Genomic DNA, 144179 nt, shown 5'->3' with positions numbered 1-144179 from the left:
TGATGTGACTCTTACATTAAGCAAGTTTGGCCACCCTGGTGATATACCATCGATTCCACTCTCCAAAGCTGCCATTTCATCCAGGACAGGGTTGCTGACTCAGGGTAGGGAAATACCTAGCGATTTGGGGAGTGGGCCCTAGAAAGGGATCACAGAAGCATAGATTGCCATATTCACCCTCCAAAAGCAGCCAATGTGAGTGTAGTGCCGATTTTTGAAATGTGTTAGAAACACTTTTGTGTCCTTATGAAGAATTAATTATTTGCAGTCACGGAACGCTGTGGAAATATCAGTGTTCATTTTGATTTGAACTGGAGTCTTTTTGAATTAACTTTATTGGAGCACCCCATGCATGGAGACTAAGCGAAGCAGGAAGTTTCAAGTTGACCCCCTGCACATCGGGACTCCTATTGTTGTCAATTTCAATTTTCATTGTCATTATAGCCAGCATTATTCTTTCGTTATATGGTCACTATAACCGTGTGGTTGTATTTTTTCTCCTTTTCTGCACCAGGAGGTTGGCAGCCCTAACCAGGGGAACTGATCTCTGTAACCTGGAGTTCCATTGTAATTCTAGAACAGGGGTGGCCAAACTGTGGTTCGGGAGTGGCCAGACTTTGGGGGTGGCCAAACTGGCTCATGAAGTCTTCATCACCCAGCTTGGAGAAGGCATTTCTCTCTTTAAATCACTTCTTCAAGCCAAACCAGCCAGCAGCTTGGAGAATGCATTTAAAGTTAAATTTGCTTTCTTTCCACCTCCTCTCACTCCCCTGTCTATTTTCCTCCCTCCTTCTTTCCCTCCCTCCCTGCTCTCAAGCGTCTGATGTTTAGTCTATGTGGCTCTTACGTTAAGCAAGTTTGGCCATCCCTGTTCTAGAACACCAGGCCCCGCCTGGAGGCTGGAAACCCTGCGTTGAGGGGCTTGTGATACGATCCTGGCCATGCTATTTGGCATGACAGGAGAGCCAATGTAGTGTAACTGTCAGGCTTTCCGTTCTGCAGATGCTGGTGCAGGAGAGATTGAACTAACTGGCTACCATTCATATCCACAGAGGGAGGTTGCTCTCTCTGTTTCCCACTCTCTTTTGTCCAAGCACCTTATAAGCCTGTTTTGTACCCAGCGCCTTTCAAACTAATCCAATTCTGCTTGCAGCACATCCTATCTTCTGTGTGAAGGGGTGATGTCCGTCTCTCCCTCTGTGCCCAATCTGTATTCTGAACATTTGCCTTGAAGGGTTCCTGGGAATACAAAAAGCGCTTTGGTTGACCCTAATAAAAGGACCAACCTGGCTTTGGTGGTCTGACACATCTACTTGTAGCCTTAGGTTGGGGCTTGGGGAGACCAGAATGAAATCCCTGCTCCGCCGTGCATCTCAATGGGCAGGTCTCTCTCTCTCTCTCTCTCTCTCACTAACCTACCAGTCATCAAGTTAAAAGAGAGGAAAAGAGAACCATATATATCCTTGAAGAAAGAATAAGATAAATAGAGGGTTGCCAAGTCTGACTCAAGAAATATCTGGGGACTTTGGGGGTGGAGCCAGGAGACTTTGGAGGTGGAGCCTGGAGCAAGGGTATGACAAGCATGATTGAACTCCAAAAGGAGTTCTGGCAATCACATTGAAAGGGACCATGCTCCTTTTAAATGTCTTCCTTCCATAGGAAATAATGGAGGATAGGGGCACCTTCTTTGGGGGCACATAGAATTGGACCCCCTGGTCCAATCTTTTTGGAACTTGGGGGGTGTTTTTAAGAGAGGTACCAGATGGTATGCTGAAATTGTAGTGCCTCTACCTCAAAAAACAGCCCCTCTGGAGCCCCAGATACCCACAGATCAATTATCCATTATACCCTGTGGGAATCAATCTCCATTGGAAATTGCCCAGCAGCAATTTCCCTCCACTTTCTGATGACCCTGAAGTGGGGGGAGAGCCTCCAAACCAGGGGATCCCCTACCCCCAGCTGGGGATTGGCTAGATAAATACCTAGTAAATTGATACTCCCTGGTAAAACACGTTACTAGATAGGGTTGCCAATGCTGGGTTGGGAAATTCCTGGAGATCTGGGGGTGGACCGTGAGGAAGTTGGGGTTTGGGGACAGGAGGGACCTCAATGGGATATGAGTCCACCCTGCAAAGTGGGCCTTTTCTCCAGGAGGAATGAGCTCTGTCATCTGGAGATCAATCCAAGTGGGCAGCTGTGTTGGTCTGAAGCAGCTGAACAAAGCAGGAGCCAAGTTGCACTTTTAAGACCAACCAAGTTTTATTTAGAACGTAAGCTTTCGTGTGCTCTCTTAAGCACACTTCATCAGGCGAGGGGATCAGGTATTGTGGGCTGAAATACAAGCTGTTTGGCTGTACTTTTAATCAACAAACAGCTTGTATTTCAGCCCACAATACCTGATCCCCTTGTCTAATGAAATGTGCTTAAGGGAGCACATGAAAGCTTACATTCTAAATAAAACTTGGTTGGTCTTAAAGGTGCAACTTGACTCCTGCTTTGTTCATCTGCAGATCTGTTGTTATTCTGGGAGACCTCCTTATTTGCAAAAGCCCATGCTGGGTGGGCCCCTAGGGCTACTGGGAATGATAGAAAATGATGGAAAATAGGTGGCAAACCCTGGTGCATTATTGAAGGAATATGCATTGTGAAAACCGAGGATTTTATTCAGAGTAGGTTGTGTGAGAATAAAAGGGGTGGTAGGGTCCAGCCTTGAGTTTTTGCCCAGGTCCCTAGAATCCCCAAACCACTCCTGATTAGGCTTCATTTTATTCTGGTGAAGGGAGTAGCAACATGTGGATGAAGGACTCCCTTCCGGATGCCACAATCCATTCCAGAACTTGAAAGAAGCACACTGCCTGTTTTTCTTCCCCCCAAAGCAGGACCTAACAGTCTCACTCATCCATCCCTCTGTAAAATATGCTGGACTCTCTACTTGATGGCCAACAATGCAGTATTCTCTTTTCTCTGGGCTTCTCCCCTCCCCCTCCCAGACTTCACTAGGAAAGTATTTATTACGTGTCAGCGTGATAAATGAAAAGTCATATTTTACTGTGAATTATTCCAGCCCCATGGTGCAGCCCGGATCTATAGCCTCAGAGAGTTATTAACTGCATACCACAGAGAGCTATAAAAACCTCATCTTTTTTCCACTGGTCCTGGCTTTGTCAGGGAGGAGGCAAATCGGCATGTGGGATATACAGACGAGGATTTTGTGTGTGGGGAGGGGATCTTCTTCTGATTGTGTTGGCAATAGAGAATTCTAGAGCATTCTCTGACATGGAAGTTTCCATGGTGAGGCGAACGGAGGGATGTCTTTGTCAGGGACTTGTTCTACGTGTGGAGATGTAGCTTCTGAAACTCTCAAGCTACACCTGCCCACCAAAGTGTATGAACGCATGCATTGCGTATGGACCTGCATTTGTGTCATGCTCACCATAGTTTAGTCTCAGGCTGAATTGGTGCCAGCGCGACCTCCATTGGACATCACTGAGAGCTGATTTTTGATTAGAGAGAACCAGGGCTTTTTGTGTAGCAGAAACTCCTTTTGCATATTAGGCCACACACCCCTGACGTAGCCAATCCTCCTGGAGTTTACAGTACACCCTATACGAAGAGCCCTGTAAGCTCCAGGAGGGTTGGCTACATCAGAGGTGTGTGGCCTAATATGCAAAGGAGTTCCTGCTCCCAAAAAAGCCCTGGAGAGAACTAGGGACACCCAAACACCTGCACGGTCCTGCTCGCCGGTTGTGACCGGACAGCCAATTTTGCATCAAGTTAGATGTTCACAAGCAGCTCAAACCGGTTTGGTTGGTTACTTTCCACATATCCAAACAACCAAGTACAGGGCAATCAGCAATATTCCAGCCACGCATGTCTTCACACAGCTGAATGAGAATCTGGGTTTCCCCCATTGCCATCCACAAATCTGCTACTGCTGCATGCCGTTCAGCAGCCCATCATTTAAATGAAGGCTGAGTGAGTCCATCAGTCAAACCATGCTTACAAATAAATACTAGTTTAAGATGGGTAGCTGAGTAGGTCTGCAATAGATGTGAGTCCAGTAGTGCCTTAGAGAATAACAAGATTTTCAGGGCTTTTTTTGTAACCGACTCTTTTGTATATCAGGCCACACCTCCTTGATGTAGCCAATCCTTCTGGAGTTTACAGGAGGCCCTGTACTAAGAGCCCTGTAGGATCTTGGAGGACTGGCTACATCTGGGGTGTGTGGCTTAATATGCAAAGGAGTTCCTGCTACAAAAAAAGTCCAGAGAGAAAGCTGCCTTTGATGGATATTGTGATTTTAAGCAAGGTTTTAACATTTGTCTGCAATAGTTCTCATGGTCTTTTCTTACATGCCCAGGGAAATGCTGTTTGCCACGTTGGGGTCAGGAAACAATTTTCTCCCGGCCAGTTTGGCCAGGGATCCTGGAGGTTTTTTTTTTATTTAGGCCATCTTCTGGGCATGGAGCATGGATCACAGGGATGTGTGTGTGTGTGTGTGTGGGGGGGGTATTTGTGATTTTCCTGCATTGTGAAGGGGGTTGGACTAGATGACCCTGGAGGTTCCTTCCAACTCTATGATTCTATGATGGTTGTTCAGATTCCCTTTCTTACAGGCTCTTTAACTCACTTCGGCCTCAAAAGGCAAACTGCATATAAGGCTGCCTACAGTTCCTTCACTCTGGGCAATAGGCTGCTGAGCGATGCGGCCTGGCTGCCAGGAAATACTTCCAGACGATATGCTTCCTGACTTCCAAATCTTTCTGCACCTCCCTCCAAGCTTCCTTGGCCTGTTTTATCTGGATACACCCCTTCAGCTGTATAACTTGCACCTTAGTTCTGGTTTCCTGTTTGGGCAGCTAATTTAATGCTTCATTTTCTTTTAAAAATACATTAGTGGCTGTGTAAGCCCTTTGCTATGCTCCTTCATCTCTTAAATGGGATTTCCCCCCACCCCCCAAAAAATGACAAAGAAAATTGGCTTCCTAATCCTCATGCTGCAAGCAACAATGAGCCTGGTAGCTATTGATAGATTTTTGACTACCTCTTGATGCTTTAGAGGGATGCTGTCTCGGGTAGTAACTCCAGAGCATAAATGACGGTATAATTGGAAGTTCATAACCTATAATTTTAAATTGCAAGGCTCTTGTGCATTTCTGAGTAAAGTGAACCTCAAAATTGATTCCAGGGATATCTCTTGCATAGATACACTTATGCAGAGGAAGGGAATGGGTATACTTTACTGGGTCGAAGGAGACCCAGCATAAACCGCAAGGCCATTACGGACACCTTTTAGCAGGTCCATCAACGGCTATTAACTAGGATGGCTCAAATAGCTATTCTTTTTGCATTGTTCGTATAACTCTGTATAATCTGCCTTGTCCCACTGAGAAAGGTGGACCATAAGTGCTGTAAATAAATAAGTGGAACCCATATTCAGTGTCAGTGTACCTCTAAATGTCAGTTGTTGGGAGGACAGCATAGGATTGCCAGCAGAAGACTGGTGGAGGGGACAGAGACATAGTGACTAGTCTGATATCCTAGGAAATCTAGAAGTGGCACCAGTCCTCTCTAGGAATTGCAGAAAACTCTATGATTTTACCACAGCATTCCAGCCAATTCCTAGAGAGGCATGACATCCCTTTTTGGTTTCCTCGGAAGTGATATTATGTTCTTAGTTGACAAGAACTTTTTAATTTTATTTTTCTTCCACTGCTGCTCAGAGTGGTGGTGGGAAATTCCAGCTCGGGTGGGTGGTCTGGGAACCTAAGGACAGCAACAGAGGAAGGTTTCCCTTATTGGCTTGGAGGCCTCAGGTTCAGCACTACCTGCAACAGGATGCGGGGCTAGATGGACATTTGGGCCCGATTCAACAGGGGTCTCCCTATGTGATTATGAAAGGCTCTTGTGTGAGTTAATGAGGTCAGACTCAGCATCATCAGAGAAGGCAAAACTGTGGAGAGACAAACAGGAAGGAAAGACAAACAGCCAACTCTAGATTGAAAATCTCTGGAGATTTGAGGGTAGAACCTGGGACAGTGGGGTTTAGGGAGCAGAGGAACTTTGGTAGGGTATAATGCCATGTAATGCATCTTCTAAAGCAGCCTTTTTTTCTCCAGAATAAGTGGAATAAATGTTTTATTTTTTTTTTAAATTAATGAATAAGCTATCTAGGTAGTCTGATCAGTTGTAATTCTGAGGGATCTCCAGCTCCCACCTGGAGACTGGCAACCCTAAGAAGGAAGCAGAGAGGCTCCCAGCCTGAGGGAGTCAAAGGGACCAAGATCCCTGATCCTACCATGCCATCCCAATCACCCTCAGAGCCGAGGCAGAACAAACCGAGGCATAGAACCAGGATGGGTCATATGGAGCATTTGGATGCAATTCTGGTCTCAAGAAGGCAAAGTCTGGAAACAACAGAGTAGCACCCGATCACAAAAGACACCTTGGTATAATGTCCAAGGGGTCTTATTCAATGTACACCACGTCCTTTTTTATAGCAGGAACTCTGCATATTAGGCCACACACCCCTGATGTAGCCAATCCTGGAGCTTACAGCAGGCCTGTACTAAAAGCCCTGTAAGCTCTTGGAGAACTGGCTACATCAGGGGTGTGTGGCCTAGTATGCAAAGGAGTTCCTGCTACAAAAAAGCCCTGATGTACACAACATTTAAGGAAAGAGACACCATCATGGCCAAGTGTGAGTGAGTCCCGGGGCCATCTGGACGTGTGTGTGTGGAGTACATAAAACACATTTGCTCCTTGCCAGCCAATGCTGTTTGCAGTTGAGCACATATTCAGTAGGGCTGTGGCTAGCAGCGGTGGTTCAGGCTAGGGCTGCCAATTTGGAGTTGGGAGCTTCCTGGAAATTTGGAGGCGGAGACTGGAGAGGGCAGGGTATGGGGAGGCGAGACACCTCAGTGTGCTGTAATGCCACATAGAGTCTACCCTCCAATGCAACCATTTTCCCAGGGGGTATTAATACAATGTGGTCTAGAGGTCAGTTGTAATTCCAGGGAATCTCCAGGTCCCACCTGGAGATTGCAACCCTTAGCTCAGAGTATTGCATCCCTGCTTTTTTCAGCCTCATAACTTCTGTTCTGATCTTGCTTCTCCTTTGTGCAAACTTAAACCTGCAGTTCTTTATTTTCCTGGCGTTTTTCCTGGCTCTGAATTTTCCTTGTAAAAGAGATGCATTTTTCCTCCCAGCGCTCTTTTGGGCGTTGATAAATCAACATCGTTTTATGTACAAATGATGTACGTTGTACAGATAAATTACCCATAAAATCCATACCATGCGCGTACCCAATACAGAAGGATCTACAAAATTCAACCAGGAAGAGAAGCAGAAACTGTGAACCCATTCACAAAGACAGAAATAAATACAGAAATGGGAACATTTGCTCCTCTCTTGTGGCCGATCTTGGCTCTCTGATGACTTTGCTTGTGTATAATGCACATGTTTTTAAACATGTCATGCATCACATCATTAAGGTGGTACATTTTCAAAAAATCGTAACGCACAGGCTGACTTTAGTTCCTGAGGGAAAAGCCCAGAATGCTCCTGTCAGTCTTAAAAGATGATTTCCTTTACACTCTACCTACTTTGTTCCTCCTTGCTTTGTGAATCTTAAATATTTTCTTTCTAAGGATACATTAGTACTTATGGCGAGACAGGAACTGTACAGGTTAATTTGCATTATTGAGCTGTAGACATCTGGCGCAATGACCTGTGCCTCTCTAGCCTCTTTGAAACAGGGAACTTGAAAGAAAACCCTCAAATCTCCCCCAGCCCACATCTGTATTCCGGCCACACTCTTCTGCTTCTGAGACTGTAGCTGGTAGCCACAGGCAAATGAGCTTCAAGACATGAAAGAGGTCTGGCATTGGGACCATCTCTTTGGGTCTGTGGCAGCTCTTCAAATGCCTCCTTGTTAACTGCACTTCCAAAGACATGGTTGTCTCTATGTACACTTGGTGCTTGGAGCCCAAGGGTTATAATAACCGTGGAGTGTTTTTTAGAGGCTGCCTTTCATGCCTGACTACACAATCTTCATGTCATTAACTTGCCTGTCCAGAGCTACTTTTGGGGAGCCCTTGACAAGATGGCCTCCAGGAACTCCATCCAGTAAATACAGAACACTATCTAGACTAGCATCATTCCTGGTCCAGTACTCAATCAACTTATGTCACACTGCCTTTGCCAGGGCTGCACACTTTCCCCTGTCCCAAGTAGGACCTGTTGCTCCAGAACTAGTAAGGTAGTCTATTTGTTGGCCCTTGAAGATCAGCCTAGGGTTCCTTATTGCAAGAGATTTCCCATGCTCTTTTTGCCCCTGACCTTCTCCGTTGCTTGCTTGGGAAGGGCTGAGGTTCAGTGACAGAGCATTGGCTTGGAATGAAGAAGATCCCAAGTTCAGTCCTCAGCATCCCTATTTAAAAGGATGTGGTAGGAAAGGACCTTTACTGGTGACCTTGGAGCTCACCTGCCAGTCGGTAGACAATTCTGACTTCAGTAGACCTGTGGCTTGACCCAGTATAGGGTAGCTTCAGTGTCCATGTGGTGCATGGAAAGAGCCAGAATTTCTTTTTTTTTTTGCATTCTACTATTCTTTTTCCAAGTTAAGGGATCCCAGCAAAGATGTCCTACTCAGGGTTTCCCATACCTCCAGCCAACAGTGGTCTCTGGGAAAAGAAGGATAAGTTCTAGACAGCTGTGGAACTAGTTTGGTGTGGTGGTGAGAGAGCTGTATTAAGACCTGGGAGATTTGGACTTCAATTCCTGTTCCACCATAACATTTTCTGGGTGATATGGGACCAGTTAGGCACTCTCTCAGTCTAGCCTGTCTTCCAGGGTTAACACAATATTAAATTTGTGAAGGGATAGAATCATAGAGTTGGAAGGTCATCTAGTCCAACCTCTGCACAATGCAAGGAATTCACAAATACCTCACCCCACAACCCTCAGTGACACCTGCTCAAAGCCCAGAAGATTGAGGGAGGGGGGAACCCAACCCTCCAGGATCCCTGGCAAACTGGCCTGGAGAAAAATTGCTGCCCGAACCCAAAGTGGCAATCGACATTTCCCTGGGCATGTAAGAAAGGACCATGAGAACTAAGCACTGATGCAACCCTTCCTGCCCTCCTTCTCATGATCTGCCCAAGTTCACAGAATCAGTGTTGCTGTCAGATGGCCCTCTAGCCTCTGTTTAAAAGCCTCCAAAGAAGGAGAGCCCACCACCTCCTGAGGAAGCCTGTTCCACTGAGGAACCAATCCACTTAGTGTCTTGTGTACTCCCTTGCTCTGAACTACTTTGGAAGATAGATGGGATACATATCTAATCAATAAAAATCTATTCTAATAAAGGAAACAAGGCTCAGTGGCAGAGCATCTGCTAGGCATGCAAAAGGTCCCAGGTTCAAACCCAACCATCTCCAGTTAAAGGATCTGGTAACCGATGTGAAAGCCCTCTACCAGAGACCATGGAGAGCAGCTGCTAGTCTGAGTAAACACTGACTTGAATGGACCAAAGGTCTGATTCAATATAACTCAGCTGCATATGTACACAGGTAAAATCAAGTAACTACTTGATGATTCAGATGAGATGTTGAGTGCAACTTTTTGGAAATTCAGTAGCCTGGCGATGGCTAGTGCTAACCTGGGTCATCTGCTGATTCTGATCTTTCTCCTTCTTGGAGTCTTTCAACCAAATCCATTCCTTACCCAAATATTTTCCCAAGCCTCTCTCTGCCTGTATCTCATCGCCTGCCTTGTCTCTCTTCCATCCTCAATACCAATTTGTGAAGGGCCGATCTCTCTTTTCCCCATCGTCTCTGTCTTCCTTGACAATTGCTAATGGGAATATTGTGCATCTTTCAAACCATAGCAATATTATCCACCCTGTCAGTATTTGGAAATGGGAGCTATTTCTCTGGCCGCATGCATGTTCCTTTCTTTCTTGGTTTTTTAAAACTGAGTTTCCAAAACATCAGCACAAAGGAACAATCACTCTTTAGATCTTGCAACCACAAAAGGAGTAAGATTTACCAAGAGCATCCGTATTGATTTACAGGGCTCACCTCCAGCAACATTGACAGTACTGGTGTTTTGACAAAACAAAGCAACATCCCAACATCCTGAGCCATAAATCTTGGGCCCACCTTGGACCAAACACCCCCCTTCCCCCGAGTACTGGGTAAAGCAAAAGGTAGACTTCTTTATTTATCACGTTTGAACAGAGCTATTTAACTTGACAGGCTTGGCTCTGCAAGGTCGTGATATACCGGTTGCCATAAAGGGCTCCAGGAGAAACGTGGGCATTTGTCCTTTGAATAGAAAGTCAATTTTTTTTGCATGGTTGGGAACTCTGAGCTTCTTCATGCCCACAAAGATTAGGATGGGGCAATCCATCTGCTCTGGTGTTTGACCGATGGGCTGTGAGCACCTGAGGAATCTCAGGCACTTGTTCGCACCATGAAGGAAGACCAGGAGAACTGCTAGAATGAAAATAGACCCTTCCTAAGTAATGCCATCCTACTGAGCTGATTGTGAGGATGCCATGGCTTAGTGGTAGAACATCTGGATTCCATGCAGATGTATTGTATGCATCTTCCTTTTAAAAGGTCAGGTATGTGGAAGATGTCTATCTGAAACTGATGGACAGTGCCTGTTAGAGTAGACAATAGTGACCTTGATAGACTGGTACCCAGTCTAAGGCAGTGTCAATGTGCACAAATAATTTTGGAGAGGGGCCATGGCTCAGTGGCAGAGCATCTCCTTGGCATGCAAAAGGCACCAGGTTCAATCCCCAGCATCTACAGTTACAAACATCAGGTAGCAGGTGATATGAACAACCCATCCTGAGATTCCAGAGATCCATTGCCAAACAAGTGAATACCGATCTTAATAGACCAGTGGACTGACTTAGTATAAAGCGGCTTTATGTATTCAGAGTGAGGAAGGAGAAGCTATGGATCAGTGGAAAGGCATCTGCTTTGCATGAAGAAAATCTCAGGTTCAATCCCTGGCATCCCCAGTTAAAAGGATCAGGGAGTAAAAGATCTGAGAGCCCCTGCTAATCAGAGTAAACAGTACCAGCCTTGACAGAGGAGAATGGCCTTAGGATAAGGCAACTTCCTGTCCAGATTTCACAGAGGTGGTGTGTGTGTGTTAGCCTCTGGCCAGAAACTGCCATCTCAATGTGGTGCTGTGAATGGACTTGGAGACCTGATGTTGGGATCTGCCAGGATGTAAGCAGGACACTGTTAGATCCATGTGCTTCCCTTATCACTTGCCAGCTTGCTCACTTTTCTGCTTGAGTCCCTCAGACCCACCATCCTTGACATTCCCAGAAGCTAAGTCGGGGAAATGTTTCTTGGTGTGCCGGTAAAGTAGACATATTTGATTGCTGTTTGTTTATTTAAGGAACAGATATGCCATCTCTTCAGAGACCTGCTTTGTCCCGCTGCATTTAACAACCAGGATGGGAGAGCGGTGAGAGGGTCATTTCCAAAGACATAGCTTCAGCCAATAGAAGGTGGTGACCAATGGAGATGCTCCTCTCAACAAGGGACTTAGGAAGGAAGGGAACTCATATATTTGCAGGGTTTCTGAGTGCCCTCAGCTCACAGTAGGGCTCAGGGGGTCCTCCTGTAGATAAACCAGCATCTTCTACCCATATGGTGATGGATGCTTTCAAGCTTGAGAGACTGCTCCTCTCTAGCCTGTCATGCCAGAAGTCTCTGCATCCATTCATACAATCACTGCTGTAGGGAGCACTCACTGCCTCCACTTCTTAGCTATCTCTGTTCCCTCTAGACTCGTGTGGTTTCTGGAAAAAGAAGAAGACCATAGATTTATACCCCACCCTTCTCTCTGAATCAGAGTCTCAGAGCTGCTTACAATCTCCTTTATCTTCTTCCCCCACAACAAACACCCTGTGAGGTGAGTGGGGCTGAGAGGGCTCTCACAGTAGCTGCCCTTTCAAGGACAACTCCTGCGAGAGCTATGGCTGACCCAAGGCCATTCCAGCAGCTGCAAGTGGAGGAGTGGGGAATCAAACCCGGTTCTTCCAGACAAGAGTTTGGACACAACCACTACACCAAACTGGCTCTCTGGAGGAGTGATGGGATTCTTGCGCACTGACACCATAACATCTCTGACCCAACATATGCCACAGAATATAGTGTGGGATACTGATACAGAGGCCACACTGGAGAGCTCTGGTTTGGAATCCCCATTCAGCGGTGAAGCTCACTGGTGCAGGGGCATCTTACAAGGCAGGAGGAGGTGAAGCTGGACCAGGATGGCTTCCTTGCAGCCAGATAGCTGTTGTTCAGCTCCCTGAGGTCACTTGCAGCCACACAGCTGCTGGACAGCTCCCTGATATAATTTGCAGCCAACCAGGCAGCAGCAATGCTGGGGTCCCATTATGAGCTGCAGTCTCCTGCTTGCCTGGTGGTCAGGAAAGTTGTCAAAGGAGGGACTGGCTTCTTTGATTTGAAGCAACCTCTTAAATAGGTCTCTGTGTGTTTGTGTAAAGTCCTTTTAAAGCTGATGTATTCCCAGAAAGGAACAGGGTTGTTTTTTAGCTCTGGGTATAGCTACCAATCCTGGCCTCTGATGCTTTCCTGTGCCTTTAAGAATTAAATTGAGCAATGGAAGTCTTATGCCATGCTGGGTGTGTGTGTGTTTATTTTGTGAGAACTTTGCTTATTATTAACTTCCCTAAATTTAACTTCCAAGATGTTTACTGGCATCCTTCCTTGGAGGTTTTTAAACAGAGGCTAGGTGGCCATCTGACAGCAATGCAGATCCTGTGAATTTAGGGGGGAGGTATTTGTGAATTTCCTGCATTGTGCAGGGGGTCGAACTAGATGACCCTGGAGGTCCCTTCCAACTCTATGATTCTATGAGTCTATTCTATTCTATGAGCAGCTGGACAGCTCCCTGATATCATTTGCAGCCAAATTGAGGTCAATTGTAGCTGCACAGCTACTGGACAGTTCCTGCAGTCTATTGCAGCCACCCGGCTGCTGGACAGCTCTCCAGAATCAATTGTGGTAAGGCAAGGAGATCTAAGCTCTCAGCTGCCAAAGAGCATGGTTTGCTAGCCTGCCCACACCTGTATTCCTTGATCTTCAGCATTCTACCACCACCTACTGCATGTGTGAACCAAGCCTTGGCTTGCGCACCGCCCCTGCTGCCCCGTGGCACAGAGTGCTAAAGCTGCAGTACCATAGTCCTAAGCTCTGCTCACAACCTGAGTTCAATCCCGGCGGAAGCTGGGTTCAGGGAGGCAGCTCCAGGTTGACTCAACGTTCCATCCTTCTGAGGTCGGTAAAATGAGTACCCAGCTTGCTGGGGGGAAAGTGTAGACGACTGGGGAAGGCAATGGCAAACCACCCCGTAAAAAGTCTGCCGTGAAAACGTTGTGAAAGCAACGTCACCCCAGAGTCGGAAATGTCTGGTGTTTGGACAAGGGACTACCTTTACCCTTTTTAAAAAGGAGATTTAAGCTCTCAGCTGCCAATGAGCATGGCCTGCTAGCCTGCCCCATACCTGCCTTCCATGAGATTCCCAGCATTCCTTGTTCTTCAGCATTCTACCACCTCCTCCTGCATGTGTGAACCGAGTCTTGGCTTGAGCACCACCCCCACTGTCATTGTTCCGTAACCAGCTCCATCATCCTTGCAGCCCAAGCTCTTGAAGTGTGAACTTCCCCCACTCAGGTGAGAGCAATATCGATTCATGTTGTGCTTGAAGTGCTTGCTAGTGAGCTGGCAAGTCATATCTGGAGGCCACGCTGAGCTGCAGTCTTAGCAGGCTCTTTTTAATAATGTATTTACTGAAGCCGCCAAGCTCTCCATTCATACTGGATTATGGTCATGATGAGAGCATTGTGCTGGCAATGAAATTAGGGTGTGTGTGTGTTTTTCCCTCCTCCCCAAATTTGTCATTCCTGGATGCTGAAAGGTGCACCTCATAAGATGCAATCGTGTTCAGGAGAGTTCCACATCTTTGTTTCTGTCGACACAAGTACACCCTCCCCAACAAGATGATGCCACCAACCTAGACAGGCTCTTTAAAAAGATTCTAGACTGTGCTGTAAAAAAATCCAGGCTTTTTTTTTTTTTTTTTTGCTTTTTGCTTCTCTTCTGCAGCCCTTTGCAAGAGATGAGGTGTGCGTGCATGTGTTTAGGGGAAAGTAATTACCCCCTCCCTGAAATGGAGAACTCTGATTCAGGGAGGATGTGAATAAGTTATGCAAATGAAACTCATTTGCATGCCACTCATTTGCATAAGCGCTCCTCAAGTTTGCAGAGCTGTAGAGGAGACTGTTGAATTTGGAGTTGTGTCTTCCATTTTGACAAGAGGCTGGTTGCTTCAGATCACTGCCATTATTGGCTGCTTCAGATCACTGCCATTATTGGCATGCGGTCTCACAAATGCTCGGACAACGATTTCTGCCGATTATTTCCTTTGGCTGTTTGGCTACCCTTCTGTAACCTGGGAATCCTTTAACTTGATCAGTGCTTTAACTAGATTAACTTGGTTTTGGTTTATGTTAGGGATATGCAAAGATGCCCTTTCCCCATATTGTTTTGATTTTGTATTCTAATGTTCTGTGTCTTTCTCTTCCAACCAACTGTGTGACTAATGTTCCTTTCTGTTCATATCTTTGGTGCCCTTTTGATGCTATATATATATATATATATATATATATATATATATATATATATATATATATATATATATATATATATATATATACACACACACACACACACACAATTGGTGCAACAGTTGGCTTCAATTTTAATGGTATCGTTTCTACTAAATTTGACAGTAGGGTTAGGGGAAATATGTCAGTTTTCTCCCTGTGGGCAAGAATCCATGTCCAAAAGAGAATGTTTTGAATCCAAACAGTACAGCTTTGGTAATGTGTCCAGTCTTAAGAACCAAAGATGAGCTCTGCTGAATCCGACCAATTGTCCATCCTGTGCAGCATCCTGTCTCACACAGTGGCCAACCAATTCCTCTGGATGGCCAACATAGAGGGCATAGAGGCTGAGGCCTCCCGTGATGTTGCCTCCTGACTCTGGGATTCAGAGGATTAGTTCCTCTGAATGTGCACTGGCTCCTTCAGACACAGTGGCTAAGTAGCCAGTCTTATTTAATGATTTCACTGATGCCTTACTTTTCTCCCCAGTGGAAACCCAAAGTGCTTACAACATTGTTTCCTTCTCCAGTTTATCTGCACAACAACCCTGAGAGACAGGTTAGGCTGTGTGTGTGTGACTGGCCCAAGGGCACCCACAAGATTCTATGGCAGAAGCCCTGACTTGGATAGCCCAGGCTAGCCTGATTCCATCAGATCCTGGAAGTTAAGCATGATCAGCCTTGCCTAGTATTTGGAAGGGTGATCTCCAAGGAAGACCAGGGGCATGACACAGAGGTAGGCAATGGCAAACCACCTCTGAAACATCTCTTGCCTTAAAAACAAGCCTAGCTTGCCACCTAGTGGTGCATAACAGTAAAACAGCTCAAATTTGTGGCTGCCAGACAGTCTTAGGATCTCCTGGCTGTACTACACATACTGTGATATAATTATTATTACTGTATGGCAAAGTGGAGAATTCAAACCTTGGTCTCTCACACCCTACTTTGACACTCTAACTACTACAACATGCAGATTCTCAGTATGAATAGGAAGCTTGCACTTTTGGAAGGGGTCAGGGAATAAAGAGTGTTAGTGAATGAGAGTGGATGGGGGTATGGGTGGGAGATAAAAAGGAACATGTGGTGTCTGCAGCTGCATAAACTTTGGGGAGTCTGAAGTGGCGCTATTTTATGTAGCTCAACCAAGATAACGTCATCATCTGGGTGACCTTTGTATTATATCTGTGATCTCTGTCAGCGTTATTGGGAGGGAGGGCAGCATAGTATAGCCAGATCTCATCAGGTCTCAAAAGCTAAGCAGGGAGACCTCCAAGGAAAACTCTGCAGAGGAAGGCCATGGCCCACCACCTCTGCTTCTTACTTGCCTTGAAAGCCCCTTGCTGGGGTTGCCATAAGTCAGTTGCAACCTGACAGCACTTTAGACACTCACACATCATTGTAATGTTTTAGCCCCAAATAGTAGTTTCAAGTACCCTTCCAGTGTAGTGGTTAGAGTGTTAGACTAGGATTTGGGAGTCCCAAGTCTAAATGCTCTCGATTCCATTTACTTTGGCACTCATGTATATTCTTATCAGTGTTGTACTTTTTGCGTGAGTTTCACAGATTTGTCTTGCGTTTGCATGTTGTGCTACTTAAAAAGGCTGTTTGTACTCCATTTGTATGTACAATGCAGGGCATATCTTTGCATGATGTAGTACAATGTATAATGCTGATGTACAGGCACACAAATAAGGAAACAGAAAGGGGCACAAAAAAACAGGAACCTCAAGTTCAGTTTGCGCCAAGGACCAGGTGGAACTGAAACAGTGATTTTTTTCAGGTTGAAATGGTAGGGGATGAGAGACTTGAAACTCTCTCTTGCACTGTTCTGGGCAACTTGTTGCTCAACATATATGAACACTTGAAGTCCTTTCCGATTGTCAGCCGTTCAGTGGAGTTTCAAGAAGAGAAGGGTCTCTGATGCCTGAAGTCCTTGAAGCTGGAGCTGCCAGCGTTTGAACCAGGGTCTTTTGACATACACACCAAGTGCTCTGCCACTGAGCCACAAGCCTCTATGGCTGAAAGAGTATCACTGCTATCACTGCAGGTTTTTTTTTTGCTTAGGGACATCTAAAGTTGTCTTTTCCTTAGTTCATTTTGGCCAAGGTGGTCTCCTCTGATTGGTAGAGGCTCTCCAGGGTCTCAGGGAAAGGAAGATGCCCCCCACCATTTGGGTTCCTTGAAATGGAGATGCTAGGGGCGGAACATGCAATCACATGCATCAAAAGCAGGCATGTCATTGCTGAACCTATGGGCTGCCAACCTCCGGGTGGTGGCTGGAGATCCCCTGGGATTACACTGATCTCCAAGCAATAGACATCAGTTCACATGAGAAATGGCTGCTTTGGAATGTAAATTTTATGGCAGGGGTGGCCAAACTTGCTTAACATAAGAGCCACATAAATAAACATCAGATGTTTGATGTCAAGCATCGGTATTTCGAATAACCAAGCACTTGCTTAATACAAAGACTCGTTTTATTTGATAATCCGGTGCTCTCCCAAGATCCGATACCTTGGAAGTGATACAAAGTTTCACACGGTACAGATTCTTAAAGGCTACTTCAAAAGCAATAGGAGAGATAGCTTCAAACCATAACATACAGATGTGAATTGCAACAGATGTTCAAAGGGTACTACATACTACTATTATGTGGTTACAACTTCTCCCTGTTCCCAGGCATTCCTGTCTTTCTGATAAGATGTATGAATGGGAACAGTTTGGGGGAGGCGCCTTTCTTCTATCATCAAAGTTACTTGCATATTCTAAATCTTCTACCCAGGGGTGAGAAAGAAGGGAGAGAAAGGAGGAAAGGGGGGGGGGGGTAACCAAGCTTTGAAAAGCAACTATGAGAGAGAAGAATTTTAAGGCGAAGAGGAAGTGGCTTCCAATACCTCTATTGATTTAATACACAGAAATATCATGCTTTTTGGCAACTTTGTGACACAGAGTGTTGGACTGGATGGGCCATTGGCCTGATCCAACATGGCTTCTCTTAGGTTCTTATGTGACCCAGAGTGTTGGACTGGATGGGCCATTGGCCTGATCCAACATGGCTTGGCATGGGCTGCTACTGCCAGCTGCAAGACGTGAGTGTCAGCAGTTTGGAGAGCTGCAAGGAAGGAAGGAAGGAAGGAAGGAAGGAAGGAAGGAAGGAAGGAAGGAAGGAAGGAAGGAAGGAAGGCAAACAGATGGGGAAGGGAGGGAAGAGGAGGTGGAAAGAAAGTAACTTTAACTTTAAATGAATTCTCCAAGTTGCAAGCTGGCTTGGCTTGGATAAGTGATTTAAAGAGAGAAATGCTTTCTCCAAGCTGGCTGATGGGACTGTGGGGGCTTTGAGAGCCACACAATATGTGTGAAAGAGATGCATGTAGCTCCTGAGCCATAGTTTGGCCACTGCTGCTCTTTGGCTTATACACCCTCCCTTCCCAAACCCGGCCCTCCTCAGGCTCCACCTCCAACATGCCCATTTATTTCCCAATCTGGAGCTGGCCTTTACCCTTTGAGGCCATCTCTGCACCACCATGCTGCTGTAGTTTTGGAGCCAGCCCATGTGCCCACACTCAGCCTGATTGATCTTCTTGCACCACCTAGATTCATCCTCCCCCCTCCCTACAAAGCAATAGCATTTTAATTAATATGTACAGAATGTTCTTCGGAAATTGATGTTCTCTCTCTCGTGCTCAGCATGTCCTTTTTCATTTTTTTGCATTCCACTCAAGTTAAGATCCATTATGTATTAAACAATAAGTTAATTCTTCATGCCCAACAAGGCAAAGTAAAAGTGCACAGTAAATTGCAATAAAAGCTACACGGGCCTGTTCCCCCAGAACCTCCATAAGCGGTTGAGGTATTTTATTTTCTATTGATTATTGGCTCGGCATGGGCTGCTACTGCCATGAACCACAATTTAATGTGTAGGAGCTCCAGGGAAATCTAGGAATGGTCATGGAGGACTGCTGAAAGATTTCAAGGTGTTTTTCCCCCCTGGTACTTTATAAACGATTTGGATGAAGGAATAGAGGGAATGCTTATTAAATTTGCCAATGATACTAAATTGGGAGGGGTTGCAAATGCAGTAGAAGACAGAAACAGGATAAAGGATGACCTTGACAGACTGGAAAACTGGGCTAAAACCAATACAATGAATTTTAACAGGGATAAATGTAAAGTTCTGCATTTCGGTAGGAAAAATCCAATGCATGGTTATAGGATGGGAGAAACTTGTCTTAGCGGTAGTATCTGCAAAAAGGATCTAGGGGTCTTAGTGGATCATACGCTAAACATGAGTCAACAGTGTGATGCGGTGGCTAAAAAGGCAAATGTAATTTTTGGCTGTATCAATAGAAGTATAGTGTCTAGATCATGTGATGTGATGGTATTGCTTTACTCTGCTCTGGTAAGACCTCACCTGGAGTATTGTGTTCAATTTTGGTCACCACATTTTAAGAAGGATATAGACAAGCTGGAACGGGTCCAGAGGAGGGCGACGAAGATGGTGAGAGGTCTGGAGACCAAGTCCTCTGAGGAAAGGTTGAAGGAACTGGGGATGTTTAGCTTGGAGAGGAGCTGGCTGAGAAGTGATATGATCACCATCTTCAAGTACTTGAAGGGCTGTCATATAGAGGATGGTGTGGAATTGTTTTCTGTGGCCCCAGAAGGTAGGACCAGAACCAATGGGTTGAAATTAAATCAAAAGAGTTTCCGGCTCAACATTAGGAAGAACTTCCTGACGGTTCGAGCGATTTCTCAGTGGAACAGGCTTCCTTGGGAGGTGGTGTGCTCTCATTCCTTGGAGGTTTTTAAGCAGAGGCTAGATGGCCATCTGACAGCGATGAAGATCCTGTGAATTTGGGGTAGGTATTTGTGAGTTTCCTGCAGTGTGCAGGGGGTTGGACTAGATGACCCTGGAGGTCCCTTCCAACTCTGTGATCCTATGATTTTACTTTGTAGAGTGGTAAAGCTGCAGTACTCATGACCTGAGTTTGATCCCAGTGGAAGCTGGGTTCAGGTAGCCGGCGCAAGGTTGACTCAGCCTTCCATTCTTCCGAAGTTGGTATAATGAGAACCCAGCTTGCTGGGGGGAAAGTGTAGATGACTGGGGAAGGCAATGGCAAACCACACCGTTAAAAAGTCTGCTGTGAAAATGTCGTGATGCGACATCACCCCAGACTCGGAAATGACTGGTGCTTGCACAGGCGACTACCTTTACCTTTTTTACTTTGCATTTACAACTGGCGCTTCACTTCCAATTGATTTATATCAGGGATCCCAAACATGGTATCTGGTAGTACCTGCCAACACCTTCCTGGCACCAAGTATTTTTTAAAAGTGGGAGGAGCCAGGTAGGGCTTTTGCATGACAACGCTTCTGATAGGCCCTTGGTGATTTGATTGGCTGTGAGATTGTTTTATAGCATTGCTTTGGCAGCAGCTGCCACCACCACAGCATAAGGAGCTTTACTTTGGGACTGAAGGTACACTGTGGCAGCCATTGTGTGTCTGGCTATTGCTCCTATAGCAGCCATTTTGGGGCTGCGGCCACCATGCTGAGTCAGAATTTCACCCTCACAGGGTGTTTATGTTAGCTTGTTTTAACGTTCTCCCATCTATGGTTCTCCCATTTATGCTATATGGGAGATTTAAGAAAATTACATATTTAGGTAGGCTGTGCCCATGTGGGATGAATGAGATTGAAGATAAAACATCATGTTCTACTGCATTGTAATGAACTATGACAGCCTTCATGCTGTATTTTCAAAGTCCTTTTTGCAACCCTTGGAGGGTCAATCTGAGGATCATAAGATCTTTTCACTATTAGCTTCAAACAAGACTGAAACCATTGAATCCGGATCAAAATTATTTTACCGTGCTTCCAAGAGGAGACATTCTTTTTGACCATAGATTCCATTGTTATCCATATGGTGTTGTCTTGTTATGCCAATAAAGGTTTTGTGATTGTGATCCCCCCCACCCCCCCAAAAAAACAAACCCAAGTGTTTTGTTGTTTGGAACTGTACAGCTGGCACAAGAACTTATTCCCCCGTCTTCCTCCCCTCCCAATAATCTCTTAGCGCATGTCATAGAATTTCACATGTAAGTGCCGTTTGTGCTGCTGTCCTTTTATTCTAATCTTCCTTTTTTTCATTTTGGGCTTTTTTTCATAAATGAATATCACATTATTATCTCCCTCCTCCACAATTCTCTTTTATCCTGTTGTTCCTTTTCTTGAGGCTTTCCTTTCATCCTTTGCTTTCAATTCCTCTTAGGCTCTTACCCACTTTCTTTTGTATCTATCCCGCAGGGTTGGTTTATCGCCCCCTTCTTTCTTAGTTGAGGGATTATCTTTATTAAACTTCTTTTGTATGGGCCTAACTGATATGCAGCCTCCCAAATATCTTCCATTTTAGGGGGGGAAAAATGACCTTTCTTCCCAGGGAAGGATCAACCATTGGAGACATTTTTGGTGCACGCTTCCTGAGAGCTACCAAAGTGCACCCAATTACTATGTTATTTTTGTAATGGCTGGGGATGTTAGATGAGCTAGGGATAGCAGAGAAATTAGAGTGAAAATTAAGCAGCCTGCCATATTGCCTGATTTATCTATTCAGAACATTTCTCAACCTTGCTCATTTCTCAACAGGTTGAGCAGAACTTGCTCAAGGTGGCTCGCAAAGTAAAATATTAAAACATCATCAAAGTTGCCAGCCGTTAACAAGCCCATAGAAGCCCCAGCAGGAGCACAAAAACTGCATAAACTGCCGAGCAGCTTAAGATGAGTCTCATAAAACTGATCTACTGGTGGATCAGAAAAATGATGTTAAAATATTAAATGACTGGATAGAATAACCACTGGGACCTGGTGCTTCAAAGAGAATAGGAGAGGGCACCAGGCAAGCCTCAAGAGGGAGTGCAGGCCAAAAGGTGAGGTGTCACCACTGAAAAAGCCCTGTCTTTGGTCACCACCCACCTCACCTCTGCATGAGGGAGAATAGAGAGCAGGGATTCAGATCTTTGCTGGTGGGATGGTCAGTATGGGAAGTGGTGGCCATGGGCTCTGCTTGATAGTATGCCAAAGATGATGATGAGACATTGACAGCAGGCCTGGGTACCAATGAACACAAGGCAGTCATAGAAGAGGCACTTTACCAAGCTGGACCTGTACTTTGGTCTAGGGAGAGAGAGATTAATGGGATAGAAAGGTCACATCCAGAATTGAATATGAAAGCCAGGGCTTAGCTTTCCTGAGCTGCCAGCTGGAGTATCCTGATGATCTTCTCCAGAGACCATAGTCAGTTAACCTTACTTTCTGGAGAGCCCATCAAATGGTCTTTGGGCACTTATGTGAGCTCTTTAAGCTCTTCTGAGCAATTCTGTCTTCCATTGAGGTAGAGCCTGGCTGGATTTATTGTAGCATATAAGTCTTAAAGAGTCTTGTGATACCTTAAATCTAATCTTGCAATCTAATATTGCAACAGAAACTTTCATGGACCAGAGCCCAGTTCATCACATGCATGAGGAAGGCAGAGAGACACATACACTGCAAACAAAGGAGGAAGGGAGTTACTGCAAGGAGAAGGTGAAAAGTCCACTTTCTCAGGATGTAGGTGTGTGATGTTACTTAACCAGGCACAGATGAAAATGAGGTCCTGTTGCAAGATCAAATGCTCCGCTAATAGTAGGTTCATCTGCAGATGAAAAAGCCAAGTAGAATATATTTTAACAGTGTATGTAACAAGAAGGGACAATTACTTTTCATATAATGCTGCCCATTCCTATTCCCTATTCAACTCTAGTCTGATAATAGCAAATCTGTATACAGATTCTAGTTCAGCTGCTTCTTTCTGAAATGACCCATTGGAACCCTGAAGTACAAGCAGTTTTTAAGTTGGTTAAGAAATGTCCATGGAGACTGACATGCCTTCCCACACTGGTGTATGTGGCGCATTTCCATTGTTAATGTCAGATTTGTGTCCATGGCCTGTTCAGCCTGATCAACCAAATGGCAGAGCTTACGAATTTGAGCTGGTTTTGAGCTTCCTTGGAGCATTTGGCTGGAAGAGGAGCTGTCCATGGTTCTGTAGTTAACTGCTATACGTTTTGTCCACTGTTAGATAGATAGATAGATAGATGATAGATAGATAGATAGATAGATAGATAGATAGATAGATAGATAGATAGATAGATAGATAGATAGATAGATAGATAGATAGATAGATAGATAATTTTATTTATATCCCGCCCTCCCCGCCGGAGCAGGCTCAGGGCGGCTAACAACATCATTCAAATTTCCATTATACAAAAGACAAAGTTACATTTAACATTAAACATTAACATTAAAATTCTGATAAGTTTAAAATTAATTAATTAAATTGATAAAAGTGCTAATGCTATTTGTTCTTTATGATGGCGGTAATCATTAGCAATTTCTTTCTACGTCAGCGAAAGCCAGTCGGAAGAGGAAGGTCTTGCAGGCCCTGTGGAATTGTTCAAGGTCCCGCAGGGCCCGCATTTCCTCTGGAAGTTGGTTCCATAGGTTCGGGGCTACAGAGGAGAAGGCCCGATTACGGGTGCATTGCAGCTTCACCTCTCTTGGTCCGGGGGTGGTCAGAAGTTTTTTCCAGCTGACCTCAGTGCTCTCTGGGATTCATATGGGGAGAGACGGTCCCTAAGGTAGACAGGTCCTCGACCATATAGGGCTTTAAAGGTAATGACCAGCACTTTGTAACAAACCCGGTATATAACTGGCAGCCAGTGCAGCTCGCGCAGTCCAGTCTGTATGTGCTCCCATTTAGGGAGCCCCAGCAACAGTCTGGCCGCTGTGTTCTGCACCAGCTGCAGCTTCCGGGTTCGGTACAGAGGCAGCCCCATGTAGAGGGCATTACAGTAATCCAGTCTCGAGGTGACCGTTGCGTGAAGTACCGTTGCCAGATCTTGGCACTCTAGGAAGGGAGCCAACTGCCTTGCCCGCCTCAGATGGAAAAAGGCTGACTTGGCAGTGGCTGCAATCTGGGCCTCCATTGATAATGAAGGTTCCAGTAAAACTCCCAGACTCCTAACCCGGTGCGCCGCTTTCAGCGGCGCCCCGTCAAAGACCGGGAGAGGTATTTCCCCTTCCCGGGTGCCCCGACCCAGACAAAGGACTTCTGTCTTCGCTGGATTCAGTTTCAGCCCGCTCCCCTTCAACCACATTGCCATATCCTGCAAGGCCCGGTCTAAATTTTCAGGGATGCAGTCAAGCTGGCCGTCCATCAGCAGGTAGAGTTGGGTGTCATCTGCATATTGATGGCACCCAAGTCCATATCTCCTGGCAATCTGGGCAAGAGGGCGCATATAGATATTGAATAACATTGGTGAGAGAACTGCCCCACAATCCAGTGTGCGCCTCCGGGACCGCTCGCCACCAATTGCCACCCTTTGTCCCCGATCCTCGAGGAAGGAGGAGAGCCATTGTAAGGTTAGAGACATCTCTACAAACCCAACCCCTGGATCTAGCTTGGGAACATATCGAATAAAAAACTGCTATGGTTCTCTCTCGTTTTCCACAGGCCTTGCACAGTTACATCAATGCAAGGGTTGCAGGTTGACGGGCAGGCAGCCAAGACAGAGCAATGTCAGGAAGAAAAACTAGAGAGAGAAGCAAGGAAGTAGAAGGTCCTGGACTCACTCAGCAGGGAGTAAGTCCAGGCTGGTAGACAAGCTGGCTTTTACAGTGTTTTGAACCAGCAGAGATGAGCTCTGACTCAATAGAGAACAGATAAATCTGCCCTTTCTGTCCCTGGAGTAGGAACCATGATCCTGCTAAGATCTAGTGTGCAGTACTATTTTTCTGAATAGGATTGGCTACCTCCACGTGCAAGGCAGGTGTTCTTTCACCTTCTTCTCAGGTTTGTCTGCTTGTTTGCTTCTGGGGAGATTCATCTCCTGCATAGGATCCCTGACTGGAACCTGCTGTCATGTGGTGGGCATAGAGATCCTAAAATGCTTGGATCATCACCTGTGGTGGAGACAGTGGGAGAATCCTGTGTCATTGCTGGGACAGGGCAGGTCCGGACAGGTTTGTCTGAATTTCTCTCTGTGCGTATGTTTTTAAGCAATGTGCTAGGAAACAGAAGCATAGCAAAAACAAACAACCCTATATGACTGTTTCAGGCTGGATCAATCACCTGATGCAACCCCCAAATTAGCCTCTGCCCATGAGCCTTCTGGAATGAGCCTCCAGTCCCTCCCCCCTTTACCGCCTCTTTGGTATAGTGGGTAAAAGCAGCAGACTCTAATCTGGGATAACTGGGTTTGATTCTCCACTCCTCCTTCACATGCAGCCCGCTGAGTGACCTTGGGTCAGCTGCAGTTCTCTCAGAGCTCTCTCAGCCCCACCGACTACCTCACAGGGCTGTTGTGGGGAGAGGAAGGGAAGGAGATTGTAAACCACTCTGAGATGCCAAGTGAAGGGTGGGGTATAAATCCAATCGCCTCTTCTCCCTCCTCCTCCTCTTCTCCTCCTTTTTCTGGTTACCTCAGAAAGTCCCAGTGCCAGTGGCAGAGTAAGAGGAAAAGAGCTTCACTTGCTTGCCTGCTGGTAAGCCGCAAGAGTTCTGGGCCAAGCGAACTGTTCAGAACCAAGTCTAGTCCTACAAGGACAAGAAACAGAAAAGCTCACAGATTACTGTTAACCTTTCCTTTTCAAGCCAAGTTGCCTGCCCTGATTTTTTTTCAGTGTGAAAAACAAGCCATTGAATTAAGGAAGCCGGGTGGCTGTTGTTGCTGCACTATGCAGTACCGCCCCCAGTGTTCCCCCTAAGCTGAGTTAGTGTGAGCTAGCTCACAATTTTCTAGTCTCCAGCTCACACATTTTTGTCTCAGCTCAGGAAAAATGACCCTTGAGCAAACTAATTGATGCCGTAGCTCACCACTTTCATGCCAGTAGCTCACAAAGTAGAATTTTTGCTCACAAGACTCCATAGCTTAGAGGGAACATTGACCGCCCCCATACATAGTATTTCCTCATCTTTGCCTTTCTGAGCGGTAGGAAATTCCAGGAGCAGCTGTTTTCCTGAGAGGAGAGAATATTGGTATCTTACTATTTTGTGATACCTGTCTATTTACAAATATTAGCCAAAGCTGTTTGTTTATGAGACTACACACAAAGGGGGGAGACAGGGGCGCAATCAAGCCCTCAGGCATATGGTGTGAATATTCAAAGCTGCATGCTCTCTCCTCAGAGTATGCAGACCTCGCCTGAAGCTCCTCAGCCAACTGCAAAAACAAACCACAGATGGCGACATCCTCGGTTCCCTGCCTCTTCTGGAAGTTTGCTGTGCTCTATACTTCATGCCTCCTTAGTTTTAGGAGGGAGTCAAAAATGTGGAGCACCAGGTACTATTTTAACATGCTTTTCAGCTCCTTTGATTCATTTCCCTGGCTATGCCATACCATACCAAACCTTTAATGGCATAATAGATTCAGATATGCTCTTCTGCTGCTTGAAGGCAAAAGGAAGCAAAGAAGAAGAAGAGTTGGATTTATACCCCACCCTTCACTTGGAGTCTCAGGGAAGCTTACAATTTCCTTTCCCTTCTCCTCCCCACAACAGACGCCCTGTGAGATAGGTGGGGCTGAGAGAGCTCTCCAAAAACTGCTCTTGAGAGAACAGCTCTGAGAGAACTGTGGCTGACCCAAGATCACTCAGCTGGCTGCATGTAGAGGATGGGGAATCAAACCTGGTTCTCCAAATTAGAGTCTGCCACACTTAACCACTACACCACGCTGGTTCTCAGGGGAACAGCCATAGAATTGCATCAAGATTGTTTTCGTGAAGAATATCACTGATGCACACATGTGCTCCTGTGCATGGTTAAAACCATCATGCAAAATAAATACATGTGCACCTACTTTTAAAATCATGTCTTACTGAAGCATGTGTGTGTACTGATAGAGAGGAAGGGGGCAACACACAAATGAAGTGAAGGAGTGGTGAATAGTGCATGCACAGTGCCCTTGAGCAACATTTGGATATAAGAGTGGTGCAACAGAGGAATCACAAGGCACTGGATATTTTGCTTTGACTACACCAGTTCCTTTCATGTGTCATTGTGCGTCAAGTATTCTAACACCGAAAACCATTGTTCCACAAATTTGGAGTTATAATGAGCAGCCTTTGACAATGAAACTTGATCTGCTGTCTTCTCCATTATAAAATAATCCCACAGTTTACAGTGCCACTGCAGGATGGTTGGCAGATGAATAGTTTTCCAATTGGATGTTATTACAGGTTTTGCAGCCATCAGTAAAACAGAAGCTTGCAAGAAATACTCATGAGCAGCAACTGAGAAAGGGTGAGACATTCACTTCCAGCAGAACTTAGACTAGAGGAACTCTGCATGGGATAATCAGGCTTTTTTTGTAACAGGTACTCCTTTGCATATTAGGCCACACCTTCCTGATGTAGCCAATCTTCCAAGAGTTTACAGGGCTCTTAGTACATGCAAAGGAGTTCCTGCTACGAAAATGCCCTGGGATTACTGTCATACATTACGGAATTACACAGTGAGTCAGAGTCTCCAATGTGGTGCCTGTGAGTGCTGTGATGCCCCAACACCTTTCTTGGTGCCACTGCCTACCAAGTGTTTCCAGGAAGTGGGCGGTGCCAGGTGGGGCTTTTGTCCAACAAGTTTTCTGACTGGCCACTGGCCATTCGATTGACTGTAGATATTTTTAAAATGTTAGCTCTGGAATAGCTGCCACCACAGCTCAAGAACATTCACTGTGTGCCCCGACCTGATAGCCCAGTCAAGCCAGATCTTGTCAGCTCTTGGAGCTAAGCAGGGATGATTCTGGCAATTACTTGGATGTGGGATCTCCTTGGAATACCAGCAGTTGGGATGGCAGGGGCAGGATTTATTCAGCCACCTCTCTGAATCTCCTCCAGGCCCCCAGTAGGGGTCAGTCACCAGAGACTGATATGACTTCCAGGTGCACTCACACATTCACACACACACACACACACACAAAGAGTGGTCATTTTGTAGAAAAATAGGTGGTGGAGCTCATTCAGGGATTGTTATGCAGCTGCACATACTATTCAATGGACAAGGAGGTGGAACTCTCAGAAGGAGGAGGTGGAACTCTCAGAAGGAGGAGGAACTCTCAGAAGGAGGAGGTGGAACTCTCAGGTGGAACTCTCAGAAGGAGGAGGTGGAACTCTCAGAAAGGTTGAGGAGCTGTGCTCCTGTGAGCTCCCACTGAATTTGAGGTCTGAACACACACAAAAATACAGAAAGAGAGAATGTTTACTGTGTAAGTGGAAGTAAGCTGCAGTGGCTGTTGTGTGGCTGGCTCCACCTCCATCTGTTTTGTGGCAGCCATTTTGTGGCTTTGCTCATCGTGCTGTATTGGAATTTCAAAGGTGCCCAGAGGTTCAAAAAGGTTGGGGATCCCAGCTGTAAAGAATGGATCTAGGGATGCATCAGCGAAAAGCACGGGTGGGTTTGTATCATTCCCATTTCCCCCTTCCCCCCACAATCCTCTCTGATCCTCCAAAGGTCGATTTCTGGGCTTGCAGGATGCCTGTGAACACACATGAAGTTGCCTTCCACTGAATCAGACCCCCTTGGCCCATTGAAGTCAGTACTGTCTGCCCAGAATGGCAGCAGCTCTCCAGGTCTCAGGCAGAGGTCCTTCCCATCACATGGGGCTTTTTCACACAGCCTAAGTATTCCGGTATGGCAGCTGGTCAGTTACTGAATAGTAACGGGTTTCTGTTGGCATTTCAGACAGACCCGATTCAGTAACTGGCTGCTACCGGAATACTCTCACCTTTTCACACACTCCCGCGGCTGTCCCGGTAGTGAGGCGTGCCTGAGTCGTTACAAACGAAGAGCAGCTTCTTCCACTTTTCAACCCCTTCTTCTGGGTTGAATTCGCTATGGGGTGCTGTGTGAAATGTCCAGTATCTAACCCGGGAGCAGTTTTCGCGCCGTTTTTCGCCCGCCGGCGCGCGCGATCTCCGGCTTTTTTTTTTTTTTGGGAACGTCAGTTTAGATCGATATAGCGATATATCGCTATATCGACCTGTCAGAACAGCACCACCATAGGCATCTCAACGGAGCCTAGCCATCCCTATGGTGGTGCTGTTCTGACAGGTCGATATAGCGATATATCGCTATATCGATCTAAACTGACGTTCCAAAAAAAAAAAAAAAGCCGGAGATCGCGCGCGCCGGCGGGCGAAAAATGGCGCGAAAACGGTTGGTGCTGGTGAAAGCGAGATAAGAGCGGGACAGTGTGAAATGGCTCGCTTCAATCACGGAACCCTACCGGGAAAAAAAACATGTGTCTGAAAACTCCCGTCCCTGTCTCGGATTACTGCAAGCGGCAAAATACCGACTCCCTTCCGGTTTCCACTGGTAAGTGTGAAAAGGGCCCTACTACCTGTTCCCTTTTATAACTGGAAATGCTGAGGGCTGAACCTGGGACCCGCTGCATGCAAAGCAGATGCTCAACCAGTGAGCCACAGCCCCTTCTTGACAAACATGACAAACGGTCACGTTTGGGGCTGCAGTGCAGAGAAGGAAAGAGACCAACCACCCTTCCTGCTTCTTCTGTTAGCAGAACTGCATTGACGGTAGAGGGAGGGGAGGGCAAAACCATTGCCTTCATCCTTTTCAGCTCATAAGAACATAAGAGAAGCCATGTTGGATCAGGCCAATGGCCTATCCAGTCCAACACTCTGTGTCACACAGTGGCCAAAAAACCACAAGTGCCATCAGGAGGTCCACTAATGGGGCCAGGACACTAGAAGCCCTCCCACTGTACCCCTCCCCCCAAGCATCAAGAATACAGAGCATCACTGCCCCAGACAGAGAGTTACATCTATATCCTGTGGCTAATAGCAGTTGATGAACCTCTGCTCCATATGTTTATCTAATCCCCTCTTGAAGCTGTCTATGCTTGCAGCCACCACCATGTCCTGTGGCAGTGAATTCCATGTGTTAATCACCCTTTGGGTGAAGAAATACTTCCTTTTATCAGTTCTAACCCGACTGCTCAGCAATTTCATTGAGTGTCCACAAGTTCTTGTATTGTGAGAAAGGGAGAAAAGCTCAGTCCCCCAGCCCTTATGGCTCTTAAACCCTGTGGATCTCACAACCCTGGGCATCAGCTCCCTGGAGGTTGGAAATGTCTGCTTGGGAGAGGGAAATGCAAGGGGAAAAACTGATAACCCTTGTGTCTACAGGTTGCGGTATCCAGCCTTAAGTAGAATGCCAAAATCCAGAGAAAAAAAAATCAAGAAGGGGAATGTTAGAAGAATCCCTAGCAGAAACAGAGACTTCTTTCACCTTGGCTGGCTGTGCTCCAAATCTGCAATGCTTCTTGCATGCTTAAGCACATGCAGGTGTGCACACTGAAGAAGAACACTAGTTCCAGTCACCAGCTGTTGAGATAGCAACTGGCAACCAGCTAGCATCTTCTAAGCATTTACTGCTCTACACAGGAAATGCCCCTAGCTATTAGCTAGGGCAGTGGGGCTCACCTTGCAACCCATGGAAAGCCACCTGTGCAATTACCCTCAACCATTTACTTCCATCCCTGACGTGAGACCTGCATCTCTGGGAACTCAGCAGCTCACCTGTTACAGATGAAGCTGCCTTATACTGAATCAGACCATCAGTCCACCAATCTTAGTATCAATCTTCAGACCAGCAGCAGCTCTCCAGGGTCTCAGAGGGAGGTATTTCACATAATCTAGTGCCTAGTCCTTTTAACTGGAGATGCTGCAGATTGAACCTGGGACCGTCTGCATGCCAAGGAGATGCCCTCCCACAGCCCCTTCCCCTGTTCTTCCGTCAATGGCTGTTTTGAGGTAGGAACCACAGCAAGCCATACCAGGCAAGGGGTTTGCCTGCTTTCCTGTGGCATGGGGCTAGTGCCACATAGGAAAGCTATGCTCAGAAGAGCCACAGACAGTGGCGGATTGGCCAGGGTGTCAGCTTGCTCAATGGCAAGTGGGTCCTGTAGGCCCCTGGTGAAGTGGGCCCCTTAAACATTGGACAATATGTTTAAAATGTTAATGACCTTTTAGTAGCTTGAAAATATAATAGAAGTTCCAGTATTATTACTGTAATGCAACTAAAATTTATGTTGTGTTTTGGGTTGCCAGCCTCCAGGTGGGGCCTGGGGATCTCCTTCTTTTACAACTGATCAGTACTGATTTATACTGCCAGTAATATGTACAATATACGTACACTGTTATTACTAAAAATATATATTTCACAAAAGTTTTAATTGTGCCTTTTCCCCCACTTCTGGGCTGTGATCACACACATTAAATAATGCACTTTCCAACTGGACTTTCAGTGCACTTTCCAACTGGACTTTACTGTGTGAACTGGCAAAATCCATTTTGGAAAGTGCACTGAAATTGTTGGCCTTTTTGTAGGGCCTGTAAAACGGAGCTGTTCCGCCAGGTCATTGGATGAGGCAGTGGGCATCTATCCACCTATTAGATTGGTTGGCCTCCCCCTACGCCCTTATGGTCCGCTGCACCACTATATTGTGGTGCTATACTATCTTGCTTCATATCATCATGCTGAACTAACCTATTGCACTTTACTGATTGCTGAAGTTGATTTTATTATGATTACATAAGAACATAAGAGAAGCTATGTTGGATCAGGCCAATGGCCCATCCAGTCCAACACTCTGTATCACACAGTGGCCAAAAAAATTATATATATGCACGTTATATATATGTACACACTGTGGCTAATAGCCACTGGTGGATCTCTGCTCCATATTTTTATCTAACCCCCTCTTGAAGCTGGCTATGCCTATAGCCGCCACCACCTCCTGTGGCAGTGAATTCCACATGTTAATTACGCTTTGGGTGAAGAAGTACTTCCTTTTATTGTGATCTTAATTTAAACTGTTGTACTCTGCTCTGAGCCCCCCCAAAAGGGGGAAGGGGTGGAATAGAAATAAAATAATAATAATAATAGAAGTAGATTGAAAGTGCATTATTTCATGTGTGTAATCACAGCTCTGTATTTTTTTTGAAAATGTTATTTATTTCTTACAAAAATGAAACGATAGCCTTATAGTTATGGGTGGGCCCCCTGTGTCTCCTGGCAACCAATATTTTTCGACTCAGTCCACCACTGGCCACAGGTCACAAAGCCACATGAGGCTGCTGCTCCACTCAATATCACTGAGCTGGGGTGAAGACGAATGCCTTTTGCTGATGGATCCTACACTTCTAGTGCAATCCTTTGCTGAGCTACAGCTATTATGACAGGTTCTCTCTCTCTTTTTTTGATCCAGTTCCCTTCCCCCCTGCCCCCACTCCCCAACATCAGCTATACATCTAGAATTTGGACAGATTTGATCGGGACTTGTTTTGTAGGGGGGAAAAAACCCAGCAGGAACTTATTTGCATATTAAGCCACATCCCTGGGTGTCACCATTGTTCTGCACAGCAGGAACTCATTTGCATATTAGGCTACGCCCCCTGATGTCAAGCCCGCTGGAACTGCATTCCTGTGCATTCATGCTCAAAAAATGCTTTGTGATGTTTCCATGCAGGTAGCCGTAATAGTTTTCTTTTCTCCAAGCCCTGGCTCAGAAGAACAGGGAGGGCGACCCGACCACCTCTTCTGAAGATGTTATCATTGTCATTTTAATGAGCTAATTTCTTCCCCCGCACTGCCATAATTCAAATTTAATGAAACATGCCTTATAAAATTAAAACAAAAAAAAATTGCAATAATAAAATGAAACACACCATTAAGCCGGTGAACAGCAAATAAATGGCCGTACAAAATGGAAGGAGTCGGTCCCTGTCATTGGAGCGGCGTTAAGTTCTATCGCTGCGGCAGGGCTGAAGGAAATGGGAATTTGAGATCCCAGACTGAAATTAGCTGCCTGAAATCAGCCTCCCTTCAGCTTTCCTTCCCACATAAAGGTTGTTCCTTTTGATTACTATATAAGGTAGGTCTCTTTATCCTGTCTAATTCAGTATATGAAGCCGTCTGTCAAAAAATGGCTGCCACTGAGATTAGAGGAGCAACACTTCTTCTTCTCCTTCTCCTCCTCTTCCTCCTCCACCACCACCTCCTCCTCCTCCTCCTTCTTCCAGTATCCATGCTCATAACTGAATTCTGCAGAAAACTGCATATGCTCCAGTTCTGGGATTAATTTTTCAAGTTCTGCTCATTCCACCCAGTGCCAAGAGAGTTTCCTGATCCCTCCAGGAGTGGAACTGGGTCGAACCACTCTGACAGGAGATGCTTTCTAGGCAGCTGTGGTCTGCCAGTCATTTATTCAGGAAATCTACCCTGGGGGCACTGATGGGATGCGTGATCAGACTCGTGCACACACCTGTAGGTGTCTCCTTTTTTGTGCATCCCTCTCTGGGTCTGCGGTTTGCAAAAAAATTGCTAACCTCGGGCCTCCGAGCAAAAGCAATCCAGGGTGAAATTTATTGAAGACTCGCACGGGTGCATGAGATTAATGCCTGCCTTTCATCCCGTGACCCTGGCGACTCTGTGTTTCAAATTAGAAATGGCTTGAAATATAGGCACTGGCTTGTTACCTGGTCGTGGGAGGGGGGAGGGAGCTTGGGGCAGGGGGAGGGGATGGGAGATCAAAGGAAATAACCACTTTGCCAAGAGACGGGCGGATTGCTCTTAAGGCAGGGAGATTAATCTCAGTTCCTCTTCTGCCTGCTTCTGTATGGTGCCCTTAAGGATGGCCCTGCTTGGAGACCCGAGAAGCAACCTGAGCACAAGAAGCAAAGGAGAGACTTCAGCTACAATCCTGCCCGTGGCCTTCTGTATTTAAATCAGAGAGGACAGAGAGGGAGGAAGAGGGGAAGGGAATCTGGGAGGAACGGATGCGATTCATAGGGGAGGGGAAGTTGTTGGTATTCTAGGAGTGCTGAAGGGCCCGGAGTGCTTTTGATGGAAAGGGTTTCAGATGTGAAAAGATGCTTCTGCCTTAGTGGAATTTCGAGCCACCTGCTTCTGTATAACTACATTTTCCATCCTCCAAGTATTTACAAGTGGTGGACTAAAGTGTTGGGGAAGTGGGGGTAGGGGGAGAGAATGAATGCAATATGCTGGTTTTGACCCAAAGGTCATGATCACAGGCAACGGGAAGAAGAGAGACAGATGGTTTTGAAAATACTGCAAAGCAGAACCTTTTTGCCTGTGTGCATGTGTGCGTGTGTGTGTTTGTGTGTGGTTGCCTGCTGTACCTTGAACAGCAGATGCTGGTTTTCTGCAGAATGGACCTGCCTTCTATTTTTAGGGTTCTCTGGTGTTTTCATTCTCTAAAGAAAGCATGCTGCCTGTCCTCATGGATTTTGTTAGAAATGGAAGGCATGAAAGAATGCTTCTCAAACTCGAGTCCTATACAGTTTTCGCACACAGCTCATCTCGCTGTCACAATCCTGTTCCCTCCACAGTGTCTGGTTGGATTTCCCACCATCTGCGCCGAAGTTACAGGAAGTACTGCAGCTTTTGCGTAGCAAACATAAACCGCTAAAACACAGTTTACGTTTGCTATGCAAAAGCCGTGGCACTTCCTGTAACTCCAGCGCAGATGGTGGGAAATCTGACAGACGCTGCGGAGGGAACAGGATTGTGACTGCGAGGTAAGCTGTGTGCGAAAAAGGTTTTTTCACTCTCTGGTGAGGCAGACCAGGCATTGCAAGTTCTGGAAATGATTGCATGAACACATGATGCTGCCTTATCTTGAACCAGACCTGTGGTCCATCAAAGTCAGTACTATCTACTCAAAATGGCAGCTCCCCAGGGTCTCTGGCAAAGAGAGGTCATTCATATCATCTGCTTCCTGGTTCCTTTAACAAGAGGTGCTAGGAATTGAACCTGGGACCTTCTGCATGCCAAGCAGAGGCTCTTCCACAGAGCCACAGGTTCTCCCCAATGGATGATACGCAGATGCCCTCCACAAGATTCTCTTCCAAATGACGTATTGTTGAGAGAGCCAGTTTGGTGTAGTGGTTAAGTGTGCGGACTCTTATCTGGGAGAACCGGGTTTGATTCCCCACTCCTCCACTTGCACCTGCTGGAATGGCCTTGGGTCAGCCATAGCTCTGGCAGAAGTTGTCCTTGAAAGGGCAGCTGCTGTGAGAGCCCTCTCCAGCCCCACCCACCTCACAGGGTGTTTGTTGTGGGGGAGGAAGGTAAAGGAGATTGTGAGCCGCTCTGAGACTCTTCGGAGTAGAGGGCGGGATATAAATCCAATATCTTCTTCTTCTTCTTCTTCTTCCCTGCTTCTCCACTTGCAGCTGCTGGAATGGCCTTGGGCCAGCCATCACTCTCACAGAACCGTCCTTGAAAGGGCAGCTTCTGGGAGAAGCTCTCTCAGACCCAGGGCTTTTTTTGTAGCAGGAACTCCTTTGCATATTAGGCTACACCTCCCTGATGTAGCCAATCCTCCAAGAGCTTACAGTAGGCCCTGTAAGAAGAGCCCTGTATGCTCTTGGAGGATTGGCTACATCAGGGAGGTGTAGCCTGATATGCAAAGGAGTTCCTGCTACAAGAATGCCCTGCTCAGTCCCACCTACCTCACAGGGTGTCTGTTGCGGGGGAGGAAGATAAAGGGGATTGTGAGCCACTCTGAGACTCTGATTCAGAGAGAAGGGAAGGGTATAAATCTACGGTCTTCTTCTTCTTCTTGCGGGGGGGGGGGGGCTGCAAAAACGCAACCTCAGTGTGTCTGGACATAAACTTATCTTCAGATTCTTTTTGTACCATGTTTTCCTGGCCTGCGCAGGTAGTTCCAGGTGGGCAACAGTGTTGGTCTGAAGCAGTAGAGCAGAGTTTGAGTCCAGGGGCACCTTTAAGACCAACAAAAAATTATTCAAGGTATGAGCTTTTATGTGCAAGCAGACTTCTTCAGGCTCACTTCTGCATTGGTAAAACACCACACAGAAAGCATCCCAATAATTGATAAAGTATCCGTGCTTTATCAATGCATGCCCTCTGTTGCTTGATCATTCACTGCAGCATTGTCTCTAACAGTTAGCTTGTCCATAGGAATGTATGGCAGCCATTCATTAATATTGAAGAAAGAAGCAAGGTGTACTTGGGATACCATTGGGATTGGTGTGCATTATGTTGCTTGGCTATGGTGATAACAGCCATTAAGGATTCAGCTCAGGCCCCATATGGGCTTTCTCTGGACTCTGTTTTTTCCTTGACTTTCCCAAAGTTTGATGCCTTGTTAAGCGGACAGGGCACAATGTTGAGAACCAGCTTATACATATGCGATGAATATTAAAACCTAGTATTCCTGCAGCCTTTTTAATGCAAAGCATTTTGATATCTTAAAATAATCCTTACAACAATCCTGTAAAGGTTGATTGGTATTGTTATCCTTATATCGTAGAAGGGGGACTGAACCTGAGAGAGAAGAGTTTGTCAAAAGGCATCAAGTGACGCCATGACAGAAGCCAGAGTTGAACAGGTTGAGGGCTTCCTGAGTTATGCGCTCTGATCTGTAGGAGAAAAGGGTGTGAATGAACTGGTAGAATAAACCAGGGTTCCCCATCCTTTTTTGAGCCTGCGGGCGCCTTTGGAATTCTGACACAGGATGGTCGGGTGGCCACAAAATGGCTGCCACGGGAGGTGAAGCGAACCACAAAATGACTGACACAAGAGATGGAACCACATGTGCAGAGGAAGCCCAAGTGCAGAGGAGAAGCACATACAATGTAAAGTGGGGAAAAAAACATGAGGAAAAGGGATGAGAATGAATAAAATAAACACTGTGGAAGCAGCTGCACAGAAACTTTTTTCCAATATACATAGCTGATCAATCTTCAGGGGCAAATCCAAAGCCCTGCTGGGCAATAGCCTTCTCTGACCCCAATCACTTTCTTGAAAAAATAGTGGGCACTAAGAAAGGTGTCAGCAGGCACCAGGCTGAGAAATCCTGATATAGACTGTACCACTTACTATGGGAGGTGGCAAATTTTCAGAATGGAACCCTCCTTTGCATAAAGGACTCCCTGCCAATGGAAAACTAGCACTGCAGGGTGATAGAGGGTTGCTTTCTCTCTATATGTAGGGAGTTCTAAAGCATGGGGGAAGGGCTTTCCAAATGTGATTTCCCATTTGCAGTTGGTACAGTCCGTTCTTCCATTCCAGCCTTCTGTCCCTTGCTGAGTGTGAACCAGGCCTGAGTTTCGTAGCCATTCTACTATCTCAGCTTGGAGAGGCTGTGGCTCAGTGGCAGAAGATCTGCTTTAAACGCAGAGGGTCCCAGGTTCAAATGTGTGGCATCTTTCATTAAAGCATCAGGTAACGGTGGTAGAAAGTGCCATCAAGGCCCAGCTGACTTTACAGCAACCCTATAGGATTTTCAAGGCAAGAGATGAACAGAGGTGGCTTGCCATTACCTTCCTCCATATAGCAACCCAGTTTTCCTTGGTGATTTCCCATCCAAGTACTCACCAGGGCCAACCCTGCTCAACATTAGAAAGAACTTCCTGACAGAGCGGTTCCTCAGTGGTACAGGCTTCCTCAGGAGGTGGGGGGCTCTCCTTCCTTGGAGGTTTTTAAACAGAAGATAGACAGCAATGCTGATAGGGTTGCCAAGTCCCTACAATAGGTACCATAGAGTTTCCCCTCCCAAATTGCTAGAATGTCCGGGAAAACCATAGAATTTCCCCAGAAACGCCTAGAGCGGCTGGTGCACCATGTTGCCGACACGATGACGTCACTTCCGGGTGATGTCATTGCACCGCCAATGTTGGGGGAGGTTCCCCTGCTGGCCCAATGTGGGCCGGTTGGTTTGGAACCTCTAGGGTGGGAGAATCCCCACCTGGCCCGAGGGCTTGGGGAGAGTTAGTTTGGTGTAGTGGTTAAGTCAGGATTGGATCTACATGTTTCTTGAGGGGGAGCAAAATTAAAAAATGACACCCCCTTTTGGACCATTCCATCTTATGGTCCCATAGAACACAATGGACTCCATACCCAATTTGGTGCCCCACCTCCGTCGGCACCTGCGGCAAGCACCCCCCTCTGACCCCCCTAGATCTGGCCCTGGGTTAAGTGCATGGACTCTTATCTGAGAGAACTGGGTTTGATTCCCTACTCCTCCTGCTGCTGGAATGGCCTTGGCTTAACCATAGCTATCGCAGGAGTTGTTCTTGGAAGGGCAGCTGCTGTAGGAGCCTTCTCAGCCCCACCCACCTCACAAGGTGTCTGTCGTGGAGGGAGACGATATCGGAGATTGTAAGCCGCTCTGAGTCACTGATTCAGGGAGAAAGGTGGGGTATAAATCTGCAATTCTTCTCCTTCTTCTTGGCAGCCCTAAATGCTGATCCTGTAAATTTATGGGGAGTCATTTGTGAATTTCCTGCATTGTGCAGGGGGTTGGACTAGATGGCCCTGGAGGTCCCTTCCAACTCTATGATTCTATGGCCCTACTTAGATATCTGTGATATGATGTGATTGGGCTAGCCAATTGAGGTCAGGACATCAGGTCCTAGCGGATATCAACAATCTCCACCTGAGACTCAGGAGAGCCTTTGCCAGTCCAGGTAGACAGTACTGACTGTGATAGACTGCAGCTTCATTTGAATGAATCCTCCCCATGAATTTCAAGTGAGCAAAATTTGCTTGGCAACTTCCTTCCCCATCCTTTCCATCTCTTAATGAAGAACCCACAGCATCGCTGGCCCCTGTTCCTTTGCCGGTTAATCATTCCCATGAATTATCGTGCTCCCCTAATGCGCTGCTTTTCTTTGGTGGAGACCAAAGCTTCCATCACGTCTCCGCTCCCTTAAACAGCCCAGGCAGAAGGAGGCTAAGCCAGTAAGAGGCTGTTCGGCTAGTCAAACAAGCGCTCACTTTTATAGCTGCCTCCATCACGTTGTCAAACATCACCTTTCATCTGCTGAAGCTTAAAAAAAAATTCTTTAACCTACTTTTGCTTTGCTGTCCTGCTTGCAAAAAAAGCCCTTTTTTGCTTTTGGTATTAAGCTGCACTTCGGGAAGAGTAAAAATTAAAACGAGTCAGCTTCTTGCCTGGGTGGGCTCGCTCGCAATCAACTTGGAGAAAATACAAGGGACCCCGCAGGATCAGTGCAAGAGCTTTGTTTAGAGCATCCTCCTCCTCCAGAAGCAGCTAACTAGAGCCCCCAGGACTCTGTCAAGCAAGACTTGGAACTGAAGGCATTCGCCGGAATTTTTTTTATTAATACCTGTTATCTCATATTGCTTTGGAGCTAATTACAAGTAAATACTACCCTGCTCAGCCCGAAAGAGCTCACATTTTTGTGAGCGTCCCTGTTCAACAGTGGGAAATGCTCATTTGTGAGTGTCTGAGATGCTTGTAAAATGCACACACCCACAAGTAATCTCACACACAGATTGGGAGCAACTTTGCAGTGAAATGGAAAGCATTAGTTCTTCCCTGCTTAGAGTTTCCAACCTGCATGTGGGAGTGGAAGATCTCCCGGAATTACAACTGAGCTTCAGACTGCATATAGGCCCTTCCTTCCTCCCTCTCTCCCTTCCTTCCTTTTCTCCTGGAGAAAATGATTGCTTTGGAAGGTGGACTGCATGGCATTATCCCCTATTGAGGTCCCTCCCCTCCCTAAACCTCAGGCTCCCAGGCTCCACCACCAAATCTCCAGGTATTTCTCCAGGGTTGGCAACCTTATTCCCTGCCCTTATATTCTTATATGTTATGGCAACAGAACAAGAAGACTAACATGCTGACCAGTCAACATCCTTCTCAGCTATAAAGCATAGTTGCTAAATGGAACCTCCATGTGCAGTAGTTGTGTATCTGTGAGCGTAATGTTTGGGGGCCTTCCTAGTGGCATCTTGGTGGCTTCAGTTGGATGCAAGATACTGGACTAGATGGTTATGCACAACAGCTATTCTTGTGTTTTTATGAATAGGGCCAGGGTAATAAAGGCAAAAGCCAGACTTAGAGTAGCATTAGAACAGAACAGCCTTTGAACAAATAAATTCATGTAGGGTTGCCAACCTCCTGGTGGGGCCTGGAGATCTCACAGAATTATTACTGATCTCCAGATGACAGAGATCAGGTCCCCTGGAGAAAATGGCAGCTTTGGAGAGTGCAGCCAACAGTGTGACAACCCGGTGAGGTCACTCCCCTTACAAACCATTTCCCTTCCCAGACTCCACCCCCCTAAAGCTCCAGGAATTTCCCAACCTAGAGTTGGCAGGTCTAAATTTGTTGAGGAAATGAGCCTCTTCACAGTGCTTAGTCAGGAAACATAAACTGAATTTCTGGGCTCAGAGGCATTGTATGTCTGAATGCCGACATACTTCAGGAATGGCTGTCTCCCTTATGCACTGCTGATAAGCTACTCAGAGGACGCTGGCATTAGATGGACCTTTGGCCTGACCAAGGACGGCTGTTCTTATTCTCCAGGACAAACTGGGAATAGAATCATTGAATCATAGAGTTGGAAGGGGCCATACAGACCATCTGGTCCAACCGCCTGCTCCAGGCAGGATCAGCCTAACACAACCTCCATGTTCAGAGGCATTCTACCTCAGTATATCAACTGGGTGGTAGTAGCAAGTGCTGTCAAGTTGTAGCTGACATATGATGACCCCATGGCATTTTCAAGGCAAGAGATGTTCAGAGGTGGTTTGCCATTGCCTACCTCCACATCATGACCCTGGCATTCCTTGAGGTCTTCCATCCAAATACTAGCCAGAGCTGACATAAGAACATAAAAGAAGCCATGTTGGATCACGCCAATGGCCCATCCAGTCCAACACTCTGTGTCACACAGTGGTCAAAAAACCCAGGTGCCATCAGGAGGTCCATCAGTGGGGCAAGGACACTAGAAGCCCTCTCACTGTTTTTTCCCCAAGCACCAAGAATACAGAACATCACATGCCCCAGACAGAGAGTTCCATCAGTATGCTGCGGCTAATAGCCACTGATGGACCTCTGCTCCATATGTTTATCCAATCCCCTCTTGAAGCCGTCTATGCTTGTAGCTGCCATCACCTCCTGTGGCAGTGAATTCCATGTGTTAATCACCCTTTGGGTGAAGAAGTACTCCCTTTTATCCATTCTAACCTGACTGCTCAGCAATTTCATTGAGTGTCCATGAGTTCTTGTTTTGTGGAAAAGGGAGAAAAGTACTTCTTTCTCTACCTTCTCCATCCCGTGCATAATCTTGTAAACCTCTATCATGTCACCCCGCGGTAGATGTTTCTCCAAGCTAAAGAGCCCCAAGCGTTTCAGCCTTTCTTCATAGGGAAAGTGTCCCAACCCTTTAGTCATTCTAGTTGCCCTTTTCTGCACTTTCCCCAATGCTATAATATCTTTTTTGAGGTGTGGTGATCAGAATTGTACACAGTATTCCAGATGAGGCCACACCATCGATTTACACAGGGGCATTGTGACACATTATGGTACTGACCCTGCTTAGCTTTCAAGATTTGATGAGTAGGCTAGCCTGGGCTATCCAGGTGAGGGATAGTCCACCAGGTAAAGGTAGTCCCTTGTGCAAGCACCAGTTGTTTCCGACTCTGGGGTGACGTCGCATCATGCTACCAGTGGACAAACCAAGGAGAGAGGACTGTTGCCTTCATAGCCTGCTAGTGGATTTCCTGGAAGAATTAGTTGGCTGCTGTCAGAACCAGGATGCTATTCTGAATGGGCTTTTGTTCTGACCTGCTAGGGCGCTTCTGACTCCCTCCCCTCAGCCAATCAGCACCATCCGCCACAACGTTCAGAGCATACTGCCCCTTCCGAATCTTGAAATCTTCCAAAGCAAAATCCTCGGCCACATATATCTCCAGACACATCTGTCAGTGATGTAATTGCCTCACTGGATCCATAGTCCGGAGGACAAAGGTAGGTTTTAATGCACCTATTACTGTACATCATGCTAAGCTGGCAGGCAAAGCCATCTGTTCCAATCTTGCCTCGATGATGCAAAGCAAGGGGAGTCTTCTGGCAGAAAGGGAGTTGGGAACACATGTTGGCTTGGTTGCCAGGCACCCAGAAGCAGCTGCTTCTTCTTCCCCATCAATCTGTGCAAATTGATGCTGGAGACTTAATTCACACTCTTGTGTTTCTCTGGCAGAGGAGCAGAGCAGTTTCTCCAACTCCTCTTGTCCCAGCCTGATAGGGCTTTGCTATGCTGGAACAAACCAAGTTGTCACACAGGTTACGGATCTGCCGGCACCTTTAGGAGGCAGTCAGCACCCATCGCTGTCCAATTCCAATGGAGTCAGAAAGTGGAACAGACTTTTTTTTTCTGTGTGTGTGAGTCTTATTCTCTCCTCGTTTGTAACACATCTGAAGGCCACAGCAATGACTAGCACGGCTTAAATGAAACACCACTTCAAGAGTGGATATCGGGTGGTGGGACCCGTAAGGTCAGGCAGGGCGCTTGGAGGAAGCGGTGGGTGAAAATCTCTCTGAGACTGGAAGTGCAGAGGGCATACAAATGAGGACGGAGATGTTTGTCAGTGATAAAATACAGAGCTTGGTTGCAGAGAGTGTGGAGGTCAGGCAAGAGCAGGAAGCTGAAGCCCAGGCTCAGTGGGGGAGCATCTGCTTGGCATGCAGAAAGCCACAGCCCAAGTTCAAGCTGTGATACCTCCAGTGAAAAGATCTGGGAGAGGCTGGGGGCAGTGGGAGAGCATCTGCTTGGCATGAAGAAGTTCCCAGCTTCAGTCTGTGATCACTCCGGTTCAAATGATATGGAAGGGACTAGAGAGCTCCGTGGGAGAGCATCTGTTTGGCATGCAGAAGTTTCCAGGCTCAGTCTGTGATCACTCCAGTTTAAATGATATGGGAGGGACTAGAGCTCTGTGGGAGAGCAACTGGCAACACTGCAATTACAGCTGTACTCCAGTCAACAGAGCTCAGTTCCTCTTGAAGAAATGCCAGCTTCATAGGTGGACCCCATAGCATCACATCCCCAGTGAATTCTGTCCCCACCCCAAACTCTCTTCTCCCTAGGCATTGTCCTCAAATCTCCAGGAATTCCCCAAGTCTGAGTTGGCAATCCATGCTATTCCCAGGAAGTCTCTGGAGATGGTAGCAGGGGTATGGTAGCACATCATGGTAGCTGGTGATGAAAACTTCGATCAGGCTGAGAATCCTTGACTCTTGAAATCAAGAATGCAGGTCATACCCAAACTCATTTAGCATTCCTGAAGCAGCCAGGTGTTTATTGGCATATTCATTGTCTTTAGAAGGTCAATGCAAGGTCTTTTATCTCGGGTTTTCTTCAGGACTTCAATGAGTTATTTGAGGCTCATCTGTCCATTAAAAAAGAAGAGAGTCCATCGATCCCTGGAAGGTAGCAAGAAAGACGGCTTCAAGTTTGTGGCAAATATCCTGCCACCTGATATTCTCTGAAGGCACCCCTGCCCTGTTGAAGACTGAGATGGCACCTCTGATTTTGAAGCCACACCTCTGCTTAGACTAAGTCCCATCCAGATGTTCTGTGTGTGTGTTGGTTGTGTTGGGTGAGAGTCCTTTGCTGGCCTTGTGGTTGAACTCCATTGGCTGTATTGACACAAAACATGTCGGTATCCCATGTGGACTTGTGGCTATGTACGATCTGTATTTTGCACCCTCTGCATTATCAGGTGTATGGAAAGTGGCCATGGGTTGGATCCTGTGACTCCCTTTCACTAAGCTAGATCCAGTGGCCATCTTTTGCAAAGTCTCCCATCCCGGATAAAGACTTTTCCTGATGGAGAAAGATCAAGATAGGTGGTGGTCAATGTTCCCTCTAAGCTGTGCAGTCTTGTGAGCAAAAGTTCTGCTTCACAAACTACTGGCATTAAAGTTGTGGGCCAGTGATTTGGCTACTGCATAAATTAGTGTGCTCTGGGGCCATCCTTCCTGAGCTAAGACAAAAATGTGTGAGCCAGAGGCTAAAAAACTGTGAGCTAGCCCCCACTAACTCTGCTTAGAGGGAACGCTGGTGGTGGTATTAGTCCATCTGTAGCAGTAGAAAAGAGCAAGAGTCCAGTAACAAAGACGAGCAAAAATTGTGGTAGGGGATGAGCTTTTGTGAGTCAATTCTCGCTTCCAAGATGGGTAGCCGTGCTTGTCTGTCTGAAGCAGTAGAAAAGAGTTCAGAGTCCAGTAGCACCTTAAAGACTAACAAAATCTGTGGCAGGGGAGGAGCTTTCCTGAGTCACGGCTCCCGTCTTCAGATATTCTGGTATCTGAAGAAGTGAGCAGTGACTCACAAAAGCTCATACCCCTGCCACTCGTTTTGTTAGTCTTTAAGATGCAATTGGATTCATGCTCTTTTCTGATGGAGAAAGAGGTTGTCAGCAGCTGTTTCCATCCAAAACTAAAATCTGACAAATCAGAGCACAGTATACATCGTGGGTCCCCAACGTGGTGCCCATGGGCACTACAGCCTCTTCTGGCACCTTTCCTGGACCCTGCCAAGCATTTTTAGAAAGGGGATGGGCAGAGCTTTTTCTGTAGCAGGAACTCCTTTTGCATATTAGGCCACACCTGCTGATGCAGCCAATCCTTCTGGAGCTTACAGTAGGCCCTGTACTAAGAGCCCTGTAAGCTCTTGGAGGATTGGCTACATCAGGGGTGTGTGGCCTAATATGCAAAGGAGTCCTTGCTACAAAAGAAGCCCTAGAGGTAAGTGATGGTATCTTTTTTCTTTAAGGTGGGGTGATTTGTGGTGTTGGTGTTATGTCTTCTCTGTTACCAAACCAGAGGAATGCATTCCAATATACCATTCTGATTATTTGCATTACATTACAATCACTATTTTTTTCATGGTTGCACCCTGCCACCTTGAATCAGAGAGTGCCTGCAGGCTCAAAAACAGGTTTGGGGACTGCTGGTCTACATAGTACCCTTTTATTAGGATCAACGGAATGACCTATGACAGTATATGAGATTTTCAGTTCATTGGAACTCTTCCTGGGGTTGAATGTCACAAAAAACATTTTTAAAGGGAAAGAAAAAAGTCCTCAGGGCATGCTGGTGAGTCCTGGACAAGCCAACCTCATGTGTTAGGAGCAGAACTGCCTCAAATGGTTCTAGTTGCCAGCTCTTTGGGGCAAGAGGCAATACATGGAGAGAAGTCCTTTTTCTGTTGAAACATGTCCTTTTTCTGTTGGTGGAAGGGTATTATAGGATCCGAAATTAGGGTTGTCTGCTCCAGGTGGAGAATTCCTAGAAATTTTGGGGGTGGAGCTTAGGGAGGGCAGGATTTGAGGAGGGGAGAGACTTCAGTACATAGCCATGGTGTTGACCAGGGCGCTTTTTTTGTAGCAGGAACTCCTTTGCATATTAGCCCACACCTCCCTGATGTAGCCAATCCTCCAAGGGCTGACAGGACTCTTAATACAGGGCCTACTGTAAGCTCTAGGAGGATTGGTGAAATCAGGGGGTGTGGCTTAGTAGGCAAAGGAGTTCCTGCTACAAACAAAGCCCTGGAGTTGACCCACCAAAGCAAACATTTCCTCCAGGGGAACAGTTCTCTGTCTGCCGATCAGTTGAAATGTGAGGAGATCTACAGCCACTGCCTGGAGGTTGGTATTCCTAAGGTAAGGGCATCAGAGTCTCCAGCCCAGTTTCCATATCACTAGTTTGCAAGCAAGCCCTGAATGCAGAGGTTTCTAACATCTGGCCTGAGGAAGAGTTATTGTAAACTCCAAAGTTCTCACACTGGCAAGTGTTTTTGGGGTGGTCCTAAGAAAAAGTATTACATGGATGCAGGGCTTTTTTTGTAGCAAGAACTCCTTTGCATATCAGGCCACACACCCCTGATGTAGCCAGTCCTCCAAGAGTTTACAAGGCTCTTAGTACAGGAAGTACTGTAAGCTCCTGGAGGATTGGCTACATCAGGGTGTGTGTGGCCTAATATGCAAAGGAGCTCCTGCTACAAAAAAAGCCCTGCAGGGATGCTGTTCTTGGCCCACAGTCATAGGAAAGGACAGGTTGGAAGGCTGAGCCAAGACGTGTTTACAGCCCCAGATATTCACAGCCACTTCCTACCAACACAATCTGGAAATCTCCAAGCCCCTGACCTTTGCAGAGATTTATTGTGGCTACCTGTTTAGCATTCCGGCTAAATATGCAGAAGTCGGATGACATGATTTATTGAAAGGAGGCTAAAACCATGTACAGAAATCTAGAGCAAGCAAGCAAACAGAAAAGTTTAACATGACAGGTACAGGGAGATAAGTCTGAATATGTAGGCTGACTTTTGACCTACACTGGCATCTCTGAAAAGGGTCCTCTGGTTTTTTCAATCATGCTGTTCAGAGAAATGTATGTGCCACATGTTTTAAAAATGATGTCTATAATATGCAACAAACCCCGGAGCCAGTGCAGTGAAGTGCTTAAGGTGCTGGAGAAGATTCTGGGAGACCTGGATTCAAATCCTTGCCTTCCATGAAACTTGCTGGAAGACCTGAGGCTGATCACTCTCTTGTAGCCTAGCCTACCTTACAGGGTTGTTGGGAGAGTGACTAAAGAAAGGGGGAAAACAATGTACACAGCTCTGCCTCCCTTGGAGGAAAGGTGAGAGACAAGCATACTGGCAAATCAAATGCACAATTGAGAAGTGGGAGTGCCAGCCCTAGGGCGCATGGTGCCCCAGGCAGGCTGCCCCCGCTCACTGCCACCTCCCACCCTCCCTCTGCAGTGCCGTGCTCTGTTGCCCACCCCCTCCCTCCTCCCCTCCAGCAGTGGTGGTGGTGAGCTTGGGGAGGGGCAGGCGGAGCGCAGCAGAAGGGAAGGGAGGGGGCTGTCTGTGGCTGGCAGCAGTGGCGTCAATGGGAGAGAGGCAAACTAGGCCTCTGGTTTTGGCGACCGGGAGGGGGGAGCCCAATTCGGTGTTCCCTCTGCTGGCACCCTAGGCAACCACCTAGTTTGCCTAGTGGGCGAGCCGGCCCTGAGAAGTGGTCAGCACGGGTGCTGAACCAGATTCTCTTTGACCAAAATATCAACAAAGATTGGCCTGACCTGGATGGTCCAAACTAGCCCTGTCTTGTCAGCTCTTGGATGCTAAGCAGTGTCAGCCCTGGTCAGTATTTGGATGGGAGACCACCAAGGAAGGGATGGTGGCTCACTGGTAGAGCATCTGCTTGGGAAGCAGAAGGTCCCAGGTTCAATCCCTGGCATCTCCAAAAAAGGGTCTAGGCAAATAGGTGTGAAAAACCTCAGCTTGAGACCCCAGAGAGCCGCTGCCAGTCTGAGAAGACAATACTGACTTTGATGGACCAAGGGTCTGATTCAGTATAAGGCAGCTTCATATGTTCATGTGTTCAAGGAAGTCCAGGTTCATGACACAGAGGCAGGCAATGGCAAACCACCTCTGAACATCTTTTGCCTTGGAAACCCTCCAGAGTCACCATAAGTCAGCTGTGACTTGATGGCACATTCAACCACCAACAAGCAGGGCTTTTTCTGTATCAGGAACTCCTTTGGATATTAGGCTACACCCCCCTGATGTAGCCAGTCCTCCAGGAGCTTACAGTAGACCCCATAAGAAGTGCTCTGTAAGCTCTTGGAAAATTGGCTACATCAGGGGTATGTGGCCTAATATGCAAAGGAGCTCCTGCTAGAATTCCAGCCCTGGAGACCTCCAACGTTTGCATCTTCTCCGCTTGATATCTTGAAGAGCAGCTGCCAGAGGAGAAAATGCTGAGCTGGGTAAATCTGTTGTCTGATTCGCTATGAAGCAGCTTCATCGGTTCGGCATTAACATAGCTTGGTAGTGGAGCACACACTTTGCATATAGATGATTCCCAGCTCCGGTCCTTGGAACCTCCAGTGAAAAGTTGTAATCCTGGGAAGTGCCCCTGTGGATGCCAGTCAGAGCTGATAATATGGAGACAGCGGTCAGGCGGCTTCGCAAGTCTGTCTGATCAACATGCTGGGAACGGGGTTGCTGCTGTGATCCTAAGACCCTGAGCCTGTCTCGACGGCATCCAGAGAGAAAGCATTGGAACCCAACGAGTGCGTTCCTGCATATGCCAGAAATCACGCTTGCAAATATATTCAGATAAACTCAACGGATTCCCTGGGATTAGGGTCATTTTCCTTTTGTGCTTGCTCTTTTTATCAGGAGCCCAAAGGGGGTTCCAGATGCCTGCCTGGCATGCAAAAGGGGGCAGAGTGACAAAGGCGGGTAATTGAGGCATAAAGGCATCGGTGGAATAAAGAGCCTTCACCTAATTAAATGTCGAAAATGGAAACGGCAAGGCTATTTCCATCTGATTTGAATAATGAAAATGTTTGCCGTTTCCCACGTGCTCGGACAGACACAAACGCGCCTGCAGGAGGGGAAAAGCAATCAGAAAGGAAAGGGAAGTGATGGCTAAGTGATGGCCTTGAGGCTGTGGGAGGGCAAGGGTGGGCATTTATAGGTGAACCATGACCAGCTGAGGGCCCTCCAGCCTAGCACTTCTTTCCTTCTTGCATCCCATGAAACAATCATGATGTGATGGGAGCCACTGACTTTCGTATTAGCTAGATGAATCTGTGGAGGATAGATCTATCACTGGTTGTTCAGTTTCCTGTTGAGAGGCAATGTTTCTTTGGGTACTAGAAGAACGGTGACCTCACTGAATGAGGGCAAGTAATGGCAGTTTAAATGACTGGACCTGTTCTTGAAAAACAAGGTAGCAGATGGATGGTGATATTGCTGAGTGAGGACAAGTGAGGGCAGTGGGAAATGAGGGCAATTTAAATGACTGAACATATTATTGAAAAACAAAGAGAATGCTTTTTTGGGGAGAAAAAACTGAGCAATTTCCACTCTGCCTCCAGAGAACCGAACCTTTCCCCTGCTTTATAATTCACACGATTCCATTTAAAAACTTTGAAAGTGTCAATCAAACTCTGCTGGAGTGTTTGCTCCTTGGATGAACAGTAAATGGATTTTGGAGAACATCTGGTTCAATTTGGGAGCTGCCCATCAGCCCAGAAATGAAGAGATAATTTTGCACTGAATTGACTTGGCGTCCTTTCCTTACCCAGTTACTGTTCCAGGGTTTGGGAATGAAAATATACATATAAGAATATATATATTCCATTTTTTTTCACAAATAAAAATGGAAGGATTGTCAATAATCAGATGGCTAATGGAGCATGAGGGACTAAAATAGAGGCAGAGAAGAATGAACAAAACAGCGACCGTTTCTTTCCAAGAACTCATTTCTGGCTGCATCACATAGATGTTGGAAAAGAGCCAAGGGCTGAAAGCCGACTCAAACTTGCCAGAGAGAAAGACCCGACAAATTCTCCATGTTTCAGACGGAACGTATTTGTTAGGCCCAGAGGTCATACCCAAAGCCTTGATTCAATATAGAATGCATAAGATATCATTATACCGTCCTTGATCCTTAAAACACCAAGCAGCAAATAAAATAAAATAAAAGTGGACATGTTGCATTACAAGCATATATAAATGCAGGTGTCATTGAATTCAGGGTGACTTATAAGTAAAGATAGATACAAATACTTACTTAGGGATGTTTATCCCACTTTCCTTGCTGCTGGGGAATGAAATAAGCTTGCAAAGAAAGAGGAGAAATGTAATTCAGACCCATGGTCCTCACTCTGGGGCTTGTAGACAGCCACATTTGCAATTACCATCAACTGAACGCGCTACATTTACTTCCATTCCTGGCATGAGGCTTGGACCCCAGGGAGGCTCTCCGCTTGCTTATTCCTCCAGCTAATGAATCTAGGAAGCCAAGAGTGAAAAGCAGAGGGTTGAATGTAAAGAGAATCAGAATAGGGAACATGTGCTTGTCCCTAGTCATAGTAGGCTGTGGAGTGGTGTGGTAAAGCTTGATGTTTTCAGATCTGGGAAGGTTGAGTCGGGTTGGTACTTGGATGGGAGACCACCAAGGAAGACTACAGAGGAAGGCAATGGCAAACCATCTTTGCTTTTCACTTGAAAACCCCTTGCTGGGGGGAGCCAGTTTGGTGTAGTGGTTAAATGTGTGGACTCTTATCTTGGAGAACCAGGTTTGATTTCCCACTCCTCCATTTGCAGCAGCTGAAATGGCCTTGGGTCAGCCATAGCTCTCACAGAGTTTGTCCTTAAAAGGGCAGCTTCTGGGAGAGGGTGTCTGTTGTGGGGGAAGAAGATAAAGGATATTGTAAGCCTGTCTGATTCAGAGAGAAGGGCGGGATATAAATCTACTGTCTTCTTTTTCTTCTTCTTGGTTGTAATTTGAGGGCACTTATATACATAGTCATTCACCGCCAGCAAGCCACAGTCCAGGGAAGCTTGTAAAGTCATTCTGGCCATCTCATTCAGCGACCCCTAAGAAGCTTTTGAAGCTCTCCATCGCCTTGTGCAAAGAAATATCCAAGAGACTCTGTGAGATGTCTTTCAAGGCCTGCATTTGGCCCCTTTACATACCTTCTATTCATTATTTTGCCGCCAAGCATCGTTAAGAAGACATCGGCACTGTTGAGACATCCAATCGATGCAAAAGCAGAAGAGAAAACACCATCAGGCAACAGCAATAATTAAAACAGGAAGAAAGAAAGAACAATTAACTTCCGAGTCATTATCTACCAAACGGATGAATCTGCCGTAATAATCATTGAAAGGCTTTCTGCATAAGGAAAGAGAGGCAATTAGCCACGAACAGTCACTGTTATAAAATAAGTGGCTGATAAATACGAAGCAAAGAATATTTGGGTGGCCTTGTGAATATGTATGTTGGGCTTATTATTAGGGTTTACAAACTGGAACCAGACACAGTTAGGTGTCTCTGGTTTACAGTCCTCTAAGCCAGTGGTCCCCAGCCTTTTTGGCACCAAGGACAGGTTTTGTGGAAGAAAATTTTATCACGGACCGGAAATGGGGGGGTGGGTGGGAAACAATGGTTTTGGGATGATACAATTGTGCACTTTATTTCTAAAGTGTTTGGTGTGATGGTTAAGAGTGTTTTCGCACTGACCTTACTCGGGAGCGACGTCCCTCTTCACCGCGCAGCGTCTGCGCGGATTTCGCACTAATTGCTCCGCAGAACCCGGAAGAGCCGCAAAGTCCCGCGGCTTTTGCGTCGCAAATGTTAACTGGTTTTTGGCGGTTTGCATTTGCGACGCAGAAGCCGCAGGACTTTGCGGCTCTTCCGGGTTCTGCGGAGCAATTAGTGCGAAATCCGCGCAGACGCTGCGCGGTGAAGAGGGACGTCGCTCCCGAGTAAGGTCAGTGCAAAAACGCCCTAAGTGTGCAGACTCTTTATCTGGGAGAACCAGGTTTGATTCCCCGCTCCTCCACTTGCAGCTGCTGGAATGGCCTTGGGTCAGCCATAGCTCTTGCAGAGCTTGTCCTTGAAAGGGCAGCTTCTGGGAGAGCTCTCTCAGCCCCACCCATCTTGCAAGGTGCCTGTTGTGGAGGAGGAAGGGAAAGGAGATGGTGAACCGCTCTGAGACTCTGACATTCGGAGTGGAGGGCAGGATATAAATCCAATGCTGTCTTCTTCTTCGTCTTCTTCTCCTTCTTCTTCACCACCTTCTTCTTATTATTATTACTACTACTACTACTACATTGTAACATATAATGAAATAATTATACATCTCATGGCCCAGTTGCTAACAGGCCACGGACCAGTTACTAACAGGCCATGGAAACAACCAGTGACTTCCAGGCAGGGCAGGCAGGACATCTGGTTGCCTCATGAATCTCCTCAGACTCTATCCAGTGATGTAAAAGGACAGACTGATCCCCCTCCTTGTCATGACACCCCTCCTGAGCGTCCATGATTGCCTTGATTAACAGCAAGTCAGCTGACAGGTTTGTGGCGTGCTGAGGAGAAAGCTGTCGTTCTGGTCTGAGGGGAAGAGTGGGTTTGACAGGCTCCATGGAATCGACAGACAGGGCCATATGTTCCGGGGGGTTGCGCTGGGGCTGCCCTAGATTAAGTGGCCACACATCAGCTCATTGGGAGACTGAGCTCTCAAGTTCTGCTCATTAACAATTTTTTTTTCAGATGGCTCCATTCCCCCAAAGAGCTAAAAATCTGTCAAGATACCAGATACACTGCAAAAGTAGAAAGGGCATCTTTCTCAAGGAAAGGGCATCGGAGGTCAGGAGGAAAAGAACGCATGCCCCGCGGAGCATCTGCGCTCATTTTCAATCTGTTTTCTTTTTAAAAAATGCCTTCTCTTTATTTTGTTTCTAGCCCATATCCACTTTGCTTGCCATTGGCTTTGGTGTGTTGGATCCAGCCAGTTTTTTCACTCTGCCTTCCCCACTTCTCCCCTTTACTATAGCCCCCATCCCATGTGACTTTTGTCCATGCAGTTCCCATAATCCTCAGCACATCTGTTTGAGGAAGGGTTCACAACTGCCTTGGCAAAGGCTGGGAGATTTTCTGGGGGAGAATACCTGGGCAGGGCAGAGTATGGGAAGGATATGATGCCGCTTCTGGGAGATCTGGGTTGCCTCCCTTCTAAGCTGCGGAGTCTTGTGAGCAAAAATTCTAGTTTATGAGCTACTGGCATCAAAATTGTTTTATCTAACTTTTAACTTAATTTATGAATGCAATTCAACTATATTTTAATCTGTTTTTATAGTAATGATTGTATTTTATTGTAATCATGGTATACACCATGTCCTGAGCCTGCCTCCGGCAGGGGAGGGCAGGATATAAAATAAATTTATTATTATTATTATTAAAATTATGAGCTACTGCATAAATTAGTGTGCTCAGGGGCCATCCTTCCTGAGCAGGCTGAGCTGAGACAAAAATGTGTGAGCTAGAGGCTAAAAACTGCGAGCTAGCACTAACCCTAGGCTCTATGGTCATAGAATCATAGAGTTGGAAGGGACATCCAGGGTGATCTAGTCCAACACCCTGCATAATGTAGGAGTTTCACAAATACCTCTGCCCTCCACACCCCCAGTGACCCCTGCTCCATGCGCAGAAGATGGCAAAAAACAAACAAAAAACAGGATCCCTGGTCAAATTGGCCTGGAGAAAAATGGCTGCCTGACCCCAAAGCGGTGATCAGGATTTCTCTGGACATGTAAGAAAGGGTTATAAGGGCTAAGCACTGATACATTCCTCCCTGCCCTCCTTCCCATGATTTGCCAAAGTTCACAGCATCAGCCTTGCTGTCAGATGGCCATCTAGTCTCTGTTTAAAAACCTACTACAGAGACTATGGGAAATCCCTACAGCATGACTATGTGGAGGCCATCTTTTCTCTAGTTCCTCAGTGGTGGGAGACTGAGGCTCAGTGTGAGTGAGAGTAACTAAGACACCTTGTTGGAGGTTCCTTCCTCCCCTTTTTCACCAGTGAAAAAGCTGGCTGGATTCCCCACTAGTTTGGAAGACATTTTCAGCGACTGTACCATTTTCTCATGGAATCCCAACCACTAATTTCTATGCAGATAAGAGAAAGGGGTTCAAGGGTTCCTGCTTTATAGGCAAGTAAAATCCTCACTTTTAGAGAATGCTTGGCACCCTAAGGGAGGCAAGTGAAGGTAGCATGTTCTTCTTTTTTTATCATGGATATGGACAGATGTATCTTGAGTGTGAGGCTCTGCCTCCATTTCCCTGCCTTGCCTTACACAGCGCGCAAAGCCAAGCCTAGCAGGCTATAGGTGCAGCTGCAGAGAAGGGAATTGGTCACACAAACACAGGATTTGGTCCTAATTTCCTAAATACAACCAGAAAGGTGTCCAGAAACCAATGCAATGGTGGCACCAGAGGAAAAAAGATATCATGGGGCATTGGCCACAGATACTTGCAGTTGACTGCCCAGGACAACCTGGGCAGTGTTGCACAGTGGGCACGGTAGGAAGAAGAAGAAGAAATTGGATTTATGTCCCGCCCTCCACTCCAAATCTCAGAGTCTTAGTGCAGCTCACAATCTCCTTTATCTTCCTCCCCCACAACAGACACCCTGTGAGGTGGCTGGGACTGAGATGACCCTCACAGCAGCTGCCCTTTCAAGGACAACCTCTGCCAGAGCTATGGCTGACCCAAGGCCATGCCAGCAGCTGCAAGTGGAGGAGTGGGGAATCAAATTTGGTTCTCCCAGATAAGAGTCTGCACACTTAACCACTACACCAAACTGGCTCTCAAAATGTCTTCCAAATTGGTGGGAAAGCATACCATTTTCCTGATGTGGCAGGAGGACTCCTGTTGGTGGGCCCATCCCCCTGCTCTTGCTCCTCAAATCAGCAGGTGAAAGGTCAGGGGGAGAAATGGTGTCCCGCAATGCATGACATTGTGAGTGCCCAAAAATCCAAATGTGATGATGAAGAGGAGGAGGAGATTGGATTTATACCTTACCCTTCTCTCTCTCTCTCGGCTTGGCTTCGCGAACGAAGATTTAAGAAGGGTGCAGTAGTCCACGTCTGCTGCAGGCTCGCTGGTGGCTGACAAGACCAATGCGGGACAGGCAGGTCCGGCCACAGCGGCTGCAGGGAAAAGTCTGATTTAGGGTTGGTGCTGTAGCAGTGCGATTCTTCCTCAATCTCCTTTCGTCCTCAAGACCAGCTATGCGTGTGTTCTCAAAGGAAGAGACAGCCTGGTGGATGGTGTGCCTCCATGCTTTGCGATCTGAGGCTAGGTCAGACCACTGGTGATGGTTGATGCGACAGGTGCCAAGGGATTTCTTCAAGGAGTCCTTGTACCTCTTCTTTGGTGCCCCTCTATTTCGATGGCCGGTGGAGAGTTCGCCATACAGGGCAATCTTGGGAAGGCGGTGGTTTTCCATCCTAGAAATATGCCCTGCCCAGCGCAGCTGCGTCTTCAACAGCAGTGCCTCGATGCTGGTAACCTCCGCCCGCTTGAGAACTTCAGTGTTGGTCACAAAGTCACTCCAGTGGATGTTGAGGATGGTGCGAAGGCAGCGGTGGTGAAAGCGCTCAAGGAGTCGCAGGTGATGACGGTATAAAACCCACGATTCGGAGCCGTAGATGAGGGTTGTCATCACAACCGCTTTGTAAACATTGATCTTTGTGCCTTTTTTCAGATGCTTGTTGCTCCACACTCTTTTGTGCAGTCAGCCAAAGGCACGGTTTGCCTTTGCCAGCCTGTTGTCAATCTCCTTATCGATCTTGGCATCTGAGGAGATGATGCACCCCAGGTAGCTGAATTGCTGGACTGTCTTCAGAAATGATTCACCCACAGTGATGCAGGGAGGGTGATAATCTTCCTGGGGTGCAGGCTGGTGGAGAACTTCTGTCTTCTTCAGACTAACTTCTAGGCTGAATAGCTTGGCAGCCTCTGCAAAGCAGGACTTCATATGCTTCAGAGCTGATACCGAGTGGGAGACGAGTGCAGCATCATCAGCAAACAGTAGCTCTCGGATGAGTTTTTCCATTGTCTTGGAGTGGGCCTTTAGTCGCCTCAGGTTGAACAGGCTGCCATCGGTGCGATAGCGGATGTAGACACCATCGCCATCATCTAGATCTACTGTGGCTCTTTGAAGCATCATGCTAAAGAAGATCGTAAAGAGAGTTGGCGCGAGAACGCAGCCTTGCTTTACACCTGTGCCTATTGGGAAGGTCTCCGAGAGGTCGTTGCAGTGTCTGACTTGGCCTCGCTGGTCTTCGTGTAGCTGGATGATGGGGGTGGGGGGGTGGGCTCCCTCTGGGTATCCTACCCCCCCAGGGAAAGTGTATGCGCAATACATAGCCTCTCCTCTCCCGGTGTAGTGAATGCCGCGTGGTCACTGTCTGGCTATGCCTGGCAGATGGTCACTGCAATGGCCTCTCCTGCATTACTGCATCCGTAGCAACACCTTCTCGCTGGTCCCCCCCGTTTTTCACAGAGTTTGCTACGTCATGGTGCGACCGAATTGTCCGGCGGTATAACCAGATGGGCAGGCTGGGCCCACCAACCTTGCCAGCCTAAGAGAAGGAAAACTCTAACATCAAACCCGGGCAGATAGAGCTCGTTAATGTAACACCTACCACCTGGAGGACTCGCTGCCGGCGTCCCGGCTTACTGGGCCATGGCAGATGACCCCCAGGTGAAAGGGTGGAGCCAGTACTGCGCACACTGGGCTTCACCTAAAAAATTCCTCTGCGCAGGCCTGAAGGGCATATCCACATACACAACCCACAACGCATCAAGTCCTGCAGTGATGGGCAAGGGGCGAAATGGCAGGTGGAAGGTGCCACTGGAAGCCGCAGTCCCGATCCTGCATGTAGGCGGTTCAGGGTATTGGTCGCCTGATGCTTACCCTTCACTACCCAAAGGAATCTCAGAGCAGCTTACCATCTCCTTTCCCTCCCCCTCCTCACAACAGACACCCTGTGACATACGTGGGGCTAACAGAGCTCTGACAGAAACTGCTCTTGAGAGGAACAGCTCTGTAAGAACTTGTGACTGACTGAAGGTCATATCAGCAGTAGATGCATGTGAAGGAGTGGGAAATCAAACCTGGTTCTCCCGGATAAGAATCCACTACACCAAGCTGTACGTGCACTGCTCCAGCTGTCCCTGAAAACTGTTTTAGAGTTTTTGTGGGTGCTTTATGTCACTCCATGTTTTGGGGTGGATGAGATCTCACACATCAATGATGTCATTTCCTCCCTCTGCACTGCCATTAATGCCCTCTGGGATGCAGAATGCTGGCTTGGCATTCCTCGGGCACAGGGAGGCATTTAGAAGGCAGGTACTATTTATATTTATATATTCACATTTAGATGCTTTGAAGGAAAGTCACAGTTCATTCCTGGTTTCTTTTGTATTTACGCTTGCTTATATTTTTGTGAATGCTTCCAGTTCTCTGCTTTCTTCTTTGGGTTTTGCAGGGTCATTTGTGTTGTGTATGCCAGTTGAACATTTCTTTTTACATGACTGAAAATGTGTCTATACAGACACTAGGTGTGATGTATATGTATAACTGGCCGACAATGTGTGCAGTTTATGATAAAAATTCAGTGTGAGGATAAAGAAAATGGTGTGAAAAACTATTCATTTCCTTCCTCAAGGGTATCTGTATAGCAGCTCTCTAGTGACTTGCTCAGGGTGACAAAACAATTAAAAATGACATAAAATACAAATTAAAACAGATCTCTGAAAACATTTCACTAAAACCTACCTCGTCAGCAATAAAACCATCCAAATCCATAACCAACAGTTCGTCGGTAAACCAGACAGTGTTAAAAGGAGTAATAAAAACAGAGGAGGAAACTCCAGTAACACTCCCTCTAAGCTGCGGAGTCATGTGAGCAAAAATTCTACTTCGTGAGCTGCTGGCACTAAAGTTGTGAGCTACTGCAGAAATTAGTTTGCTGTGGGGCCATCCGTCCTGAGTTAAGACAAAAACATGTGAGCCGGAGGCTAAAAAACTGTGAGCTAGCTCACATTAATTCAGCTTAGAGGGAACACTGGTCCTGAGCCAGATCATAAAAATAAGAGCTAAATGGGTGGGCTAAAACTTCAGCAAAATGGGCAGAGCCGACCCTGCCACTAGGCAAATTAGGTGATTGCCTAAGGTGCCAGCCTAGTGTGCCTCCATAAGAACATAAGAGAAGCCATGTTAGATCAGGCCAATGGCCCATTCAGTCCAACACTCATACACACACACACACATGGCTAATAGCCACTGGGGCTAATAGCCACTGATGGATCTCTGCTTCATTATTATTATTATTATCCATATTCTTATTTAACCCCCTCTTGAAGCTGGCTATGCTTGTAGCCGCCACCACCTCCTGTGGCAGTGAATTCCACATGTTAATCACCCTTTGGGTGAAGAAGTACCTCCTTTTATCCGTTCTAACCCGACTGCTCAGCAATTTCATTGAAATTGTGACTCAGTGACGTTATCAGTGCATGGGGGGTGGGTAGAAGTTAGCCTTGCCTAGAGTGCCAGACAGTCTAGGGCTGATCCTGGAAATGGCTAGTCTGAATCAAAACATTTTTTTGCCTGGCATCTAAACCCTATCAAAGAAGAAGGAGACGATATTGGATTTATATCCCGCCCTCCACTCCGAATCTCAGAGTCTCAGAGCGGCTCACAATCTCCTTTATCTTCTTCCTCCACAACAGACACCCTGTGAGGTGGGTGGGTCTGAGAGGGCTCTCACAGCAGCTGCCCTTTCAAGGACAACCTCTGCCAGAGCTATGGCTGACCCAAGGTCATTCCAGCAGCTGCAAGTGGAGGAGTGGGGAATCAAACCCGGTTCTCCCAGATAAGAGTCCACACCCTTAACTACTACACCAAACTGGCTCTCACTTAACCACCACACTTAACCACTACACCAAACTGAAAATAAGGAACCTCTAGTTTGATTCATACAAGGGAGAAGTGAAATTGAAGTGAGGATTTGGGGGGGGGGGGGCAGTTGTCAGAAGAGCAGGGACGAAGCATTCAAAGTCGTCCTTCATTCCAGAGCAGTTGCCAAAAGCAGCAAACAGAAGCAGTTCTGTAGCACTTTGAAGACGAGCAGGTTCTTTATTGCAGGAGAAGCTTTTATGGTTTGAAGTCTCCTTCGTCAGATGCATGAAGTGGATCCTCCGCTGACCAACACATGCATTATGGAGGAACATAGCGGAAAACATTTGAATCAGCCACAACATTTCCCATCTGCTTGATGTGATTTTTTTCCTCCTACTGCCTGAACTGTTGGACAGCCCCTGGAGTGATTTGCTTTTATGTGCTCCTCCCTCCACCCCCCATCCCAGCAACCGGATTCATTTTCTCTGTCCTCCTTTCCTCCCCTCCCACCCACATCCCCACGGTCGTCTTTCGCTTTGTAATTCAGATTTTTAATGCCTCCCTCCAAGGGAAGCTTCTATGATATTAGCAGCTTTGTTTGAAAATGGCCACCTTTGCTTCGGCTTCAGCCATTTCTAGGAGGCAGGAAGATATTTATTGTGCCCCAAAGAAAAAGAAGAAAATGTCCCGGCAGCTCTTTCATGGTGCTTGGCATTCGAGGCTGCAGTCCTGAAACGAAGAGTTGCCTGAGAGTCCAGCCTTAGAAAGTCACGACGTTTGCAACTGCTTTGTGTTTGCATGGTACTCATTTCCTGCATTCATTTTCCTCGCCCCTTACCACCTATATATTTCTGGCCAATTTCTGCATACCCTCCCTGTATCTGATGAAGAGAGCTGTGTTTCTCGAAAGCTTATGCTACAACAAAATTTGTTAGTCTTCAAGGTGCTACTGGACTCTTTACTGTTTTGTAGGAAACAAAACCTTAAAAATGGCCCTCCCAGAGCAAACCTAGGTTCCATCTCAGTCAGGAATTCTTCCCAGCACAGACAACCAGATGCCTCCAGGGATGTCTCTGCCACCTGGTATTCAGGGGTAGACTGCCTCTGCCCATGGCAGCTCCATTTGGGGCTATCACCATTAATGTCAGTGGCTAGAACTAGCCTACCAAATAATATTCACACTGTCTGAGGCCACAGATTTATCTAGGCCACTTTTCTGTTTCCATCAATGGCAAGAGAAGATTAGACCAACATCTGGATGTCAGCTCCATCAGTGGCTTTTACCCATATATATATTTGTATTTGTGAAGTATGCAGATGTAGTAGAGATAGAAAAACGTAGCGAGACAAACGTATTAGCTTTAAAACAGAAACTTTAGTAAGGGAGGGTTTTCCTGGGAATTGAAAATAACAAAAGAATACAGGAATTAGCATCCTGTCTGGCTGCTCTCTCATCTATATCTTTCCTGGGAGAAAAAACTAGAGAGACGAGGACAAAGAACAATAAACTGAAACCCAATGCCTGCTCTCCGCTTCTCCCCTAATGTGTGTAGATTACCTAATCGGAGAACCCCAATACTAACTAATTGTGCATTTTGTCACCTAGCTCTGGTGGCAAATACATGCAGGCTCTGCCATCGGGTTCCTAAACTTACACCAGCTAAGACATCAGCATGCATAAACAAGCAGTTAATTCTTTCACGATTTCAGGTAGGGAACTTGCAAATCCCAACAGTATCCTGCTTTTCTCCACAATGGGGAGCCAAACCACCTTACAACATTGTTCTGCTGTCTCTCCTCCATCATTCTTCTCTCCTCCATGAGAAAGAGAGAGAGAGAGAAGGTGCTTTCACACGTACTGAATAATGTACTTTCAATCAACTTTCAATGCACATTGCATCTGGATTTTACTTTGTGGAATGAGAAAACCCACTCGCAAAGGATTGCTAAAGTACATTGAACGTGCAATGTTTAGCATGCGTAAACATGCCCAGAGAATGATTGAGCCTGGGACTCCTGGTTTCTAGTCCCGCACCCTAAACACTTCAACTTTCATGACAGCTAAATGGACTCTCCATGTTTAGAAGTGACATACCTCTGAATATTAATAGTTCAGCCAACTCCAGGCTGGGAAATACTTGAGAGCCTGGGGAGATTTGATGGTGGAACCTGGAGAGGGCGGGGTTTGGGGAAGGAAGGGAGGGGCCTCAGCCAAATCTAATGCCTCCAAAGTAGCCATTTTCTTCAGGTGAGCTGGTCTCTGTAGCCTGGAGATCAGTTGTGATGTTGGTCACCCTCAGTGGCTGGGGAAGGTTACATGCCCAGTTTATTGGCTTCCTGGACTCCAGGTTTACCAAGCTAATGGTGGGGAAACTGTTGTAAATATTGTCAATGCTCAACTGGTCAGCAGGCCAGCCAAATCAAGGGAAGCAGCATTCATGGTTGCAGTACAATGACATCACTTCTGATGTGATCTGGAAATGCCAGCACCACTGTGAGCAAGAGACCCCTAATTTCAGTTGCATACGGACATAGTGATCACCCATTTGGTTGCCAGGGTGCCTGGAGATTCAACTCACACACATCTGCTGTGAAATGTGGGTTTTATCTACCGTTTTATAAGAGACTTATGTGAATACTAACAGCCTCAGCGTTACAACAGCACTCTATATTTCTGGAAGACTGCTAGCCAGAACAGATGGGTTTCCAGCCGCTCCGTGCGTGCACCATCTCAGCCGTTGCTGTGGAAGAAGTTGCGCCGCAAGGAACTGTCCGGGCAAGCAGTTTCCAGCCTTGACCATGAAAGCCATGTTGGTAGGCTAACACCATCAGCGACCATCTTCCTGCAGTGCCAGACTCCATGACTGAGAAGCGAGAAGCTCACATACTCAACAGCTGTTACTTCTGCATAAGGCAATCAAGCTTATCTTAGGTGTAGATCCTGCCAAACTGCCTAAGCTTTTGTCCAACGGAACCCAAGACAAAAGATGGTTCCACAGAGGAATAAAGAAGAGGAAGAACAGATTCACTCAGAGCCATGGTTATTGTATAAATTGGGTGTCACCTTAGGTACCAGTTTGGCCCTATATTGTCACCTTTAGATAAGTTTGGACAGCTTGTTTAATCACCTCCACCCAATACCTCCACCCATGCCTTGCCCTAACTGTCACACTGGAGCCTCCCCCTTGCCCATTGTTACCTGGAAACCCAATCAGGTAACCAGGGCCAGATATGCTCATTAGCTGGATATGGGCATCCAATCAGGTACCCAGAATAAACTGGCCACTGCTCACCACACAAGTCCACCCCCTACAGTCACTTCGGAGCCTCCCCTTCTCTGAGGTAACATACCATGTGGTACAGCGTCATGTCCCACCTAACCCAGTGTCATAATCCCCTGGACCTCCTTTCCCCTAAGGGTTCAAGGTAGTCCTTATAACCTCTGACCCAACTCCCCACACATGCGCATCTGACAGTACCACATACCCCACTGTTAGATACGTCCCCGATACCTGATCAGTTGAGGGTCCGCTCCCCCATCTCCTTTTTCGTCACCATTGGAGCCTTCCTCGAAGACTACGATAGGTAATTATTACCCTGTTTGTCAATCCTTGTGTTTACCCCTGTCTATTTCAACCCTATGTTTATTAGGACTGTATGTGTGTTGTGTGACTTTATATCCTTGTATGTTCGCCTTTATTCTATAATAAACCCCTTTAATTATTATATTATATTGCCTCGTTATTGGGTAATTTCCAAAGCAGACACCTTCTGTATAAATAGGTTTTAGATCTCGCGGAAAGGCTGATCGCCCTCCACTCTAAATTCCCCCAAATCCATTTTTTAGAGCAATTGGCTTAACACTACATTGGGGAGATGCTGTAGCACACCCAGAAACTCTATGGAAACCATAGAGTTTAGGGAGTGAGTGCTAGAGCATCTCCCCAGGATGATGCTGGTGCTTCTGGGTCACATCAGAAGTGACATACAGTAAGTACCTGCTTCTCCCTATCTCCCACCAATTGCTAGACTTGGTAACCCTCTCCTGGAGGCATCTGGTTGTCCTCCACTGGAATGGAAAATCCTGGACTAAATAGCCTTTGTCCTGATCCAGCAGGGTTCTTCTCATAGAGCAAACAGCTCCTGGCCTTTCCCCTGTTCCTCAGTCAGATGTTGGCCTAAGTAATTCCTTGGCCATCAGAAGGGTGCTGCTGACATTTCTTCTCTCCAAGAGCCTTGATTTCCCCAGGCTCTTGTCCTCTCAGCACTAACAGCAAGCCTTTTCCCTCACTGGCTGCCTGCTCGTTCCTGACAGCCTCTCGGTGAGTAAAACGCTGTCAAGCAACGCTCTCCCTTGGCCAACAGTTTGACAGGCCCTGAAGGCAGGAAATGGCAGATCTGCAGAGAAGCCCCGAGCAAGTCTGAAAAGAGACTTTTGTCCCTTCAGGAGAGATGATTTGCAGTCTCTCCTCCCTGGTGCTTTGGTCCCCCCAGCCTCCCTCTGTTTCCATTTTGCTTTTCCCTGGTGCAAGCAGAACCTGTGATTTCATGTCATTTTCTGTTTCCATGTACCAATTTCCCCCCCTGCAAACTCCTCGTGTTGTTGAACGCAATCTGTGTCAATATATCAGAACTATACATTTATAGGTACAAATGACATGAGTTTGAGATATAAGTGCTATATGCGTTGTGTACAGAAGCCATTCAATATCCAAGCACAATACAAACAAATCTAAAAAGAAGCAACAGCACAAGCAGAACACTGGAACCGTGAACAAAATGCAAAAGAAGCAAGAGGGAGATCTGCAGGGATTCTTGGGGGGAGGGACCCCATTCCTCTGCTAGCTCCTGCTCCTTCCTATCTCCATTTTTACCTTCCCCCATTGGCTCCAGTTCCCTGTCCCCATTTTATCTTCACCACAACTCTGTTCTATAGGTTCAACAGATAGGAAATGAGTACCCCAAAGTCATCCAGGGAATTTAATAGCTGATCAGTTATTTAAATCCCAGTATCCCCAGTTCTAGTTTAATACTCTAACCCAGGGGTGGCCAACGGTAGCTCTCCAGATGTTTTTTTTGCCTACAACTCCCATCAGCCCCAGCCAGTGTGGCCTAACCATTCATCCCTGAGGTGGCAGTCACCAGTGTGTTTTCTCTTGCCCGCTTCTTTCTTCTCCAAAACATCTTCTCCTCAAAGCAAAGTGCAAGTCCTGGCTGTCCTCTTTCTTACTAGAGCAAGAGGTGCTTCAGGAGAGATGAGGAGAAAGGACCTTTAGGTATTCAGGGAGCAGCCATTCTGGGGTCATTACAGGAATAAGCTTAGCTTGAAACTTCTGAACATTTTGTGGAACCCTCTAGCATTTTGTGACTGGCCTCAACCTCTCCATGGCAGCCATTTTGTGTCCATTCCATCTCCCAGGCCCAGGTCATCCAATTTGTGGTAGTGCTACAGTATCCATGCTCAAAATTCCACAGAAGGCTACAAGGAACAGGTCAGCTTCATATTGTCACACAGACCTATATGAATTCTCAGCTCCAAACACAACATGGCCCCGCTAGTAGACTTCCTGATGGCACCTGGGTTTTGGTCACTGTGATCCAACATGTCTTCTCTTATGTTCTTCTGGTGTTTGAACAAAGCAGGAGTCAGTTGCACCTTTAAGACGAACCAATTTTTATTTAGAACGTATTGGTTGATCTTCAAGATGCACTTGACTCCTGCTTTGTTCAACTCTTCAGACCAATATGGCTGCCCGCTTGGTTCTTCTGGTGTGTATCAATTTGTAATGTCCTCAGCAAACAGCCAGTGAGCCAACTCAGGAAATCACCTGAAGGAGTGATTGTGAGTTGTTCTGTTCTGTGTCAAAGACAAGTGTGTCTGGCATTATGGGACAGACGCTGACTGGTTTGTGGGACATGGTGCAGGACAGGTTTACCTCACAGCTGATCTTGTCTCTTCTTTTATTTCCTCTGGACATCTTATCGGTAGTGGTGGCGGTGGGAAGCCTGAGCCTTCCTGAAGCAAGTGTCAAGGCTGTCTGAGACATTTTGCAGTCTGTTCTGCTGCTCTGTTTGTGTGTGTCTTGCTGCCTGTCACATTCCCAGCATCAGTTTTTTCTCCCTTTGTCAACTGAGCAAGGAGCTACAAAGAGCTGAAGGGCTGACTGAATTGTGAGGGAGGCTTCAGTGAAGCTGCTGGAAAGTTCTGGCTCTCCCTGTGACTGCAATCAGCTTTCCAGGCCTCCTAGGCCAGGGAACTGAACAGCACTCATCTACCATGTCTATCTGCCCTGACTCTGCAGGATATGGTCACCAACCTCCAGGGATGGCTGGAGATATCTAGCTCCTCTGGAGCAAATTATGGGTTTGGAAGGTGGCCTGTAAAGTATTGGTATCCTGCTGAGGTCCCTCCTCTCTCCAAGCCCACCTTCCCTAGGTCCCCCCCACCTAAATATCCAAGAATTTCCCAACTCAGAACTGGCAGCCCTGCTGCAGGAGTACAGAATGTGGAACTGGCTACTGAATTCAGCTTCATTAGCACATTTTCCTCCTTAAGTTCCTAATCCTATAAAAAGCAAATTCCAAGTCCTGATGTGCATGCACGCATACACACACACTGGGTGTATTCACACACACTAAATAATGCACTCAACAACTGGATTTTTGCTCTGCAAGAATAGCAAAATCCACATAAACAGTCGCCACGTGAAAGCACCCTCCCACACACACACACATTAAATTGTATGGACATACTTGCTGGAAGAGTAGAAGCTTAAAGAGAGGAGGCTGAGATTTCCAGTTGGTGGAGATATGGATTCAATGTCTACCTTAAGCTCATCATTCTCAGTCGAACCTACCTCACAAGGTTGTTGTGATAAAATGGAGGAGGGGAAGAGCAATACCATAAGCTGCCATTGAGAAGAAAAGCAAGGTGTAAGTGAAATAAAGTAACACAGAGGAAAGCAGAGCCTGATTTCGAGGGGAAAAGAGCCTTGCTTGATTTGAATTCCACGGAGTCCCCTGTTCTAACAAAAGAAGAGCTGGTGTAGTGTCATTGCTAGGGAGTTGCATGACAAGTGGGCAGAACTGCATTCAGCAGCCTGGATGTCCTAAACAAGCTTGAGCTTCTTGGAACTTGAAAGTTAAATAGGGCCAGCCAGGGCTTTTTTGGTAGAGCAAGCCCAGCAGGAACTCATTAGCATATTAGGCCATACACCCCTGGTGTCACCATTGTTCCACATAGGGCTTTTTAATAGAAAAGGCCCAGCTGGAATTCATTTGTATATTAGGCCACACCCCCTGACACCAAGCCAGCCGGAACTGCGTTCCTGTGCGTTCCTGCTCAAAAAAAAAAAAAAGCCCTGGAGTCAGCCATGGTTTATATTTGGATGAAAGGCCACCAAGGAAGACCAAGGTTGCTAAGCAAAGGCAGGCAATGGCAAACTGCCTCTGCTCAACTTTTGCCTTGAAGAGCCCATGAGGGGTAACCAGTATGTCAGCTGCATCTTGACAATACTTATTATAGCCTGGTTCAAATCCCTATTAAGCAAAAGGGTTCACTGGGTGTATCTGGGTCCAGTCATTCTCTCTCAGCTTAACATACCTCATGGGGCTGTTGGGAGGATAAAATGAAAGAGGGGGTAGAACTATGTACTTCTTTGGGGTTGCCAGTCTCCAGGTGGTGGCTGGAGATCTCCTGGGATTAAAACTGATCTCTGTCATCTTCTTTACCAGAAGAAGAAGAAGAAGGCGGCGGGACTGGATTTGAATCCTGCCCTCAACTTTGAATTTCAGAGTACCAGAGCAGCTCACAATCTCCTTTACCTTCCTCCCTCACAACAAATACCCTGTGAGGTAGGTGGGGCTGAGAGAGCTTTCTCTGCCAGAACTTTGGCTGACCCAAGGCCATTCCAACAGCTGCAAGTGGAGGAGTGGGGAATCAAACCCGGTTCTCCCAGATAAGAGTCTGCACACTTAACCACTATACCAGACTGGAGAAAATGGCTGCTTTGCAAGATGGACTCTATGGCCCTGAAGTCCCTCCCCTCCCCAAACCTCACCTTCCTCAAGCTCCATCCCCAAAATCTCCACGTCTTTCACAACCCAGAGCTGGCAATCCACTTCACTTTTTCCTGAGCTTTTTGGGGAAAGGGTAGGGTGAAAACAGACAGACATAGGCACAGATCTCTTGCTATCACATCTAGTTAACCTGGGATGACCTCTCATCAAGCGAAAGGTGATGCGTGAGTGATACCTTTCCGTCAGCACATCCTACTCAATAGGCAAGGTTCTCTCTTCTACACAAAGCACAGCTTCCAAATAGTCATCAAGAGCAGCCCCCCCTGCAGTGCCTTGCAGAAATCTAGTCTCAAGCATACAGTTCACAGTGACTCTTTTGGTTCGCAGAATGGGAAGTACATCAGACAGGAGCTGATAAACTGAAGCAAGGAATTAGCACACGCACACAAAAAAGAGAGAGAGGGGGAAGTGAATGGAATCCAGGTCAGAAAAAGCAATGTTTACCATTTTTGTTGATAATTAATTGACTGCTTCCTCATGCAAGCTCCACAGCCAACACTGACTAATGCAAACATCCAAGCTATGAAGGAAAAGGGTAGTTGGGGTGGGGTGGGAATTAATGCGATCGTGTGGGGTCCTAAAAAGAGAAAGCACAATTTCAGACTGCTTTTCCCCCCCCTTCCCAGGAAAGCTGTTTAATCAAAACTATTGTAACCTGTCAGGAGTCAATGAAGCAAAGCTCAAATGGGTATATTGTTATGCAAATCTATCCCGCCCACCCCCAGAGCCTGCTGGGACAACACAGGCTAGAAGTGCTGCCGAGCTAATCAACAAGCAAAAGGGGAAACAGATAATAATATCATTAACTTTGTTTCCAGCACAACAGAGGAAAAGAAGTCTTCCATGGAGATTCTTTTGTCCTTCGTTTCATTAAGTGGCTGTATCAAACCCTGGGGGGAAAGAACGAAATATTCGCCCTGCCACAGGTCCTGTTTGGAAATGAAATCAGGGAATCACCAGCACAGACCTGTAGCTACAGTGGGGCCCCAGGGGTCCAGGCCCCGCCAATCAACCCCCTGTGTAACCTTTCTGGCTCTACAAATCAGTCCCCCATTGCTTGCTGCTGCTCTATTCAAGAAGCCTTAACCCCTTTCTTTTTCCTCCCCCCCCCCTTTACCATCCAGCCTGATAAAAAGTGCAGGGGAAGATTATGATGATGAAGAAGACTGCAGATAAATAAATAAATATTTATACCCCGCCCTTCTCTCTGAATCAGGTTCAGAGCAGTTTACAATCTCCTATATCTTCTCCCCCCACAACAGACACCCTGTGAAATGGGTAGGGCTGAGAGGGCTCTCACAGCAGTTGCCCTTTCTTGAACAACTCCTGTGAGAGCTATGGCTAACCCAAGGCCATTCCAGCAGCTGTAAGTGGAGCAGTGGGGAATCAAACCCGGTTCTCCCAGATAAGAGTCGGCACCCTTAACCACACCAAACTGGGGCTGTTTCCCACTCACCCTACGCCACTCTGATATTCCTCTTTTCAGCGCGGCGGCCTTCCGATTTCCCACTATCTGCCCCAGGGCTTCAGCTTGCATCGGCGTTTTTGCGTGGTAAACAGAAATTGCTAAAAAACAGTTTCTTGTTGCTGCGCAAAAATGGCAACGCAAGCTGAAGCCCTGGGGCAGATAGTGGGAAATCGGAAGGCTGCCACGCTGAAAAGAGGAATATCAGAGTGGCGTAGGGTGAGTGGGAAATCGGTGTGGCTCTCCTTGGCTTGGAGGAGTGAAAGCTCGTGCATAATTTTGTGTTAATAAAAGGGATAGTGTGGCATTTGGTTTTTTTTAGAGGTGTTCACAGGATATTTTGAGAGTTGACACTGAGAGCCCAGCCCCCCTAAACAAAAAAAAATCCTGCCTGTGGCCCCACCAAATTTAAAAGCCTGACTATGGCCCTGCGCCAGCATCTGGGGAAACATGTTCCTGAGGGTTAGAAGGTTAGCATGTTGCAGTAAGAACAAAGGAGAGTCTCATGCCTCCGTAATGTCTAACCCTCACACATTTTGTATTGTGGATAAGTTTTCACAGGACGTTAGAGCCTGCTTCAACAGAGGAAGGAGCCCTTTGGTGCAGAGTGGTAAGCAGTTGAAGCTCTGCTCATGACCTGAGTTCGATCCTGGCGGAAGCTGAGTTCAAGTAACTGGCTCAAGGTTGACTCAGCCTTCCATCCTTCCGAGGTCAGTAAAATGAGTGCCCAGCTTGCTGGGGGGAAAGTGTAGATGACTGGGGAAGGCAATGGCAAAGCACCCCATAAAAATGGCAAAGCACTCCTTTACCAGGAATGGCCAAACTTGCTTAATGTAAGAGTCACATACAATAAATGTCAGATGTTTGAGAGCCATGAGACATGAATGCAAGAGGGAGGGAGGGAGGGAGGGAGGAAAATAGTTGAGGGGAGGTAGGAGAGAGAGAGAGATGTGGAAAGAAAGCAGCTGTAACTTTAAATGCATTCTCCAGGCTGTCAGCTGGCATGGCTTCGAGGAATGATTTAAACAGAGAACCTTTTCCAAATCGGCCAACAGGGTGGTGAAAGAGCTACATGTGGCCCCCAAGCTACAGTTTGGCCACCCCGTTCCATACTTTTCTAGACAAATACCTTCCTCTCTCATCCTCCGGTATGATCTCCTTTCGTGCAGAAGGAGATGCATATGACTCTCCCTTGTGTCCTTATCCTGAGCAGATGGACTAGAATTTAGGTAAGTCATGGAAAGTTTGGTGCAGTAGGGATGAATATAAATTCTTCCAAGAGAAACATTTCCCACAGAATATGCTGTTTCGCTCTCCGATTGGCCTTGTTGTGGAATGCAATTGCTTCAGGGATGCTGGTTGAAACTGAACCTTCTTCCCGGCAGTGATTGGAAGAGCCAGTCAGGATAAAACCCGTTCACAAGTTAAAGTGAACTCACATACCATCTGTGTAACAGTGTGTACACTTGATTGTTATTTATACAGATTTTGAATAATTCTCACATTATGTTCAAAGATACATAGAGCTGAAAGTGTGAATGAAAACTATCTAGCATTATAAAGTCACCGTGCTCACTCTAGCCCTGTTCATGTGTTTCAGTGAACATTTGTAGCAGGAACTCCTTTGCATATTAAGCTACACCCCCGTAATGTAGCCAATCCTCCAAGAGCTTACAGTAGGCCCTGTAAGAAGAGCCCTGTAAGCTTTTTGGAGGATTGGCTACAGAAAAGGAGTGTGGCCTAATATGCAAAGGAGTTCCTGCTACAAAAAAAGCCCTGTGCATGTCCATCTTTAAGAAAGAGCTGACAAACCTTCACTTTACAAATGAAACCGGAGGCCAGTATCTAGGAAAACGTGGGTTTAGGCGTCTATTAGGCGTCTGATGACATCAAACACCCAGTTCTGAGTGACGGAAAGGCCTACCTGGATTGGGGAAATGGAGGAAACATGTTTTACTCTTTTTATTGCCCCCCCCCAATTCACTGAAAGAAGAGATCGTTTCCCCCTCTCCTGATGAATAGTTTATCCTAGTCCCTTTCTGATAGGTTCACATCCATATGCTAAATTTCACTGCCGCGATGGCATTAATAAGGGGAACAGGGTGGTAGAAATAATTAACAGGGTGGTATTATTTTTAGCTCCTTTTAATGAGGCTGAGCTGCTGGGAAGGCAGATTAAAATACCACATGACCAATCAACCTCTGTTGACCACTGATGGTCTACCGGCTCTGGTTAGAGTCCCTCTGGTCGAGAGGTCACCTCCTTGTGCGTCATTCAGAAACTTGACAGCTGAAGCATCCCAAGTAATGGCTTTCCCTCCAGCCACAGAGCCAGGGGCCTCGGTCCATATATTAGAGTGATTAATAAGGAAGGGGGGGGGAATGAGATATAAAACTCTCTGAAGCTTTCATAATCAAATAACTTGGGAAAGAGAGAAGAAATGAAGCAGAAGGATTAAGGTTCTTATTCAAATTCATCAACGAACTTGTCCCTCCCCTGCTTTCCATTCTAATGAAAACATGTGCAGCCGGCCCTCTGGGTTAATTTTATAAGGGAGGGGGCAGGCAAATTTCCAGTCTCGTTCACGGAGACTCTCACGTTAAATTAATGTAACGGATGCTTAAAAGCTTTGCTAATTAGGCATTGTTATTAATGGGGATGTCAGGTGAATGAAAATCAGCCCCTAGAGCTGACGCTTCCCTTCCTGGAGACTTGGTGTTGTCTTCAGTTTCTTGCATGCCCAGAGGAGGTAGTGTAATGCGATCCATCGCAGAAGTACACAGAATCACCTTGCAAGATCTGGTGTTTCTTGGAAGTGAGGGGAGGGCTGTGGCTCAGTGGCAGGGCACCTGCTTGGCATGCAGAAGGTCCCGGCATCTCCAGTTGAGAAGACCAGGTCGGAGGTGATGTAAAAGACCTCTGCTGAGTAATTGATTATTCAGGATAAAATAGCGTCCCAACTTACACTTAGCGATAATCCTAAGGCAGGAGATTTCTTTGTTGAGAAGTGGTTTAACTTTTTTGATCACGTGAATACCTATGCGTAAAAAAGAAGAACAAAATGCCAACGAAATACCTAAATTTTGTTTTGTATTGAGGCACATTTGCTCTCACTAATGATCAACCTCGGAAGTTTGGCGGTGGGACTCGAAATAATTGAAGATAATACAATCAACCTACCCCCCCCCCTTCTTTCTTTTTCCCTCCCCTCTTTCGTTAGTATTGTTATGATTTGTGTGTATATATGTGTGGGGGTGTTCTGGATTACTTTTTGAAGTTTAAAATATTGCAATACTGTATCTCTTATATGGAAGTATATATATATATATATATATATATATGTATCTTTTTTTTTCTCTGTTTGGTGTTGTTGTTGTTAATAAAAAATAAAAATTTTGAGTTTTTTTTTTTAAAAAAAGACCTCTGCTGGAAATTCTGGTGTGCTACTCCCTGTCTTAGTAGGCATTGTTGACTTTGATGTACCCATGGTCCGATCCAGTATAAGGCAGCTTCATGTGTGTGCACCTCTTAGGGTTGCCAATCCCCAGGTGGGGGCAGGGGATCCCCTGGTTTGGAGGCCCTCCCCCACTTCAGGGTCATCAGAAAGCAGGGGGAGGGGAGGGAAATGTCTGCTGGGCACTCCATTATTCCCTGTGGAGACTAATTCCCATATATATTGGATAATTGATCTGTGGGTATCTGGGGCTCTGAGGGGGCTGTTGTTGTTTTTTTTTGAAGTAGAGGCATCTGATGCCTCTCCTCAAAACACCCTCCAAGTTTCAAAAAGATTGGACCAGGGGGTCCAATGCTATGAGCCCCGAAAGAAGATGCCCCTATCCTTCATCATTTCCAATGGAGGGAAGGCATTTAAAAGATGTGCAGTCCCATTAAATGTGATGGCCAGAACTCCCTTTGGAGTTTAATTATGCTTGCCACAACCTTGCTCCTGGCTCCACCCCCAGTGTCTCTAGGCTCCACCCCCAAAGTCCCCAGATATTTCTTGAATTGGACTTGGCAACCCTAGCACCTCTGTAGTCTGAAAGGGGGGGCATTACCTGCTTAGGCTCAGAGGGAGATGTCTGTATCCCTCTGTGATTCAGGTCTGTGCCTGAATCTCCTAGTCAGTGACTGACTGGCCAGGGTGTCAGCTTGCCCAGTGACAAGTGGGCCCTGTAGGCCCTTGATGAAGTGGGCCCCCTTAAACATTAGACAATACGTTAAAAATGTGAATGGCCTCAGATAAGTTGTAAAAGCGTGTACTTGGCAATCGGTTCAAGAGAAAGAAAAGGGTTAGGCCCCCTTTCCCCCCCCTTTTTCCCCCCCTCCCCAGCATTCATCAACAATATTGCTCTTAGTGTGTTTACGTATTGTGATATTGTTATTTTAAATCTGTTTAAGTAACTTATATATGTATTCAGTTTCAAGCCTATGATACATGTTTGTAACGTTTATTATAGTTGCTGTTATTATAAAATAATAAATTTTAAGTTTTTTAAAAAAATGTGAATGGCCTTCTAGTAGCTTGAAAATATAATAGAAGTCCCAATATTATTACTGTAATGCAGCTAAAATTTATATTGTATTTAGGGTTGTCAGCCTCCAGGTGGGGCCTGGGGATTTCCCTCTTTTACAAGTGATCTTCAGCTGACAGAAATCAGCTCCCCTGGAGAAAATGCAATCTGTATTGACATTTAGTATCTACTGTATACTGCCAGTGATATGTACAATATATGTACACTGTAAGTACTAAAATATATATACATTTATTTGGCAAAAGTTTTAATTGGACCTTTTTTCCACTTATGTATTTTTTTGAAAAATTTATTTATTTCTTATACAAATTAAATGATAGTTGTGGGTGGGCTCCCTGTGTCTCTTAGCGACCAGTATTTTTAGACCCCGTCTGCCACTGCTGCTGGTAACCTGTAATGGAGAATCCCGGGTCCCTCTTTGCTGCCTTGATTGTCCCTGGCAAGTCTGAGGAATCCCAGTCTGCTGGTGAGTTGTCTGCATTGTTTAATTACAAGATACAGGAAAGATCTGCAGAACATTAGTATCTCCAGGTCTACCCATAACATGCAGCTTGGGCTTTACCCTACAAGGTTGCTCAGTCCCAAGCCGACATTCCCAATAATGAAGCTGGCAACCATTGTCTTCACCTGGTCTCTGAGCTCCTTCCAGTTGCCTAGTTGACTTTCTTGACCTTATAAATCCAAGACTGCAAAGTGCAGATTTCAATAACTGAAGCCGCTGAGATTTGACAAAAGTGCAGCGCTGACAGATCCCATGGAAATCCACATTCACATGAAAACCACTGGCATAGGCTTGGGTACATCCATCTATGCAATTTTTTAGAAAATTTGGCTTCTGCGTTTTTGTTCTGATTGTTCCACCCTTTGCAATGATGCAACGCATGCAACAGATGGGCTACTCTCCCCACCCCCACAAGACCCCTCCCTTTGGAGGTTCTCCAGGCCCTAATTTTGATCCCAACAACATTCCACATCAGCCAAGTTTATCCACTGGCCTATGCAAGAGACCTGGTGCCACTAGGGCTATGGCAATGATGGGAGAGAGAATAAGAGGCCATGTGTGTGAGAGATAATTTGTTAGTTTCATTATTTTCTAGACCAGATGCCAAACTAGTTAATTGATATCTGTGTGATCCAAAACCTGCTTGAACACTGGCTGGTCTAAATCTGAAATTCACCTGAACTCTTTAGTTTTTGCTCCATGGAGAAGGAGCTCCATCTCCTCCTGTTAACTCTCACTGGCCAGTTTTGCTATGCCATGCCTGACCACCCAAGCTCCCAGACAAGCCCCCAGACCTCTTCAGCCCTGTTGCAAGCAGATAAGTCACAGAGTAGCCACGCAGGTATCACAGGAAAAGGCAGGTGACATGAAAAGGTCCCTAGTACCAAGGGAGTTGGTCTGCAAGCAAACAATGCCTTAAGAACAGGTCAGTCCGACTCAAGAAATCACATAACTTGCCCCCCACAGAGAGACCCATGACCATAGAATTTTGTCCCCTTCTCTTTGTAGCTTTGCTGCTTTGTCTCTTGAATACTCTGCCAAAAGGGGTTGAGAAATCCATCTGGGAAGCAGTAAATAAATTTGTCATTCTCTTGAGTTGATAATTTGTGGTCATGAATTATCAGTTTGTTCCCCGGCAAAGCTACCAGTGTGCTTGCCGGCAAGCGGGGAGAGAGGAGGCGTGGGCACTTAATGAATTATCTGCAGTGCAATGAAGAGGAGGAGAAAGAGGAAGTGTCAAAGGTGGTGGATAAATCTGAGGTTACAACTCCACAGCCCCCTCCTTGACAGACTTGGTAGGAATGGGTGAAACCCTAGCAGTTCACTTCTACCTTTTGTCTTCCTGCTGGCTGGTGCTGCATGTTCAGGACATCCCCTCAGCTTAAACAAAAATGTAGATTTTGCAACTTCAGCCAGAATGATTTGCACCACGTCCTCACACCCTACCGCCCACCCTCCAGAGCTGCCATTTCCACCAAGGGAACTGATCTCTTTAGTCTGTAGATCAGTTGTAATTCCAGGGGAACTCCAGACCCCACCTGGAGACTGGCAAACCTTGTACAGATAGGCTCTGTACTATTGGATCAAGAAAGCTCTAGCTGAATATGTGATGTGCAGAAAATGTGCACATATTTGTTTTGCTTAATTGCACCTGGTGTTGCCCATATATTTTGTCAAGATGTTCCATCACTGTCATGAGGACTAGAGACTTAAGGGATGTTTGGTGTAGTGGTTAAGTGTGCGGACTCTTAACTGGGAGAACTGGGTTTGATTCTCCACTCCTCCACTTGCAGCTGCTGGAATGGCCTTGGGTCAGCCATAGTTCTCGCAAGAGTTGTCCTTGAAAAAGCAGCTTCTGGGAGAGTTTTCTCAGCCCCGCCTACCTCACAGGGTGTCAGTTTTGGAGGAAGAAGATAAAGGAGATTGTAAGCCACTCTGAGACTCTGATTCAGAGAGAAGGGCGGGGTATAAATCTATGGTCTTCTTTTTCTCCTGCAAATGAAGACAAGATTCTTCAGGTTGCTGAAGTCTGCGTTGTGCATTTACTGGTGTACTTACAGCTTTGCTTAAAGTATGGCAAAAGCTTGGATGCTGTGTGTGTCATCTGTTTTGCTGGAAATCTCATTTTGTACTTTCTATTGGGCATGAAGTACCATATAAATATTGTCCTTGGGAACCTGGAGGCAATGCCCAAAAGTCCAAAAATCTCCAAGGCAAGAAGGCTACTCTGATTTTGAGTCTGGGGTGCACTCTACCGTTGACGGTGTAGTGGCCATGATTAATAATGAGAGTGACTGTACTATGCACAGGAACACTGCATTATGCATGGCGCTGAACTATACGGGACCCGAGTGCAGATTTGCAATGCAAACGCCATCAGGAATACAAGCAACTAATAAGTAGGTTGGGTGGAAGGAGGGACTCTGGTCTGTGAGCAGACTTGGAAAGCAGGAAGGCTGGTTAAAATAGCATTTTCTGACTTCTCTAATGGCTCAGTAAGGAATTAAAATATCCCAATTGGCACTGGGGGGGGGGGGGAATCCGCCTGCATTCCATCCTCATAACCCCTGGGTTCTGAGAGCAGGATTGACACCCAAGGACTAATTAGGAGGGCAGGAGACCCATCCAGAGGTTCTAGGTTCCCATCTGATGTAAGGCGAAAGAAAAATGTCACCATCTCATTAGGCCTCCATTGAGCCTGTAGACATGGGCGCATACTGATGATATCACCAGCATGGGCTGATGCCCACAATCCTCTGCCCGGACTTAGCACTTATATCAACACTGTCATGTTCTGCTGATCTGTGTTGAACATCCAAAGAGCATGCTGGAGATTCCCTCAAGATCTCGTCCCTGTCTTTATGACCCAGAATTTTATTTGTGGGGTTTCTTTTATGTCTTATTTATGGCATTTCCCTTTGAAGTTGCCTTATACTGCCAGAACATCAGTCTTCTGAGCTCGGTGTTGTCTACTCTGATGGAAACCAGCACTGTGAACATCTCAGGCACAGAAGGAACTTTGCCACCACTTGCTACCTCAAATTCTTGAACTAGAGCTACTGGAAGATCAAGGTGGGCAGCTGTGTGTCCCACTTCAAAGAAAAAGAGGCTGTAAAGTTTGCCTCCATGCAAGAGATGAGATGGATGGTATCCAGGGCTTTTTTTGAGCAGGAACCCTCAGTTCCATCTGGCTTAGCATCATTGGGTGTGGTCTAATATGCAAATGAGTTCCTGCTGGGCTTTTTCCTACAAAAAAAGCCCTGATGGTATCCAGTGACACATTCTCACCTTAAGGACCCATCAGTCTCCGATGTATTACCTCTGTTATTTTCCCTTCTAGTTGAACCTAAATAGATGATAACCATAAACCAAGCTTATTATTATTTTTAATCTATTGAAAAAATCTTCACCGCTTTGTATGCTAATTTACTATCTACCCTCTTCTATATGCAGAACCACTTTTCCTTATTCCATTTTATTGTCTGATGAAATGTGCTTGTACACGAAAGCTCACACCTTGAATGAAACTTTGTTGGTCTTAAAGATACCACTGGACTCCAACTTTGTTCTGGAGCTACTGGAAATTCAACAGCACATGAGTTGAATGGACACGACTAGTGTAGCCAATGCCTTTAACCATCTCCTAGGCGTTTTGTTGACCTGCTCTCTGCTGATCTGCAGCGTCATCACAGCAGCAAACCTGGGTCTGGAATTGCAGCTCCCAGACCCACAGGGAACAGGTGACACAAGGAGCCAATCACATTCCGAGTAGTCTCAATAAAAATGGCCCCAAATGACAGAGTTACTGGCAATGTCAGCATTTGGGTACAGACTGGATTGTTCTTAGGCTACAAAGAGCCTTCTTTGCCTGCAGAGAAACATGTTCATCACACCTGTCTTGTCCTCGTGTCGCTTATATGCTTGCGACTGATGCGGAAACGATCAGTGTTTCTGCCTCCATCTTAGGCCCCTTGCGTCTGTGTTGTCTTCCTGCTTTTCCATCCTTGTCGTCTGGACTGTGAGAATTGCCTCCAACATCTGCTGAGTTCCTCTATGCAGTCCCAGCTGGCTCCTTGGCTCCACTCCTTGGTCTGTTTGTTCCTCTGTTTTTGCAGCACAGAATGACATATCTTTTTCAGCCTTGGCAGAGTTTTAAAAATGGCACTGTTTGGCCATAATACGACAATTAGCAGCATGCTTCTCATTACAATGGATGGGAAGTGGCCATTCTATTGGGCTTCCTGGAAGCATTTGGCTGGGCACTGGCTGGACACAGGATGCTGAGAGCCCAGGTTAGATCCAACACGGACCTTCAGGAATTGAGCTTCCACATATAGATGCCGTATACCTCTGAGTACTACACAATGGGGATGCAGAATGTGCAGGAAATCTGGCGTGCTGCATCAGGTGTTTTATGTGGCTTGCTGTCTATGGGAACCACAGAAAATGGCACTTGCCTCCTTCCACTGTGTCCCACAGTGTGACAGTTTGGACCACTGAAACTCAATGGTGGGACATTGGCAGAACTTTTTTCATAGAAAAAGCCCAGCAGGCCAGGGACTCATTTGCATATTAGGCCACACCCCCCGACATCACCATTGTTTCACACAGGGTTCTTTTTGTAGAGAAAGCCCAGCAGGAATTCATTTGCATATTAGGTCACACCCCCTGCCGCCAAGCCAGCTGGAACTGCGTCCCTGCTCCAAAAAAGCCCTAGCCATTGGAAACTGAATGTGACAGCTCTTTATCTACATAGATCCTTCTAGGGCTTTTTTTTTGAGCAGGAACACAGTTCTGGCTGGCTTAGCATCATTAGGTGTGGCCTAATATGTAACTGAGTTCCTGCTGTGTGGAACAATGGTGACATCAGGGGTGTAGCCTAATATACAAATGAGTTCCTATTGGAATTTTTCTACCCAAAAAGAGTCCTGGATCCTTCCATCTTTGCCCCTGTTCTCCTTTGGTCACAGGAAAGTGTTTCCAAGAGACAGAAAACCAGGAGCTGGCTTTTATATAACAGAGAATGTTGGAAAAGATCTCATATCGCATCATGGGTATGCCTCCTGACACTATCAGGAATCTGACAGAAAGCACTGTAGTTTAGAAACAACAAGACTCCACCTAATCTGTACTTTTTCATCCGGAGTGATAGCTAGAACTGATGAGTTTAAATTTTTCAACTCTGTTATTTCGACTCTCAAATCCCATTTTCAATGTTGTTTCACCCTTGTGTGAATCTCACAGTTCTCTATTTCCATGCAATTTTCTGTCGCTTCACATTGATTTTTTCCCTGTAAAATGTATGCTTTTTTTCCAGTGTCATTTTTGTGTCAATAGATAATGGTTACACTTCTCTTTAAAAAAAAAAAAACATCCTGCCTTTTATTGAGTCAAATCATTGATTCAGGAAGCTGAGTAAACCTCTGAAGACCAGGGGTAGGAGGTTGCATCAGGGGGAAACCCTGGCTTCTCTGCCCTGTTTTTTGACCCTCTGGGGCAACTGGTTGGCTGCTGTATGAAATAGATGCTGGCACAAACATGGGGTGGCGGCGGCAGTGCTGCAGTGCTTCTGGAGCACAGACCACCCCTCGGGTTGCCCCTTACCCCCTTGGGGCAAGAGCCGTCCCACCAATGCAGCCGTGTCTCCCCCTGCACTTGCACAATAGAGCAGCAGAGGAAAATGGTGGGGAAAAGCAATTTCAATGAACATCATGATGGAGTAGGAAGTCCTCAAAGTTTAGAGTTTTGGGGGATTCCTAGAGTGACACAATGTCACTTCCAGGTGATGTCACTGTGTTGATTGACACTTCTCCTCCATGTGCTTCATTCCCAAAGCTCCCAGGAATGGAAGGCAGAAACCTGACAACCCTTACAACCCCCCATTCTACCACCATTTCATCTAAGATTGCCCGTTTCTGTTACGCTGCTCAGTTGGAAAGGAGGGAAATTGAGAATGTAAATCTTGGTTATGAGTTTTAACAATATGTGTAATAGTAGGAGTCAGGAATTTTGTGTAAGAGGTGATGGGTTTGTTTTTATGTTTTTGTTTGTATGAAGCTCGTCAGATGACTGTGAATAAGGAACTGCTACTACTACCACCATTCTACCAAATGGGTGTATCGGTGGAGGAATTATAGCTGGAAAGACATTGTTGACTGACCTCTGAGAACTTTTCTCTCCCTTCACTGAGACTGGGTTGGAGGTTCCAGCATCTCAAAACATGGGCAGACAGGTGCAGAGGATAGCTTCTTAAACACCTAAGAACACAAGAGAAGCCATGTTGGATCAGGCCAATGACCCATCCAGTCCAACATTCTGTGTCACACAATGGCCAAAAAAACCCAAGTGCCATCAGGAGGTCCACCAGTGGGGCCACCTGTAGAGCAAGAACAAATTCCTCTGAATGCAAGACTTTGAGAATAGATGGGGCGGACATAGCAAGCAGAATATGCTTGCTAGTTAACAATGAGGGATAACTAGTGCTCTTGCCATTGTAGCACATAGATACAGAAAAAGGAAGGGTCCCCTGTGCAAGCACCAGTTGTTTCCGACTCCGGGGTGACATTGCTTTCACAACGTTTTCACGGCAGACTTTTTACGGGGTGGTTTGCCATTGCCTTCCCCAGTCATCTACACTTTTCCCCCAGCAAGCTGGGTACTCATTTTACTGACCTCAGAAGGATGGAAGGGTGAGCCAACCTCAAGCTACCTACCTGAAAACCCAGCTTCCACCAGGGATTGAACTCAGGTCGTGAGCAGAGTTTAGGACTGCAGTACTGCAGCTTTAACACTCTGCACCATGGGGCTCTTACATAGATACAGGAGAGCAGTAAAAGGCAGAAAGGATTACTTTAAGTGGTGGAAGGCTAGTCTGAGTGAGGTAAATAACACAGGCAAATAAATGCAAGTCGGTGATCAGACAGGCAAAAAGGAACTATGAGAAACATATTGCAAAGAACATAAAGTCTAGTAATAAAAAATTCCTCAGATATTAGTTGCAGGAAACCAGCCAAGGAGGCAGTGGGACCTTGGATGACTAAGGGCTAAAAGGATTACTAAAGGGTGACAGGGAAATGGCAGAGAAGCTGAATGCTTTTGTTGCCTCTGTCTTCACTGTCCAAAAAGAGAGGTGCTTGCCTACTCCAGAACCATCAATTTCGGGAAGGGTATTGAAACACCTGAGCTGGATTGACGTGACAAGAGAGGAGGTCCTACAACTGATGGGCAAATTTAAAACTGACAGATCACCAGGTTCAGATGGCATACATCCAAGAATTCTGAAAGAACTGAAATGTGAACTTGTGGATCTCCTGACAAAAATATACAATCTATCACTGAAATCTGCCTCCATTCCCAAGCTAATGTAACCCCCATCTTTTAAAAAGTTTCCAGAGGAGATCTGGGAAATTACAGGCCAGTCAGTCTAACATTGATACAGGGTAAATTGGTGAAATCCATTATTAAAGACAGAATTAGTAAATACATTGATGAACGAAAGCTATTGAGGAAGAATCAGCATGGATTCTGTAAGGGAAGATCTTGTGTCGCTAACGTGTTATTGTTCTTTGAGGGAGTGAACAAGCATGTGGACAAGGGTGACTCGGTAGATGTTGTTTACCTAGACTTCCAGAAAGCTTTTGTTAAAGTATGTCATCAAACGCTCCTAATTCAGCTCAGCCATCATGGAATAACAGGACCTCTTGAAGATTAAAAACTGTTTAATTAACAGGAAACAGAGAGTAACTATAAATGGGCAGTTTTCACAGTGGAAGGTGGTAATCAGTGGGGTACTGCAGGATTTGGTACTAGGTCTGGTGCATTTTAACTTGTTCGTTAATGGAGTTGGGAGCAAGCAGTGAAGTGGCTACGTTTGCAGATGACACTAAGTTGTTCAGGGCAGTGAAAACCAGGGAGGACTGTGAGGCACTCCAGAGGGACCTGTCAAAGCTGGAGGAGTGGGTGTCAACATGGCAAATGAGGTTCAGTGGGCAAGGACAAAATACTGTACATTAAAGCCCTATATGGCTTGGGACCTGTCTACCTGAAGGACCGTCTTTCCCCTCATGTTCCCCAGAGAGTACTGAGGTCGGGAACACAAAATCTCCTTACTGTCCCTGGGCCAAAAGAAGCCCGCTTGAAATCCACCAGAGAAAGGGCTTTCTCTGTTATGGCCCCTACATGGTGGAATCAGCTGCCGGAAGAGGTGAGGGCCCTGCGGGACCTTGTCCAGTTCCGCAGGGCCTGTAAGATGACCCTCTTCCGGCTAGCCTATACCTAGCTTGAGAATTTAATGCACTTGCCAGATCTCTTTTATATATATTTGGAATATTTATTAATCTTTAAGGTTTTATCTGTTTTATCTGTTTTAAATGTTTAATCCTTTACATGTTTAAATATCGTTTAATTTTTATGTCGGATCTATTATTGGAAGCCGCCCTGAGCCACTCGTGGGAAGGGCGGGATATAAATTCTAAATAAATAAATAAAATAAATAAAAACCCCAACTTTAAGTACACAATGATGTGGTCCGAACTGGTGGCAACTGACCAGGAGAGAAATCTTGAAGCCATGGTGGATAACTCATTGAAAATGTCAACTCAGTGTGTGACTGTCGGGGCTGGCCCTAGACTGTCTGGCACCCTAGGCAAGGTTAATTTCTGCCCCCTTGCGCTGATAACATCACTGAGTCACATGGGGGGGTGCCCCATTTGGTGCCCCCAGAAGGCTGGCGCCCTAGGCAATTGTCTAGTTTGCCTAGTGGCAGGGACGGCCCTAGTGACTGCAATAAAAAAGGCAAATGCTATACTGGGAATTATTAGGAAAGGAATTGAAAGCAAATCAGCCAGTATCATAATGCCCTTGTATAAATCTATGGCATGGCCTTATTTGGAATACCATGTATAGTTCTGGTTACCGCACCTCAAAAAAGATATTATGCTGTTGGAAAAAATGCAGAAAAAGGCAACTAAAATGATTAAGGGAATGGAACACTTTTTCTTTTTCTTTTGTTTTAACAATTTATTAATAACATATGGTTACAATATTTAATTGTCTCTTTTCTATACTAACCCATGTGATATTTCAAACCCCCCCTCCCTCCAATATTTCACTTCCCCGAAGCTATAAATTTAAATTCAATTATAAAGGTACCGCTAATCAATCAAAGTTCAATATTTTTCTTTTCTAATTAATACTAAAAAATTGTCCAATGTCTTTTTTACATTCCACTCTTTCTCCGTATATCCTTTAAATTTCTTCCACTCCTTTTTGCATATATCTAAATCATAGTCTCTTAAAGTTTTAGTTAATTTGTCCATCTCACTCCACGATAAAACTTTCACAATCCAATCCCATTTCTCTGATATTTTTCCCTGTTTCCACAGCTGCGCATACAATGTCCTAGCAGCTGAGAGCAAATACCAAATTAAAGTCCTGTCTTCCTTTGGAAATTTTTTCTAATTGTAATCCAAGCAAAAAAGTCTCTGCAGTTTTCTTAAAGTCATAACCCAAAATTTTGGAGATTTCTTGTTGTATCATCTTCCAAAATTCTTTCGCTTTTTCGCAAGTCCACCACATGTGAAAGAAAGAACCTTCGTGTTTTCTACATTTCCAACATCTATCCGACATCTTCTTACTCATCCTAGCCAGCTTTTTCGGAGTCATATACCATCTATACATCATTTTAAAACAGTTCTCTTTAATACACTGACAAGTTGAGATCTTCATCGAGTTCTTCCAAAGGTGCTCCCATGTATCGGGGATGGAACACTTTTTCTATGGCTCTTTAACTTGGAGAAACGAAGACTGAGGGCTGACATGATAGAGGTTTACAAAATTATGCCTAGGTTAGAGAAGGTAGAGAAAGAAGTACTTTCCTCCCTTTCTCACAATACAAGAACTTGTGGGCACTCAATGAAATTAATGAGCAGTAGGTTTAGAACAGATAAAAGGAAGTATTTCTTCACTCAAAGAGAAATGAACACGTGGAATTCACTGCTGCAGGAAGTGACAGCAGCTACAAGCATAGACAGGGGATTGGATAAACACATGGAGCAGAGGTCTGCCAGTAGCTGCAAGGTATAGATGGAACACTCTGTCTGGGGCAATGATGTGTTCTTGGTGTTTGGTCGCAACAAGTGGGAGGGCTTCTGGAGTTCTGGCCTCACTGATAGATCTCCTGATGTCACCTCGGTTTTGGCTACGGTTTGACATGGAGTGTTGGACTGGATGGGCCATTGGCCTGATCCAACATGGCTTCACTTATGTTCTCATGTTCTCATTTCACAGTTCCAGTTGTGAAGTCAAAGTGACTTCTTTGATTGGGATGGCCTGAAGTCCCCCTCACTTTGACCAGACTAGGACAGTGGAGCACAGGCTAGATCACTGGAGCCCACCACCCCTTGAGTCCCCAGGCTAAAAATGGTTGCAAACGTGACTCATGCATGCTTTTATAGCATGCTGGAATATTTCACCTTCTGTATGAGAGCAGGCGTTAATTTGAATCTCATTTTGCTGTACTAGTAATAGAGTCTTGACTTACCCACTTGTTTGGTTAGAAATGAATCTACAAAAAAGAGTAGTTTCCAGTGGGAAAGCCAAGTTGCAGTCAGCTTCTGAAATGTAAACAGGTGGACCAAGTGGACTTTCGTTATGTGCACGTTTGTCTATTTATACCCAGGCAGCTTAGCTTTGCCTTGATAACATTGTCATGTTCTTAACCGGTAATTGGAAAGGTCTCCCCCTGATTTGAACAACCATGCAAAAGGCACAAACACCTGAGGGGCTTTCAGGGGGTCCCAGTTTTTGCCAAAGAATCAAAGAAGAGCAAACCAGCTTCTTTGTAGCCCTTTATGACTCACACCTTGTATAACTTGCGGTATTTGTCCCAACATAAATGATTTGGGCTGCAGAATGGCCCATGATGCTGTGTCTCTCATCCGTCAATCTGCCACTAGCTAGTTTGAGGATGATTCATGTGGTAGGAGACCCCTCCCCCATCAAACAGAAGGACCTCTCAGCCAACGTCTCTGCATGGTCCACCAGATGAGTTCTCTTGCTTGCCTTCCAAAACGTAGCCCTCTGTGGCCTCCTGTTAACAGCTTCAGGCGCTTCAGTAGTTTCTTCCCTCTTGCCAAAAAAGAATTGGTTGAACAAAACAAAACACTGCAAAAGATTTGAGGCGAGCAGAGAAGGGGAGGAGGAGGAAGGTTCTCCATCTGCTCTGAACACCACCTTCTCTGCATCTCTTCCCAAATGAATGCTTCCCCAGCTTTAATGGAATGAGCAATTAACGATGTTAATTTTAATCTCATTTGCTAATGAAGGCAGTCTAATTGCATGATAATTGGCAACGGGCGGAAGTGGGAATGCAGGGAAATAAGCCCAGTGCCTGTACAATTGCGTTAACTTCTGTCAAATTGCCTTGATGAACCAAACCAATGACTGATGGGTGGAAAGAGGAGATTTGGTAAGGAGAAAGTATGGATGGACTCACAGCCTGCAGTAGGGTTGTCAGGTTGGTAAATTTCGGGAGATGTGGGGGTGGAGCAGAGTTTGGAAAAGATAGGGGCTTCAGCAGAGCATAATGCCATGGCATCCATCTTTTGAAGCAGCCATTTTCTCCAGCGGAATGGATCTCTGTTGTCAGTAGATCAGCTGTAATTCCATGAGATCTCCAAGCCACAGTTGGAGTTTGAATACCTTAGGCCAGAGGCAGGGCTTTTTTAATAGAAAAAGCCCAGCACGAACTCATTTGCATATTAGGCCACACCCCCGATGCCAAGCCAGTCAGAACTGCTTTCCTGTTCAAAGAAAGCCCTGGCCAGAAGTATCATTTGAGTTGTCAGTGTGGATGTCTGAGTGGGAGGAGAAGTTTTGGAAGAGGGCAATACCGGCAGCGAAGGGCTCTTTGATTTGGAAACAAAGCAGCGTATTTTAGCTAGGGATGTCTGTTCATTTGGCAGCCTTAATTTCAAGGGGGTTGGTTGTGATTGCCTGTCTGCAATTTTTTTATACCCAGCCTACTCACCAGTGTTCTTGAGATGTATCTCATAATAAATGTCGATCTAGGAAATAACTGAATATACCAGTCTACACACCCTGACCTGGATGGCCCAGGCTAGCCCCATCTTGTCAGCCCTCGAAAGCTAAGCAGGGTCAGCCCTGACCAGGGTTTGAATTAGAGACCACCAAGGAACGCCAGGGTGGGTTGCTACGCAGAGGCAGGCAATGGCCAACCACCTCTGAATATCTCTTGCCTTAAAAACTCTATGGGGGTCACCATAAGTCAGCTGGGACTTGAGGGCACTTTCCTCCTCCTCCACCACCACCAATATACTCATTATGGAGTACACAGTTTCTTAGTCACGTGAGCTGTGGGTTCCCCTCAGTTCCTGTGTGCATTGTGTGTAATTTAGATTGTGACTGCGGGTCAAACTAGATGTTGTTACCACTATGGATCTAAGCGGTGGATGCAATTGAACAAAACTGGTTAAACAAAACAAAACTCTGCAAAAGATTTGAGGTGAGCAGAGAAGGGGAGGAGGAGGAAGGTTCACCATCCACTCTCAACGTCACCGTCTCTGCATCTCCTTCCCACAGTATGGCCCCGTGATGCCTTCAATCCTCCCTCCTGTGCTGGTTCCATGACCTGCGATGATCACATCTTTGTGTGTATATGCTGTCAAGTCACAACTGATTTATGACCAACAAAGCAAGGGGCTCCCTAGGCAAGTAAGAAGAAGAGATTGGATTTATACCCCACCCTTCACTCCGAGTGGCTTACAATCTCCTTTCCCTTCCTCTCCTCACAACAGACGCCCTGTGAGGAAGGTGGGGTTGAGAGAGCTCTTTGAGAACTGCTCTTGAGGGAACAGCTCTGAGACAACTGTGATGACCCAAGGCCACCCAGCTGGCTGCATGTGGAGGAGTGGGCAATTGAACCCAGTTCTCCAGATTAGAGTCCACCACCCAAGTACCAGCCCCGAGAGCTTCCAAGATCGAATGAGATCAGTCTGTGCCATACCATTCCACATTCCCCCCGCCCCTCCATGGATCTGCAAGAACCACAAAAGCCTACCAGAACCAAGTGTCTGTTGGGTTTTGTCCAGTAGGCCAGTTGTCCCAGGCCACAAGGCACAAGTTACAGACTAAAAGCCAAGGGCTGAGAGCCCTCTTGTCTTTCAGCTCATGCCCAGGGACTCAGCTCCTGGCCACGCTCAAACTATATATGCGAGACAGGAAGAGCAAACAAAAGCACAGCTAAGACGTTGCATCTGACAGCAGAGTTCCTCCCAACCAGCCTTTCCTGCAGTGCACCCAGAGAACAAACTGAGAACTGTCTAACATTCCAATGGATCATGTACAGCGGGTCCCTGCATTTGAATTCTACTCTATCCCCTTCAAATCGGCGTGGTTCCATAGGAGGGGTCAATTCAATCTGTGCACTGTTCACTTAGGAAGATGCCTCTCTGGTTTCACCGCTCTTCAATCTGGATCTTTTTTTGTCTTCCCTCTAATTAACTCAGTTCTGGGGGGTTTGTCGCACTGGTGGGACAGAGAAATAAACATTCATTGTTGAAGAACAGGCAAAGAGGAGAAGCAAAGGGGGGATTAGGGAGAGGGGTCACAGCAGTTCATCAAAGACCTCGAGGAGATTATAAGAGTGTGCCTTCTGCCCCCTCCCTCCAGCGAGGTATGCTTCAGTTGCTCCTCGGAGGCAGAATCTCCTTTGCAAAAGCATGAAAAATAAAACCAAGAAGCAGGTGGGTGGGGAGATTGCATTAGATGCAAATCCCGCTAGACACTGTGTACAATATCCCTCTAAACCGTTCAACAGGCTTTGATGGCCTTTTTTTTTTTTTTAGTGCTGACTGTTTATATAATCAGAACTGTAATAGAAATGTAGAAACATCAATCTGGAAGGGACCTCGAGGGTTATCTAGCCCAACCCTCCGCACAGCGTGGGAAAGTCACAATTACCTCCCCTCCAGTGTTTCCTCTAAGCTGAGTGAGTGTGAGCTAGCTCGCACATTTTTGCCTTAGCTCAGGAAAAATGGCCTCAGAGCAAACTAATTTATGCAGTAGCCAAATCGTTCGCTCACAGTTTTGATGCCAGTTGCCAGTTGTGAGCAAAGCAGAAGTTTTGCTCACAACACTCCACAGCTTAGAGGGAGCACTGCTCCCCTCCCCCACCAATTCTCCCAGTGACTCCTGCTCTATGCCCAAAGGAAGGCAAAAAAAGAAGAAGTCCATAATATGGACAGCAGTGCTTCTGTCTAAACTCAATCAATTGGGGTTAGAGGTAGATGATTTTTCTACCTCTGAAGAGTCATATATCTTCAGATGTATTAAACTGAGACTGTGGGAATTGGAGGAAACGAAATTACGGCCAACTCTCCCTTATACTTGCTCTCCAGCTTCCTTAGGTCTTTATGCTTTTTGTGGCAAAATGCCCAATTATCTATCAGACCTAACCACTCCAAGTCATCGCAGGGCATTTATGTTGGCCAGACTAAACGCGTTTCCCTCCAAAGTTTTACAAGGGAGATATCAGCGAGTCCCTTTAGCCGACAGACTTTGCTCCTGTGGAGCGAATACCCCTGACTCAATCCAGCATATATTGCTTGATTGTTCTTTTTACCATAACCTCCGTAAAGATTTATTTGGCAAGCTTTCTTTTTCTCCAGATTTGTCTATTCTGCCACCCTGTTATTATTTATTGAGTGATACTGAGGGGGTGGTTAGTGAGGCTGTGGCAAAATTTCTGGCTGACATCCTTAAATTTAATTCTGACCATGTTTGAATGTATCTGTAAGCTCGGTTTTATTTTGATTTTATCTCCAATGTTTAAATTTTTATATTCTGTGTATTTTTATCTGAATCTATTATGCCATTAAAGGTTTGGTATGGTATGGTATGGTAAGTCCATAATATCTTCCCCCCGCCCTGCTTTTTAGAATGAGTGTGTTGAATTTACCTAGATCCTTGAACTGTAGGCTTGCCAACCACATGGAGATCTCCCAGTATTAGTTGACCAAGAGAACGCAGAGATCAGTCCCCATGGAGCAATTGGCTTATCTGGAGGGTGGATTCTATGACATCATACTCCACTGAGGTCCCTCCTTTCTCCAAACCCCACCATCCACAGGCTCCACCCCTAAAAAATCCGGGTGTTTTCCAACCCAGAGTTGGCAACCCTATGAACCAGCCTTATCCAGTGATACTTGGTCCAAAGAGTAGGATGCAGTATGTCCTACTGAGATCAACTACTTTAAATGTTTCATGATCCTCGAATATGCAAGGTAATCATATTCTGGAGGACCAAGTCCTACCAGGAAAGGCTGAAGGAGCTGGGTATGTTTAACCTGGAGAGGACTCGACTGAGAGGTGATATGATCATCATCTTCAAGTATATAAAGGGCTGTCATATAGAGGATAGTGCAGAGTTGTTTTCTGTTGCTCTGGAAGGTCAAATGAGTTTTGTTAAACATTAGGAAGAACTTCCTGACAGAGCAGTTCCTCAGTGGAACAGGCTTCCTCAGGAGGTGGTGGGCTCTCCTTCCTTGGAGGTTTTCAAAGAATGGCTAGATGGCCATTTGACAGCAATGCTGATCCTGTGAATTTAGGCAGATCATGAGGAGGGCAGAAAGGGTGGCATCAGAGCTTAGTTCTCATGGCCCTTTCTTACATGCCCAGAGAAATGTTGATTGCCTCTTTGGGGTCAAGTAGCAATTTTCCTCCAGGCCAGTTTGACCAGGGATCCTGGCAGGACCCATCTACATGTTTTTGAGGGGGGGGGGGAAGCAAAATTAAAAAAATGGTGCCCCCTTGTGGGTCCATTCTAATGCGCCCATAGAATAGAATGGACTCCATACCCAATTTGGCACCCTGCCCTCTGGCAGCGCCCGGGGCAAGCACCCCCTCTCTAAATCTGGTCCTGGATCCTGGAGGTTTTTTGCCATCTTCTGGGCATGGAGCAGGGGGTCGCTGTGTGTGTATTTCCTGCATTGTGCAGAGGGTTGGACTAGATGACCCTGGAGATCTCTTCCAGCTCTATCATTCTGTGACTCTAAGGTTTTCTGAATCGGGAATCTGGGCCCCAAATGGGAACACTGATCTTAGAATTCTGAATCTGATAATACTGCGTGGTGTAGTGGTTAGAAAAATTCAGCTGTGAAGCATATTGGATTACTTTGTGCCAGCCACACTCCCTGTCAATCTGTATCGTAATTTTTTTTTTATCCTGCCCTTTATATAAAGAGTTCAGGGAGGCATACTTGTTTCTTCCTTTCCCACTGTATCACTACAACAATCTTTTGAGGCAGGCACAGTTGAGAGATAGCAGTACCCATGCAGTTCTTTCAACTGAACGGCTGTTCTGTTTGCGTGAGTGGAGATTTGTGCTCATTCTCCCTCCCACTGCAGACCCACACGTGGCCTTCTCTTCTGTTCCTAAGGGTCTGTGGACCCCCAGAGCGAAAATTAGGGAAAGGGGCTCGATAGGCTGTAGCAGAAGAGCTGAGCAGACAAGCTCTACTCTACAAAGTCTACAGATTGTTGGCTGTTGTGTACCAGGAGCTTCTTGGCTGAGCCTGACATACCAACCATTCTTTCTGGACCCTCGTCCAACACTGTAACCCCTATGCGAGTCTTTCCCTGGCACTGTACATGCTGGCTCTAGTGCTCTCAGCCTGACCTGTTTCACAGGTTTGTTATGATAATAAACTGGGGTGGGGGGGCAATGTTCCCTCTAAGCTGTGGAGTCTTGTGAGCAAAAATTCTACTTTGTGAGCTACTGGCATTAAAATTGTGAGCTACTACACAAAGTAGTTTCCTCTGCGGCAATTTTCCTGAGTTAAGAGAAAACTCGGTGAGCCAGAGGCTAAAAAACTGTGAGCTAGCTCACACTAACTCAGCTTAGAGGGAACACTAGTGGGAGAAGGAAACCAAGCCGGAGATCTTTGGAGGAAGAGTGGGGCAGGGAAACAGATATTTGAGCAGACTGTTTCTAGATGTTCATCAATTGTCAAATGACAGAAGCTATCAAGTACCACATTGCGGACTTTCGGGTTGTTAGCAACTGCATGTTAGCAAGCAAAAGAATCATCTATGTTGGCTACCCTGTCATTCGAATCCTTCTCTTGCCATTTGTGACTCATCATTCCTGCATGGTTTCTTTCGACCACAAGCCACAGGAGGTCAAGCACCTGCACCTGATTTGCTGCTGGTCAAAGTAAGGAACTGCAAGCTCTTCCAAGCCAGCCAACAGCAACCTCTGAGCAGAAGCCAGTTAACAAGGGAGTCAGGTGATCAGAAAGAACCAATCATCTCCTGCTCCCTCCTATATAACTTCCCCTCAAAGCCCACTGTAGTTCTTTGGTGCTAGATGGGAAGAAATTTTGCTTCCAAGAGGCAACTATTGCCAAGAACAGAAAAAAAAGATGTTTCTTTAGGAGCCCCAAGCAGGCGATTTCAAGATGGCTGTATTTCCTACAGCTTGCATGTTGTGGAGTCGCACCATATCTTCCCCTCCCTCCAAAGTTACTGTTGTCAAATACTTTTTAGTCAGAACAACTATGTTTTGTTTTTTTTAAAACTATTCTTCAGGTTGGATTTTCAAAACAGGGTGCAGAAAAAGATGGGCTTTATGGGAAAGCCATTTCTGATGACTGCAGCTATGGGTCAGTGGGAGCTGTGATGGACACTTCAGGTTAGGGTCTGTGCCAAGATCTTAGGTTATATCAAAAGTTACTAAGATAAAGGAATAATTGCTGCTTAATTTGGAGAAGTCTATCCTGCCTTCCATATGCTTAAGGAGGATAGTAACAAATATGATTCTAATAGTTGACTGTCTTGTCCATATGGGGAGGGGAGATAGCTCCACAAAGTCTGTTCTCCAAAGTTGCCATATTCTCTCCAGGGAACTCTGTAGTCTGGAGATAGGTTGTAATCCTGGGAGACTCCAGGTAAGGGTTGCTGGGTCTCCCCTGGCCACCAGCGGGGAATGGGGAGAGGGCTGCCAGCTCCAGGTTAGAAAACTCCTGGAGATTTGAGGATGGAGCTTTTGGAGAGTAGAGTCATAGAGTCCACCCGGCAAAGCATCCATCTCTTCCAGAGGAACTGATCTCTGAAGTCTGGAGCTGAGCTGTAATTCTGGAGGATCCCCAGGTCCCTCCAGAAGAAGAAGAATTGCAGATTTATACCCTGCCCTTCCCTCAGAATCAGAGACTCAGAGCGGCTTGGAAAAAAGGAAAGGTCCTCTGTGCAAGCACCAGTTGTTTCCAGCTCTGGGGTGACGTAGCTTTCACAATGTTTTCATGGCAGACTTTTTACAGGGTGGTTTACCATTGCATTCCCCAGTCATCTACGCTTTCCTCCCAGCAAGCTGGGTACTCATTTTACCAACCTTGGGAGGATGGAAGGCTGAGTCAACCTCAAGCCAGCTACCCGAAAATCCAGCTTTCACCAGGGATCGAACTCAGGTCATGAGCAGAGTTTAGGACTGCAGTACTGCAGCCTTAACCCTCTGCGCCAGAGCTGCTTACAATCTCCTTTATCTTCTTCCCCCACAACAGACACTCTATGAGGTGGGTGGGGCTGAGAGGGCTCTCACAGCAGCTGCCCTTTCAAGGACAACTCCTACGAGAGCTATGGCTAACCCAAGGCCATTCCAACAGCTGCAAGTGGAGGCATGGGGAATCAAACCCGCTTCTCCCAGATAAGAGTCCATGCACTTAACCACTACACCAAACTGGCTCTCTCTAGTGAGGCTGGCATCCCTATTCCAGGCCCCACCTGCAGGATGGCAACCCCCCAAGCCTGATGTGGATTCAGTAGGTTGCAGAAAACATAGTACATTGTACTAGGGTTGCCAACTCCGGGTTGGGAAATACCAGGAGATTTTGGGGGTGGAACCTGAGGAGGATGGAGTTTGAAGTCCCTCCCCTCCCCAAACTGTCATAAAGTTTATCTCCCAAAGAGGCCATTTTCTCCAGCTGAGCTGATCTCTGATGCATGGAGATCAGCTGTAATCCCAGGAAATCTCCAGCCACCACTTGAAGGTTGGCAATGCTACACTGAGAGCTGTTCAAAGTCAGTTAAGGAAGAAATGGGGGAGGGTCCCTTTGCTGATGGCTCTGACCATTTATGGAATCCCAGAGGTGGAGATTTGGGGGGGCAGGCGGGTGGATTTCCAAATTGTCCCCCTCTCCCACAGTTCCTCGAGAGCTCCCAGCTTGTTAATAAGTACGGAAATCAATGAAACAACAATTTGCATAAACAACCCCCTCATCATTCAAATCGCAATGAGGTAACATAAAACAGCCCAATAAAAATACCTTGTGAATCATACCCTGTCAGAAGCCTGCTATAAAAAAAAAAAAATACCTCGACACCCATCTCACTGATTAAAAGCTAATTGAAAGAGGCAAGATTTAGTGCATCTGAGGGCACTCTAGAATATGGGGAGAAGTTGCCAAAAAAGCTGTGGACACCACTGCCCTCCTGTTTGACCAACAGTCAAGTTTGTTGGACTCTGTCTTAGTGGGCCTACAGGTTGAGGTGCCAGGTCTCTTTTTGGAAATGGAAAAGCCGGCAGTGATTTGAATCAGCCTTCAGCTGATTCACATGAAGCTGCCTTCTACTGAATCAGACCCTTGGTCCATCTAAGTCAGTATTATCTACTCAGACTGGCAGCAGCTCACCAGGGTCTCCGGGAGAGAGAGGTCTTCCACAGAGTCAGTTTGGTGTAGTGCAGGGGTGGCCAACGGTAGCGCTCCAGATGTTTTTTGCCTACAACTCCCATCAGCCCCAGCCACTAGCCATGCTGGCTGGGGCTGATGGGAGTTGTAGGCAAAAAACATCTAGAGAGCTACCATTGGCCACCCCTGGGGTAGTGATTAAGTGCATGGACTCTTATCTGGAAGAACCGGGTTTGATTCCCCACTCCTCCACTTGCAGCTGCTGGAATGGCCTTGGGTCAGCCATAGCTCTTGTAAAGGGCAGTTTCTATGAGAGCTCTCTCAGCCCCACCTACCTCACAGGGTGTCTGTTGTGGGGGAGGACTGTAAAGGAGATTGTAGGCCACTCTGAGATTCAGAGTTAAGGGTGAGATATAAATCCAATATCTTCTTCATCTTCATCACCTACTGCCTGTTCTTTTACTGGATATGCTGGAGATTGAACCTGGGACCTTCTGCATATCCAGCAGGTGCTCTACCACTGAGTCACAGCACATATGTCTCATGTAAGGCAGATAACAGAAGTAAAGAAAAACATGGCAGGCCTTCTATTAGGAAATAATGACCTTCACTGACAGGCAACCTACACAATGGTGCGCAGTGTCTCTGCACATGGAATGCATAGAGACATGCTTCTTGTGCCCCCCCCCCTCTCCAAGTGCATCAGTATCTAAGGAACCACTTTGTAGAGGGATATGGAGAAGAAACTGAGCATGAATCATTCAGCATGGTGCAAAGGTAGAGGTCCCTGAAGCTATCTAAGCAAAGGTCAAAATTAATACCATAGCAGGTTGAGAAAGGTTGCCAACATCCAGGTAGAGAATCTGGATGTCTCCCAGAATTTACAATTGGTCTCAACTACAGAGATCAGTTCCCCTGGAGGAAACAGAGCTTTCAGGAGGCAGAGAGCGTGGCATCACAGCCCCCTGCAAAGGTCACTCCCATAGACTAGCCAACCTCCAGATGGGGCCTGGAGATCTGGAATTACAAAGACCACTTCCTCTGGAGAAAATGGCTTCTTTGAACCTTTGTTGAAAATGGACTCTATGAACCTCTGAATCCCACAGATGTTCCTCCCCAAACCATGCCCTCCCCAGGAGCCACCTCCCCAAATCTCCAGGGAATTTCTGAACAGAGTTGGCAACCTTATCTGGGAAGTTCATAGAGCACTGTCCTCCTTGATCACACCCTAGAGACCCAGTTCTCAGTCTGCTAAGGGTTGCAGTAGATAGAATTTGGCAGGTACGACTCATGTGCTTGCACATGGGTGCTAAGAGCTCTCACAGAAGACTCCCACTATCAACCTTGCACTAAGCAATACACCCCCCCCCCCACAATGCCCTTTGTGTATATGTTACATTCCATCAATTTGCTTCTAATTCATGGAGACCCTCTGAATCAATGGCCTCCAATCCTGTCATTAACAACTTTGCTCAGGTCTTGCAAACGGAGGGCTCTGGCTCCCTTGATAGAGTCCATCCATCTCATGTTGGGTCTTCTTCGCTTCCTCCTACCTTCAGACTTGCCTAGCATTATTGCCTTTCCCAGTGAGTCTTGTCTTCTCATGATACACCCTGATGCCGCTCGCTTTCCACATGGAGTTTGGAACATGCTCTCCATCCCAGACAACTGTGAGTGGCAAAAGCAGTGGCAGAGGAATCTCCTGCATCATACATTCTCTGAAAGCCCTCGATGGGTGTGCATGTGAGTGAGGAGGAAGGGGCAGGGGGTCATGGCTTGTCGTTTTGGGACGGGTCAGTGCCGACAGCTGCCTGGGGCTTTTCCCCCCCTGGACTGTGAAGCTGCTGAACTGTAATTTTTTAAATGAAGCCATCAAGGGGATCTGTGGCTTCCTCGTGCAGTGGGGACGCTCAGGATAAATCATGTGAGAAATCCTTTAATTAAGCTAATAAAGGGTCAAAGGAAGGTTGACAGTATTGAATTGTTGTCTTCGTTGCCAAACGGGGGAGGAAAAGAAGCTGACCCAGAGAGGCGACTTAATTCTCAAGACTCAGGAGGTAAATCTGGATCCTCCTTCAGACAGGATTTGTTTGCCTTTAAAAGCCAAGAGCGCCTGAGGCATCTCAGTTCTTACCTTTCCACCGTGTTCTTTGCCATCTGCCACTTTCTCTCCCTAGCCTCACTGTGAATCGCTGCTCTCTCTGTCTCTTTCTCTGACACACACACTCTCACACAGTCTTATACACACACACACACCCCATCTTGTTTTTGTTTTCTTTCTGTGAACAAAATTAGAACACAAAAGCTTACTTTACTAGCTCAATATGGCACTCACAAACAGTATTCCTCTAAGCTGAGTTAGTGTGAGCTACCTCATAGGTTTTTTCACCTCCGGCTCATACATTTATGTCACATGTTCTCTCCCTAGCCTCACTGTGAATCTCTGCTCTCTCTCTCTTTCTCTTACACACACACACACACACCCCATCTTGTTTTTGTTTTCTTTCTGTGAACAAAATTAGAACACAAAAGCTTACTTTGCTAGCTCGATATGGCACTCACAAGTAGTGTTCCCTCTAAGCTGAGTTAGTGTGAGCTAGCTTATAGTTTTTGCGCCTCCGGCTCACACATTTATGTCTTAGCTCAGGAAGGGTGGCCCCAGGGCAAACTAATTTATGCAGTGCCAAATTGCTTGCTCACAACTTTGATGACAGTAGCTCATGAAGTAGAATTTTTGCTATCAAGACTCCACAGCTTGGAGGAAGTATTTCTCACAAGTAGGGCAAGAAGATGAAATTTGTCCCCCAGATTTGGTACACACACGTGTATGGTGGTGGAAAGTGCTGTCAAGTCATACCCAACATTTGATGACCTTGAAGGGTTTTTAGGGCGAGAGATGAACAGAGCTAGTTTGCCCTTGCCTGCCTGTTCATAGTCCTCATGGACTTCCTTCGTGGTCTCTCATCCAAGTAGTAACCGGGGCTGACCCTGCTTAGCTTTTGTGATCTGAGGAGAAGGGCTGTGGCTCAGTGATAGAGCCTCTGCTTAGCAAGCAGAAGATCCCAGGTTCAACCCCCAGCATCTCCAGTTGAAGGAATCTGGTGGTGAAAGACCTCAGCCTGAGACACTGGAAAGCTTCTGCCAGTCTGAGTAGACAATACTGACTTTGATTTGATGGATTGATGGTCTGATTCAGTATAACACAGCTTCATGTGTTCATGAGATTGTTCCAGCCTGTGTTTCACTTGGTTTTTAAACTGTCCTCAGGAAGTTTATTCTTCAGGAATATGAAGAAGAAGAAGATGATGATATTGGATTTATACCCTGCCATTTGCTAACCAAAGGAGTCTCAGAGCGGCTTACAAATCTCCTTTCCCTTTCCTTCCCCACAACAGACACCCTTTGAGGTAGGTGGGAATGGAAGAGCTCTCCCAGAACTGCTCACGAGCAGCAGCCTTGAGAGAACTTGTGGCTGACTCAAGGTCACATCAGCAGGTGTATGTGGAGGAGTGGGGAATCAGACCCGGTTGTCCCAGATAAGAGTCCACACTCTTAACCACTACACCAAACTGGCTTTGAAAACATTGATAACAGTGGTCATCCCTGTACCCAGCAGCCATACAGCTGTCAAGAATTAAGCCATCATTAATAAAACTGTTGTGCAAGCCCATGATCTGCCATGCTGTGATTCCCTCCCCCCCCCCCCCCCCGTTTCAAAAATCTGCTGCTTCTAGTGGCTTATGACAGATGTGGCTGCTGCAAATGTATGAATTAATGACCCCCCAAAAGTCCTATTGTCTTTTCTGGTGAGCCCTCCTGTCTTCTCATAATATGACCAAAGGATTATAGCTTCAGTTTGGTCTCTAGCTTTAAATAAAGAACATGCTTTATCCTTGACCTGCAGCTGCAGTAGTATTGAGAATATAGAATTTCTCCCCTCTGGAGGGTCCACCTTGCTGGGACATCAGACAAAAAACATACTTTTGGAGGTGCTTCTGTTATTTTTGTTTGCACCTGACTGCAGCTTCAGCACAGGTTTTGTGTGGGTTTTTGTCCCGCCATTCCTCTATGGAAATTTGGGCCGTCCAAGCAGTTCTCCTCTCTCCTCTGTTGTATTTTCAGAGCAGCCCTTTGAGGTTGTGAATCCTGTTAGGCTGAGAGAGGGGGGTGGGTTAATGCCACCGACTGAGCTTTGTAGCAGAGCAAAAATTTGAACCTGGGTCTCCTATGCACTATTTTGACCCTCTAACCACTAGGCCACATTGGCTCCATTACTGGTTTTTGGTGGACTCTGCTGCTTTCATTGCTGATTTAGGGGAGGGTCTTTGTTGCTGCTCTCTCCGTTTTTGTGATTGTGCGTGTGCGGTTGACATTAATTGCAGATGACTAGCCTTCATGTTATCCCCTCCCCTCCAGAAAAAAAAAATATCAAAAGGCAGGAAGTAAATAATAATTAAAAATATTATCGGAATATATTGGTGTTCACTCTATGCACTCAAATTAACAAGGAAGAAAGCCCATTCCCACCTGCTGTTTAAAGCTTCCATTGTTCTGGGGGTGGGAAGCTGCCTTAGCTATGGGGAACAGCAGGAGGAGGCAGCTGAGAGAGAGTCAGCGAGGACGGAATTAGCACCGATTCCCTGCTCAGGGCCCTCGGAGCACCATTAATTCGCACTAACATGTCAGGGTGTTATCGATTTTTCACAGCGATAGAGCGTCGCATTTTTTGACAGAAGAATTTTTGTCATTCTAGCGACTGCCTTGATTTTTCTGACAAACCGGCAGAATCAAAAAGGAAGAAACCCTTCTGTTATCCTTGTGCCAAAATAAGGTCTTGGCAAGGAATGTATGCAGGAAAACACGATTAAAAACACCCCACAGATCCATTTTAGTGATGCTTGTTGTTCTGTGAACAAACCAGAGATTCTAGCTAGACATGTTGGAACACTTGGTGGTTCATCTTCTATCCTGCCGGCCAGTGTTGAGCAGGGAGCTGATTGTTTGGCCAGCTGTCTGGATGTGTTTGAAAGAACCTGGGTTTGTCTGTTTGCATGATTGCCCTTCTCTCCTGCACAGTTCAGGTTCTTTTTCTTTTGCAGCAGCTGCCTCCTTCTCATCTGCCACTGTCTTCAATTTTAAAAGGGACATAAATAAAAGAAAGAGAATCAGGTGGGATTTTTAAGTTGATACTTACTACTAGAATCTCTGTGCTTTCTGTGTCTACCCATTAATCCAGCTAATCTGTTGGAACTCCTGGACTGTTAGGACATAAGCCAGGGTTCTCATGATCTGCAGTTGGGGCTCATCCCACTGAGCTAGCTGGGTCTGCATGCTCAGGCAGAATAGAATAAGGATCTGTAGGATGAGCTCTCACAGTAATAGGTAGTGCAGGTTCCACTAGCCATCATGGCTAATGAGACCTGTCTTCCTTCATTGACTACCAGACTTTGTGGCAGTGAGTTCAGTACATTAAATGAACATTAAAAGAGAGTTGCTGGATCAGATAATGGGACCGTCTCGTAAAGGATCCTGTTTTCCACGGTGGCCAGCCAGATGCCTCTGAGAAGCACACAAACAGGAAGCCAACAGCCTTCTTTCATCATTTACTCCCCCCCCCTCCCGCCAGCAACTGATATTCAAAGGTATACTGCCTCTAAATAGAGAGGGTCCATTTGGTCATGATGGAAATCTGCCATTCCAGTTATATATCAATACTTTATTTTGCCATCAAAATCTATCTTCTATAGAGAGACCTATTTATTTGTTGATCTTGCTTGCTCAGGTATTTTATAGCAAATATAAACAATAAAACAACAGCAGCAATGGATTAATAAGGCATGGTAAGAAAAACAGCAGTAAAATATCAATAATATTCAGCTAAATTTTTTCAATACAATATTATCCATGAATGTGTCTAGTCCCTCTTTAAGAGCTTTTGTTCACGTTTACAGAGAAAGCAGATCTTGCCTGTTCTCCCAGGCCTTAAAGGCCCCGCCCTGAAGACATCTGTAGGGGAGATGACTTTATGATGAATCTGAGACCCTTGAGATATTTGTTGTTTCCTCTAAAATCTCATGGGTTGTCTTATCAAAAGACCCTGTTACTTCCTTTGCCAGACATAGTCAGACTCTGTGACAAACAGCCATTGAACCACAGCCAGATGGTATATCAGCCAAGTTAACTAACACTCCCTTCTAAAGCCTGGAGCTTTCATGAAATAGTTTCTAACTCTCGCTTGATGCCCGCCAACAAGATCTGAACACTTTCTAATGTCTTGTGAAATTCTGGTAACCTTTGTGACTGACTCTGTTCTGACAAGCCTAATTCAGGCAAAGAAAGTTGACCACCCAGAGCAAAGAGCAAGGAGTGCAATTTTGACTTGAGAGACTGATTTTTTCCATAAGCTTTAAGGCCTGTTCCTAAAGTTCTGCCCTGGAGAAACCTCTTGGGGGATCTGGAAGGAAGCATCAAAATCTTTCAGTGAGAACAACAACATTTTTAGATGCATATTAGTATATCTCTAAACTGTTTACTGAACCACCCCACAAGACAGAGAGAAAGAGGAGTAAATGTGGAGATTTGTGTTCAGGAGAAAGATCTTCTGGGAATCAAAGAATCAAGATAGTTCTCCCTGACTCCCAATTTTTCCTTCAGTATGCCATAAACTCTTAGGGGGCATGAGCAGGCCAATCTCTCTCTGTTTCCTTTGTTTAAAAACACCATTTTAATGGCAGCTCACCTGCCCTCAACTTTTTTGGAGAGCACTCAGCAGTTCAGTATTCATTGGGCTGGTTTTTTATTTTTGAGGGGGGCTTTTCTTTTAATTTACAAGAGTTGTCTATGTGTGCATACCCAGGGATTCCCACAAATATGCAGAGTAATATTTTTTTAAAAATTATATGTTTATATATGATTTTTCTTCAGTCATAGAACTCAAGTTGGCAAACATCTGGTGGGCTGGGGGTGGATTCCTGGGAGATCACTCACCCAAGCATTGACAACTTTCTTAGCTTCTGCAAAACTGCTGTATTTTGATTTTTCCAACCATAGCCTGGTACTTCTACCATGGACTTTGTTCTTGTTTTACTAATAGTAAAGGGTCATCCAGTTTGCTGTTAGGAGGAGTAGAGCAAAAAAGGAGAGGGAAAGATCATGAAGTGTTGGAAAGAGCATAAGAACATAAGAGAAGCCATGTTGGATCAGGCCAACGGCCCATCAAGTCCAACACTGTGTCACACAGTGGCAAAAATTTTTATATACACACATACACTGTGGCTAATAGCCACTGATGGACCTGTGCGCCATATTTTTATCTAAATCCTTCTTGAAGGTGGCTATACTTGTGGCCGCCACCACCTCCTGTGGCAGTGAATTCCACATGTTAATCACCCTTTGGGTGAAGAAGTACTTCCTTTTATCCGTTTTAAATCTAAATCCTCAAATCAAATGTGAGGTTATTAGCCCCACTCCCTGATGAACTGAGGAAGTTTAAATGATCCCTTAATGCCAATTTTTCCAACTCTATCACAACCACATCCCACTGTAAATATTATATATACTTCCAAATCCAAAAAGAAATTTGGTCACATTTAGGAGTGACCAGAAACCTTCTGATCATGGTTGTCTGGTTTCATTTTCTTGGGCAGCAGGAAGTGAGAAGAATAAGAAATATGTCAGCACTGAGTCAGCAGGCTGTGTTTCATAAGGGTGTTGACCAGCCAGAAGATTTAACCCATTTTCCCATCAAAGGGGAGAACGTATGTGCAGTTTTCCATTTTCTGCTAATAATCCTGCCAAATCTCACTGGCTTTGGGAGGATTTTCTGATTACATATATGCAGGCCTTTTTTTGAGCAGGAACGCACGGTAATGCAGTTCCGGCTGGCTTGGTGTCAAAGGCGTGGCCTGATATGTAAATGAGTTCCTGCGGAGCAATGGTGAAACAATGGCAACATCAGTGGGTGTGTCCTAATATGCAAATGAGTTCCTGCTGGGCTTTTTCTACAAAACCCCCCTGCATATGTGTATGGATTGGTTTCCTAACAATAACAAGGAATCTGACACAAACTTTTAATTCATCAGTCAGTCAGTCTTTTAACAAATGATTCTAGGTTGACTTCTTTTTGTTTTGCTTGGGAAAATCTTTAGGTCCTATGAACCAGGCTACCTCTGGCCTGGTCTTAACACATTGAACGTGAGTGTGTATTCTCTGTTATTCTCCCAGGGCAGAATACCAACCAAAGGAGAGAAAAAAAAGCTATTGCTGATGTGAGGAGAAAAATATTCAGTGCTGCTGTGATCAAAAAAGTTGGGCTTTATTGAAAGTTTTATGGAGTTACAAATAAGGTTTCAACCTGACCTTACAAATTCCAAGATCCTGTGTGACTTCCAGGGCTCAGTTTAATTTACGGACATGCTGGTGTGAATTCCCGAGGCTCATCTCTGGCTCAGAATCAGAACAACGATTGCTTGTTGTATCTATAAGGGCTACCAAAGTTCATGAGTCAGGGGGTGGTGTGCTAATATGGCTTAGAGCCATACAAAATCTGCAGCATCTGCTGTCCTTTTCCTATCGTAACCTTTGCTTTGACCTCCTTCTTCAGCAAATAAGGGGAGTGTCTGTAGTGTACACAAGGTGAACGGTACACTGTGCAATCCTAAACAGCGTTGCACTTTTTAAAGACTGTTGACTTCAAAGAATTTAAAGAGTAGAACACTGTTTGGGTTGCACTGTCAATCCCTCCCTTCTCTAGGTAAAGGATCTCTAGAGTCAGGCCGTGGGAAAGAGCCTCCTTTGCCTGAGACCCTGGAGAGTCATTGCCAATCCAAGCAGATAATACTGAGCTAGCTGGAGCCACAGCTTAAGTCCATATAAGGCACCATCTTCTTTACAGAGGCAGGTGATAGCAAATCCCTCTCCTTAATCATTTGCCTTGAAAACCCTATAGGGTTGCCATAAGCTGGTGGCAACTTGACCCTCTTTACACACGAGGTACTCTAACACAGCAGTTTCTGACCTTTTTGGTATGGTGACCCACACGTCCAAATTTACTTGATTGGTGATGAGGGCCAGCCCTAGACCATCAGCCACCCTAGGCAAGGCTAACTTCTGCCCCCTCCCAGGCATGGATAACCAATTTTCAAAAACAGATGAATTGTGGTAAAAATGAAAAGCAGAAAACTTGAAGTTGCTTCCTGACCTGGATAGTCCAGCTGAGTCACATGGGGGACACCCAATTCAGCAACCCCATAAGGCTGGCGCCCTAGGCAATCGCCTAGTTTGCCTAGTGACAGGGCCGGCCCTGGTGGTGACCCATCCAGGGCTAGCTCAAGTGGGGTTTTTTTGTGCCCTAGGCAAACAGTGATGTTGGCACCGATCTCGTTCGGCATTCCATTTTTTACAGTGGCTAACCAGATGTTTTGGAGAAACCAACAACCATCACACAAAGGGCACAGCTGCCCCCACTGTGAACTCCAAAGCAAGTGGCATTCTGACAGACACAGCCTTTGCCTATGGAGGTCAGGTTCCAGCCTCTGACCACCTTCTTCTTTTCCATCACTCCCAGAAACACCTAAGATTCTAAACAACTCACTCTAGTAACTTTCAGGACACTTGATCAACATGTATTTGCAGTGAATAAAAAAAAATTCAGAATATATGACATGGAAATCAGGGGTAAGATTTTGGTTTCCAAAATGCAAATGAGAGCAAAGGGAAGAGAGAGAGAATCACTCAGCTTGGCTCATCCATTTGCCTGCAAGCATTCCAAGCTTGTGAGGGTACATGAGTTCTGAGTGTACAAAATTGGTTCTCAAACAGGCCTCGTTTTGGGCAGGAGCCCACAGGAGCAGAGTTCCAGAACCTCGAAATTTTATTGTGCTCTCTCTTTCTTATTCCCTCCCCCCAAATATTTGCTTCTGGGTTCCATTATTCAAACCCCTCTGTGAGAATTTTGCTGAACTCTAAGATTTGACAAACTTTCTAATACCCCCTCCCCCCTGGCAAAAAAAAAAAAAAAGGAAAATAACCAAAATACATAAAGCAGACAGATGGAAATCTTCATCATACCACTGTGGCTACATAGGAGAAAGTAATTTTAAAAGGATGATGAGAACAAGGTTTTTATGATGACAGTGATAATTTGAGAAGCATTTAAGAAGAACAAGACTGCAGATTTATACTTCGCCCTTCTCTCTGAATCAGAGACTCAGAGCAGCTTACAATCTCCTATATCTTCTCCCCCCACAACAGACACCCTGTGAGGTGGGTGGGTCTGAGAGGGCTCTCACAGCAGCTGCCCTTTCAAGGACAACTCCTACGAGAGCTATGGCTGACACAAGGCCAATAGAGCAGCTGCAAGTAGAGAAGTTCTCTGGTTCTCCCAGATAAGACTCTGCACACTTAACCATGACACCAAACTGGCAGGAACTCCTGCCAGGTAGATGCTGAGCTGATATAATTTAGTACACCTTCTGGTGATGTCAGGGGCATGTGATGTATGCAAATGAGTTGTGCTGAGGACCTCCGACACCTCTTTTCCTATGGAATGAGCCCTTCTCAGATTATTTGAGCATTCTCATACTGCCACTTGGGAAATTTTGCTCATGTGTATGGGGGGAAGGGGACTGCAGAACTGCACATCCTCTGGTTTTATGGGGATCACAAACACTGCAGGCTGCATTCTTGATGAAGCTGCTCAGTGGTCTGCCTTAAACAGGGAAAGAGTCATCAGCCGGAGGACCCATGGCTCACTGGCAAAGCATCTGCTTGGCATGCAGAAGGTTCCAGGTTCAATCCCTGGCCTATCTAGTTCAAGGAATCAGGTAATAGGTGATGTGAAGGTCCTCTGTCTGAGACCCTGGAGAGCCGCTGCCAGTCTAAGTAGACAATACCAATCCTGATGGACCAATGGTCTGATTCAGGGCTTTTTTTATGGCAGGAACTCCTTTGCATATCAGGCTACACCCCCTTGATGTAGCCAATCCTCCTGAAGCTTACAGGAGGCCCTGTACTAAAAGCCCAGTAAGATCATGGAGGATTGGCTGCCTCAGGGTGTGTGGCCTGATATGCAAAGGAGTTCCTGCAAAAAAAAAAAAAAAGCCCTGGTCTGATCCCAGTATAAGGTAGCTTCATGAGATGATGGGGTGCTCAGCTCAAGAAAACAAGCGCTGCAATGCAAGTTAGTCTGCGAGAGCTGCAAAATTGAGACTTGCCCTAATGCCAAATGGCTCTAAATGAATTAGCAGCAGACTCTCAGTCCCTTTAAACTTTGAAGCAGCAGTGAAAAGTATATAAAACCTAATCGCTGTCTCTCGTTTCCTGCGAGAACAGGTGTAGCGAGGGGAGGAAAAGCTTTGTGCGGATCCATTTCCAACAGCTCATTATCTTTGGGTGAGATTTCAATGTATCTGCATTATGAAGCTGCTAATTTATATTTTAATATCCCTCCTGTGTCCCGCCATCCATAAAAATGAAGCAAATTCAATCAAAGGCCATTCCTTATCTCTTCCGCGTACAGGTTGTGCCGGGGCACTTTGGAGACCTAGATCCGTGACGCCACAACCGAGAAAGCAGCACAGAGTGATATCTGAGCTCCTTCCTGATATATCGGGATGGGAAGAGGCAAGACAAAACCATTAGCGGGCCAGCAACAGGAGTCATAAAACACCAAGGTGCTTGGAGCACCCCCTTACTCCTTCTCAGGGCTTTGAATTACTAGTGAACAAACCCTGACTTATTCCATGTTGGGGGGTGAAAAAACATACCACGACATCAAAAGAACAAGAGTTCTGACTCCCTTGGCTGTTATAATGGGGTCCCCGGCGCATGCGCACCGCCTCGCATTGGTGTTTATGGGACTAACTTTAATGTCTTAATATATAAGGAGCAATAAAGACAAGTTACAGCTCCGCAGGGACCAGTATTTCTGAAGCCTCTGGTTGTTGTGCACGTAAAATCCCAACCTTTGTGTTAATTTACTGGATTAAGACCACCCGGTGACAACCAGAACCGCCTCCAGATACGTCCCGGAGATGATATGGAAAGCTGTAATAATTTACATGGTGATCTGGAATGTCCAAAGACTTTAGATGTATAAGCTCAGCTTTCCTAAGCACAGTGCTCTGAGGCGGTTCAGTGATACCATCTCCTTTCATAGGCTAAAGGGAGGGGATGAGACACAGGTTAGGATGCTGCAGCTTTTTTGAGGCTACCTTGTGAGTTTCAGGCCAGGAGTCTTGTTCATTTGTCTGTCTTTCCCCCATCTTAATGAAGAAGGGTGCAATAATTTCATCTGCATCAGACACAATTGTGTATTTTTTGGGCTAACAGCTAGATGTGTTAAGAATAGTTGACCCATGTTGGGAAGTCTGTGGCTCCATGGTACAGGACATGGTTTGTAGGCACAAGGTCATAGATTCAATCCCTGGCATCTCCAGTGAAAAGATCTTAGGTGGTGAGAATGACTGAGACCCTGCGTGGGAAAAGAGGTGGTGGCAGGCCTCATCTTGGGCAGAAGCTCACAGGAGTGGAGCTCCAGAACCTCTAAATTTTATTGTGCTTTTTCTTTCTTGCATCTCCTCCCTTACTTGCTTTTGGGCTCCATTGTTCAAACCCCCTGTGAGAATTTTGCGGAACTCTTAAGATTCGACAAACTTTCAAAGCAATGGGTTTATCTCTAGAACTACTGTCCATGCTGTCCTTCACCGCTGCAGTCCAACAAATTAAAAATAGGCTGCTAGATATTGAGTGCCAAGACCTATACAGTCTGGCTAAGAAAACTTGTTTCCCACTGAGCTTTGAGATCTCTCTTAGTACTGGGGAAATGGCCTCATATCTATCCATCTTGCAGGTGCCACAGCAGTGTAGAGCTTTTTCCCTTGCCAGATGCAACACCGTGCCCTCTGCCGTTCTTTATGGCAGATTTAACAAGACAGTCAGATACTGTCTCTGTAAGCAAAAATGTGTGGAGTCAATTACTCATATTCTTCTTTACTGTAATTTGTATACAGATCCTTGTCACAAGTATTTACATCTTCTTGTAGTTAGCATGGTTGACTGTTCTGATGCACTTCAGGTCTATAGACTTTTGAACGATACTTCATCTAGTGTCACTGAGAAAGTGGCTAAGTTTCTTTATTCTGTTTTAAAGGCACCTCAGAGGATCTCATAGAAACAGTTTTTGTTTATGCTTTTTCTGATGTATATGTATGCAATCGTTCCATTTTATCTTTTTTAACCAATTTGCTCTGATATATATATATATATATATTTACGCCCATAAAGGCTGACTTGACAAACTTTCTAATATTTTTCCCTACAAAAAAAATGGGAAAAGAACCCAAACATATAAAGCAGACAGATGGAAATCTTCATCATGCCACTGTGGCCACATAGGAGAAAGTCACTTTAAAAGTATGATGGGAGTAAGGTTTTATAATGACAATTATATTTCCAGAAGCATTTGAAGGTAGATGCTGAGCTAATATAATTTAGTACACCTTCCGGTGAGGTCAGGAGTGTGTGGCATATGCAAATGAGTCATGCAAATAAGTTGTGCTAAGGAGCTCTGGCGCCTTTTTTTTCTACAAAATGTCCCTTGGGTGGTGGGAATGACTGAGAGCCACCAGCCCTCAGAACAATCAGTACAGGGAGAGCTGTGTCAGTGGTCTACCCTCAGCCCTGGAAACTGGATGTTCATCTCAAAGCAGTCAATGGAGTCTTCCAGGAGTTCTCTCTCCTTCATCAACAAAGAGGCTCAGCCTGAGATGCTCATAACTCCTCAAGCATCATGTAGACAATTGCAAACAGGGTGGATGAATGCTACAGTTTGCTGGTTTAAAAAAAAAACCACTCATGTAGAGAAAGGGTCATTAAGATCAGTGGCAGTTTCCTCTCATGCTGTTCAGCCCATCAGTGAAGCTCCTCCTCTTAAGCCTCGTCATCAGAGATAACGTTGACACTCAGGCATGCAAGCAGCGAGGGGGAGAAGCGGCATCATTGTAGCAACAGCACAATGTCCTGGTGGTACATATCAGCCACCAGTGAGTTGGGTCCAAACATCTTCTCCACTGGTGAAAGGGTAGGAAAGGGTCCATTTTTGATTATCAAAACCAGCTAGTTCAGTGTAGTCATTGTGTGCGGACTCTTATCTGGGAAAACCAGGTTTGATTCCCTTCTCCTCCACTTCCAGCTGCTAGGTCAGCCATAGCTATCGCAGGAGTTTTCCTTGAAAGGGCAGCTTCTGGGAGAGCTTTCTCAGCCCCACCCACCTCACAGGGTGTCTGTTGTGGGGGGAGAAGATATAGTCTCTGATTCAGAGAGAAGGGCGGGGTATAAATATGCAGTCTTCTTCTTCTATGCTGAAGATCATGGGACTAGCTTGGATAAAAGCCATCAGTAGTACATACCAACAACGAATGAGTTGGGTCCAACCAGATTCTCCACTGATTAATTAATTAATTTATTTATTACTTTACATTTACATTAAAAGGTAAGAAGGATCCCTTTTGACTATCAAAACTAGCTATGCTGAAGATCATGGGACTAGCATGAATAAAAGGCACCAATGTTACATACCAGCAACTAATGGATTGGGTCCAACCAGCTTTTCCTCTGGTAAGAAAGGTAGGAAGGGTCTCTTTTGACCCCTAAAACAGTTATGCTGGAGATCCTGGGGCTAGCATGGATCAAAGTCACATTGGATGATGGTTGTAGTTAAGGAGGAGAATTGGGAAACATTGAGTGGAAAAGATGGCTGGATCCAACCCTCAGCTCAGATTTTGCCCTGTTTTTTGGTATGCAAATAGATGTGAGTTAATGGTTTTGGTTAATGGTTGCAGATGATGCAAGAAGCTGCATTTGTCCTAAAACAAGGGGGCACAGTTCTTTGCCCTTATGCCAGGGCTGTCAAAACAGAATGCCGGGGGCTTCTTTGGGATCCCCCAATGATGCCTGCAGCGGCACTCCAACACTCTCCGCAAACCACTAGACCATCTTGAGGACTAAGAAATGGATGCCCACAGGAGCTGAATGAGAATCGGATGCCCAGATGGCACACCCTGCAGCACTGCACACTTGAAAAACAGGTACATGCTTGTAACATCCAGCTCCAGGACACCCAAGAACACATAAAGCTGTCTGATACTGAATCAGGCCCTTGGTCCATCTAAGTCAGTATTGTCTCCATAGACTGGTAGCAGCTCTCCAGGGTCTCAGGCTGAGGTCTTGTGCATCTCCTACTGCCTGGTCCTTTTTCACTGGCGATCCTGGGGATTGAACCTGGGACTTTCTGCCTGCTCTACCACGGAGCCACAGCCCTTCCCCAAATGAAGAATCACCACCTAAGTTCTTCCTTAATGCGCATGCGCATTGTTGAAGACTTTGCTTCCTCAACTGCATTGTTATGCTCCACTGTAGGTTAATCTTCACCAATTTAAAAGTAAGAAGATGATTGTTCTTCTGTTTAGAGTTATAGTAAAAAAAAATTAATTGTCTAACAAAATTTTATCAACTATTCAAAAGAATTCCTTGGGAGCTCCGGCGTGTGAAGTGGTGGATTGTGTGCTGCAGGGCACCTTAGTGAGTATGCGCAGGCAATTACACCAAGAAGTAGCTATTCCCTGCTCAGAGATCTAGAGATCCTGGGGAGGGAACTGGACCCTGAGGAATGATAACACGAGCAATTCACGCTAACAGCATTTTAACAAGGCATTCCCCCCCAAGGTAGAAATAAAGACGAAACAAAGCGGTCCCATAGCGTTTTACAGACAGATTTGTTGAAGCATAAGCTTTTGTGTATTACAACGAGTGTTCTAACCTGGAAGTCTCTGACTTCATCACCCTACATGGGGTGGGGGGAATGCTAGGAAAATTGCTGTTGCTCTGATGGTGTGACATCACTTCTGGGGTGAACTCGAGAGCGATGACATTACACCAGCGCGACACTATAGGATTCACCAGAAACATGCAGATCCTAGAGTGCCATGTAGAAATGTCATTTCTGAGTTTATCCAGGAAGTGACTTCACCATCATCAGTTTGGTGTAGTGGTTAACTGCGTGGACTCTTATCTGAGGGAACCGGGTTTGATTCCCCACTCCTTACAGCATCCTTCTGGTATTGCAGAAGTCTATTCATCTGATCCTCTGGGTGGGAGTACATCAAACTTACTCTGTAAGGGGTAGTCAGCGGGAGCTGGAATGGCCTTGGGTCAGCCATAGCTCTGGCAGAGGTTGCCCTTGACAGAGCCCTCTTAGCCTCACCCACCTCACAGGGTATCTGTTGTGAGTGGAGAAGATATGGGAGATTGTAAGCCGCTCTGAGTCTCTGATTCAGCGAGAAGGGGGGGGGGATATAAATCTGCAATTCTTCTTCTTCATCAAAGCAACGGAACCCTCCTATGTCCCCACCCACCCCAGTTTTCTGCTGGGAAGTTGCAGATGGCTGGCAACCCTAGTCCTGAAGGCTTTGACAGTGGGTCACAAGCTTTTGCAGCCTCCTCCCCATCCTACCAGAGCTGGAGACTGGAACAGTTGCATTTCCTGGTTCTCTGAGCCTTGAGTTATCTGATGCTCTTGAGGTAGATGAGAGAATATGCAGTCTGGTGATCTCTGGGGAAAGGGTGGGGCCTCAAGTCCCCTCTATAAGTGGCACATTGTGTTAGCAGCTCCAGAAGCAGACATGTGCAGCCCTTTGCATCAGCTCTTCTCCTCCTAGACAAGGTCCTAATGCTGAGAAGAACTTGAAGGAGCTTTATGGACAGATGCCAAGCCTCAGTTCAAAGCAAGGACTTTCTGGACCAAGAGGCGGCAGGATTGGCAGATGTTCACATCAGTACTGGGGCGATTGTCATTCTCAGACTGTTTCCTCCCCATGTCAGAGAGCCAGTTTGGTGTAGTGGTTAAGTGTGCGGACTCTTATCTGGGAGAACGGGGTTTGATTCCCCACTCCTCCACTTGCACCTGCTAGCATGACCTTGGGTCAGCCATAGCCCTGGCAGAGGTTGTCCTTGAAAGAGCAGCTGCTGTGAGAACCCTCTCCAGCCCCACCCACCTCACAGGGTGTCTGTTGTGGGGGAGGAAAGTAAAGGAGATTGTGAGCCACTCTGTGGAGGGCAGGATGTAAATCTAATATCTTCTTCTTCAAACAAATTTCCATTGGTTAGCTTGGAGCTCTTTTGGTAAAATATTTCTTTTATTGGTTTAAAGGCTGTCTTAAAGGAGTCTCTGTTTTCCCCTTCAATGGGAAGTTTTGTCTGTTGAATTTTGGCCTGCTATGCAACTAGTAACCCTGTCCCCCCAAAAAGTATTGGCTGTATCGCAAAGCCTAGTGTTTGGGCAATTTGTTTTCTGCTCCTTGACCCAATCCAGAGAGTCCCAGAGCTCCCGCTGACTACTCCTTACAGAGTAAGTTTGATGTACTCCCACCCAGAGGATCAGATGAATAGACTTCTGCAATACCAGAAGGATGCTGTAAGGACATTTTTATATAAGGCTCTAATATGAGAATGGATTTAACAACAGGGCCGTTAACAACAAAAGACTACATAGATTAAAATCCCAAAAAGTTAAAATAGCTAGAAGTACATCAGACGGCTCCAAAGCAAGTTTACAGTTTGCATTACTGTCTCACAATAAGTGTGTGTGGGCGGGGGGAAGCAGGCTAGAGGAGGAGGAGGGTGTGTCAGATAAGATGGTACCAAAAGCCTGGCAGAACATCTTTGCTTTGCACACCCTGCAGAACTCTACAAGGTCCCGCAGGGCCCAGATAGTATTTGGCAGAGAGCTCTACCAAGTAGGATCCAGGGCTGAAAAGACCCTGGCTCTGGTTGAAGACTGATGGACATCTTTTGAGCTAGGGTCTTGCTCAGACCCTCTCCAAATCTGGTGCTCTTGAGGATGTTGGAGACAAGCAAGCCATGGTATATGAGAAGAGGGCTTGGCTAGCAGGCAATTGGGAGTTGCAAGAGATACAGGAACCTAGGAAAGAAGCAGTGGATGGGTTGGGTGATGAGGTTTCGATACAGTTAGGGACATGAAGTTGCAGTATGCAGCGTCACAGCCTTGGTCCACCACGATCAGTAGTCTACTCTGACTGGCAGAAACTTTCTGGGTCCTCAGGCAGAGGTCTTCTGCTCACTTATCCTGAGTGCTGTGGTTTGAAACTGGGGCCTTCGGCTTCCCAAGCTGATGCTTTAGCACTGGGCTGCAACCCCATCCTGAATGGGAAGGAGTTTCACGACAGGATTGAATAGCAAGTGTCCCCCCACCATCCCCCGGAAATGACCCTACATTTTCTTGTCGTTAAGTATATCTAATTAGAATAATGATTTATGATTGTGGCCCTGAACAGCTACTCAATGGGGATTTTGCACCTCCAACCATTAGGCTTTCCTATGTATGTATCTAGCTGCCTTCAAGCCACAACTGACTTATGGAGATTCCAACAAGAGGTTTTCAAGGCATGTGGGAAACTGTGGTGGTTTGCCATTGCCTTTGCAGAGTCTTCCTTGGTGGTCTCTCACCCAAGTCCAGAGCCTGATTAGCTTCTGAGATCTGACAAGATTGGGCTGTATCATGGTCCCTCCCATTAGAATTTCCACCCCCTGCTTTATATAATTCTTAGGCTTTCAGCATTTGGAGGGGCTGAACCCCCATGAGAATGAATGGATATGTCCATCAAGAGTTATTGGCTATGACCGCTAAATGGAACCTCCCTGTCTAGAGGCAGCGTACTGTTGCATACCAGTTTTTTGGAGGACAACAACATGAAAACTCTCACTTCCATGCCCAGTTTCCAGGTTTTCCAGTGACACCTAGTTGGCCACATGTAAGAAACAGGATGCACAGCTAGAGGGATCTCTGGTCTGCTCCAGCAGGGCCCTCCTGAAGTTCCTGGCAGCCAGATTGGTATAGTGGGTAGGGTTAGTGCATGGACCCTAATCTAGGAGAACTGGGCTTGATTCCCACTCCTTCACATGCAGCTGCTGGTGTGACATTGAGTCAATCACAAAAGGAAAGGAGATTGTAAGCCATTCTGAGACTCGAAATGAAGGAGTTTTCTTCTTCTTCTTCTTCTTCTTCTTCTTCTTCTTCTTCTTCTTCTTCTTCTTCTTCTTCTTCTTCTTCTTCTTCTTCTTCTTCTTCTTCTTCTTCTTCTTCTTCTTCTCCTCCTCCTCCTCCTCCTCCTCCTCCTCCTCCTCCTCCTCCTCCTCCTCAGCGCCCAGTCTATTCCCTTCCCCATTTCCTCAGCTTTTGGACCTCCCCCTCCTGCAAAGCAGGAAACAAACAGACTGAATTGTGGAGGCCTGGAGGATTAGATGAGAGGAAGCCATGCAGGGTACACTTAGAACCGAGGCCTTGGGTTCCCCCAGATTTCAAAGCTCTGTGCTGAAAAGGGAGCTGCTGCTTCTCTCTCTCTCTTTTTTTTTTTTGCAGAGCATCAAACTTTGCCTTGAAGTCCCTCTTTCCCTGCTACCTCAGTGTCTAACATAATTGCTTTTAGTCTCCAAGGATCCCAGCAAGGATTTATGTAACACACCAAGCAAGACTGCAGCCGGCAATTTGAAAGGCTCCGTTCGGATATAAGAACTTAATGCTACACTGGCCTTGGGGAAAACGAATTGAAATCCTCCGGCATTTGCAGCGTGATGTTTAAGCAAAAGTCTCCGGGGCATCGCAGAAGCCTCTCCAGAAATTCTCTTTCTTTCTGAAAGGAGATAGGAAGGGAAGCTGTGTCTTCAGGCAACCACCTCATCCCTCCCATGTCTCGTTATGTTTTTCGGTTTTATCTGGAGGGGGATTTGAAAAGCAGCCTGGTATGTCTAAGCAGTTAGAAGATGGAGTGGAGATCAGGAGGGTTTTATGATTTTCTCCCCCCCCCCCCTTCCTAAATTTCCCATCTACTAGCACGGGATAGATGTTTCTACTGCTATCTTTACCTCTCACACCTCCTCCACCTGACAGCTTTCATGCAAGATTCTCTGCTGTTGTTCAAGGGTGGATGTTGATGGAGTTCTTAGACAATCAAAGACAGTTTATTTGTCTGGGGCAAACGATAACAGAAACACACACACACACACACACACATATATATATATATAAAAATTGGGAGCTTCATAAGAAAGAAGATGCAAGTGTCAAGCATGCTATTTCTAAGTGATGGTTTACCCATACCTTTCTTCTCTCCCCCCCTTCTCTTCCTTCCCCCCCTGTGAATGCATAATAAATCCTTCTGACTCCAGGATGTTTAGTGTAACCTTGTATTAACGGTGTAAAGTGCCTCTCCCCCGGATTCACACAGCCAGGTCATCAGCTAGCAGAGAATGTGTGAGAAATCGAGATGTTAACATTCCTCAGTCATAAAAGAGATACTAGCGAGTAGCTTTTGAACCTTCAGCTCAATTTGCATCCTTATGTTATTCTTTTAAAGTTATCTGTAACCCTGCCTTTTGAAGTAGTCTATAAGATACTATTCGATACTGTTTCGATCATTACTTCCAAGGAATCTGTCCTTGGAGCAAGTCATGGAGTTTCAATAAAGCAAGACTTTGATTAAAAACAAAAGCTTGATTATTGCGAAATATCTATGCTTGACAGCAAGTACCTGGTTTTTCTTCAGCTTGTTACTTGGGGAGAAAAAGCCAGTGGAAGATCAAAAGAGTTGCAAAATGTTTCATTCCAGAACGATGCTGACTGAAGGACACCTGGCATAACTGACAGCAAGAAGCCAGCCAGGGGTGGCCAGACTTGCTTAACGTAAGAGCCGCATGGAATAAACATCAGATGTTTGAGAGCTGCAAGACATGGACAAATATCAGACACACATCTTTATCAAAACTCTTACTACTTTCTTTGCCCAGAAAGATAAAATACATATGTGTGCATTTTACAACACAACCATGCTAGGTGGAGACTTTAAAAAAGGAAAATCAACAGCCAAAAGCTGGGAATAACGCCCCTTAGGAGCTTTGGTGTGTGAAATGGTGGATTGTGTGCTACAGGGCACCTTAGTGAGTATGCGCAGGCAATTACAACAAGAAGTAGCTGTTTGCTGTGAGGAAAGTTAAGCTGAGAAAGTGTAATAGGCTCAAGGTCACACAGTGAGATGCCATGGCAGAGTGATGATTCAAACATAGGTCTCCCAGATCCTAGCTTTAAAGTCTAATCACTACACCTCACTGGCTTTTGAGGGTTGGCTGATGTTAAACAGCAGCAAGAAGCTGGGCCTGGTTGAATCATGCAAGTTAGGGACTATCAAGTTGCCTGGTTGTTGTTGGTGAGCCTGCCTCCAATGATTCCTCCCTCAAAGGCCAAAAAAGCCTCAGAGAAGGCCCTTCCTCCTCCCCTTGCATTTTACTGACAGAAACCAAGGCTTGGAGGTAGATGTGTGGTTGCCTAGCAATGGCCACTGAGAGCATATGTTTCTTAAAGCAACAGACACTACTATTATTGTGGGTGATTAATGGTTTTTTTTTCATTTTTCAAATGTTTCTGCAAATATAGGGCATTTTTCAGATTTATAGTCTCTGTTCATGAGTCATGACTCCAGTCTCTGGATTAAAGCATCCACAGATATTGGCTATTTTAAGAATGAGATATATGGATGATGATGACGGTAAACTTTTTTCTGAGCATTTTAGACTTCCAGTTAAAGTCTGAAATGATTGTATGCTCTTCTATTCAAAAAGGAGTTCCCTGTAATAGAAAACGCAGCAGGTCAGGGAGTATACTCCTGTCTTGATGTGCTAGTTTTCTATGAGCAAGATTCCTCCCCTCGAATAAGCATTCCATCTTGTGAACCCTCCTTTACACTCTTAAGTGGTCCAGTTCAGCTGTGGGGTTGCCTTGTCTTCATCTGCTGTTTTTAAGATATAGGCCTGTGCCTTTCTGTCCTTGTACAGTCATTGACAGCTATCAGTGCCTTTGTGATCAGGCATGGAGTCTAGTGTTCCTGGATGTCCAGTGGCTTCTTCTGAGAGCCAGTTTGATGTAGTGGTTAAGTGCATAGACTTATCTGGGAGAACTGGGATTCCCCACTCCTCCATTTGCAGCTGCTGGAATGGCCTTGGGCCAGCTATAGCTCTCACGGAGTCCTTGAAAGGACAGCTTCTCTGTGAGAGCTCTCTCAGCCCCACCCACCTCACAGGGTGTCTGTTGTGGGGGAAGAAGACAAAGGCGATTGTAAGCTACTCTGAGACTCTGATTTAGAGAGAAGGGTGGGGTATAATTCTGCAGTCTTCTCCTCCTCCTCCTCCTTCTTGTTAGCATATCTTTTGGCAGGGGTCATTTTGTTGAAAAAGATGTGCTGGAGCTCCTTAGCACAACTCATTTGCATAACTCATCTGCATATGCCACATACCCCTGACATCACCGGAAGGTGTAATGAAATATATCAGCTCAGCATCTACCTTCAAATGCTTCTAGAATTATAATTCTCATAATAAAACCTTGCTCCCATCATACTTTTAAAATGACTTTCTCCTATGTGGCCATAGTGACATGATAATTTCCATCTGTTTGCTTTATATATTTCGGTTATTTTCCTATTTTTTTTTGTGTGTAGGGGGAAATATTAGAAAGTTTGTCATATCTTGGAGTTCAGCAAAATTCTCACAGGGGGTCTGAACAATGGAGCTCAGAAGCAATTGTCCAGGGTAGTGGTGGAGTAAGAAAGAAAGAGCACAATAAAAGTTAGAGGTTCTGGAGCTCCGCTCCTGTGAGCTCCTGCCCAAAACGAGGCCTGCCTTTTGGTGTCTCAATAGGGGGGTTCAGAAGGGAAATGGGTTGTGTTCATGGGGACATCAGCTGGTCTTTAAATGATGTGCCATCAAAGAGATCTCTCTGTGACCCCCGAGCCATTTGATCTGAGCCCAGACCTCTCTCTCTTGAGGTTGTGAATCACTGCTAGACATCCGTTACATGCAGGCAGTGCCATCCAAAGTAAACTTACACCTTTCTTTGCGCATTGCCTACTGTAGTCTACTTAGAAAGGTGTAACCGAATGGGTGTGTGCTAGATCCAGGTGGGCAGCCGTGTTGGTCTGAAGCAGCAGAACAAAGCAGGAGACAAGTAGTACCTTTAAGACCAACAAACTTTTATTCAGAATGTTGGTTAGAGCAGGTGTCAGAGCAAGTGAGGCTTTCTCTCTCCTCCGCTGTCCCTCTGCGCTGTACTCCCTTGACTGTAAAGACCATCATTCCTCCCTTCCTTGACAGTTTGCAGCGACTGGTCATTAGGTAACTTTGGATGGGGACAGAGTTCAAGCGAATACATCACGCAGATTTACAGGGCTGTCTGGATTCATGGGGCTTGTAACGCATGCATTTCAGTAATAGACAGAGGCTGCCATTTACCTGTCTGGCTCTTGCATTAAGAAAAAAAGATTACCAAGACACCAGGAGAGAATTCTGTCTGCAGTCTTTTGGCTCCCTGCTGACTTAGGAAAGCTACTCTTTCCTTGTTACAGTTTCTATTATTGTTACGACTATTATCGTTATTAGTTTTTATCATTCTGTTGGATAACAATCTAGTATTTCTGATCACGTTTTCGATGCCAGACTTTCTGAAAGCACAGAGCGGGATATATGGTTCTCCTCTCCCTCTCCCTTTGATGCTCACAACCAGGGTTTTTTTTTGTAGCAGGAACTCCTTTGCATATTAGGCCACACACCCCTCCAATCTTCCAAGAGCTTACAGGGCTCTTCTTACAGGGCCTACTGAAAGCTCCAGGAGGATTGGCTACATCAGAGAGGTGTGGCCTAATATGCAAAGAAGTTCCTGCTACAAAAAAAAGAAAGCCCTGCTCACAACAATGCTGTGATACAGATCAGGCGAACACATGAAAAAAAAGAGTCTGCTTTATATTAGTCAGGCTACTGGTCCATCAGGTTCAGTATTGTCCGCTCAGACTGGCAGCAGCTTTCCAGGATTTCCAGCAGAGCTTCAGCATCACATTTTATCTGATTCTTTTTATCTTGAGAGGCCAGGGATTGGACCTGGGACCTTCTGCATGCCAAGCAGATGCTCTGCCAGTGAGCCATGGTTGGGGCAGACAGCAATTAGCCCAAGGTCATCCAGCAAACTTCATGGCAGAGTCAGTATTCAAAACTGTGTCTCCCTAATCCTGCTCAGTAAGCGCTGTGGATGTGATAGGTTGACTCCATAAAAGAAGGCACAGCCCTCCGTTTGAGCAAGGCTGAACGTTTGGGAGGACATAAATTCATAAGGTCGCTGTAAGTCGGGAGTGAGTTGACGGCACTATGCATACATACAAGCACTGCAGACATTTGCCACGTCACGCTGATGTCGGCGTGCTTTTCTTGCTTTTTAAAAAATCATTTGGAGATTTATACACCAGCCTCCAAACAACAAGCTCTTTGCTATGGCCAACCATCAGTCAATTCCAAAATGCAGCGGCCTGGCCAGATCAACAGTGATAAAGCCAGTCAACAAGGAATGAAAGCTTAGAAAGTCATTCGCAGAGGGAGTCACACTTTCCACTTAAACAGCAGAGGGTATTCTACAGAAATGCTTCTCAGGGCTTTATTTTTGTAGCAGGAACTCCTTTGCTTATTAGGCCACACACCCATGATGTAGCCAATCCTCCAAGAGCTTACAGGGCTCTTCATACAGGGCCTAAGGATGACAGGAGGACTGGCTACATCAGGGGTGTGTGGCCTAATATGCAAAAGAGTTCCTGCTACAAAAAAAGCCCTGCTTCCAAAACTCTCCCTCTGATTTTTCTACTTGGATTTTGGAATTCCAGATTGCCTGACTTGTTAAAGAAAAAAAAGATTGGATTTATACCCTGCCCTCCATAAGAACATAAGAGAAGCCATGTTGGATCAGGCCAATGGCCCATCCAGTCCAACACTCTGTGTCACACTGTGGCCAAAAAAAAAAGGAGGTTCACAAGTGGTGCTAGAAGCCCTTCCACTTTGCTCCACCCAAGCACCAAGAATACAGAGCATCACTGCCCCAGACAGTTCCAATAATATGCTCTGGCTAATAGCCACTGATGGCCCTCTGCTCCATATTTTTATCCAAACCCCTCTTGAAGCTGGCTATGCTTGTAGCCACCACCATGTCCTTTGGCAGTGAATTCCACATCTTAATCACTCTTTGGGTGAAGAAGTACTTCCTTTTATCCGTTCTAACCCTACTGCTCAGCAATTTCATTGAATGCCCACGAGTTCTTGTATTGTGAGAAAGGGAGAAAAGTACTTCTTTCTCTACTTTCTCCATCCCATGCATAATCTTGTAAACCTCTACCATGTCACCCTGCAGTCAACGTTTCTCCAAGCTAAAGAGCCCCAAGCGTTTTAACCTTTCTTCATAGGGAAAGGAATGACTCAGAGTCTCAGAGCATCTTATAATCTCCTTCCCTTCTCCTCCCCACAACAGACACCCTGTGAGGTAGGTGGTGCTGAGAGAGCTCTAAGAGAACGGTAGCTTGCCCAAGAGAACCCAGCAGCTGCATGTGGAAGAATGGGGAATCAAACCTGGTTGTCCCAGATAGGAGTCTGCGCTTTTAACCTCTACAGCAAACTGCCTTTTGAAGTGAGAACTGCCTTGCTAGGAATCTTCCCTTGGGATCATTTCCCCCCAGTTCTGAATCTAAAAGGGTATCTAAAGGTGTAATGAGCGGCTGCACCTTGCAACTTGTTCCTGCTCTCTCTTTTTCTCCTACCTACCAGTGTGGGCCTATTTTCTTCCTGAACGTTATGCAGGCCAGAAAGTTTCTTGCAGTTTCTCCCAGTACATCAGCATCTTTTTAAAAACTTCACCTTTGCCACTAGGTACCTGCCCTTTGAGAAAATACTGCAATGGAGCTGGCTTGATGCCATTGTACTTACGGACGTCTCGAGATCCTTTTGTGCTGTGGTGGTCTCACGGTGCCAACGGAGCGCACGCATGAATCTGGGAAAGCGCTAGTCTTTTGCTGGCCTTTGGTGCTATATTTGAGAACAGCAAACATTCCTAGCCATAAAAGCACGAGAAGATCTTCAAGGGGAATAAGGAGCAGGATGCGGAGGTGTGAAAGGCCACCCCACATCTGCCAGAAGACTTTGAAATTGGCCTCTCCGCGTTGCAAACAAATCGGCAGAGTCCCTCCTGAGGGATCTGAATTCGCTTCCAACACCTTCAAAGGCTCCAGGCTTCTTGCTCATCTCCAGCTACGATTGCTTTCAGAGAGCCTATATTTAAGCCTCTTTTCCGGATGATAGGGCAGGTCACGTTGAGGTCTAGTGTCTACAATTGCATCGCTTTGACCCATTAGAATCACCTGAACATGCTGTTGGAAGAGCAGATGAAAAGACAGGGAGTGGAGACAGACGTTGTGGCTTGCTCTCTCTCTCCCTTTCTCTCCTGCTCTGTCTTAAATTTCAAAAACATTTTGATAAGGGCACTGTAAAAACTATTCAGAGAACGAAGGTGACCATATTTGGAAGCTTTTATCCTGTAGAAGGTTTTTTTAAAAAATTATAACTGCTGGATCAAACCAAAAGTTCTTCTAGTCCAGCAGCTTGTTTCCTACAGTTGTGAACCAGATGCCTTCAGAAGCAGGGCGTGAATGCAACAGGCCTCCCTGATTGTTTTACCTATGGGATCTAGTGGTCAGAGGAATGCTCCCTGTGAGCATAGAGGTTCTTGAGTCTTCTTGGCTAACCGCTGATTTACTAAACCAGCTTGTTCCTTAAGAGTTTGGTGTAGTGGTTAAGTGCGCAGACTCTTATCTGGGAGAACCGGGTTTGATTCCCCACTCCTCCACTTGCAGCTGCTGGAATAGCCTTGGATCAGCCACAGCTCTGGCTGAGGTTGTCCTTGAAAGGACAGCTTCTTGGAGAGCTCTCTCAGTCCCACCTACCTCACAGGGTATCTGTTGTGGGGGAAGAAGATAAAGGAGATTGTGAGCTGCTCTGAGACTCTGAGATTCAGAGTGAAGGGTGGGATATAAATCCAATATCATCATCAACAACAACAACACAGGGGCAGAAACTGAGAAAGTCTGAGCCCAAATAGAGTTTCTGTTTACCTGAGTGGAGAATGACTAAGCAGCCTGGATCTCACAATTAGAGGTTTTTTGTGGGCACGTATCAGAGGAAGCTATGGTTCAGTGGAGAGCATCTGCTTGGAATACAGAGGGTCCCAGGTTCAATCCCCGGCATCTCCAGTTAAAGGAACTGGTTGTAGGTGATGTGAAAGACTTCTGCCTGGGATCCTGGTGTGGCATTACCTGTCAGAGTAGACAATACTGATCTTGATGGACTCATGGTCTGATTCAGTATAAGGCAACCTCATATGTCCATGTGAAGTGATCCTGCAGATATTCTTGTTTTCATGTGCTTTGGTTGGCTCCTTCTTTTGCTGTAGGGAGCCAGTTTGGTGTTGTGGTTAAGTGTGCAGACTCTAATCTGGTAGAGTCAGGTTTGATTCCTCACCCCTCCACATGACGCTGCTGGAGTGACCTTGGGACAGTCACAGTTCTGTCAGAGTTGTTCTCTCAAGAGCAGTTCTCTCGAGAGCTGTCTCAGCTCCACCTACCTCACATGGTGTCTTTTGTGGGGAGGGGAAAGGAAAGGAGTTTGTAAACCACTCTGAGTGAAGGACAGGATATAAATCCAATCTCCTCCTCCTCCTCCATTTAGCTTCTCTGGGTTCCTCACTGTTGACCCCTCTTGTGTAGCCAGTTTGGTGTAGTGGTTAAGTGTGCGGACTCTTATCTGGGAGAACCGGGTTTGATTCCCCACCCCTCCACTTGCACCTACTGGAATGGCCTTGGGTTAGCCATAGCACTGGCAGAGGTTGTCCTTGAAATGGCAGCTGCTTTGAAAGCCCTCTCAGCCACCCAGCTCACAGGGTGTCTGTTGTGGGGGGAGAAAATATAGGAGATTGTAAGCCGCTCTGAGTCTCTGATTCAGAGAGAAGGGCGGGGTATAAATCTGCAATTCTTCTTCCTCTAGTTGTCTTATACAGGGAGTACTTTTCAAGGCTAGTTTCTTGTTTTATTAAAATCGTGTTTCATTTGTTTTTGTGAGGCAACAGGGGTTCAGGCCACATATATTTGCAACTGGGCCTAGGCCCTATGTTCTGTGGGCTGCCATGTTAACCTGCTGCAAACAGGAGTGGCTAGTGTGCTCTCTGTTGCGCTGCAGCACCACCTCTGCAAGTGGCCAAAAGATAATACTGCAGCTACTAAATCAGTGGGGATCACCTGACACAAAGAGCCAATAGGGCTTTTCCTGCTCCTATAAGGCTGTTGGTGCTGGTCTGCTTCTTCAGTTAAAGCAACTCTCTGCTCAGGCTGAGCTGCTTGCTGATGTACTAATTGGCTCCGACCATCCATCTGCATCCTGGCTCAGCTCTCTGACAACCTGGCAGGCCACAATACATAGCTTGTTTGGCTTGGTGAGCCACAAGACTCAGGCTGTCCCATTTCATCCTCCCTTCTATGCCGCTCCCACGTTTCTGTCCTCTGACACTTCCCATCAGTGCTGTTGGTGATTTACAGGCTGCGGTTCTGGCCTGTTAAATGGCGTGTTTCAAGGAAAGGCCTCTGTTTCGATTTATTAGGACACTTATATAATAATTAAGCTCAAATTGATGGCAGCAAACACATTTATGGAGGCTTAACAACTGTAGCCTCTTATGAGACGAATGGTTGCCGAGTAATTGACTGGGATTGCACGTACCGTAGCTGCACCATTAAAATTCAATTGGGAAGCAGGGATAATTCAGGGGCTCACTCTATTGGAAAACAATTGGACATCGGACAGAACTGCTCCAGACTGAACTGTTGGGTGACAGAGGGTGCAAGGCCTCCAGGAGGGAGTTTGCCTTCCTTAAAATGTCAATAGGTCAAATTAGATAGTAGCTGCAGCCCTGAATTTATTCAAATAACTCCCTGCAGGAGCCATTTCAGTTCAGGGAAATGGTGTGGGAGGGAGAAGGCAGGAGCCTCTCTACCCCATCAGGATACAGTTCTGAGCTGAATTTGAGCCCTTCCACCCCACCAGGATACAGTTCTGTGCTGAATTGGAGCCCTTCTGCCCCATCAGGATACAGTTCTGAGCTGAATTGGAGCCCTTCTGCTCCATCAGGATACAATTCTGAGCTGAATTGGAGCCTCTCTTCCTACCAGGATGCAGTTCAGAGCTGTATTGGGCTTTTGCCAATTTTTAAAATGACATTCCCTACAAAAGCTAGGAAAAGTAGTCAAGTCTATTTTGCTCAGACCAGCTTGCCAAGAAAATATCATGTAGTTTGACTCTTAGACAACCAAGATAGTCTAACGTGTTGCGTGGACAGTGGATGGTGCAGGAGGATAGTCACAAGTACAGAGCCTGAGCAGATGCATTTGCAGTAGAGCAATTCCAAGGGCTGGATAACTCTTAAAACATTTTTTTTTTAGTGTTCAGGTGTGCGGCTCATAATTTGGAATCTAACTGCAAGTACAGCAAAGGAGGGACTGCACATGACGTGGGCCAATATACATGGCTGACTGACTGCATTTTGGCTGTGTGGGTCTCAAGGAAATTGCATTGTATTTCTAAGCATAGGTTCAATTTCTTACTTTTTTGCCCTTTGTCATCCAGTTTGGTCCGTATAAAATTGTGGGTGCACTGTTTCCTGGGAATATCCCTGTGCCTTTGGTGAAACAGAGAACTAGTTCTTGAAGGTGGGTGTTAGTTCAGGATTTGAGGGGGAGAAGAGAATTATACATAAGAAATGGAGGTGTCAATTTCTCTGGAATGAAGGGAAGTCTGAGCGGCTTGGCCAGGACGCTTCACTGCCTAAGGGCTGATCAGGAGTCAGGCTTCAAAGAAGAGATTTGCAGAATGATGTCCTGAACAAGAGAGCTTGTGTCACCAGGAGCTCTGTCACTCTGTCACACACCCAGCTTGAAAGCCACACACACACATGCGAGGGCCTCCAGGCTGCCTGGAACATGCTGCAATCTTCTCAGCTTGCAGATTTTCAAAGGACAAGAAGCAGAAACCTCAGAGGACGGAAACCTTCCTAAGTAATAGGTTTCAAATTGGCGGCTCAAGCCGGAACTGCATTTTCAAACTTTTCTTATACTTAGGAGACTTGGGGAAATGGTCTTATAGTCTAATGCATGGATCTCTGGAGTTTTAAAAGTGTTTGTGGATACATTTCCCTCCTCGGTTTTAGAGATTATGTTCTGCCTGCAAACCTTATCTTTAAGCCCAGATGTAAGGGGTTGCCTCTGATATCTCAACAGGGAGGGAAAGGAACACTGCGTGATTCAGGATCTGGTCCATCCGTTCCATGAATGAGGGTCAGTCTAGTCTAGTCTAGCAGCAGTTCCCAGCCATTCGGTATGGTGACTCACGAGCCCGAATTTACTTGGTATGGTGACTATCTAGGGCTGGACCAAGGTTTTCTGGTGCCCTAGGCAAACAATGACCTCGGCACTCATCTAGTTCAGTGTTCCCTTTCCTACAGTAGCTAATCAGATATTTTTAAGAAACCAACAACCACCACACAAAGGGAGCAGCTGCCCCCAACTATGACCCCCAACCAGGGCTGGCCCTACCATCAGGCAAATTAGATAATTGCCTAGGGCGCTGGCCTTTTGGGGGGGACTGAATTGAGTGCCCCCGCAATGTGATTCGGTGACATTATCGGTTCAGGGGGGGGGGAGGCGCCAGACGTTAGCCTTGCCTAGGGTGCCAGACAGTCTAGGGTTGGCTCTGACCCCAACTATGAACTCCAAGCAAGTGGCATTCTGACATATGTAGTCATTGCCTATGGCGGTTACATTACAGACCCTGCCCACTCTCTCCTTCTCCTTAATTTCTTTCAGTCCCTGCTAAGATTCTAAGCAACTCACTCTAGTGACCATCAGGAAACGTTTCACTTACGCAACATGTATATGCAGAGAAGGAAAAACATCCAGCTAATGTATGACATGGAAGAGACTGTTTCCAGGATCAGATGTTGGTTTCCAAAGTACAAAAGAGAGTAATGGAAAGGGCAGGGGTGTGCATGAGGGAGGGCTGGCCTGGATTGTGACCCACTTCCAGAGGCTTCGTGACCCACTTTTGGGTCCTGACCCTCAGGTTGAGAAACAATATAGTATAGTATTTATTTTATTTATAAAATTTGTATTCCACCTCTGTGCCCAGTCAGTGTAGTGTAGTATAGTGTAGTACAGTACAGTACAGGTGTATGCAATTCTTTGAAAAAGATTATTTGTATTGTAAATTTACCTGAAGCTACAACTGAGTTGGAGCATTTCACCATAGCCCAAGAGAAAATTTTGCTTCAGTTGGAACCAGAACATTGCATGGCAGAACCTGGTACAAACCCTCTGTGTTTTAAGAACATGCCAGCATGCATAGAGGCAATCTACCTTGAAATACTGGGGACAAATGTCAGTGAGCTCTGCTTTTGAAGAAGCCTCCTGCTGGCGACTGATGGAAACAGGATGCTGGGCTAGTTGCACTTTCTAATATTTCCCGCACAAAAAATGGGAAAATAACCAAAACACATAAAGCAGACAGATGGAAATCTTCATCATGCCACTGCAGGCACATAGGAGAAAGTAATTTAAAAAGGATGATGGGAGTAAGGTTTTATTATGGCAATTACAATTCAAGAAGCATTTTAAGGTAGATGCTGAGCTGATGTAATTTAGTACATCTTCTGGTGATGTCAGGGGCATGTGGCACAGACAAATGAGTTATGCAAATGAGTTGAGCTTACAATCTCCTTCGCCTTCCTCCCCCACAACAGACACCCTGTGAGGTGGGTGGGGCTGAGAGAGCTCTCACAGAAGCTGCCCTTTTCAAGGACAGTTCTGTGAGAGCTATGGCTGACTCAAGGCCATTCCAGCAGCTGCAAGTGGAGGAGTGGGGAATCAACCTGGTTCTCTCAGATAAGAGTCAACACACTTAACCACTACACCAAACTGGCCTTTGGGTTATCCCAGCCAATCAGGGATCACATAGCAGCAAATGGGATATCTTCATAGCACCAGGGAAGCCCACCAGATCCGGCTTTGTGAAATCAATGGTGAGTAAAAGGAAGAGCAATGAAGCAGAACAACAAGCAAGCCATTTTTGAAAAGTGCACAGGGAGAAAACAGTGGAAAAGGGAGAGCTACGTTCTGTGCTGCTGGAAATGTTTGGGATGAAACCATAAGCATTTTTTTTAAAAGTCCGCCTTAATGCTGAATATAATTATAATCCCCACTTGCACCCCTCCATCACCGCTCCTTCTCTGCTCCTCGACATTTTGCTCTTGCTTTATTCCCCATAGTAGAACATATTTTAACCCAATAAAATAACCGTTATTGCTGCAATTATTTTCAAACAGATTAAATATCTGCCACGCTCCTTAGTTACAGTATTAAAAAAAAATAGGAACCCATAAAACATCACAGTGCATTAAAAAAAAAAGGATGACATTTGGGGCTTATCCCTCATGGGGGAGGGGGAGACAGTTACTGGACTCATTTGCATATTTTAATGTACTGCCTCTTTAATGAATCCCCCCTCCCACCCCAAGCACATTAAAAATGGCATGGGCACCTGCAGAATGCAGATGCGAAGGTTTACTTCCTCTCCAAAATTCACGAGTCAAGGTCATTTCTTTTTATTTGCACCATGTGCCGCTTAGTCCTATGCTTACATGAACATCAATGCCACTACATTGAGTGGTGCTTCCTCCCAAATGAGTGTGAGCAGGATAGCCACTTAATCAATGCTCTCGCTAAGCTGTGGAGACTAGTGAGCAAAGATTCTACTTTGTGAGCTACTGGCATTAAAGTTGTGAACTACAAGCATTAAAGTTGTGAGCTCTTGCATAAATTAGCTTGGTCTGGGGCCACTTTTCCTGAGCTAAGACAAAAATGTGTGAGCTGGAGGCTAAGAAATGGTGAGCTAGCTCACATTAACTCAGCTTAGAGGGAATATTGGGCAACTTGGAATCATTTTCTTTCTCGGCTTTTCTAATGACTTTTCCATGTATCTGACCTGGGCTGAACTCGACCACAGTTCCCAATGGTAACAACCTGCCTTCGCTTCCTAACGGTTGGATTATTTGCTGTTACATCAGATTCCAAGGGGGACAGAGACTTAGCTCTCTTCAATCTGACCTTTTTAATCTTCTGGGGAGAAAAAATACTGCCTGCAATTCTGCCCTCTTCTTTCTTCTTTGTACAGGCTGAACCCCAACCCCCCCTCCCAAATGCAGGGTAAGCCTCTTAGGAAAGAGTCGGGCTTCCCCAGAGGCTGGGCCTTCACTGACACTGTGACCAGAAATGCAGAGAAGGTAAGCATAGGGACAGCACAGCAGAAAGCTGTGGTGCTCCGATGAACAGCAGACCGAACATTCTAACTAAAAGTATGCATTGCAGAATTATACAAAACTTTTAATTATCTGTTGTGGACAAATAGCAGAAGTATATACGTATATCTCCCAAAATATCTCCCTGCCACGGCGGCAAAAGTCTGCATATCCAGAAATCATATGAGATACACTAGTCTCCTGTGAGATGCCAGGGGTCTTGAACCAGAAACTTTGGCATTAGGACCCTGACATGTTATTTGGGTATGGCTTCTGCAGCAAGCAATCAGAAAGAACTACTAGCCTGAGCTGCGCTGGCCCCATAGTGCCGCTGGTGCAGCAGGTCAGAAGATGTACTGCAGTTTTCAGACAACCAGGTGATCCGAGGAGCCAGTAGGATCCTATCTTCTGTTGTGTAATCACCAGGCCTTGGATTCAGTGGGAGCTGACTGGAGCACAGCTCCTGAACCTTTCTGAGAGTTCCACTTCCTCCTTCTGAGAGTTCTACCTCCTTGACCATCCCTGGATGAGCTCCACCACCTATTTTTCTACAAAATGACCCTGGTAATCACTGATTCCTGGCTGGCTCCTTGGCAGCATTCCCTCTAAACTGAGTTAGTGTGAGCTAGCTCACAGATTTTTAGCCACCAGCTCACACCTTTTTGTCTTCGCTCAGGAAGGATGACCCCAGAGCACTCTAATTGATGCAGTAGCTCACGACTTTAATGCCAGTAGCTCACAAAGTAGGATTTTTGCTTACAAGGCTCTGCAACTTAGAGGGAACATTGCTCCTTGGTGAAAGTACTTTGTCGCCCTTCGGAAGCTGAGCTGTTTGGTCTTCTACTGAGTTTACCTGCTGCACTCTGGATTACCACATTTTTCCAACCTGGATCTACTATGTATACTTGTCATTTTTTTTTTTTAGTCTGCAAATCTCTGGCTGGGAAGAAACTGGATCTTCTCCTTTACCTATGTCAATGAGCAGGGCTTGAATTCAGCAGGAACTCACAGGAGCACAGCCCCTGAACCTCCAGCCAGGGTCTGCATGCAGGGGGGAGTTTTCTCCCCGCTGCACACAGATTCTGGGGCAGATGCAAATGAGATAAGCCAGGGGTGGCCAACGGTAGCTCTCCAGATTTTTTTTGCCTACCACTCCCATCAGCCCCAGCCAGCATGGCCAATGACTGGGGCTGATGGGAGTTGTAGGCAGAAAACATCTGGCGAGCTACCGTCGGCCACCCCTGAGATATGCTACTGAGCTCCTGCACCTTTTTTCCTATAAAATGACCCCTGTCAATGAGATACCAGTAACTCGGGGGGGGGGCATATACCTTAATTATAAAACCTGAAGCAATGGGTCCCTCATTAATGGAGCATAGACATCATTTGAGGAATAAACTTCTATCTAGGGCAGGACAAATGTTCGCTATTGAATTTCTTTTTCATTATTTGTATATTTTCTATGGAATTTGTACAGTAATGTATAATGCCAATCTTTTTGATGCACAGATAAAATTGACCCCCAAAAATGGGGAAAAGAAAATGCTGCAGAAATGAAGGATCACTGATTAGATTCACACAAGTGAGATCCAAAATAGAAACAGGGATGTTCAGGTCTAACTAGCAAGGGATGCGAAATTCAAAATCATCCCTATATCAGGCCAGGTACATTAATACCTGATTATGTGATGTTTACCATTTAAAAATCTCTTAGGTCAAACAGCTCCTCCCTCTTGGAGAGTCCTGCCAGCAGAAATATATAGTATAAACAGTGTGATGAATGTAGGCTGTTCACACCACGCTTTGAAAAGTTGAGAGAACTCAAATATCACAGCAATTGTAAAATACGCCATTGAACAGAGATTAGTTTGCAGAAACATGTTCTCCCTGAACAGTTGCTTGAGTTTTTGCAAGATGTTAAGGCACCATCCGTGGGAGATCAGGCATGAATCGAAACATCTGGAGATGGAGCAGGTGAAACAGGATAGAAATTTGTCGGGAATTTTGACTGCTTTGAAGCCTGCAGCGGAGGAAGATGATATGAGATGGGTACTCAACACCTTTGAGGGGGACCGTCTCTGATAAGTGAGGTAGAGACAGGTGGTCTCACAATGCCTGAATCTGCAGAAACATAATTTGGAAGGTTAGGGGATTCCTCAGGGATCTCTGCGTAGGGGAAGATAGCTGAGCAGGCTCTGAAATGAAAAAAATGGTAGCTCAGATTTGGGAGGTGATCTTGAAGTAAAACAGAATAATAAAACACTGCTTTGTCTCTAAAGAGACCTTATCGAACAAAGTAAAAGGCACAATTTTCGCAGCTTCACTTCAGAAGGGTGGTGGTGGTGTCTAGCAGCCTACCACAGAACAGGATCTACTCATCATGATAGCTAAATGCAGGGATGGCCAAACTTGCTTAACATAAGAGCCACATGGAATAAATGTCACATGTCTGAGAGCCTCAAGACATGAATGTCAAATGTTTAAGAGCTGCAAGACAGGAAGGTGAATAGATGGGGTGAGGGAAGAGAGAGAAGTGGAAAGAAAACTAACTTTAAATGCATTCTCAAAGCTGCTGGCTGGCTTGGAGGAGTGATTTTAAAGAGACAAATGCCTTCTCCAAGCAGGCCGACAGGACAATGGGGGCTTCAAGAGCCACATAATATTGTGTGAAAGAGCCACAGTTTGGCCACCCCTGGCTAAACGAAACCTCCAGAGTCAGAGGCAGTATAACTCTACTAGATATATGGGGTGCCTGTTGTCTTCATGGACTGCTTGTGGACTTCCCAGAAGTACACGGTTGACCAAAGTGCGAAAGATAATGGAGGAGAGAACCTTTTAAAACATTTAGTATTTATTTTTTATCTCACTCTTTTTCCAAGGAGCTCAGGATAGTATTCCTCATTCTTTCCATATCCATTTTATCCTCAAGAAAACTCTGGAAGATGGGTTAGGCTGAGAGAGCATGATTGGCCCAAGGTCACCCTGTGAGTTTCATGGCAGTGTGGAGCAGTGTCCCCTCTAAGCTGAGTTAGTGTGAGCTAGCTCGCAGGTTTTTAGCCTCCGGCTAACACATTTTTATCTCAGCTCAGGAAAAATGGCCCCAGACCAAACTGATTTATGCAGTAGCTCATGACTTTAATGTCAGGAGCTCACAAAGTAGAATTTTTGCTTACAAGACTTCACAGCTTAGAGGGAACATTGGTGTGGAGTCTTGAATCTGGGCCTCCTACATCCTAGTCCAATGCTCTAAACACTACAGTGCATGTTCCCTATGTGCCTTATGTATGCTACCCTTAAGCTTCTAATACAAAATGCTCGGTTTAGGTTTGATGGACCTTTGGTGTAGGGGTGTGCAAAAAAAATAAATCAGAATTAATCAGATTTGGAAATATACGGGGCCAAAATATTAGGAATACCGTATATTTCCAAATACCAGTATTCGGAATAGCCGCATATATGGGAGATATATGGCTATTTCCAAAAATACGGCCAAATTATACCTTATGGGCCATTGAAATCAATGGCAAAATAGAGTATATTGGAAGCCACCTGGAGGGAAGGGGGTTTGAGGGAGAGCCCCCAAATTTGCAGGGGACCTGCAGGGGACTCTCCCCTACGAACCCCCCAAGTCCCAAAAAGATTGGGCCAGGGGTTCCCATTCCAGGGGAACCCAAAGAGGGTGTCCCTATCCCACCATTATACCCTATGGGCCATTGAACTCAATGGCAACATAGGGCATAATCAGAGGCTACTGGGGGGCAGGGGGTTTGAGGGAGAGCCCCCAAAACTGCATGGAACCCTCCAAAAATAGCTCTATAAAAACATGAAAGTGACCCGCCCCACACAGCCCACACAGCAACCCCCTCACACCAACCAGAGGTAATTAAAAAAAACCAAAACATGATAGAAAGAAACTTCTTTTAACACCGTCTCCCCCCCCCCAAAAAAAAACACCCAGAACCAGGAAAAGGGACAGCAGGACAGGATACAAAACCAACAGCAACAGATCCAAACAAATCCGAGAAAAGGCCAACAAACTCAACTGTTAAAACACTGAACTTTTTAACAAACTTTACTTTTAACAATACATGAACTTAACCAACCCCTCCCCCCAAAAAAACCTTCACCCTAACCCCAAGAAATCCAAGCCACCCAAATCAGGAAAAGTAAAAGGATACTGCATTTTTAAAAGTCCTCTCACTAAAGTTAGATATAGGCAAATTGGCAACCCCCCCACCCCAACCCTAACCCCCCCACCCCAGGCCCCCACCCCCAGCAGAACTTCCTAACCCTAACCCCAAATAAGCTACTCACCCACCCAAATCTGGATAAGTAAAGGAACTCTTTCAAAAAATACCACTGCTCTGTGATTGGCCAGAGAACAACAAAAGAACAACAATGTTGCTGATGGCTGGGGGATTAGCCCAGCCATCAGCTACACAACAGCTCCGCAAAATGCATGCTTTGGATTGGCTGCTGGGGCTCCTCTCCCCCTCCTTCCCTGATCCCAGGGAGGCTATGGGAGAGGTGGGAAAAGGCTTCCAAAGGCGGAAAAGGAGGCAAGCAGCTTCCCTGGGGCTGCAGAAGCTCTTTTCCCACCTTTTATACTGAGTTCCATATACCGTACTTCCGAATATTGATTTGGAAGTATAGGGAGAGCCGCATACGGCTCCCGTATAATGCCTTCTAATTGGATTCAGAAGTATATGATGCCGTATACTTCCGAATCAGGGGATATTCGGCGGTCTGTTTGGTTCGGCCAAACCAAATGCACACCCCTACTTTGGTCCACTGGGATATCACTCTTCTTATATTGTTTGGTTCTGCTTGGAAATATCAGGATTTTGTGGGTTTTAAGTTTCATTGGAGCAACTCATACTAACCCTAAGAGCTATCCGAGGTCCTGAAGCCATCCACTCTGACTATGATTTTGAGTTGTGTTGTCTTCTAGCTAGTCAACTCTGGTGTCAGAGGCCTCTTCTTACTGTAAGACATCCTGGTAACCCTCTCATCAGGACTGATAGTCCTCAGACCTTTTCCAGGATCTCTTGAGCTCTTAGCTCAGCTGGAATATAACAGCAGTGAGTTGTATAAGTTTAACGTAGTGCTCCTCAAACTTCTGTTAGCTATGGTAAGCATTGTTTCCTAGCTAAAATGGTGGTCGTTTCTCACTGTTGCCCAAAATGTTTACAGAGTCTGTGAGTACAAGGACAAAAGAAGAATGCATGCCTGTGATTCTTTGTGAGTCATTCTTCAAAGCATGCATTCTGACTGGGACAAGGTTTGTCCAGAGCACTGACTCATGCAGAAGCATTGAATTCTGATTCAGTTGTTTAAGGTGTCCCTTCAGTACAGCAAGGGGAGGTCAAAGGATTTTATTTATGTATGAATATATATGGTGCTTTTTATTTTTCTTCAATGGGGACTTTGTGGTGTTCCAATTCTGTCCCCTCTTTAGATGTAGTCAACACAGTGGTCTAGGCTGTGGCTGGCTGACCTGGAGATCTGAGTGCAATGTGGCATGGAGCTTAGAGTGTTGCTGTAGAAGGCTGAAGGACTGGGTGGCCCCTGTTCATCTGATATTTATTCTATGTGGCTCTTACGTTAAGCAAGTTTGGCCAATCCCTGCCTTAGAGTATCAAGCTTGGAGCCAGGAGACCCAGGTTTCAGTCCCCACTCTGCCATGGAAGCTCACTAGATGACCTTGAGTCAATTGTTGTCTCTCAGCCTAAGTTATCTCCCAGAGTCATCGTTGTGAGAGTAAAATGGAGGTGGGGAAAATGATGTTGTAAGCCACAAGTTCCTCATTGGGAAGGGGAAAAAGCTAAAGGTAGTCCCCTGTACAACCACCAGTCATTCCCAACTCTGGGGTGACGTCACATCATGATGTTTTCATGGCAGACTTTTTACGGGGTGGTAATACATACAGGTTGAAGGGGCTGTGTCCTATTCTAGACATGTGCATTCCGTGTGGTTCTGGAAAACCTTCTGGACTTGGGTGAGCAATGGCAGAGGGTATTCCTGAACCTCAGGTTCTTCTTGGGTTCAGACTCTAAAGATGAAGGGAGGGTTTCTTCTTCAGGGAGAGAAGTCAGAGACCCAGTGAGCTCCTCTTCTTCCATGGTAGTCTTGAAGAATTGTTCATGCAGCAGATCCTTCTCATGCTCTGGACAACTCTAAAGACAGGTAATGTTGTTGAGCTTCTGCATAGAGGAGGATTGGATGATTAATTCAAGACTGTTTCTTTTCAGGGTTGCCAGCCTCCAAGTGGAGACTGGAGATCTTCCATGGTTATAGATCTCTAAATGGTAGAGATCAGTTTCCCTGAAAAAAATGACTTCTTTGGAGGGTGGACTCTTATGACACTGTATGCTGCTGAAGTCCCTCCCCTCCCTTGGCTCCCCCGCAAAGTCTCTGAGCATTGCCCAACTCAGAACTGACAACCCTATGTACTCTCCAGCACACCAGTTAAGAACTGCCTTGCGAGCCCTGCTCTCTGTGCCCTGCCTTCAAAGGTGAGGAGGGTGTGACTAGGATACTGGCTCTGGTTCACCTTTGGCATTCCCTCACCCTTGAGGCTTGCCTGGCACTTATTTTACTTCCTTCTAGGTGCAAGGCTGAAACACATCTTTGAAACCCAGGCTTATAATTAGGGGTGTTATCAGATTGTTTTTAAAGATCAGCTTCTGTTTTGCAGAGAGTCCAGTGGCTTGCGTTTGAATGGCTTGTTCTTTAATATTGCAGTTTTGATGCGTAAGCTGATTCAAGCAGGACCTTGATGAGGCAACAGAGAACTGATCTAAATAAATAAATTTGCACATCATACAGAGATGCAACAGGGTCCTTTTTGCCTCCAGAAGAAAGCAAGGCCAGAGATTTGTTCAGGGAAACAGCAGCGAGCTTCCTCTATTGGAGGGTGCGCTTCATTCATGGGGGTTTTCATTTCATGTGCCAGGCTTAATGGACCCCGAAACTCACAGTTTAGGAGCCCCAGAGCTAACCCTGATGTATTTTTTTTTTTGCATGACTGCCAACTCATTCTCTTTGTGATGTAAAAAAGAAGTCTCCTTAATGCAGCTGCTTGTCTTGGGAGACTCCTGGACGGCCTCTTTTATCAGGAGGACGAAGCGCCAGAGAGATTGTAGATGAAAGAAATACAGCGGGGACATTAAGAGAGTAAGTAATAAGATCGGAGGAGAAATTGCATCTTATGAAAAAGTAATCTGCGGCTTTAGTGCGCCGAGTGTGGGAGCTGTCGGGGAAGGGGGTGGCAAAGGAACATGAAGGACGAGAGGAGGGAGGGGGGAGATCTGTGGTGAAGGAATGAAGAAGCACATTGCAAAGGAGCAGTGACAGGCCGTTTGGTGATACAGCACATGGAACCGTTCAATTAGGTTGTAATCGGCAAGGTTATTTTGTTATTCCCCTTTATAGGCACGGGGACTCAATATTATCTTGGCCAGGGAAGGGGGGGGGGGGGAGAGAAGTCCGCTGGCAGACAAATTGCCTGGCGCACGCCTCTGGAAGCCTGTTAATCAGAAAGGAATAACAGGAAATCGGACAGACATTGATGGATGCAAATACCAGTGATTGCTACTTAATAATCATAATAAACTGTTTCTAGAGCAACTGAGCCCGAAGTCCCTGGCTGGGGAATGGTGGCCCTGGGCAGGAAAAGGTTTGTGGTTTGCAGATGCAAACAGGGATGTGTTTTTTCTTTTTTTCACGATAGTTATCACTACCCTCTTCACACATAAACACTGCCTGATGGGCTTTGTAGTCTTGTGGACAGAAATAACAGGCTGGCATTTTATCCAGGGGAGCAGAGCTCTATAGTCCAGAGATCAGCTGAAATTTCAGGAGAACTCCAGGCCATACCTGGAGGCTGGCCACACTGGTGGAGACTGGGGACAGGATTTTGAAAGTGGAGGCTTTGTTCACCTTCTTGATGCCTCTCTTGTGCTGCAGTTGGCTTTCCAAAATTCACCAAAGGAGATGATAAGGCAGGAAGTTCATTGTCCACTTGACAGCTTACTTCCTGCCTTTGGGGAAAAGAAGACTCTCCTTTATCCTCCTGGACATCCTTGTTGACTTCTTTTGGGCACCACAATTCCCATCTTCTCAGCCACGGTAAATTTCCTGTAGAATTTCCATATTCCATCAAAACTCCTTAGAGGCTACACCTGCTATTGCTGACTTTGTTGTATCTATCTATCTATCTATCTATCTATCTATCTATCTATCTATCTATCTATCTATCTATCTATCTATCTATCTATCTATCTATCTATCTATCTATCTATCTATCATCTATCTATCTATCTATCTGTCTGTCTGTCTGTCTGTCTGTCTGTCTGTCTGTCTGTCTGTCATCATATCTCTCTCTCTCCCTCCCTCCCTCTCTCTCTCTACCTCCCTCTCTCTCTCTCCCTCTCTCTCTCTCTCTGTCTCTCTCTGTCTCTCTCTTTCTCTTTCTCTCTCTCTCTCTCTCTCTCTCTCTCTCTCTTTCTCTCTCTCTCTGTCTATCTATCATCTATCTATCTATCTATCTATCTATCTATCTATCTATCTATCTATCTATCTATCTATCTATCATCTATCTATCTATCTATCTATCATCTATCTATCTATCTATCTATTGATAGATGATAGATAGATGTTAGAGATCATAATAATGCCTGCACGGGAAGTGATATCCATTTCTCCAGTCAGTCTTATCCCCTCCACAAATCTTTCTGCTTCTTGAGATCCATGCAGTTGTGAAATTGGGTCACCCTTGGTGAGTCTATCCATGTGTTCAGTCCTGACCCGCAAGCTGAAGACTGAGTGGAGTCTTTTGTCTCTTTCTGGCTCTGTGACTGTCCAAGTGGAATGAAGTGTCTAGGTGATGTGGTGGCGAGGCGTGTTTGTTGTTGAGTGTTTAAGGCTGTGTTTGGGTAGCATTCACTGGGTCTGCACCCATTATGCTAGTGCTATTACCCCCTGACATTCATGAGAAACACAAATTAATTTTTTACCGAGAAAGGGGGAGTAAGAGAGCCCTTTTCATTATTTCTCCCTGCTGGGAGCGGGTGTTTGGGCTGTCACATCTCAGCTGTTATTGACGCCACAAATGCAGCATCGTCCATCATCCTGAGAAGACAGTTATGGAACATGAACCAAGAGTGATGGCGGAGGGGTAGCGAGTATCGATCGCAAGGAAGTGGTGGGTGGGTAGGACCTTTTGGCGTGAGGTTTTCTATTAGCAGAGCTGCCAGGCTCTGGCTGAGAGCAGAAGCAGGCCCTGCTGGCCAAGGAGAGGGCAGGTGAAGCACTTCAAGGTGCTGGCAAAACAAATAATCCTCCACTCAATGCTCTCTGCAAGGCTGGTGGCTAAATAATCCAGACTGCAACAGGAGGTTATAAAACTGGATGACTTTTAGTCCTTGATAAACTGAAGCAACATTTTTTTCCATCGAATCACAGCTGTTTTATGGTGACCTTGATGGGCTTTAAAGGCAAGAGACTTCAGAGGTGGCTTACCATTGCCTGCCTCTGCATAGCATCCCTAGGCTTCCTTTGTGGTCTCCTGACCAGGCCTGACCATGCTTAACATACAAGATCTGATGAGATCAGGCAAGGCTGGGCCATCCAGATCCAGGTATAATTCAGCATGCAGCAAGAGGTAAAATTAGATGCCTTTTGGTGTTTGGTACACTGAAGCAAGATTATTTTGCTAAAATACAGGGGTGGAATTCTAGCTGGAACTCCTTTGCATATTAAGCCACACACCCCAGATGTAGCCAATCCTCCAAGAGCCTACAAAAAAAAGCCTTGTAAGCTCTTGGGGGATTGGCTACTTCAGGGGTGTGTAGCCTAATATGTAAAGGAGCTCCTGCTAGAATACTGCTAAGATACCATCACAGAAAACAGTTTCAGGTACCTCAAGCAATAGAGCCAAACCTACCAGTCACTAGCCAGTATGACCTATGCAATATTTTTTTTCAAAATCACAGAAAATTACAGGCACTCATACCCTAACTGCGAATGCGTATTTTTATTTTTTTATGCATCAAGAGTATTGCTGGAAATAATGATGAAACCTAATGAAATCTGTTTGAGAGTCCTGTGAAAAATCTACATAGACTGAATTTGGGAAACATACAGTCCAAATTCTGTCACCCAGCCCAATCCATGTTTGTGGAAGTAGAAGGGAGTGTTTCATAATAACCTAACTTTGAATCCAAGATCTTAAAAAGGCAACATAACCTGTAAAAGGGAAAACATCTAGAATTATCAATTACTCATTCTGTTGGTACGTGGGGTTATTATTCTGTCAGAAAAGCATATCCTGAAGTAAATGTTCTCCAGCAGTTTATACCAACCTCCTGACATCTATGATACTTCAGTGCTTCCCTGGATCAGGTTCCCTTTGCAAAAGTTCATGGGACATTTTTCACTCCAATACATTACTTTGGCTGAGGTACAAAGGCACCAAAATGAAGGGAAAAAAATCAGTGAATTCTGAGGGATCTTTTTATGCCCCAGTTTGGTTTTTTTCTGTAAAGAAAGAAAACTGCAAATGGTACATGATTGTACTTTGGCAACATTGCTTACTAATGTGCAGGCGAGAATGTCTTAAAAGGACAAAGTTATTGAAGCAATTCTATATGATGATGAGTAGGTTTTTATTCACTGCTTTCCTCTACCTGAAGGATTCTCAAAGTAGCTTCAAATCATATTCCCTTTCCGTCTTTTCTCTTCCCACCTTATGAGGCAGAGGTGGCTGAAAGGGTTCCGAGAAAACTATGACTGACCCAAAGTCACCCAGCAGACTTCATGGGGAAGAGGAGTGGGGAATTAAACTGTGCATTCTGCCTCTCTCCCCAATGCGCAATTGAGGTAGAATTTGCATCAAGACATAATAATAATGTCTTCTCTTCTGATCTCAAGCACAGCCCCATAATACACTTGGCTATCAATCTATACGCAGAGGGTTTCCCCCTTGGTCCTTGGCACACCATCATAGCCAATCTCCAATTATGGATATTAGATGACTGGGGAAGGCAATAGCAAGCCACCCCATAAAAACTCTGTTGTGAAAATGTCACCAGCAGGGGATGGTGGGGGTTACCTGATCCAGTTTGGGAAACTCCTGGAGATGTGGGGATAGAGCCTGGGAAGGACAGAGACCTCAGTGGGATCCAATACCCTAGAACCCACCCTCCAAAGCATCCCTGTTCTCCAGCAGAACTGATCTCTGTAGTCTGGAGATGAGCTGTAATTTCTGGGGCCACAAAGACTGTGGAAGTGGGTTGTGGACCAGCCCTCCCTAATGGCTGTGTCTGCCCTTTTCATTGATCTCTTTTGTATTTTGGAAACCAAGATCTGACCTTGGAAACAGTCTCTTCCATGTCATACATAGGTCTATATTTTTTCTTTACTGCATATACACGTTGATCTAGTAAAACATGTCCTGGTGGTTACTAGAGTGAGTTTCTTAGAATCTTAGTGGGGTTTAGAGGGAGGAAGAAGGAGAGGGTGGGCAGAGGCTGGAATCTAACCTCCACAGGCAAAGGCTGTGTCTACCAGAATGCCACTTGCTTGGAGTTCATAATGGGAGTGGCTGTGCCCTTTGCATGGTGGTTGCTGGTTCCTCCAAAACATCTGGCCAGCCACTGTAGAAAATGGGATGCTGAACTAGATGGATACCAAGGTCATAGTTTGCTTAAGGCACCAAAACACCTTGGACCAGCCCTGGATGGGTCAACCTACCAAGTAAATTTGGAGTTGTGGGTTCCCATGCAACACCCCCCCCCCCACAAAACCCAGGTACTGTCAATCTAGACAACTTCATGATTTCAGTGTGACAAACAGAAAGATCTGTTGAGCCTAATTTTAGAGCACTGGAACTGTCTTATACTGAGGCAGAATCAGGGCTTTTTTTCTCGGTAGAAAAAGCCCGGCAGGAACTAATTTGCATATTAGGCCACACACCCCTGATGCCAAGCGAGCTGGAACTGTGTTTCTGTGCATTTCTGCTCAAAGAAAGCCCTGGGCAAGAATATTGGTCCCTCCAGTACAGGATGGTCTGTGCTGATTGGCTATGACTCTCCAGTGTCTCAGGCAGAGAAAGATCTTTCCTAACATCTATGATGTGAGATCTGGGGACTGAACCAGGGACCTTCTGCATGCAAAGCAGGTGCTTTGTCAAAAACCTCAGCCCCACCGAAAACGTTCTTTTTAGCATTTATAAATTGAAGCCAGGAGTAATAAACCGAGATGCTAAATTTTAATCCTGACACATCCTCCCCCCTTTCCCTGCACATAATTCCTTTGCTAATTTACTTTGCTGGATGGCTGCTACACTTCTCCGTGTGACCGAACTTTAGATTGCTCTTTTTTTGCTGCCTTATTTTCTTCCTGGTGAATTACGAGGCTGGGAGACTCCTGCTTCTTCCCCCGCCCTCTCCGACTCCCCTCGCTTCGTCACTAAATAATATTCATTTACAATGTGATAGGATAATTATCTGGCGCTAATAATTCACGCTATCATTGGGGGGTCACCGTGGCATGGTGAAATATGAGCCTGTATGAACACTGGCCTTTGGGATGGTTTCTCTGCAACCTGCAAAATAGCAATGCAGCACTCATGAGGCTGCACCCTGAGCCTAGAACGGACACAGCTTGGTCATAGATGGAGGCAGGGCTTTTTTTTTGTAGCAGGAACTCCTTTGCATATTAGGCCACACACCCTTGATGTAGCCAATCCTCCAAGAGCTTACAGGGCTCTTAGTGCAGGGCCCACTGTAAGCTCCAGGAGGATTGGCTACATCAGGGGTGCATGGCCTAATATGCAAAGGAGTTCTTGCTACAAAAAAAGCCCTGGGAGGAAGTCACACGAGAAGGAAAAGATGCGGCCTGCAAGCTCTGCTTGTGTGTTTCCTGAGGGCCAGCCTCCAGGTGGGACCTGGGGATCACCTGGAATTTTTGCTTATCTCCAGACTACAGAGATCAGTTCCCTTGGAAGCAGTAGATGCTTCAGATGGTGGACTTTATGGCCATGTACCCCACTGAGGTTCCTGTCTTCTCCAGGCTCCATCTCCAATCATCTCCAGGAGTTTGCCAAACTGGAGCTGGCAACCCTACTACTCCTCCACTGGTTATTGGAGGGACCTGCAACCCTAGGGCATCGGGTAAGCTGTTGTTGGGAACAGGATGCCAGTATGGATGGCTTTTTGGTCTGATTTAGCAAGGATCTTTGGTTCTTATCGGTCATGACATTTGAATACGAAACCTCTATGTTTAGAGACAGTATATCTCTGAATGGCTGACATTAAGAACAGACCAGAGAAGGGCTAATTTCTGCATGCCTTTTATGAGCTTCCCAAATACATTTCGCCGGCCAGTGTTGAAAATAGTATACTGGACCTTTGATCTTGTTGGGGAAAATTAGCAGAGCACTAAAAATGCACCACAGAATAAAAGCCGCACACAGTTGTGTGTGTTTGATTAAAAAGAAACCTTTACTAAAGAAATAAAAGGGAGGGTTACATTTGAACTGAGAATAATAAAGAGTAGACTGTTGAGCTAACTTCTCTTGATTTAAAGATCATCTTGGATAAAGCCTTTGTATGATCTCTAGATCAAAGAAGCAGAAAGTTTCCCCAAATTGCCTACATGACCAAAAGCCTGCAGTAATCCCAATAAAACTGTTAAATCAATTCAGAAACTTAGGGTGCTTTCACACTACCCTAAAGAATGCATTTTGCAACTGGAATTTTGCTGTTCTTACACACTAGAAATCCGGTTGCAAAATGCATTCTTTAGTGTAGTGTGAATGCATCCTTAGATTCCCTTATTTAGAATACTATCTCCTCTTTCTCTTGCAGGGACTTCTACAGGATGTCTAATAGGCTCTATACTAATTAACTATTGGCTGTAAACGTAAACAAGATTAACTCTTTCATGACATAAGTGGGAACACTTGCAGATTCCAACAGGTGTCATCTAGCAGGGTGGTTGTTCAGTCACACAATCAAAATGGAACCTCCATGTTTGGAGGCTGTGTACCTCTGGATATACCAGTAGTTGAGGATTAAACAACATAAGCAGCAATATTCTCTCTAAGCTGTGGAGTCTTGTGAGCAAAAATTCTACTTCATGAGCTACTGGCATTACAATTGTGAGCTGCTGCATGAATTAGTTTGTTCTGGGGCCATCCTTCCTGAGCGAAGACAAAAAGTGTGAGCCGGAGGCTTAAAAACTGTAAGTTAACTCACACTAACTCAGCTTAGAGGGAACACTGCATAGGAGAGCTGGCATTTGCAGCTAGGTTGTGGGCTTCACAAAAGCATCTGGTTATCCACCTGCTGGGCACAAAAAGCAATCCTGAAGTGGCTGCAGATGTGGGAGGTATATATACAACCTGTTCAGCTGCCTGTTTTCACCTTTGGAATGTCATGTTCCCAGCAACTCCATTACAGGCAGTTGGCTTCCTGGGGTTTTAGGTTTTTCTCCATGTCCTTGAGGCCTAGAAACTTGTTGGAATTCATGAAATTCATTACAAGAAGAGACCAAGGCCTTTGTTCCAGGGCACATCTTGTGCTTTGTGATGAGGTGATCTCAGCCACAGAAACACCGTTGAGGCTACAGAGTTTAATCTCAAGGTCCAAACGCACAGCTGCTTGGGGACAGGTTGCTCTGTTCTGATCCTGAGCATTATTCGTTATTTACTGCATTTGCTGTTTATAGTAGTAGTAGATGAAGAGTCAGTTTTATACTCCACCCTTCACTATTCAAAGGAGTCTCAGAGCGGCTTACAATCTCCTTCCCTTCCTCTTCCAGCAACAGACACCCTGTGAGGCAGGTGGGGCTGAACGAGCTCTTTTGAGAACTGCTCTTGAAAGAACAGCTCTAAAATTTGTGGCTGACCCAAGGTCACCCAGCTGGCTGATGTGGAAGAGTGGGGAATCAAACGTGGTTCTCCCAGATTAGAGTCTGTTGCTCTTAACCACTACACCAGGAGTGGCCAAACTTGCTTAATGTAAGAACCACTTAGAATAAATGACAAACGTTTGAGAGCCGCAAGACATGAACATCAGATGTTTGAGAGCCACAAGGAAGGGAGGGAGGGAAGAAGGAAGGGAGGCAAATAGATGAAGGAGGGAGGAGAAGTGGAGAAAAACAACGTTAAATGCATTCTCCAGCTGCTGGTTTGGCTTGACAAAGTGATTTAAAGAGAGAAATGCCTTCTCCGAGCTGGCCAATAAGGCTGTGGGGGCTCCGAGAGCCACACAATGTGTGAAAGAGCCACGTGTGGCTCCCAAGCCACAGTTTGGTCACCCCTGCACTACACCAAGCTGGCTCTTGGATGAATAGGGAGGGTTACATCCTGCTGGAACCTTCACCTTGCCGAAGCCCCCCAGAAAGAGTGAGAAAGAGAAAAGACAGAAAGGAAAGGCAGCTTGGCAGTCCTGTTGCAGAAGTGGAGGGCAAATCAGCTCTGTTCATCTGGTAGTGTTCAGAAGCAGGAGACAAGAAGCCTTGCAAAACAATGGCCAACTTGTGAGCGAGGTCATTGGTCCATCAAGGTCAGTATTGTCTGCTTGTTACTCTCCAGGGACTCATGCAGAGGTCTTTCACATCTCCTTCTCCCTAGGGCTGGCAGGCTGAACGTGACAACCAGCAGGAGAGTTGAGAAACACCTGGGAATTTAGGGGTGTAACCTAAGGAGGCTGCGTGAGTCAGAATCATTTTGCAAGTAAAGAGCACTCGTGAAACAGCAGAGGCCATGGTAGCCAACAGGGCTTTTTTTGTAGCAGGAACTCCTTTGCCTATTAGGCCACACACTCCTGATGTAGCCAATCCTCCAAGAGCTTACCAGGCTCTTAGTACAGGGCCTACTGTAAGCTCCAGGAGGGATGGCTACATCAAGGGCATGCAGCCTAATATGCAAAGGAGTTCCTGCTACAAAGAAAGTCTTGGTTGCCAAAGAGAATCCCAGCACTGCTCAGGGCCTTGTGGCTGGGTGGTGGGGGAAGGAGAGGTTCACCATCTCAATCATGGGAAAGATTTGAGGGTGGGTGCAGTTTGGGAAGGGGAGGGACTTCAATGAGCTATAATGCCATAGAGTCCATTTTTCAACGTGGCCATTTTCTCCAGGGGAGCTGCTTCTGTTCTGCAACCATTGCGCCTGCTGTTCAGCGAGTGTTCTTTACCTGCAAAGCGGTTCAGAACGGCAAGCCCTGATACGCCTTAAGAAAAAGAAATTCCTGAATCCGAAGCCAGGCTCCAACGCAAACACAAGTATGCGTAAGCTATTGAAATCGATGATCTTAAGCATGCTGCTTTTTTATTATTATTATTTGGACTTTCATGCTACAATTCCTCTTGTTTTCTACATCGCTTGGCAATATGTTATCCGCGAAGTGCATTTGCAGATTAAACATAATGTTTCCAAATCCGGGGTGGACAATGAATTGTGCTTCATCTTGTCTTTTCTCCCATAGCTTTCTTTGTTAATAAAAGGAAAGGAGATGTGTTTTGCTGTTGTACACAAATGAAAAGGATTACCTTGAAAAATGGGTTAGACATGGTTGTGTTTAACGATAATTGCATTTCTTTACATAAATAGGAGCGCTCGAAGGACTCGACGGAAAATTGTTTGGCTATCTTTACAATTTGTCATTATTGATCTACTGGAGTCGCAAAGAACTTGCAAATGTAGCCCGGGAAACGTGTTTGTAATGAAGGATGGGGTAATGTAACCGGCACTAGTGTCTCCTCTCCCCAGGTATCCACTTTCCTTTGATTTGTGTTCTTTACACAATGCAGGCACAACTTAGATGGCTTTGAAAGAGGATTAGACAAATGCGGGGAGGATTTACCTCTGAGTGTCTTTTAGCTATGATAGTTAAAATGAAACTTCCGGGTTCAGAAGCAGTGCGTCTCTGAATACTTCTGGCTGTGGGGAGCAAATGCTGGGGGAAAGTCTCAGTGTCCTGCTTGTGGACTCCCAAAGTGCTGGAACCACAATGCAAGAATAGATATGTCCAGGGCTTTTTTTGTAGCAGGAACTCCTTTGCATATTAGGCCACACACCCCTGATGTAGCCAATCCTCCTGGAGCTTATAGTAGGCCCTGTGCTAAGAGCCCTGTAAGCTCCTGGAGGATTGGCTACAGCAGGGGTGCGGCAGGATGTGGAAGGATTCTTTGGCAGGATTCTTGCTATCCAAGACCAGAATGGAACCTCCATGTTCAGAGGCAGCAAAAAACACAAAAAAAAGGTTGGATCCAGCCTGAATTTTTACTCAGTCTTGCTTAATTCCCCTTCTTACACATGCTTTTTTCCACACAGGTCCCATGATTTCCAACATAACATTTTGTGGGAGTCAAAAGGGAACATCTCCTCCCTTTTACCTCAGTGGCAAAGCTGGCTGGATTCATCCATGATCATTTTCCATTGCTCCACAGAGCCACCAGTGCTGTTTACTACTCAACAGAACCTGTTTATTGCCCTGGGACATAGATAGGATTGTCAGTCTCCAGGTGAGGCGTGGAGATCTCCCAGAATTGTAATGGATCTTCAGACTACAGAGATCAATTCCCCTGGAGAAAACGACTGCTTTGGAGGATGGACTTTACGGCATAATATCCCACTGAGGTCCCTCCTCTCCCCAAACTCTACCCTCCACAGGCTCCACCCCTGAATAACCAGGAATTTCCCAACCCAGAGTTGGCGAGCTGAAATATCCAGATAGTCTCCTGAAGTCAATAGTTCCTCGTTAAGCCTAGAGGAGTCTCAGATTTATGTCCGCTGTTCCCATAAGACAACCCTCACTACAGAATTGAAACAGATTTCCAAAAACATGGGAAATTGTTCTCCTTTCTAATGTCATCACCAAAATACGATTGCAGCATCTCATCATGCTAGCAGCAATCAAAAATCAATGAATATATGTTTAAAAAGTCTTCACAGATACCAGCTTTTATGATATCAACAGCTGGCATAGCATTGAGATAATCATCACAACTTCATTAATCAGCAATATTTCGCAATACAGCTGATCCAAGAAATAATTTTTTTCTCCAATAAAGCTGCACTTTGAAAAGACAAAGGCCAAATGCCTTCTCTCAAGGCCTGCCCCACTTCTCCATTCACTGCTCCATGTAGGAAACATTCCCAGTTTCTCTAACTTCACAAGATGTCCCCAGTTGAATTAATTGGCATAGCTTATCTTACATCTTTGGGTCCAGGGGAAGGATCACAGTGGAGTTCTGAAGTCCTGCTTCCAACTGAATTTATTAATTTTATTTTATTAGTTGATTTTTTTATTGCCCTTCCTGAATCCAGGCTCAGGGCAGCTCACAGCAATCACAATTTCAGTTACAACCAAGTAAAATCAAACAAATAGACAGTAAAAAAAAATTGTGATTCCCTAAAATCTAGATGGCCATCTGACAGCAATGCTGATGGTGTGAATTAGGCAGATCGTGAGAAGAAGGGCGGGAAGGGTTGCATCAGTGCTTAGTTCTTGTGGCCCCTTCTTACCCACCCAGGGAAATGTTGATTGACACTTTGGGATCAGTTGGAAATGTTTCTCCAGGCCAGATTAGCAAGGGATCCTGGAAGTTTTTACCATCTTCTGTGCATGGAGCAGGGGTCACTGGGGGCATATATGTGTGG

The sequence above is a fragment of the Heteronotia binoei genome, chromosome 18 (genome assembly GCF_032191835.1).
Source record: "Heteronotia binoei isolate CCM8104 ecotype False Entrance Well chromosome 18, APGP_CSIRO_Hbin_v1, whole genome shotgun sequence".
In the NCBI taxonomy this organism is placed as follows: domain Eukaryota; kingdom Metazoa; phylum Chordata; class Lepidosauria; order Squamata; family Gekkonidae; genus Heteronotia; species Heteronotia binoei.
Note: the sequence above shows the minus strand (reverse complement) of the source record.